A 144,179-nucleotide genomic window follows, 5' to 3' on the forward strand; every position below is an offset into this window, starting at 1 on the left:
TTTTATTGTTCCTGTCAAAATATCTCCAACAAGCAAACGTCTAGCCACCGTCGCTTGACATTCAACGGCATTACCATCACTGAATCCCCCACCATCAACATCCTGGGGGTCAGCATTGATCAGAAACTTAACTGGGCCACATAAATACTATGGCAACAATAACAGGTCAGAGGCTGGGTGTTCTGCAGTGAGTGTCTCACCTCCTGACTCACCAAAGCCTTTCCACCATTTCAAATGCACAAGTTAGGAGTGTGATGGAATACTCTCCACTTGCCTGGATGAGAGCAGCTCCAACAACACTCAAGAAGCTCGACACCATCCAGGACAAAGCAGCCCGCTTGATTGGTGTTATATTAATGCTTGGGGGTCACCGGACACCAGAGGGCACTGCGGTCGGAGGTCATCAGGCTGTACGCATGTGGCATGTGTGCTTGGTCACCTGTATATAGGCTGGGTGTCTTTGTCACGCTGGCACTCTCGGGCTGGACCTGAGTGAGTTTACAGTAACCAGACTCTTGAGTCATTACAATTGGCGACGAGATAATTTAAGAACCTTTGCATGCACAATGGGCACTGTTGGAATGCTGGAGAGATTTGTGGAGGACAAGGCTTGGGCGGGTTTTGTCGACCGCCTGGATCAGTATTTTGTGGCTAACGACATGGAGGCAGAGGCCTACGCAGTTAAGCGCAGGGCAGTTCTCCTCACCGTTTGTGGTCTGAAAATTTACGGCCTCATGAAGAATCTTCTCTCGCCTGTACATCCGGCAGAAAAAGGGTACGAGGAATCGTGTACGTTGGTGGTTGGTCTGAAGCCACAAGAGGGGATCATCATATCACGCTACCGTTTCTACACGCATGTTCGTGCTGAGGGCCAGGTCGTGTTGGGATTTGTCGCCGACCTGTGACGTCTTGCTGAGCCGTGTAAGTTCGGGAACATGCTGGAAGACATGCTGTGTGATGTCTTCGTGATAGGCATCAGCCATGATGCGATCCTCAGGAAGCTGTTGGCTGCAGAGACGCTGGATTTGAAAAAGGCCACCGCGACTGCCCAGGCATGCATGATGACGGATGATAATTTGAGGCAGATATCGTCGACAAGTCGGAGTTCCACGGCAAGTATTGTAAACAAGATGGCGTCTGTTTTGGGCAGAGCTGCTTACGCGAAACCTGCCACTGCTCAGAGCCCGCCAACTGGTTCGAACCAGATTTCACCCTGTTGCCGTTGTGGGGGCAATCATCAGCCTCATCAGTGTCGGTTTAGACAATACTCATGCAATGGATGTTCGAAAGTGGGGCATCTTCACAGGATGTGTCCACAACGGAGCAAACATGGTGCAGCTCACCATGTGGTTGATGAGGACCAGTTCAATGATGGCCCGGATACGCAACCAGAGGAGGAAGTGAATGGACTGTATTCGTTCCTGAGCAAGAGCCAGCCGATAGATGTTAATGTGAAGCTGAATGGCGTGCCTGTATCAATGGAGGCGGACAAGAGTGCGAGCCAGTCGATAATGAGCCAAAGGACATTCGACAAGCTGTGGGACACTAAGGCTGCGAAACCGAAGCTGAGTCCAGTCAATGCCAGGTTGCGTACTTACACTAAGGAACTCATACTGGTGCTCGGCAGTGCAGCAATCGAGGTGTCATATGACGGTGTGGTTCACGATCTACCATTATGGATCATCCCAGTTAATGGTCCAATGCTGTTCGGCAGGAATTGGCTCGAGAAAATCAAGCTGATCTGGAATGATGTCAAGATGTTGTCCTCGATGGATCATACTTCGTGTGCTCAAGTGTTGAAAAAGTTTCCTTCTTTGTTTGAACCGGGCATTGGTAATTTTACGGGAGCCAAGGTGCAGATTCACCTGGACTCCAATGCAAGGCCTGTCTATCACAAAGCTCAATTTGCTCCGTACATGATGAGGGAGAAGGTTGAAATTGAGCTTGACAGACTCCAGCGTGAAGGGATCATATCACCGGTTGAGTTTAACGACTGGGCTAGTCCCATTGTTCCTGTGTTGAAGAGTGATGGCACTGTCAGGATTTGTGGAGACTACAAGGTTACAATTAACCGATTTTCAAAACAGGATCAGTATCCGTTACTGAGGGTTGATGACCTGTTCGCCATGCTAGCTGGTGGAAAGTCGTTCACGAAACTGGATCTGACGTCGGCCTAATGACCCAGGAGCTTGTCAACACTTTGAAGAATCTCACCTGCATCAACACCCATAAAGGACTGTTCGTCTACAACAGGTGTCCTTTTGGGATTCGTTCGACTGTAGCCATATTTCAGAGGAATATGGAGAGTTTACTGAAGTTCATTCCTAGAACTGTCATGTTTCAAGATGACATTCTGGTCACAGGTCACGACACTGCTGAGCATCTGAACAATCTTGAAGAAGTCCTACAGCGTCTGGACAAAGTGGGACTCAGGCTGACACGCTTGAAGTGTGTGAAGTGGCACTTGAAGTTGAATTCCTGTGGAGGAAGATTGCTGCTGATGGCATCAGACCTACTGATTTGAAAACTGAGGCCATCAAAAATGCACCCAGGCCTCAGAATGTGATGGAGCTGCGTTCATTCCTTGGGCTACTCAACTACTTTGCGAATTTCTTACCCAGGTTGAGCACTTTACTAGAGCCACTGCATGTGTTACTAAGAAAAGATGAAAACTGGGTCTTGAGTGCGTCTCAAGATAGAGCCTTTGAGAAAGCCAAGAATCTACTATGTTCAAACAAGTTGCTTGTTCATTATGATCCGTGTAAGCATCTTGTATTGGCCTGTGATGCTTCATCATATGGGGTTGGCTGCGTACTCCAACAAGCCAATGAATCGGGCAAGCTACAACCTGTTGCGTATGCTTCGAGAAGTCTGTCTAAAGCGGAAAGAGCTTACAGTATGGTAGAGAAAGAAGCTTTGGTCTGTGTGTGTGGGGTAAAAAAAATGCACCAGTACCTGTTTGGTTTTCATTTTGAACTAGAAACGGATCACAAGCCACTCATTTCATTGTTTGCGGAAAACAAAGGTATTAATACCAATGCATCGTCCCGCATTCGAAGGTGGGCGCTGACATTGTCTGCCTGTGATTATGTTATCTGTCATTGACCTGGTACTGAGAATTGTACTGATGCACTGAGTCGTCTGCCCTTACCGACAACTGAGATGGAGACGCCTCAACCTGCAGATGTACTGTTAGTAATGAATGCTTTTGAGAGTGAAGGAACTCCTGTCACTGCTCAACAAATGAGGATCTGGACCAGCCATGACCCTATTTTATCGGTTGTGAAACGGTGTGTACTCAGTGGTGATTGGTCTGCCATACCTATGGAGATGTGTGAGGAGACCAAACCTTACAACCGTCACAAGGATGAGCTGTCCATTCAGTCAGACTGTTTACTGTGGGGTACTCATGTAATCATGCCGAAGAATGGTCGAGAAAAATTTGTACGTGAACTTCATAGCATTCATCCTGGTATTGCCATGATGAAGTCCATTGCTGGGTCTCATGTTTGGTGGCCTGGAATTGACTCTGATCTGGTATCATGTGTGCATCAGTGCAATACTTGCATGCAGCTAAGTAAAGTACCAGCGGAATCTCCGCTGAGTCTTTGGTCGTAGCCATCCACACCATGGTCAAGGATACACTTCGATTTTGCGGGCCCTTTCCTGGGAAAGATGTTTTTTGTTGTAGTAGATGCATATTCTAAGTGATAGAGTGTATTATTATATCATGCAGAACATCTACAGCTACTGTTGAGAACCTTCGTATCATGTTTGCTACTCATGGTTTGCCTGACATTGTTGTGAGCGACAACGGATCTTGCTTCACAAGTCTTGAGTTCCAGGAGTTCATGAAACTCAATGGCACCAGACACGTGAGATCAGCTCCATTCAAGCCTGCTTCTAATGGTCAAGTAGATCGTGCCGTTCAAACGATCAAGCAAAGTATGAAACGTGTAACTCAGGGCTCACTGCAGAAACGGTTGTCATGTATATTGCTCAGTTACAGGTCATACACTTACCAGGCTTTCTCTTGTTCATCCTGACTTGAATGATCATGTTGAAAACAGACGTCAAAGTCAGCAATGGTGTCATGATCGTGTTGCCGTGTCACGTGACATCTCGGTCAACGATCCGGTTTATGTACTGAACTATGGTCAAGGTCCAAAGTGGATTGCCAGCACTGTTACAGCCAAGGCGGGTAACAGAGTGTTTACTGTCATGCTCAAGAATGGGGAAACATGCAGGAAACACCTTGACCAAGTTAAACTGCGGCACATGGATGAACTGGAACCAAGTGAGGAAGATGCAGTCAGTCACCAACCATTGTTCACCCATCAGAGGACTCTGCTGACATTACTGACCCTGAACCTTCAGTCTCTGATGTGGTCATGACCACTCCCGTCAGATCGGCTACTCAGCCCTCAGTCTCAACGGACTCAGAACGCTCGCCCAGAGCCAAAGTTGAACTGAGACGATCAACTCGTGAGAGGAAAGCCCCAGACCGTCTTAATTTGTAAAAAGACCGTTGTTAAGATTTTAAAAGGAGGATGTTGTTATGTATTAATGCTTGGGGGGGGTCACCAGACACCAGAGGGCGCCGTGGTCGGAGGTCATCAGGCTGTATGCATGTGGCATGTGTGCTTGGTCACCTGTATATAAGCTGGGTGTCTTTGTCACGCTGGCACTCTTGGGCTGGAATCAAGATGGATCAGGTTGCACCTGAGTGAGTTTACAGTAACCAGACTCTTGAGTCATTACAATTGGCATCCCATCCACCACCTTAAACACTCACTCCATCCACCACTGACGCACCGTGGCTGCAGTGTGTACCATTTACAAGATGCACTGTAGCAACTCACCAAGGCTTCTTCGGCAGCACCTCCAAAACCTGCGACCTCTACCACCTAGAAGTTAAGTGCAGCAGGTGCATGGGAACACCATTACCTGCAAGCTTCCCTCCAGGTTACACACCATCCTGACTTGGAAGTATATCGTTGTTCCTTCATCGTCGCTGGGTCAAAGTCCTGGAACTCTCCCCCTAACAGCACTGTGGGAGCACCTTCACCACACGGACTGCAGCGGTTCAAGAAGGCAGCTCACCACCACCTTCTCACGGGCAATTTGGAATGGTCCCTAAGAACGTAAGAACATAAGAATTAGGAGCAAGAGGAGACCATTTGGCCCCTTGAGCCTGTTCTACCATTTAATCAGATCATGGCTGATCTGATCATGGACTCAGCTCCACTTCCCTGCATGCTCCCCATAACCCTTTATTCCCTTATTACTCAAAAATCTGTCTATCTCCGCCTTAAATATATTCAATGACCCAACCTCCACAGCTCTCTGGGGCAGAATATTCCACAGATTTAAAAACCTTTGAGAGAAGAAGTTCCTCCTCATCTCAATTTTAAATGGGCGGCCCTTTATTCTGAGACTATGTACCCTAGTTTTAGTTTCCTCCTATGAGTGGAAATATCTTCTCTGCATCCACCTTGTCGAGCCCCCTCATTATCTTACATGTTTTGATAAAATCACCTCTCATTCTTCTGAACTCCAATGAGTAGAGGCCCAACCTACTCAACCTTTTTTCATAAGTCAACCCCCCTCATCTCTGGAATCAACCTAGTGAACCTCCTCTGAACAGCCTCCAATGCAAGTATATCCTTCGTTAAATACGGAGACCAAAACTGTACACAGTACTCCAGGTGTGACCTCACGATTACCCTGTACAGTTGTAGCAGGACTTCTCTGCTTTTATACTCTATCCCTCTTGCAATAAAGGCCAACATTCCATTTGCCTTCCTGATTACTTGCTGTACCTGCATACTAACTTTTTGCATTTCATGCACAAGGACCCCCAGGTCCCTCTGTACTGCAGCACTTTGCAATTTTTCTTTAAATTATTGGATGCTTTTCTATTTTTGTATCATCAACAAACTTAGCTACATTACACTCGGTCCCTTCATCCAAGTCATTAATATCGATTGTAAATAGTTGAGGCCCCAGCACTGATCCCTGCGGCACCTCACTAGTTGTTTGCCAGCAGGAAAATGACCAATTATCCCGAATCTCTGTTTTCTGTTAGTTAGCCAATCCTCTATCCATGCTGATATATTACCCCCAAACCCATGAGCTTTTATCTTGTGCAGTAACCTTTTATGTGGCACCTTATTGAATGCCTTCTGGAAATCCAAATACACCACATCCTCTTGTTCCCCATTATCCACGCTGCTCGTTATATCCTCAAAGAACTCGAGCAAAATTTGTCAAACATGATTTCCCTTTCAAAAACTATGCTGACTCTGCTTGATTGAATTATGTTTTTCCAAATGTCCCGCAACTGCTTCCTTAATAATGGACTCCAGCATTTTCCCAACGACAGATGTTAGCTAACTGGTCGATAGTTTCCTGCTATTTGTCTGCCTCCTTTTTTAAATAGGGGCGTTACATTTGCAGTTTTCTAATCCACAAGGACTTCATCAGAATCCAGGGAGTTTTGGTAGATTACAACCAATGCATCCACAATCTCTTCTTTTAAGACCCGAGGATGCAAGCCATCAGGTCCAGGGAACTTGTCTGCCTTAGGTCCCATTATTTTACCAAGTCATCATCATCATAGACAGTCCCTCGAAACAAGGATGATTTGCTTCCACGCCAAAAAAGGATGTGTTCACAGGTATTCCAATGAAGGACCTAATATTCCGGATCCTGAACTACATCCTGAAGGGTGGAGGATGCTTGTGCTTGGATCTTTTTAACGTGTGGTGACTGTTGCACACCAGCCACCACACGGGTTTGACAGAACTAGGTCTTGGTCCAATAGCAAGGATTACCCAAGCTGACTGGAGACCAGCTCTACTGCACGGGCCTAGTGCGCACACATATCGCAGTGTGGGCTGGGCCCGTGCTGTCCCTGGGCCCCTGGCCCCGAACTCACGCCTCTCCTGGGCTCCGATCACATCCCCCCCACAGTCTCTCGCCGCTCCTGCTGTATCTGCCCACGCTCCAATCACCGACCTGGACCTTGATGACGTCACTCTTTGCTGCCGTCGCAGCTCATACTGCTCCCTGAAATGGCGTGCCTCCACGCCGCTCCCGGGGCCCTTTCACGCTGCTCCCAGGCCGCTGCTCCCAGGCCGCTGCTCCCAGGCCGCTGCTTTTATGGCCCCGACCTGCCACTGGTATTCTCATGCAGGTCGGGGCCTCCAAGCTGTACTTTACCGAGTGCTTTACTGTGTACTACTTCTTTAGTGATAGTGATTGTTTTAAGTTCCTCCCTCCTTATAGCCCCTCGATTATCCACTATTTTTAATGTCTTCTACCCTGAAGGCTGGTACAAAATATCTGTTCAAAGTTTCTGCCATTTCCCTGTTCCCCATTATTAACTCCCCAGTCTCATCCTCCAAGGGACCAATATCTACTTTAGCTACTGTTTTCCTTTTTTTGCACCTGTAGAAACCCTTTCCATCTGTTTTTATATTTTGTGCTAGTTTACTTTCATAATCTATCTTCCCTCCCTTTGTTATTTTTTTTTAGTTGTCCTTTGCTGGCTTTTAAAAGTTTCCCAACTCCATTGGTCTTGGCCATGTTGTATGCCCTTGTTTTCAATTTGGTGCCATCCCTTATTTCCTTATTTAGCCACGGATGGTTATCCCTTCTCTTACAGTCTTTCCTTCTCATTGGGATATATTTTTGTTCAAAGTTATGAAATATCTCCTTAAATGTCTGCCAGTACTCTTCAACCATCCCACACTTTAATCTAATTACCCAGTCCACTTTAGCCAACTCTGCCGTCATACCTTTGTAGTTGCCTTTATTTATGCTAAGGACACTGGTTTGAGATCCAACTTTCTCACCATCCAACCGAATTTGAAATTCAACCATGTTATGGTCACTCATTCCTAGAGGATCCTTTACTAGGAGATAATTTATTAATCCTGTCTCATTACACAAGACCAGATCTAAGATAGCCTGCTCCCTGCTTGGTTCCGCAATGTACTGTTCAAGGAAACCATCCCAACTTCACTCTATGAACTCTTCCTCAAGGCTACCCTGACCAATTTGCTTTGTCCAATCAATACGAAGTTTAAAATTATTATTGCCTTCCTTTTTTACAACCCTCCATTATTTCTTAATTTATACTCAGTCCAATAGTGTTGCTACTGTTAGGGGGTCTATAAATTATACCCACCAATGACTTTTTTCCCTTATTATTCCTTATCTCCAACCAAACTGATTCAACATCTTGATCCTCTGAGCCAATATCATTTCTCACTAATGCACTGATCTCATCCTTTATTAACAGTGCTACCCCACCTCCTTTTCCTTTCTGTCTGTCCTTCCGAATTGTCAAATACCCCTGAATATTCAGTTCCCAGCCTTGGTCACCTTGCAACCACGTCTCTGTAATGGCTATCAGATCATATCTATTTATATCTATTTGTACCGTCAACTCATCTATTTTGTTACGAATGCTACGTGTATTCAGATAAAGAGTTTTAAAATTTGTTAATTTACTATTTTTTCCTGCTTTGACCCCACTTTCTGATACATCTTTATGTTTATACATTCTGTCCCTTCCTGGCACGTTCTGGTTATCATTTCCCCCAGTGCTACCCTGCTCTATTGCCTTCTCCTTATTCTTTGACTTTTTAAATTTCCACTCACCTGAACCCCCTTCCCCTGCCCCACTATTTAGTTTAAAGCCCCCTCTACAGCCCTAGTTATTTGATTTGCCAGGACCCTAGTCCCAGCACGGTCTAAGTGGAGCCCGTCCCAGCGGAACAGCTCCCTCTTACCCCAGTACTGGTGCCAGTGTCCCATGAACCAAAACCCATTTCTCCCACGCCAGTCTTTGAGCCACGTGTTTAACTCTCTGATCTTATTGACCCTGTGTAAATTTACTCGTGGCTCAGGTAGTAATCCAGAGATTATTACCTTTGTGGTTCTGCTTGTTAATTTAGCCCCTAGCTGCTCATACTCCCTGAGCAGAACCTCTTTCTTTGTCCTATCTATGTCATTGGACCACGACAACTGGATCTTTCCCCTCCCACTCCAAGTTCCTCGCCAGCCCAGAGGAGATGTCCTTAACCCTGACACCGGGCCGGCAATACAGCCTTCGGGACTCATGCTCTCGGCTGCAGAGAACTGCATCTATCTCCCCAACTATATTGTCCCCTACCACTACCATTTTTCTATTTACTCCCCCCACTTGAATGGCCCCCTGTACCACGGTGCTGTGGTCAGTTTGCTCATCCTCTCTGCAGTGCCTGCTCTCGTCCACACAGGGAGTAAGAGCCTCCAACCTGTTGGACAAGAGCAAGGGCTGAGACTCCTCCACCACTATCTCCTGGATCCCAATACCTGCCTCGCTTGTAGTCACACCCACCTGTCCCTGTCCACGGATCAAATTTGAACTGATTAATCTAATTGTTGTGACTAGCTCCTGGATCACGACATCCAGGTAACTCTCCCCCTCCCTGATGTGTCGCCGTGTCTGCAGCTCGGACTCCAGCTCATCACCGCGGGGCCGAGGTTCCTCGAACTGCAGACACTTGCTGCAGTTGTGGTCGCCGTGGACCTCAAGGTGTCCACTAGCTCCCACATGTTGCAGCAGTGACACATCACCTGCCCTGCCATCCATAATGTGTTTAATTAATTAGATTTAGTTTTTTAATCCCGGCCCCTAATTTAAGGCCCTTAATTTAAAGCATGAAAAGCGAGATAAAAACTCACCAACCAATCACTTCCCTGCTTTCCTGTGACGTGGAATGTAGTCGCCCTGTTCTCCTTTGTCGTCCTCCCTTACCTGCTCCCCGGTGGTGGCTGGCTGCTCGCTGGTCTTCTGCCTGCTCCCCGGTGGTGGCTGGCTGCTCGCTGGTCTTCTGCCTGCTCCCCGGTGGTGGCTGGCTGCTCGCTGGTCTTCTGCCTGCTCCCCGCTGGTGGCTGGCTGCTCGCTGGTCTTCTGCCTGCTCCCCGGTGGTGGCTGGCTGCTCGCTGGTCTTCTGCCTGCTCCCCGGTGGTGGCTGGCTGCTCGCTGGTCTTCTGCCTGTTCCCCGGTGGTGGCTGGCTGCTCGCTGGTCTTCTGCCTGCTCCCCGGTGGTGGCTGGCTGCTCGCTGGTCTTCTGCCTGCTCCCCGGTGGTGGCTGGCTGCTCGCTGGTCTTCTGCCTGCTCCCCGGTGGTGGCTGGCTGCTCGCTGGTCTTCTGCCTGCTCCCCGGTGGTGGTGCTCCCTCACAGGTCGGGGGTCAGGGGTTGGCGCTTTATACTGGGTCCGGCCCGCTCACTGCCGCCAGCGATGCCCACGTCCCATGAACGAATTTTTAAAAAAATCTGCACTGCATTCCTTCCAAGGCCAACGTATCCTTTCTAAGGTGCAGGGCCCAGAACAGTACACAGCACTCCAGATGTGGTCTAACCAGGGCTTTGTACAGCTGTAGCAAAACTTCCTGTCCTTAATATTCTGGCCCTCTAGTTATAAAGGCTAACATTCCATCAGCCTTTTTGATTACTTTTTGTACCTAACTACTGCAGTTTAGTGATCTGTGTACATGGACCCCTAAATCTCTTTGGACCTCCGCTGTTCTGAGTACTCAGATTTATCATTTTTTAGTCCGAAATGGATGACCTCACACTTAACTGCATTGAAATCCATCTGGCACAGTTTCGCCATTCACTTCATATATCAATGTCTCTTTGTAATTTTACGGGCCCTTCTGCAATACTTACTATCCCAACCAAACTTTGTGTCGTTGGCAAACTTGGATATTTGGTTCCCTATTGTGTTATATTAATAAATATAGTGAGTAGTTGAGGCCCCAGCACAGATCCTTACGGGGCACGAGCCACTTCTTTCCAATTCGAGTACATAACCTCAGAGCTGGATTCTGGGCTTCCTCAGGACGACAGCATTCTGGCTCCCACCACTGATTCGCCAACCATGCACCATGCATGGTTGACACCCCAGCCACCGGTGACTGCTCCCGTCGATAATGGGACGCATCAGTCGTTAGCCGGGCCTTCCAGGCCAAGAGCTGGTCCAAGAGAGGGTGTCCTCAGACGCCGCCTGCATTGTCTGACCGCCCCCTCCCCACCCCGCAAAACGGCAGCCCTCCATCGATCTGCTGTATGTACTGAGGCCTCTTTCGAGAAGGAGCGGCAGGTGTGGGAGGGGGTTGATGAGAAGCGGTGGGCGGAAAGAGCCATTAAGGCCTGGCACAAGTTTGAGCTCGCGTGGAATTGTTCACGTTGTAAATATTTGTATTTTAAGAAATGGGTGGTTTGCATTGACTTGCTGCAGGAAGCAGTTTAGTGGTTATTTGATTTTGGTTTTTATCATTGTTTCGTTTTGGGTTGTGGGGGGTGCGGGGGGCATTGTTTGTTAATGATGTGAATAAAAACGTTTCTTGCACCTTTGCCATTGGTGCCTTTTGTCTCATTGCAGAATTCAGTGTAGATGAGCTGTCATGGTGGTACAGAGTCACGAAGAGGAGACCCGGTCGCCATTGAAGGGGAGGTCACCAGTGGGGAAGAGAGGTCCAGCCGTCGTCGAGGAGGCCCAGACGCTGTCGTGGAGGAGAGGCCCATCTGCCGCCGCTAGGGGGGGGGGGGAGGGGAGGGCCCGATCGCCGCTGGAGGGCTGGAGGCCCGATCTCCTGGTCGGAGGCTCACCTGGCTCACCGGGTGTTATCGGGGATCAAGGGTAGGGTGAGGTAGGTGAGTCGACGCCGAGGATGTCATGTCTGTAACCTTCACACAACTGTAACCTTTATGTAACAACACTGTACACCGTATACACCTGAGTAATGCACACCTTGACCACAGGGGGTGAACTTGTGGGAGACACTCCTCACCTGGTCATCCAGGTATATAAAGGGAGGTCCCATGGAGGGTCATCACTTCTTGGTCCTGGGAATAAATGTTCAGGTCACGCAGTACATGCCTCGTGTGACTCTATAGCAGGGTGTAAGGACACCACATTTGGCGACGAGAAACGGGAATCAACGACCCACGAGAATGGCCACCGGTAGCACAGAGGAACGGTACTGTGTCGGTGAGGACTGGGATGATTTCGTTGAGAGGCTCCAGCAGAGCTTTGTCACGAAGGACTGGCTGGGAGAGGAAGCGGCTGGCAAGCAGAGGGCGCATCTACTGACCAGCTGTGGATCCAAGATGTATGCGCTGATGAAAGACCTGCTCGCACCCGAGAAGCCGGCGGACAAGTCCTTTGAAGAGCTCAGCAAACTGATCGGCGAGCACCTCAAACCGGCGAACAGTGTACACATGGCCCGGCACCGGTTCTATACACACCAGCGTCAGGAGGGACAAAGCATATCGGACTTCGTTGCGGACCTTCGGCGTTTGGCCAGCCTCTGTAAGTTCACAGACGCCTGCAGGGGGGAGATGTTAAGGGATTTCTTCATTGAGGGCATTGGTCATGCTGGGATTTTCACGAAGCTTATTGAGATCAAGGACTTGACTTTGGAAAGGGCAACGTTGATAGCCCAGACCGTCATGGTAGGGGGAGAGGACACCAAGATAATTTATGTGTGCAGTCCTGGTTCCAACGTGGCGATGGACCAGGGAGTTAACATTGTTAATGAGATTCAGAACCCCGCAGGCAGGCAAGGGCAATTCGACACCGCCCAGGCAGCAACGGGCTCTAGGGTGGGCCAGCAATAGAGACAATGGCAGGGGGATCGGCAATTCATGCATCACAAGGGAAAATGCGTCCCAGGATGGGACCATTGACACTCACCAACAGATTGCTCAGGAGTAATCAAAGAGACAATCAGAGAGGAATGCCTGTTAACAGTTCCTTTGTTCACAACAATCTCAGCTCATGCTGGAGGTGCAGTGGCAGACATACTGCGAGAACCTGTAGGTTTCAACAATTTATCTATAGAAACGGTAACTTCAGTGGACATCTGGCCAGATTGTGCAGAAAGCCCGTAGCGAGGCTAGTTTATGAGGCAGAGGAACCAGACAAGGGGTCTGCAAGGCAGGGTGATGCTTGGGGCAAAGCTTTGGACGCTGAAGTCCAGAGGGTGCACGTGGCAGATGGCCACAGCTCGTATACAAAAACGCTACCTATGATGATGAAAAATCTATTAAATGGCATCCCGGTACGCACGGAACTGGACACAGGAGCCAGTCAGTCACTTATGAGTGCCCAACAATTTGAAAAACTATTGCCACACAAAGCTAACAGGCCCAAATTGGAACGCATTGACACGTAGTTACGGACGTACACCAGAGAGATCATCCCAGTGCTAGGCAGTGCAAACTTGGTGGTCACACACAATGGATCGGAGAACCGGCTGTCGCTCTGGATTGTCCCGGGGAATGGTCCCGGGCTCTTGGGGAGGAGCTGGTTAGCCGAGATGAACTGGAAATGGGGGGGATGTGCACGCCATTTCATCTGTGGAGCGATGTTCATGCTCACAGGTCCTACAGAAATTCGAGCCACTTTTTCAACCTGGTGTCGGGACTTTCAAGGGCACCAAAGTAGTGATACGCATCACCCCGGACGCCAGACCAGTGCATCACAAAGCCAGAGCCATGCCGTATGTGACGCGTGAGAGAATTGAGAGCGAGTTGGACCGGCTGCTCAGAGAGGGCATAATTTCACCTGTTGAATTCAGCGACTGGGCAAGCCCCATTGTCCCTGTCCTTAAAGCAGATGGCTCGGTCAGGATCTGTGGCGACTACAAGGCCACCATCAACCGAGTGTCACTACAGAACCAATACCCGCTTCCTAGAGCGGAGGATCTTTTTGCCACACTGGCAGGTGGCAAGCTGTTCACCAAGTTGGACCTCACTTCAGCCCACATGACCCAGGAACTGGTTGATGAATCGAAGCTACTGACCACCATCACTATGCACAAGGGGCTATTTGTTTACAACAGGTGTCCGTTTGGCATTCGTTCAGCGGCCGCCATCTTCCAGAAGAACATGGAAAGCCTGCTTAAATCCATCCCTGGAACAATCGTATTCCAAGATGACATCCTAATCATGGGTCGAGACACCGAGGAACACCTCCACAACCTGGAGGAGGTGCTACGCCGACTGGACCGGGTAGGCTTGCGACTAAAGAAGTCCAAGTGTGTGTTTTTGGCCCCAGAGGTCGAGCTTTTGGGCAGGAAGGTTGCTGCAGATGGGATGCGGCCCACCGAATCGAAAACGGAGGCGATCCGTCGCGCGCCCAGGCCCGGCAACACATCGGAGTGGCGGTCATTTCTGGGACTATTGAACTGTTTCGGGAACTTTCTGCCGAACTTAAGCATATTGCTGGAGCCGCTACACATGCTCCTGCATAAAAGTTGAGATTGGTTTTGGGGGGACTGTCAGGAACGGGCTTTCAATCGGGCGCGGAACCTGCTCTGTTCTAATAAGTTATTGACCCTGTACGAACCCTGTAAGAAATTGGTTTTGACATGCGATGCATCATCCTATGGGGTTGGGTGCGTGTTGCAACAGAGCAATGGTGAGGGCCAACTCCAACCTGTGGCTTATGCCTCCAGGTCGCTCTCCCAAGCAGAAAGGGGATATGGGATGGTTGAAAAGGAAGCACTTGCATGTGTGTACGGGGTGAGAAAGATGCACCAGTATCGTTTTGGCAGAAGGTTCGAGTTAGAAATGGACCACAAGTCGTTAACATCCCTTTTGTCCGACAGCAAGGCTGTCAATGCCAATGTGTCAGCTCGCATACAGCGATGGGCTCTCACGCTGGCTGCGTATGACTACATCATACGGCACTGGCCAGGCACCGAAAATTGCGCTGACGTGCTCAGCAGGCTCCTACTGGCGACCACCGAGGGGGTGTCGGAGCAAAGTGCGGAGATGGTCATGGCCATTGAGGCTTTCGACGCTGCAGGCTCCCCTATCACAGCCCACCAGATCAAAAACTGGACCAATAGAGACCCTCTCCTATCCCTGATAAAGAAATGTGTCCTGACTGGGGATTGGGTGCACCGAGGAGCATGGCCCGAGGAGATCAGGCCGTTCCACAGACGGATGGACGAGCTCGCCATCCAAGCTGACTGCCTGCGATGGGGCAGCCGGGTAGTCATGCCCCAGAAAGGAAGAGAAGCATTCATCAGGGAACTCCACAGCGAGCACCCAGGCATCGTGCTAATGAAGGCCATTGCCCGGTCACATGTATGGTGGCCGGGAATTGACTCAGACCTGGACCACGACGTGTGCTCAGCTGGGAAATGCCCCCGGGAGGCCCCACTCAGCCTGTGACCCTGGCCCACCAGGCCATGGTCACGTATTCACGTAGACTACGCGGGCCCGTTCATGGGAAAATTGTCCCTGATTGTTGTCGGTGCATACTCAAAATGGATCGAGTGCATCATATTGAAGTCGTGCACGACATCCACCACCGTGGAGAGTCTGCGTACTGTCTTTGCAACCCATGGCTTGCCCGACATCCTGGTCAGCAATAACGGCCCGTATTTCACTAGCTATGAATTCCAGGAGTTTATGTCGGGTAATGGTATCAAACATGTCAGGACAGCACTGTTCAAGCCGGCTTCCAATGGCCAGATGGAATGTGTGGTTCAAATCATAAAACAGGGCATGTTCCGGATTCAAGGACCCTCCCTTCAGCACCGCCTATCGTGCCTCCTGCTGGCCTATAGGTCCCACCCGCACTCACTCACGGGAGTCCCGCCCGCGGAACTACTCATGAAATGCATGCTTAAAACGCGGCTGTCCCTCATTCATCCAGCCCTGTCAGACATTGTTGAGGGCAGGCGCCAGTCCCAAACCGAGGGCCATGATCACAACGCAGTGGGGAGATGCATAGAATTTGATGACCGTGTATTTGTTCTCAATCATGCTTTGGAACTCAAGTGGCTTGAGGGTACTGTAATTGGCAAAGAGGGGAATCGGGTCATAGTGGTCAGACTTAACAATGGGCAGATATGCCGCAAACATCTGGACCAAGTAAAGAAAAGGTTCAGCATGGACACTGAGGAACCTGAGGAAGATCACGAGATGCTGCCCACACCACTGCCAGAGAACGAGCAACAAGAACATTCACCAGCATGTACAGTCCCTGCGGCCAGGCCGGACAGGCCGGAATCACCACAGGTGACAGAGATGCATGCCAAGGCTCAATAACCAGAGCCCCAACTGCGGCGCTCCACGAGAGAGCGTCGACCGCCTGAAAGACTCAATCTTTGTACCCAAAGACGTTGGAGGGGAGGTGATCTCATGTATGTAATCTTCACATAACTGTAACCTTCATGTAGCAACACTGTACACTGTATACACCTGAGTAATGCACACCTTGACCACAGGGGGTGAAATTGTGGGAGACACTCCTCACCTGGTCATCCAGGTATATAAAGGGAGGTCCCACGCAGGGTCATCACTTCTTGGTCCTGGGAATAAAGGTTCAGGTCACACAGTGACCTTGTCTGCAGTACATGCCTCATGTGACTCTATAGCAGGGTGTAAGGACACCACAGAGGAGGAAGCCACCGAAGGGGGGTAGGGAAGAGGTCCAGGTCGTCGCCGCAGGAGGCCTGGTCATCGCTGGCAGTCCAGTCGTTGTCACCGATGGATGGTGTGTTGGGAAGCCTGAGGTAGGCCCGAACTTGTGGGATTCTCAGGGTAGGGTTTAAAGTAAAGGTTTACGTGTTTAAGACCCCCTATTAGGGTCTATTAGGGCTAGGGGAAGTTTAGACAGTGGGAGGGGGGTGGGGGAGGTTGAGGGTGACAAGTTGCTGGATGGTAGAAGATGGATATTGTTTAGCAGGGGAGCTCCCTCGGGAGCTGCCACTCCAGCGGCCATCTCACTCACAACGTATAGCCGATGTATTTACTGAGGCGTATGGGCCTTACGCTAAACATCCGTAAGACAAAGGTCCTCCATCAGCCTGTCCTCGCCGCACAGCACTGCCCCCCCCAGTCATCAAGATCCACGGCGCGGCCCTGGACAACGTGGGCCATTTCCCATACATCGGGAGCCTCTTCAACAAGGGCAGACATTGACGACGAGATCCAACACAGCCTCCAGTGCGCCAGTGCAGCCTTCGGCCACCTGAGAAAAAGAGTGTTTGAAGTCCAGGCCCTCAAAACTGTCACCAAGCTCATGGTCTACAGGGCTGTAGCAATAGCTGCCCTCCTGTATGGCTCAGAGACATGGACCATGTACAGTAGACACCTCAAGTCGCTGGAGAAATACCACCAATGATGTCCCCGCAAGATCCTACAAATCCCCTGGGAGGACAGACGCACCAACATTAGTGTCCTCGACCAGGCCAACATCCCCAGCATTGAAGCACTGACCACACTCGATCAGCTCCGCTGGGCAGGCCACATTGTTTGCATGCCAGACACGAGGCTCCCAAAGCAAGCGCTCTACTCGGAACGGCCAGCGAGCCAAAGGTGGGCAGAGGAAACGTTACAATGACACCCTCAAAGCCTCCCTGATAAAGTGCAACATCTCCACTGACACCTGGGAATCCCTGGCCAAAAACCGCCCTAAGTGGAGGAAGTGCATCCGGGAGGACGCTGAGCACCTCGAGTCTCAACACCGAGAGCATGCAGAAATCAAGGGCAGGCAGCGGAAAGAGCGTGTGGCAAACCAGTCCCACCCACCCTTTCCCTCAATGACTATCTGTCCCACCTGTGACAGGGACTTGGTTCTCGTATTGGACTGTTCAGCCACCTAAGAACTCATTTTAAGAGTGAAAGCAAGTCTTCCTCGATTCCGAGGCACTGCCTATGATGATGCTGACAGAGTCACGAGTCAAAGCTGCAACCCCATTCAAACAAACCGGTCAGTGATGAGCTGGCGAAGTACGGCTCTTGCTGCGGCCACATTTCCACGCTGCCTCCCCTGTGGTTATGGTGGATCCGCAATGGATTCCTCGCCAGGCTCATCTTCCTTGTCCTCCTCCTCCTGAGGTGGTCCTGCTATCCCCCACTGGCTATGCCTGGCCCCTCATGATGGCTAAGTTGTGCAGCATGCAGCACACGACAATGAATTTGGTGACCTATTGAGGGGAGTATTGAAATCTGCCTCCAAAGCGGTCCAGGCATCGGAAGTGCTGCTTGAGCACGCCAATTGCCTGTTCGATGATGTTGCGGGTGACCACATGGCTGTCACTGTAGCGCTGCCCGGCTTTTGTGGTGGGGTTCTGGGGGGTCATGAGCCAGGTGGCCAAACCGTAACCGTTGTCCCCGATCAACCAGCTCTGGCCTTGTCTTTGTCGCTGAAACATTCGTGACACACTGCTCTCACACAAGATGAAAGCATCATTTGTGCTCCGTAGATAGTGGGCATTCACTGTGAGGATGCGCTGTGTGTGGTCGCAGACCAGCTGTACGTTTAGGGAGTAGTATCCCTTTTGGTTTCTGAAGAACCCTGCATTGTGTAATGGTGCTTGCAAGGCTATGTGTGTGCAGTCAATGGCTCCTTGAACCTTGGAAAAGCCTACAATTCTTCCAAACCCGAGACCCCTCTCAGTGTGGCTGTCCCTGCTGATAGGGAATGTTATGAAGTCCATTCTGCATGCGTACAGTGCCCATGTAACCTGGCAAATGCAGCAATGTGTTGAGCGATGCTGCTGGCTTGAAGGAGATGGAGGCATAGAAAGCCATCACCACAGTCACCTTCACGTTGACGGGCAGCGCAGTCCTGTTGGTGCTGTTAGGCTGTAGGTCTGCCTGTAGGAGCTGGCATATCTCTGTCAGCACTTCTTTTCGGAAGCGCAGCCTTCTAACGCGTTGCACCTCAGAGGTGTGGAGGTATGAGTGATGTTCCCCGTAAAACCGCGGGGGAGGGGGGGGTTAAGGCCTCCTCCCCATACATCTGCGACCTCTTCGAATCGGTGGCCTAACATGAAACAAGAACCATTCTTCCAGCTTGAAGCCGCCTGCCAATAGCAACCAGCATGATACGCTGGCGAACTAGTATCGCTCCCATTGAACTCTCTCACTGACCTTGTAAGCAAAGTGTCATGGCACATAAACGTGCCGTTTGCAACTAGGAGTCTCATGCAGCGTTCTGTGCGCAACCATAGCAGTCACTGACAACTGCGATTAAATATGCTGCCAATCGAGCCTGCTGCACCCTGGGACCGCCTGTTTTTTTCATGCATTTCCTGGGGCGGGCATTGAATGAGGCGTTAAGACCGAAAGTTCCATCCAGGGTGCTAGCTTTGCATGTGATTGATGTCATAATCATGCTGAAAATGGAGGGTGAGGTAGTAAGTTTTTGCACTGGCGCAAACCAATAGCCGGCTCTTCTGGCCGGATGCTAAATCCTGGATGCCCGGCATGACGCCCAAAAACAGCATTTACCGAGGTGCAAATTAGCCAAAAATCCAGCTGTACTCTCTGTCTTCTATTACTGGCATGCAAACTATGTGGCCTGCCCAGCGAAGCTGATCGAGTGTGGTCAGTGCTTCAATACTGGGGATGTTAGCCTGATCGAGGACACCGATGTTGGTGCACCTGTCCTCCCAGGAGACTTGCAGGAACTTGCGGAGACATCGTTGGTGATATATCTCCAGTGACTTGAATAAGCAAATGCTTTATGCGGAGCTCCTTCATGGTAAACGAGCCAAAGGAGGACAGTGTAAACGTTATAAGGACACCCTCAAAGCCTCCCTGGTAAAGTGCGACATCACCACTGACACCTGGGAGATCCTGGCCGCAGACCGCCCGAGGTGGAGAAAGTCCATCCGGGAGGGCGTTGAGTTCTTCGAGTCTCAACGCAAAGAGCGTGAAGAGGCCAAGCGCAGGCAGCGGAAGGAGCGCGCGGCAAACAAGCCCTTCCCCCGATGAATGTCTGTTCCACCTGTAAGAGGGTCTGTGGCTCTCGTATCGGATTGTTCAGCCATCAAAGAACTCACTTTGGGAGTGGAAGCAAGTCCTCCTCGATTCTGAGGCGCTGCCTATGATGATGATGATGATGATCTTCTACTACCTAACCAACCGCCTCAGCATGTCAATAATTTATCTTCAATTCTATGAGCTGTAATTTTAGCTAACAGTCTCTTAGGTGGAACCTTATCGACTGTCTTCTGGAAGTCCATATAAACTATATTGAAATTGCCCTTTCTACTTCTTTAGTTACTTTCTCAAAAAATTCAATTATGTTCGTTAGACATGACCTACCCTTTACAAATCCATGTTGGCTCTCTCCAATTAGCTCAAATTTCTCAAAGTGCTCAGTCACTCTGTCCTTAATTATAGATTCCATTAACTTTCCCAGAACAGATGTTAGACAAACAGGTCTATAATTTTCTGGAACCGCTCTCTCATCTTTTTTAAAAAATGGAGTTATATTTGCAATTTTTCAATCTGGTGGGACAATTACTCAATCGGAAGATTATAGCTACATCCTGTAAAACCCTGGAGTGGTAACCATCAGGTCCTAGGGATTTCTCCTGTTAAGAGAAGCAAAAGAGGAAATAGCAGAAGCTCTGACCATCATTTTCCAATCCTCTCTGGCTACAGGTGTGGTGCCGGAGGACTGGAGGACTGTTGACGTTGTACCTTTGTTTAAAAGGGGAGAAAGGGATAGACTGCGTAATTACAGGCCAGTCAGCCTAATCTCGGTGGTGGGAAAATTATTGGAAGAAATTCTGAGGGACAGGATAAATCTTCATTTATAAAGACACGGATTAATCAGGGACTGTCAGCACGGATTTGTTGAGGGAAGGTCGTGTCTGACTAACTTGATTGAATTTTTTGAGGAAGTAACCAGGAGGGTCGATGAGGGTAGTGCGTCTGATGTAGTGTATATGGATTTTAGCAAGGCTTTTGATAAGATCTCACATGGCAGACTGGTCACGAAAGTAAAAGCCCATGGGATCCAGGGTAAAGTGGCAAGTTGGATCCAAAATTGGCTCAGAGGCAGGAAGCAAAAGGTAATGAATGGTTGATGGGTGTTTTTGTGACTGGAAGGCTGTTTCCAGTGGGGTTCCACAGGGCTCAGTACAAGGTCCCTTGCTTTTTGTGGTATATATCAATGATTTAGACTTGAATGTAGGGGGTATGATTAAGAAGTTTGCAGATGATACTAAAATTGGCTGTGTGATTGATAATAAATAAGAAAGCTGTAGACTGCAGAAGATATCAATGAACTGGTCAGTTGGGCAGAACAGTGGCAAATGGAATTCAATCCAGAGAAGTGTGAGGTAATGCATTTGGGAAGGGTTAACAAGGAAAGGGAATATACATTAAATGGTAGACACTGAGAAGTGTAGAGGAACAGAGAGATATTAGAGTACATGTCCACAGATCCCTGAAGGTAGCAGGCCAGGTCGATAAGGTGGTTAAGAAGGCATACGGAATACTTGCCTTTATTAGCTGAGGCATAGAATACAAGAGCAGGGAAGTTGTGCTTGAACTGTATAAAACACTAGTTAGGCCACAGCTAGAGTACTACATGCAGTTCTGGTCACCACGTTATAGGAAAGATGTGATTGCACTAGAGAGGGTACAGAGGAGATTTATGAGGATGTTGCCTGGACTGGAGAATTTTAGCAATGAGGAAAGATTGGATAGGCTGGGGTTGTTTTCTTTGGAACAGAGGAGGCTGAGGGGAGACCTTATTGAGGTGTATAAAATTATGAGGGGCCTAGATAGAGTGGATGTGAAGGACCTATTTCCCTTAGCAGAGGGGTCAACAACCAGCGGGCATGGATTTATAGTAATTGGTAGGAGGTTTAGAGGGGATTTAAGGGGAAATTTCTTCACCCAGAGGGTGGTGGGGATCACATTTTAAAAGGATTTGGATGTGCACTTAAAGTGCTGTAACCAACAGGGCTATGGACCAAGAGCTGGAAAGTGGGATTAGACTGGATGGCTCTTTGTTGGCCGGCACGGACACAATGGACTGAAATGGCCTCCTTCTGTGCTGTAAATTTCTATGATTCTATAATTTGTCAGTCACTAATGCCTATAAGAGAAATGCAGGGAACAGCACCAACCCTTGTACATGGCCTTCTTTGACCTCACAAAGGCCTTTGACACTGTCAACCGTGAGGGACTATGGAGTGTCCTCCTCTGTTTCAGCTGCCCCCAAAAATTTGCCACCATCCTCCAACTGCTCCATGATGACATGCAGGCCGTGACCCTGACCAACGGATCCACCATAGACACAACCCACGTCCGGACCAGGGTCAAGCAGATCTGTGTCATCGCCCCAACCCTCTTCTCGATCTTCCTCGCTGCAATGCTTCATTTCACTTTCAACAAGCTCCCCGCTGGAGTGGAACTAAACTATAGAACCAATGGGAACCTGTTCAACCTTCATCGCCTCCAGGTTAGATCCAAGATCATCTCCTCCTCTGACATCGAACTACAATACGCGGATGCCACTTGCACATGTGCACATTCAGAGGCCGAACTCCAAGCCATCGTCAACATCTTCACCGAGATGTACAGAAACATGGGCCTTACACTAAACATGCATAAGACAAAGGTCCTCCACCAACCTGACCCCTCCTCACAGAACTAACCCCCGGTCATCAAAAGACATGGCGCCACCTTGGACAACGTCGACCATTTTCCATACCTCGGGAGCCTACTATCATCAAGGACAGACATCAACGATGAGGTCCAGCACCACCTCCAGTGTGCCAGAGCAGCCTTCGGTCGCCTGAGCAAGAGTGTTTGAAGACCAGGACCTGAAATCTGGCACCAAGCTTATGGTCTACAGGGCAGTAGTGATACCCGCCCTCCTATATGGCTCAGAGACGTGGACCATATACAGTAGACACCTTAAAGAATTGCAGACGCACCAGCAGCGCTGCCTCCGCAAGATCCTGCAAATCCACTGGGAGGACAGACGCACCAACGTCAGTGTTCTCGATCAGGCCAACATCCCCAACATCAAAGCACTGACCACACTCGACCAGCTCCATTGGGTGGACCACATCGTCTGCATGCCCGACACGAAACTCCCAAAGCAAGCGCTCTACTCAGAACTCCTGCACGGCAAGCGAGCCCCAGGTGGGCAGAGGAAACATTTCAAGGACCCTCAAAGCCTCCTTGATAAAGCGCAACTGTCTGCATTTGGTTTCTGCATGCTCTCGGTGACTGGCACCTCGGAATCCCTGGCCCAAGATTGCCCTAAGTGGAGGAAGAGCATCCGGGAGGGCGCTGAGCACCTCGAGGCTCGTTGCCGAGAGCGTGCAGAAACCAAACTCAGACAGCGGAAGGAGCGCGCGACAAACCAGACTCCCCACCCACCCTTTCCGTCAACGACTGTCTATCCCACCTGTGACAGAGACGGTAATTCCTGTATTGGACTGTACAGCCACCTGAGAACTCACTTTTAGAGTGGCAGCAAGTCTTCCTCGATTTCGAGGGACTGCTTATGATGATGATGACAGATATTTTTTCTAATACTGTTTTCTTGCGTATGTTAACTTTAGTGAGTTGCAGTCCTTGATTCATTATTAATTTCCCTGGAATGTCAGGTATATTATCCTCTTCATCTACTTTGAAAATGAAGTCATTATTCAACAAGTTAGCTATTTCCTTATTTTCATTTGCAATATTCACCCCATCGGTTTTTGAATGAGCCACATTACCCTTAACTATCCTTTTTTCTTCTGATATAATAATAAAAACTTTTCGTGTTAATCTTGAAATCTTTGGCAAGGTGAACGGGGTGGACTCTTGCGTCTCCCTGTATATGCCCAATATTGCAATACTACTACTGTGCTTGTAGGGCAATGCAGCACATAACTGCTAGGTACAAACCTAAGCAAGAGGAGTACCTAGTAACTTTAAAGCCTTAAGCAGGCCATGTTGGACTTTCTGGAGATGGAGAACAATGAGGGCGGAGGCTAAGATGTAAGTCAAAGTTTACTCAAAGCTTGGAGTTAGTGCCTTCCTTTTCCAGTTATTCCTTCTCTACTCTGTCACTCGCACACTTCCCTCTCATACCCATGTATCCACCACACCATCCCGAGCTACGTTCTAGCTATGCAAATACTGTTCAAAGAGGTGTCTGACAGCCAGCATTATATCGTAAGTTCCTCTGTTTCCATGTGTAAACCCCAAGAACCAGCCCCAGATGGTCAGTAACCTGCACAGCACAGGGAGCTCCTGCTGGGGATCTTTCAGTCTGAGAATAGTGCACTGGGTGAATCATAAAGCAGGAGCCTGTGATGGTCGGGGGAGGAATAGGTAGCTGCTGGTTGGAGCAACAGTTCATGGCCTTCCAGGATGGATCTTTTCTGGGGCGCTAGTCAGAGGCAACAGATTTAAGGTAATTGGCAAAAGAACCTGAGGGCCGATTAAAATAAAATAAATTTAGGCAGCGAGTTGTGATCTGGAATGCACTGCTTGAAAGGGGGCTAGGGCGGGAATGTCGAGTTGAGATCGAAAATCAGCCATGATCTTATTGAATGGCGGAGCAGGCTTGAAGGGCAAAATGGCCTACTCCTGCTCCTATTTCTTGTGTTCTTATGTGATGGGAACAGATTCAACAGTAACTTTCAAAAGGGAATTGGATATGTACTCGCAGGGCTATGGGAAAAGAGAAGGGGTGTGGAACTAATCGATAGCTCTTTCAAAGAATGGCACAGGCACAGTGAGCTGAATGGCCTCCCTTCTGTCCTGTAAGATTCTTTGATTCCTCAACAGCAGGGTGCAGGGTGTAAGAATGACAGTGTGTGTTACTGATAGAATTGATATGGGATGTATGTAATAAAGGTGAAGTTAGTGTGTATATATAAATGAAGGAAGTGCAGATTACGCAATAGGGCTGCGGTTTGAACTCAACAGCACAAAACGGATACATCAAGTTCAAGACTTCTCTGGGTTGGCGGAGCTTAAGTAACAAAAGGAGCATGACTTTTGGGGTAAACAAACCCATCGAAACTAAAAGGTGTTAACAAGAAAACAATTAACCTAATCGAGAAACGGCACCAGATACTGTGTGAGGAAAGCCAATAAAGAACTGCCATGAAACTAAGACCAATCCTGGGGCTTTACCAACTTATACTAAGAGACAACGGGCTTGAGAGATATAAAAAAGGGACCCCAGAGCCTGTTCTCTCTCTTTTGATGACCTCGCGACAAAACAGGAAGCCTCCCTTTACAGAACCACACCAAGAAGCAGGGAAGAAGACTGCGAGATTTGCGTAAATCAGAAGGAAGTATATTTCTGTTTAAATCTGTAACTCATTACCTTACCAATTGTAATTAAGTAGAGTCCTGTAGAGATACAAGTCGACTGCTGTTTTGTCCGATAGACTCCGTGCATGCTCGTGTTTAATAAACTTATTCCAAATTGTTTTAAAAAAATTGGTCTTGCTGTCAATTTAATGCCGGAGAGATTTAGAGATCTTACCAGGGGTTTGAATCTCATGGAGTATGCTATTAAAATAAGGGTGCTATGTGAATACCATCGTGTGATAAGCTCCCTGTAAGGCAGCAGCGACTGTGAAGGACCCCACTGCAGTCGGCTACACATTTGTGCAACAGCTGAGTCTTTATTTGGAGCATGTATGAAAGTCCACATTTGGTGTGCGATCGCTGAATTTTGCAGTGTGTGTGTTTTTTGTCAGTTTGTTTATTTTTTTGAGAGGTTTTCATCCCAGATGTTTGGCAGCAACGTTTTCTACAGCTGCGATGAAAATCTGGCTGTGGGAATTCATCTCCTTTTGTGTTATTTGGGGGAAGGATGAAAAGCATGAAGGGAAAGATGTGAGACAAGTCTTCTTGCACCAAAGAGGAACTGCCCATTCACCTGAGTGTTTCCCAGCCCACCTTGTCCAATCAGCCTGAGGGGCCAGCCTTGCCATCCTGCCCGAAATGTTTCCTGTCCTATCAGTTCCAATGTGCCGAATAACACTCAGGCCAGATGAACAGGTCAGGAGGTACTTGGTGTGGCTGGGCCCAGAAGCACTCGGATTGGGTGAGTGAGCAGACTGACTAGTGGACACTAGGGGCTCAATTTTCCCCAACCCCTTTTTTCGGCGCACTTACACTAAATGCGCCGACTTAGTGCGCTGGAAACGGTATGGAAAAAATGTGCCCCCATCCTGGCCGCTCTGCCGAATGTCCCGGGTCCTGGCGTGGCCTATATAGTGCAGTGGGGGGGGGGGGGGGGGGCGGAGCTACAGCCCTGCGCCGACAACAGTGCCAGCAGCTGTCCGCAGGCTCAGTAGCGCCAAAACTTGGCTCTGGGCCATTTTTAAAGGTAATCACAGCTGGCTTTGTTTTCGTGCCAGAAGGAGAGCTCAGAACCGAATTAACTGCTGAATACAAGCAGCAGTGTCCTCAAATTAAGTGTTGCATGCCTGGAAAAGTAACAGAAGGTGCTGTTTGTATGCAAAATAAGGACTGTGTTTGGGATCATTGCAGAAGTGCTGTTATTGTCTCAGACATTGCAAAAGTGCTGTTATTGTCTCAGACATTGCAAAAGTGCTGTTATTGTCTCAGACATTGCAAAAGTGCTGTTATTGTCTCAGAGCATTGCAAAAGTGCTGTTATTGTCTCAGAGGACTGTGTGTTTTGAAAAATCACTGTGTATCTAAGTGCAGCGGAAAAAATGTCTCAGAGCATTGCAAAAGTGCTGTTAGTGTCTCCGAGCAGCTGCAGCAATAATGCAGCAACGTACACCAAGAACAAAGAATTTCTCGCATGACGAAGTCAAGTCTTCGAGTCACTAGTTTCTGAGATTGAGAACAGATGGCAGGGGCTGGATACCAGCAGAGGTCACATAAAGTTACCACCCAAAGAGATGAAGAAACGCTGGAACAAAGTTGCAGAAGAGTACTGTGCAGTGGTGAACACCAAGAGATCTGGAAGCCAGTGTAAAAAGAAGTGGCAGGACCTTGGTCAAGTAGTTAGTGTAAGTAATATTTCCATTTATTCAATGCAATTGTAAATGTGACCAGCTGTGTATGTCCCACCCAGCAGAAAGACACCCTCTCTAAAAAGTTGCATTTTCATCTTTGCAGAAGAAGCTGTCCCACAACAAAAGGGAAAGAACTCGACCAGGAGGAGACCCGGCAAATCTGCACCCACTGACACCCTTGGAAGAGAGGGTCGCTGCTTTGATGGGTCCTGCCTGGAGAAAAACCATCAGTAGCACTGCACAAGCTGGGCCCACACTCGAGGGAGTGGGTAAGTCCAGCAAATTCACCGTGGCCCTTCAAATCAGCCTGCTGCCTGGCCTGCAATGTGTGAGCCTACTCATGCCACCCACCCTGCCCCCTCCTCTGCTGCTGACCATTTCACTGTTTTGTTATATTTTGCAGAACTTGAGGACAATCCTGATGGTCCAAATCAAGATTCAGATGTAGACGAGCCTGAAGAGGAAATCAACCCTCCAGACCAACATGGGCGTGAGGGGCAGTTTGAGTGGATGTGGGAGGGGGTTCGATGATAGGAGTGTTCTACTGAATCTCGAGGCGGTCAACATATCTGACTTGCCAGGCTCTTCCGTCATTCTATGGTTCGACATTCTATGGTTTCCCAGCGTCCGAGGGTGTGGGTTCCAGTGGTGGCGGTGGTGGGAATCAGCAGCGAACACCCAGGGTCCCAACGTCCCAGCCTGCGCCTCCCACTGGGATGCCGCGAGCCAGATCCAGGGGGGGGGGGGGGGAAAGGAGAAATAGACCACGCTCTCCTGGGATGCAGGATGCAACAGATGTGGTTCAGATCATGGCATTGGGTGGGGAGAGCATTTGACCTTACCCGATCACACCTGGACACCATAACTGGGGTGAGTGAGGTGGGTAGCGGGACTGTCGGGAGAAGTAACAGTAATGGCACGGGAAATGGGAAACCATGTCCGCTAACTTCAGTGAGGGAATTGTGTCCATCAGTGAGGGAATGGTGGCCATGAGGGATGGAATGTCAGAGGTAGTGGAAAGGACGACAGTTGCAATGACTAAGGCCATGAGGGAGGGGATGTTTCAGGCCGCTGAGACACTGTCAGGGCGCATGAGGGAGGGCATGTTGGAGTTAGCTGCTACAATACGGGAACACGCCCAGGCCCCGCGCCCATTGACAGAATCAACTGCCACGCCCACTGCAATCCCCGCACCAAGCTCTGAACAGCCCGAAGCCGGGCCCTCCAACTTGCCGCCTGGGCCCTCCAACTTGCCACGTGACGCTGATGCACCCTCCCCCACCCTCAAGAGGTGCCCAGTGGCCGAGATGTTAGAAAGAAGAATCTTGGTGTGCACCCCGGAAACACTGTGCCACCCGCCTGCGGGCAGGGGTGCTGGAGAGCTCAAGTGCAGCGGGCGGTCTTAGACTAAGGGGGATGAGAGATGGGTGCAGCTTTTCTTTGCTGCTGTTGTTGTTTTTGTTGTTTACGTCACTTCACTCACTGTTCTAACTGCTCTCACATTGGATGTTTTTTGTAAGTTATGTAAATTTACAAGTTTATAAAAGAACTTAAAGTTTAAGTGATCTTCGAATGTAAATGTTCTCACGTTGGATTTTTGTTGTAAGTTATGTAACTTTACAACTTTATAAGTGATCTTAAAGTTTAAGTGATCTTAAAGAGTAAAGTTTGATACAAGAATAATTTTATTACACTAAAGTACATTGCAAAGTTTTGAATAAAATATATTTTACATTAAAACTGAATAATGTTCCATTAACATAACACAAGATGAGGAACAGCCTCCAAAAAATAACAGGCCTTTGCGGAATAGTTGTCGCTGAGCCCTCAGGCACCAGCAAAGCTGGCACAAGGCTCGAGCAATCGTTAAGTGGGCATGATGGCCCGCTCTCCTCCGACGTCCTGCTCTGACCTCAGGCACTTGCATGGTTTCCTCATCCTTGTCATCCTCATCTTCATCATCATCATCATCCACCTGCTCACCATCTGCATCTTCCACATCATCATCACTGAGCCACTCTCACCGCAGGTGGGTCTTCTTCCACTACCAGCTGCTGCCTCATGATGGCTAAGTTATGCAGCATGCAGCACACAACAGTGAACTGACCGACAATCTCAGGGGAGTATTGCAAGTAGCCTCCGGAATGGTCCAGGCATCAGAAACACTGTTTCAAGATGCCAGTGATCCTCTCTATGATGCTGCGCGTTGCAATGTACGACATGTTGTATTGATGGTCAGCTTCCTTCCGGGTTACGCGTAGCGGCGTCATGAGCCAGGTGACGAGGCTGTATCCTTTGTCTCCCAGTAGCCAGCTCTGCCCTTCTGGCTGCTGCTGAAACATGTCAGATATAACGCTGTCACGTAGCATGAACGCATCATGGGTGCTGCCAGGGTATCTTGCATCGACTGACATGATGCGATGCATGTCATCACACACGAGCTGCACATTAATGGAGTGGAAGCCTTTTCTATTCCTGTACATCTCAGCATCCTCCAAAGGTGCTCGCAAGGCGATGTGGGTACAATCAATGCAGCTCTGTACCTTTGGGAAGCCAGCAATCCTGGAGAAGCCCACAGCCCACTCATACATTGCTTGGCCGGTCATTGGGGAACTTGATAAAGTCATTCCTCCGTACATACAGTGCAGCCGTGACCTGGTGAATGGAGACATGTATTGCATGTTGAAAGATGGCACACACATCTCCAGTTGTAGATTGAAACGATCCGGAGGCATAGAAGGAAAGTGCAGCTGTAACCTTCACTTCAACTGACAAGGCAGTCCACCTGCTGCTTCTCGGCTGTATATCTGGTCTCACCAACTCACAGATCTCACAGACAACTTCTGTGCGGAAACGCAGCCTTCTGACACACTCTGCATCACTCAGGTCCAGGTAAGAACGCCTGACTCAAAATTGCTGATGTGGGTAAGGCCTCCTACCCAGCAGCCTACGGGCTCTGATGTTCCTGATGTGATGAGCTCTAATCAATTGTCTCCTACGTAGAAACATGATGCAGAACGTTCGCAAAAGGTATGGCATTGTCAGTATTGGCCCCATACTTAAACTGTCAAAGAAAGTCAAAGCAGGCAGGTTTGCAGTTCTCTCTCTCTCTCTCTCACTCCAGATGGACCACACCCAAAGGTCCTTTGTCCTCTTCTCTCCCCCTCCCCCCTTGGGTCTTGTGATCTCCCTCCCCCCGCCCCCGGGTCTTGGTAACCTGCCTCCCTCCTCTCCCCCCCCCACCCCCCACACAGCCTCCCCGTTGATTTAAAGGGCAGCATCTCTCTCTGCCCCCCCCCCCCAATGCCACGTTGGTCGCTCTGCGTCGCCGCCCCCCACACTGATATCGAGGCCAGCATCTCTCGCTCTCCCTCCCCACCCCCACCAATGCCGCGTTCGGTCGCTCTGTTTCCGCATCCCCCGCCCGTTCATTTGCAGCCGCCCCGAGCCCTGGCCAACTGGACTCCCAGTGTGCATCTTGCCGCCCCTATCCCAGGCCGAATGGCCTCACACACAGGCCGGCCCGCTGTCTTCCCGGGCTGACTTTAAAGATTAAGGTAGGATTTACTTGATTTCTACTAGTATTTTAATTGTTTGAGCTTTTCCTTGCAATGTTTGGTGCTTGGTTGTTTAGTTTCACGTCCTCTCCAGTTCCCTTCCCGCCCTATCCCTGGCCGAATGTCCGCCGATGTACTAATGTGCGCCGCTTTCTTAACTGCTTGCCACATACGCTGACCTAAGTGGATTTGGAGTAAGTTTTAGCTGGCCAAAGTGGCATAAATGGCCAAAACTGGCGTAAATGTCTTGGAACGCCCCCTTTTGAAAAAAAAAATCAACTAAAAAAAAATCGTACCCAACTGACTTACTCTGGAACAAGTTTATAGGGAAAAGTGTCGTTTTTTTTAACTTACGCCAGAAAAACCAACTTACTGCAAAAAAATTGGAGCAAGTCATGGCCAAAATTGAGCCCTCGAGGTGGACAGGCCAGGTCGTACTTGGGCTTGTTTGCCTGCCTGAACACTTCCTTGCCAACTGAAATGTGAAAGAATAGAACGAGAGAGAAGGAAAGTTGGAGAGGGAGAGCACAAGAGAGCAGGAAATAAAGGTGAGTGAAAGAGTGTGTGAAGTGAAGAAGGAGAGGAAAGGAGAGAAAGAGATGGAGAAGGGTGAAAACGGAGAGGTAGAACGTGCAAAATGATGCAAAAAGTGAAGCAGAAGAGAGACGGAAGTGAAGGGAAAGAGAAAGAGAGAGATGTTAATAATTATTGGAGAGAGACTTATTTGTGAACATACCAATACTAATAATCTTTTCTAGAGGAGCACAAGCACTTAGAGTTTTTTGCTGGAGGTTGAGAAATACAGAATCAAATCATCTTTAGTAATAAGTGTATTATTAAGGGTGGAGATGTTTGACTAAGCTTTGAGCCAAGGGTGTCTTAAAAGCATAAAAACAGAACTTCAAGATTTTGCTTCAACAAAATGAGATGCGCCCACTCCCCGGACCTCTCAAAGGTTCCAGTGGCCACATTTCTTTATAAAAACAATTGACGTTCAGCTTTATTTACAGGTTAAATTGTAGGATTCTGCTTCTTCAACTGAGAAGCTTAAGGGTTGACCTGTAGGAAAGACACAACAACAGGTAGTCTTACTTCAACTATTTTACTTGATTAGTCCGCAGTAAGCAAACGATACATACACCTCCTTGGTGCAAGTCCAAACGATTGATTAGTTTGGTTGCGCTCTTGTAGATCTTTGTGTGGGGAATCAGCCTACCCGGCTGCAATATGCTGCTTAGTCTCATAAACCTTTATATCCCCCGGGTCAGTCATATGACCGGGCTGATATCTATCTGTCCTTTACGTGATGTTTGCCTCTTCGCCCACACTTGGTGCATAACGGCCTTCCTTGCAATTAGGGATTTGAGCAAGTCTTAACATGATGTTCCGCTCTTGTCTCAAGGTTTCAAATACAATCATTTCTTCTTTCAATATATGCCCACAGGATTCAGTGTTAGCAAACTCAATCAATAACAGTGATTAAATGTAAAAGACATAATCAAGGACACTTTGGAGTTCCATAGCTTTCTTATCGAAGAGTCAACGGGCTAGATGTTTCACTTTTGTGCAGATCGCCCAAAAATGGGCATTATTTCCGGCATGGGCGGTAAATATGGGTTTTCAGATCGCCGGCTTGTCGCCCATTTTCAAACGCCCTAGTATCCATTTTAAAAAATGGGCGTTACCGCGAACGATCTGAAATGGGCGGTAGCGTTAAATCTCTCTGACCTTCTGCCATAAGGTGTTGCCATCCTTAGCAACGGCATGGCAACGCTCATTTCCCGTGATTCAGGAGGTCAGGGGTCATCATTACATGCGTAGAAGAAGAGACAGAGAGAGAGAGAGTAGAGAGGGACTGAAAGCGTGTGTGCGTGTGGTGTGGGCTTGTTTGGCTGTTGTGGGAGGCACGAGGGAGATTCACCAGCAGCAAAAAGTCTACTAAGCACCAAGAACGTAGTTGGGATCGAGCTTTTGTCCAACAAATAATATATAACATGGAAGGGATGGAGGAGACTCTGGAGCTGGAACACTGGTGGCAGAGGGCTCCCAGTGGTTCTGGAGCACGGCACTGTACCCCAAGGTGCCACACCCCCATTGCCAACGACACATGAGAGCCAGGAGGAAGATCTTGCTTCTGGCTCATAGCACATTCCCACCTCGGGACCATCCTCCCCCGTATCGGTCCAAGCAGCGATTCTGCTGTCATCCCCCCCAATGAAGCATCGCCTGAGGAGCTCCTTGGACAGGCGTCTTGGAGTCAGGAGGGGAAGGGAAAGGGGTAGAGGTGGGGGAGGAGAAGCAGGGGTGGGGGCGAGGAAAGTGAGGTGCATGGCCACAGGTCTTGTTTGGGGCATATTTTTAGGTTGTTGTTGCTATTTTTGTGCGAGGGTCGGGGCAAGGGGCGAGGGGGCTACCTTGTTGGTTTGCATTTATGTTCTGTTTTGCGGGAAATGGGTGTTATGTATTCAACTGTCATTGTAATCCATGTATAAAGTGACCCAAGTTGTACACTGTGAGAACACTGACCACGAGGTGGTGAACTTGTGGGAGACACCCCTAACCTAGACTTTCAGGTATAAAAGGGGAAGCTTCACCCATCTTCATCACTTCAGTGCTGGCTAATAAAGGACTGGTCACAGAGTGACCTTCTCTCAAGTATGGGCCTCATGTGCATTTATACTGTATAGTAAGGACATATCATTGGCGACGAGAAACTGGGATTTAAACCACGCGAGCATGGCCACTAGCAGCACAGAAGAGAGGTACTGTGTTGGTGATTGGGACGATTTTATTGAGAGATGACAGAAAAGTTTTGTCACTAAGGAATGGCTGGGACAGGATGCGGTCGACAAACGCAGGGCTCATCTCCTGACGGTTTGTGGATCCAGGACGTACTCCCTGATGAAGGACCTTCTAGCGCCAGAGAAGCCGGCGGACAAGACTTTTGAAGAGCTCAGTAAGTTGATCGGGGAACACTTTAAACCAGCGAGCAGCATGCACATGGCGAGACACCGGTTTTACACGCACTGGCGGCAAGAAGGGCAAAACGTTCCAGACTTCATGGCAGACCTTCGGCGACTGGCGAGCCGATGTAAGTTCCCAGATACATGCAGAGCAGAGATGCTGCGAGACTTTTTTATTGAGGGCATCGGGCACGCTGGGGTTTTCAGGAAACTGATTGAGACCAAAGACTTGACCCTGAAAACGGCGGCTTTGATAGCCCAGGCGTTTATCTCAGGGGAGGAAGAGACCAGAATGACGTTTGACATAAATCTTGGTTTAAATGCAGCAAATGGACAGGGAGTCAACATTGTTAACGCAGCACACAGTTCTCCAGGCAGACAGGGGCAATCGGACATGCCTGAGCATGTAGTCGAACCCAAAGAGGAAATTCAACAGAGACAATGGCTAGCTGAACGGCGATTCATGCCATTGCAAGGGACAATGCGGCCAGTAATGGGGTCATCAACTCCTGTCAATGGTGCGCTTAAGAACAGTTACAGAGACAGTCAGAGACGATCGACTGGTAACGGACCTTTTGTTTCCAACAACGGCTCATGTTGGAGGTGTGGAGGCAAACACACAGCCAGAGCTTGCAGGTATCAGCAATATACCTGCAGAAACTGCAACGTCAGCAGTCACTTGGCGCGTATGTACAGGAAGCCTGCAGCCAGGTTGATGTATGAGGAGGACGGGCCCGATGTAAGCCCTACGAGGCCAAATAGATACTGGGGGAAATCGCTGGAAGCTGAAGTTCAGTGAGTTCATGTGGAGCACATATACAGTTCATACACCAGGACGCCACCGATAAAGATGAAAGTGCTCCTCAATGGCATCCCAATATCAATGGAGCTAGACATGGGGGCCAGCCAGTCCCTGATGGGTATCAAACAGTTTGAAAGGTTGTGGGTGTCCAAGGCCAGGAGGCCAAAATTATTGCCAATTGACGCACAGCTACAGACATGTACAAAGGAGATCATTCCAGTGCTAGGCAGTGTCACGGTAGTCGTGACCCACAAAGATTCGGAGAACAGGTTGCCACTCTGGATTGTCCCGCACTGCTGGGGAGGAGTTGGCTGGCTGTCATGAACTGGAAATGTGGCGATGTCAATGCAATTTCTTCTGTAGAGTGAATATCATGCTCACAAGTCCTGGACAAATTTGACTCACTATTTCAACCCGGCATTGGCACTTTCATGGGGACCAAGGTCATGATTCACATAAACCCGGACGCCAGGCCAGTATACCACAAGGCCAGAGCGGTGTCCTACGTGATGCGGGAAAAGATAGAAGGCGAATTGGACCGCCTGCTGAGGGAAGGTATCATCTCGCCAGTCGAATTCAGAGACTGGGCGAGCCCGATTGTGCCGGTGCTCAAGGCGGATGGGTCGGTCAGGATATGTGGTGATTACAAGGCCACCATCAATTGGGTGTCACTCCAAGACCAGTACCCACTACCGAGAACGGAGGACCTCTTTGCGACGCTATCCGGTGGCAAACTTTTTTCAAAATTGGACCTGACCTCAGCTTACATGACCCAGGAGCTGGCGAGTGAGTCGAAGAAGCTGACCACCATCACGACACACAAGGAGTTGTTTGAGTACAACAGATGTCCGTTTGGGATTCGCTTGGCCGCCGCGATTTTTCAACGAAATATGGAAAGCCTCCTCAAATCGATTCCAAGGACAGTGGTTTTTCAAGACGACATCCTCATCACGGATTGTGATACTGAAGAACACCTTCACAACCTGCCGGAGGTGCTACGCAGACTGGACCGGGTAGGTCTGCGACTGAAAAAGGCGAAGTGCGTCTTCCTAGCTCCAGCGGTAGAATTCCTGAGGAGGAGGGTAGCAGCAGACAGGATCAGACTTACTGCGTCCAAAACGGAAGCGATCCAGAGAGCACCCAGACCCCGTAACACGATGGAGCTGTGTTCGTTCCTGGGGCTCCTGAACTATTTTGGTAACTTTCATCCCAAATTGAGCACACAGTTAGAGCTGCTACACGTGCTCCTACACAAAGGTCGCGAATGGGTCTGTGGGGGACAGCCAAGAAAGGGCTTTTGATAGAGCATGAAATTTGTTATGTTCCAACAATCTGTTAACGCTATATGACCCATGTAAGACACTCGTTTTAACGTGCGATGCGTCGTCCTATGGGGTCGGGTGTGTGTTGCAGCATGTGAATGCCAATGGTCAGTTACAGCCGGTAGCTTATGCCTCCAGAAGTCTGTCCCAGGCAGAACGGGGCTACGGGATGGTAGAAAATGAAGCGCTTGCATGTCTATATGCTGTAAAAAAAATGCACCAGTACCTGTTTGGCAGGAAATTTGAGCTGGAGACAGATCACAAACCCCTAATGTCACTTTTGGCTGCCAACAAGGCCATAAATGCAAACGCATCGGCCCGCATACAGAGGTGGGCACTCACGTTAGCTGCCTATGACTATACAATTCGGCACAGACCGGACTCTGAAAACTGCGCCGATGCACTCAGCAGGCTCCCACTAGCCACCACTGAGGGGGCAACAGAGCATGGTGCTGAGATGGTCAAGGCTGTTGAAGCTTTCGAAAGTGAAGGCTCACCCGTGACAGCCCATCACATTAAAGTCTGGACAAATAGAGACCCGCTACTGTCTTTCGTCAAGAAATGTGTCCTGAATGGGGACTAGGCAGCCACGTACGGGGCATGCCCTGAGGAATTCAAACCATTTCACAGGCGCAAGGATGAACTCTCGATTCAGGCCAATTTCCTACTATGGGGAAACTGAGTAGTCATGCCCCAATTGGGCAGAGAGATGTTCATCAGAGAACTCCACAATGAGCACCCGGGCATTGTCATGATGAAGACAATTGCCAGGTCACACGTTTGGTGGCCAGGGATAGATGCAGACCTGGACCTTTGTGTTCGCAGGTGCAACATGTGTGCCCAGCTGGGCAATGTGCCTTGGGAAGCCCAGCTTAGCTCCTTGTCCTGGCCCGCCAAGCCATGGTCACGCATCCATGTGGACTACGCAGGTACTTTCATGGGAATAATGTTTTTGGTTGTAGTAGACGCTTACTCCAACTGGATCGAGTGTGACATTATCAGTTCAAGCACATCCTCTGCCACGTTAGAAAGTCTACGGGCAATATTCGCCGCCCATAGTCTACCGGACATCTTGGTCAGCGACAATGGCCCGTGCTTCACAAGCATTGAGTTCCAGGACTTCATGGCAGGAAATGGTATCAACCATGTCAGAACGGCACCGTTCAAGCCGGCCTCAAACGGCCAGGCGGAACGAGCAGTGCAGATAATCAAACAGGGGATACTCAGAATCCAAGGGGGTTCCCTACAAACCCGCTTATCATGCTTCCTGTTGGCCAATAGATCCCAACCACACTCACTCACAGGGGTTCCACCCGCAGAGCTACTAATGAAAAGAACGCTCAAAACCAGGTTATCCCTTATACACCCCACCATGAAAGAAATTGTTGAGAGCAGGCGCCAGTCACAATATGACAACCATGACGGGAATGCGAGGGCGCGATATATTGATGTCAATGACCCTGTCTTTGTCCTCAACTACGCTGCAGGGTCTAAATGGCTCGCAGGCACTGTGGTTGCCAAAGAGGGCAATAGGATTCTGGTAGTTAAACTTACCAATGGACAAATCTGCCGCAAACACGTGGATCAAACAAAAAGGAGGTTCAGCAACCCCATAGAAGAAGCAGAGGAAGAACACGATGTAGAGTTCACTCCTCCACTCCTCCACAGGTGACCGAACACTCGAACCAAGTGGGGGGAGAGCCCAGTCACTGTGGGCAGTCCGGACAGGCCTGAGGCACCGGAAACAGCAGACACGCAGACCAACGCCCAACAACCGGAGCCCCAACTCAGGTGCTCTACAAGGGAGCATAAACCACCAGAGAGACTCAACCTGTGATCCCAATAAGACTTTGGGGGGGATGTGATGTCATGTATTTAACTGTCATTGTAACCCATGTATAAACTGACCTAAGTTGTACACCGTGAGAACATTGACCACTAGGTGGTGAACTTGTGGGAGACACACCTAACCTGGACTTTCAGGCATAAAAGGGGAAGCTCCACCCACCTTCATCACTTGAGGTCTTGCTAATAAAGGTAACTGGTCACAGAGTGACCTTCTCTCAAGTATAAGCCTTGTGTGCATTTATACTGTATTGTAAGGACATATCAATGGGGACCATTGTAATGATGTAAATATGATAAATTTGTTGTGGGTGGGCGGTAGTGAGGTGGGGTGGGGTGTTTTTTTACTGATATACTTAAGATTTCAGACAAAAGGTCAGATTAAATGTTTTTTATTTAATATAACCTTTTTGCGCATTATCTCAGATAGCTGCACCATTACACACTGGTGATTCCTTAACACCACAGGGTATAATTACACTAAACTTGAATCAACTTAAACTTTAACTGTCACCAAGGTGAAGCACACCATTGATGTATGAGCTGCAGACACAGCAGTGTTGCAGCTTTGTAAATACCACCATCGTTCTTTCAAGCAAAGCGCTCATTTATAAGCTGCTGATGGAGGAGACTTGCAGTGATGTAGCTACCACGGGCCTTTTCCTGCGGTCTACAGGGGGGCGGGGGCATGGTTTCAGCGTCAGCCTGATTGTCTGGCCCGAGCTCAGCGTCCACCTCCTCGTCCTCCTCTTCCTCTCTCTCCTGAGGTGGACCGTCAGTCCCTTCTGGCAATTCTTGTCCCCGCCTGATAGCCAAGCTGTGCAGCATTGAACACACCACCACGAATTGAGCTACCTGCTCAGGGTGAACATAAGAACATAAGAACATAAGAATTAGGAACAGGAGTAGGCCATCTAGCCCCTCGAGCCTGCTCCGCCATTTATCAAGATCATGGCTGATCTGGCCGTGGACTCAGCTCCACTTACCCGCCCGCTCCCCATAACCCTTAATTCCCTTATTGGTTAAAAATCTATCTATCTGTGACTTGAATACATTCAATGAGCTAGCCTCAACTGCTTCCTTGGGCAGAGAATTCCATAGATTCACAACCCTCTGGGAGAAGAAATTCCTTCTCAACTCGGTTTTAAATTGGCTCCCCCCGTATTTTGAGGCTGTGCCCCCTAGTTCTAGTCTCCCCTACCAGTGGAAACAACCTCTCTGCCTCTACCTTGTCTATCCCTTTCATGATTTTAAATGTTTCTATAAGATCACCCCTCATCCTTCTGAACTCCAACGAGTAAAGACCCAGTCTACTCAATCTATCATCATAAGGTAACCCCCTCATCTCCGGAATCAGCCTAGTGAATCGTCTCTGTACCCCCTCCAAAGCCAGTATGTCCTTCCTTAAGTAAGGCGACCAAAACTGCATGCAGTACTCCAGGTGCGGCCTCACCAGTACCCTATACAGTTGCAGCAGGACCTCCCTGCTTTTGTACTCCATCCCTCTCGCAATGAAGGCCAACATTCCATTCGCCTTCCTGATTACCTGCTGCACCTGCAAATTAACTTTTTGGGATTCATGTACAAGGTCCCTCTGCATCTCAGCATGTTGTAATTTCTCCCCATTCAAATAATATTCCCTTTTGCTGCTTTTTTTCCCCAAGGTGGATGACCTCACACTTTCCGACATTGTATTCCATCTGCCAAACCTTAGCCCATTCGCTTAACCTATCTAAATCTCTTTGAAGCCTCTTTGTGTCCTCTACACAACCCGCTTTCCCACTAATCTCAGTGTCATCTGTAAATTTTGTTACACTGCTCTCTGTCCCCTCTTCCAGGTCATCTATGTATATTGTAAACAGTTGTGGTCCCAGCACTGATCCCTGTGGCACACCACTAACCACCGATTTCCAACCCGAAAAGGACCCATTTATCCCGACTCTCTGCTTTCTGTTCGCCAGCCAATTCTCTATCCATGCTAATACATTTCCTCTGACTCCGCATACCTTTATCTTCTGCAGTAACCTTTTGTGTGGCACCTTATCGAATGCCTTTTGGAAATCTAAATACACCACATCCATCGGTACACCTCTATCCACCATGCTCGTTATATCCTCAAAGAATTCCAGTAAATTAGTTAAACATGATTTCCCCTTCATGAATCCATGCTGCGTCTGCTTGATTGCACTATTCCTATCTAGATGTCCCGCTATTTCTTCCTTAATGATAGTTTCAAGCATTTTCCCCACTACAGATGTTAAACTAACCGGCCTATAATTACCTGCCTTTTGTCTGCCCCCTTTTTTAAACAGAGGCGTTACATTAGCTGCTTTCCAATCTGCTGGTACCTCCCCAGAGTCTAGAGAATTTGGTAGATTATAACGAATGAATCTGCTATAACTTCCGCCATCTCTTTTAATACCATGGGATGCATTTCATCAGGACCAGGGGACTTGTCTACCTTGAGTCCCATTAGCCTGTCCAGCACTACCCCCCCTAGTGATAGTGATTGTCTCAAGGTCCTCCCTTCCCACATTCCTGTGACCAGCAATTTTTGGCATGCTTTTTGTGTCTTCCATTGTGAAGACCGAAGCAAAATAATTGTTTAAGGTCTCAGCCATTTCCACATTTCCCATTATTAAATCCCCCTTCTCATCTTCTAAGGGACCAACATTTACTTTAGTCACTTTTTTCCTTTTTATATATCTGTAAAAGCTTTTACTATCTGTTTTTATGTTTTGCGCAAGCTTACCTTCGTAATCTATCTTTCCTTTCTTTATTGCTGTTTAATCATTCTTTGCTGCTGTTTAAATTTTTCCAAATCTTCTAGTTTCCAACTAACCTTGGCCACCTTATACGCATTGGTCTTTGATTTGATACTCTCCTTTATTTTCTTGGTTATCCACGGCTGGTTATCCCTTCTCTTACCGCCCTTCTTTTTCACTGGAATATATTTTTGTTGCGCACTATGAAAGACCTCCTTAAAAGTCCTCCACTGTTCCTCAATTGTGCCACCGTTTTGTCTGTGTTTCCAGTCTACTTTAGCCAACTCTGCCCTCATCCCACTGTAGTTCCCTTTGTTTAAGCATAGTACGCTCGTTTCTGACACAACTTCCTCACCCTCAATCTGTATTACAAATTCAACCATACTGTATCACTCATTCCGAGAGATCTTTTACTAGGAGATCGTTTATTTTTCCTGTCTCATTACACAGGACCAGATCTAAGCTAGCTTGCTCCCTTGTAGGTTCTGTTACATACTGTTCTAAGAAACAATCCCGTATGCATTCTATGAATTCCTCCTCCAGGCTACCCCGTGAGATTTGATTTGACCAATCGAAATGTAGTTTAAAATCCCCCATGATTACTGCCGTTCCTTTTTCACATGCCTCCATTATTCCCTTGATTATTGCCCGCCTCACCGTGAAGTTATTATTTGGGGGCCTATAAACTACGCCCACCAGTGACTTTTTCCCCTTACTATCTCTAATCTCCACCCACAATGATTCAACATTTTGTTCATTAGAGCCAATATCGTCTCTCACAACTGCCCTGATATCATCCTTTATTAACAGAGTTACCCCACCTCCTTTCCCTTCTTGCCTATCTTTCTGAATCGTCAGATACCCCTGTATGTTTAATTCCCAGTCTTGGCCACCCTGCAACCATGTTTCTGTAATGGCCACCAAATCATACCCATTTATAATGATTTGTGTCATCAACTCATTTACTTTATTTAGAATGCTGCATGCATTTAGGTAGAGTGTTTTAATCCTCGTTTTTAAACCATGATTTTTAGTTTTGACCCCTCCTGCAGCCCCTTTATATTCAGTGGCCCTTTTTGTTTTTTGCCTTGAGTTTCTCTGCCCTCCACTTTTACTCATCTCCTTCTGTCTTTTGTTTTTGTCTCCTTTTTGTTTCCCTCTGTCTCCCTGCATTGGTTCCCATCCCCTTGCCATATTAGTTTAACTCCTCCCCAACAGCACTAGCAAACACTCCCCCTAGGACATTGGTTCCGGTCCTGCCCAGGTGCAGACCGTCCGGTTTGTACTGGTTCCACCTCCCCCAGAACCTGTTCCAATGCCCCAGGAATTTGAATCCCTCCCTGCTGCACCACAGCTCAAGCCACGTATTCATCTGTGCTATCCTGCGATTCCTACTCTGAGTAGCACGTGGCACTGGTAGCAATCCTGAGATTACTATTTTTGAGGTCCTACCTTTTAATTTAGCTCCTAGCTCCTTAAATTCGTCTCGTCGGACCTCATCCATTTTTTTACCTGTGTCTTTGGTACCAATGTGCACCACGACAACTGGCTGTTCTCCCTCCCTTTTTAAAATGTCCTGCACCCGCTCCGAGACATCCTTGATCCTTGCACCAGGGAGGCAACATACCATCCTGGAGTCCCGGTTGCGGCCGCAGAAATGCCTATCTATTCCCCTTACAATTGAATCCCCTATCACTATCACTCTCCCACTCTTTTTCCTGCCCTCCTGTGTAACAGAGCCAGCCATGGTGCCATGAACTTGGCTGCTGTTGCCCTCCCCTGATGAGTCATCCCCCTCAACAGTACTCAAAGCAGTGTATCTGTTTTGCAGGGGGATGACATGCACTACCTTCCTTGCACTGCTCTTCCTGCTGGTCTTCCATTCCCTAGCTGGCTGTGGACCCTTCACCTGTGGTAAGACCAACTTGCTACACGTGCTACTCACGTCATTCTCAGCATCGTGGATGCTCCAGAGTGAATCCACCTTCAGCTCCAAATCTGTAACGCGGTCCGTCAGGAGCTGGAGGTGGATACAATTCCCGCAGATGTAGTCGTCTGGGACACCGGAAGTGTCCCTGAGTTCCCACATGGTACAGGAGGAGCATATCACGTGACCGAGCTCTCCTTAGATACCCTTAAATTGGCAACAACAATGTTAATTGGTTACTTACTGATATAAAAAATAAAAAGAAAAGCTACTCACCAATCACCAGCCAATCACTTACCCCCTTGCTGGTATTGTAGCTCACCTCCTGAGTGGTCCAGGCATCTAAAGCATTGCTTAAGCACTCCAATGGTTTTCTCCATAATATTGCGAGTAGATCTGTGGCTCTCACTCTATCGCTTCATGGCTTCGGTCTGGGTGTCACGCAGGGGGGTCATCAGCCAGGTGGCGAGGCCATATCCTTTGTCACCAAGCATCCAACATTGACCTTGTGGCTGATTGTTAAACCAGTCAGATACAGTGCTCACACGCAGGATGTGAACATCATGGACGCTGCCCGGAAATTTAGCATTCACTGCCATAATAATTTGCTATTGGTCGACAACGAGTTGCACATTCAGGGAGTGGAATCCCTTGCGGTTCCTAAAAACCTCTGCATCCTGAAAAGGTGCCCACATTGCGATGTACGTACAGTTTATTGCTCCCTGCACCTTGGGGAAGTTAGCAATTCAGTAGAATCCTCAAGCCCTCTCAGTCTGTGTAATATATTTATGCTTGGGGTCACCTGACACCAGAGGGCGCCACTGTCGGATGGCATGCAGGCAATACAGGAAGTCGGATCTTGTTCTTATCCAAAGTGGGAATAAAAGAGATCGGTTACTCACCCGAGGCAGTTTATAATAACAGGACTCTTGTGTTATTACAGTCTGAGCTTCCCTGGTCAAAGGGAAGTTGATAAAGTCCATCCTGCGTACGTACAGGGCTTCAGTGACCCGTCTAATGCAGCGATGTGTGGTATGCTGAGATATAGTGCAAATGTCGCCAGCTGAGGCCTGAAAAGAACCCGATGCGTAGAATGACAGTGCCGCGGTGACTTTGACCTCGACGGGCAGTGCAGTCCTGATGGTGCTGTCAGGCTGCAGATCACCCTTAATGAGCTGGCATATCTTACTGATAACCTCTTTGTGGAAGTGCAGTCTCCGAAGGCAGGTGGTGCCACACAAGTTGAGGTAAGACCGCTTCTCTCTGTACTTGCAGGGGGTGTAACATCTGGCTCGTCTTACATTGGGCACATGATGCTGTCGAATGTACCTTCTGCCATCTCGAGTCTGCGGCATGTGCGTGGTCATCAAGAGAGGCTGAGAAATGACAGGTCCCATTCCAATAACTATCAGAATTACACCGATTGTTCACAAACAATGAATGTCCTCACTAAGACACCTAAAGTAAATTCCAGTCATCCACAGTATGATCAGATGTTTGTTCAGGTGTTCACATCACCTCAAAACACCTCCAGAGTACATCCAAGCTCCCCCAAAGTTGAAGCAGAGCAGCCTTTAAATCATGCAACTGGAGAAAATGGCTTCTATAGCGCTGTGAGTAGTTCTGGTCAGTTCAACTTTTTCACAGCGGTTTATTCGGCGAGCGACATTGTCGGCGAAATGTGTGCGAGGAGCCAAAAGTAAGGCTGGGTGATTTTCTGGGCGTTAGTTTTGGCAAATGTGATCTTTACGAGAAAATACAGTGGCCGGACGGTATTATTAAATCTTGGTGTTAATTGCATGCCGAAAGTAACGCTTGGCAAGATTATGGGCGTTGGTGTCGTCCATTGTGATCTTTCCGCCCAAAAAATGTGGGCGGGCGGTATTATTTTTTATCGCCGTTATGTACATGCTGAAAGTAACGTTCGCCAATAAGTGACCGAGAAATGGGCGTTACTTTCCATTTTGGGTCTAAATGAGCGATATATGGGAGTCACACCTCATTTCAGCATTAAAATGAACGTGTAAAAGTGGACGGTATGCATGAAAAAATAATGGGTAATCTAGCCCAAAAAATTGAATAGGTCTTTGTGGTTCCAGCAGCAGTTGGTGAGAGGGGAGCGACCTATCAAAGGCCCAGCGGGAGATCGAGAGCCAGCGTACCGGTGCAGCTACAGTGGGAGAGAAAGCAAAATAGAAGTAGAAAGTAATCAAAAAGTGACGTCACAGCCAATGGGGTAAGTGATTGGCTGGTGATTGGTGAGTAGCTTTTCTTTTCTTTTTTATATCAGTAAGTGAACTGCAACATTGTTATTACCAATTTAAGGGTATCTAAGGTTAAGACATGGCAGGAGAGCTCGGCCATGTGATATGCTCCTCCTGTACCATGTGGGAACTCGGGGACACTTCCGGTGTCCCTGGGCGCTACGTGTGTGGGAAGTGTATCCGCCTCGAGCTCTTGACGGTCCGCGTTGCAGAATTGGAGCTGAGGGTGGATTCACTCTGGAGCATCCACGATGTTGAGAATGACGTGAGTATCACATGTAGTGAGTTGGTCTTACCGCAGGAGAAGGGTCCACAGCCAGATAGGGAATGGAAGACCAGCAGGAAGAGCAGTGCAAAAAAGATAGTGCAGGGGTCCCCGGTGGTCATCCCCCTGCAAAACAGATACACTGCTTTGAGTACTGTTGGGGAGGATGACTCATCAGGGGAGGGCAGCAGCAGTCAAGTTCATATCACCGTAGGTGGCTCTGCTGCAAAGGAGGGCAGGAAAAAGAGTGGGAGCGCGATAGTGATAGGGGATTCGATGATGAGGGGAATAGATAGGCGTTTCTGCGGACGCAACCGAGACTCCAGGATGGTATGTTGCCTCCCTGGTGCAAGGGTCAAGGATGTCTCGGAGCGGGTGCAGGACATCTGAAATGGGAGGGAGAACAGCCAGTTGTCGTGGTGCACATTGGTACCAACGACATAGGTAAAAAAAGGGATGAGGTCCTACGAAAAGAATTTAAGGAGCTAGGAGCTAAATTAAAAAGTAGGACCTCAAAAGTAGTAATCTCGGGATTGCTACCAGTGCCACGTGCTAGTCAGAGTAGGAATCGCAGGATAGCGCAGATGAATACATGGCTTGAGCAGTGGTGCAGCAGGGAGGGATTCAAATTCTTGGGGCATTGGAACCGGTTCTGGGGGAGGTGGGACCAGTACAAACCGGACGGTCTGCACCTAGGCAGGTCCGGAACCAATGTCCTAGGGGGAGTGTTTGCTAGTGCTGTTGGGGAGGAGTTAAACTAATATTGCAGGGGGATGGGAACCTTTACAGGGAGACAGAGGGAGACAAAAATGAGGCAAAAGCAAAAGACAGAAAGGAGATGAGGAAAAGTGGAGGGCAGAGAAACCCAAGGCAAAGAACAAAAAGGTCCACTGTACAGCAAAATTCTAGAAGGACAAAGGGTGTTAAAAAAGCAAGCCTGAAGGCTTTGTGTCTTTATGTAAGGAGTATCCGCAATAAGGTGGATGAATTAACTGTGCAAATAGATGTTAACAAATATGATGTGATTGGGATTATGGAGACGTGGCTCCAGGATGATCAGGGCTGGGAACTCAACATCCAGGGGTATTCAACATTCAGGAAGGATAGAATAAAAGGAAAAGGAGGTGGGGTAGCATTGCTGGTTAAAGAGGAGATTAATGCAATAGTTAGGAAAGACATTAGCTTGGATGATGTAGAATCTATATGGGTAGAGCTGCAGAACACTAAAGGGCAAAAATTGTTAGTGGGAGTTGTGTACAGACCTCCAAACAGTAGTAGTGATGTTGGGGAGGGCATCAAACAGGAAATTAGGAGTGCATGCAATAAAGGTGCAGCAGTTATAATGGGTGACTTTAATATGCACATAGATTGGGCTTGCCAAACTGGAAGCAATACGGTGGAGGAGGATTTCCTGGAATGCATAAGGGATGGTTTTCTAGACCAATATGTCGAGGAACCAACTAGGGGGGAGGCCATCTTAGACTGGGTGTTGTGTAATGAGAGAGGATTAATTAGCAATCTCATTGTGCGAGGCCCCTTGGGGAAGAGTGACCATAATATGGTGGAATTCTGCATTAGGATGGAGAATGAAACAGTTAATTCAGAGACCATGGTCCAGAACTTAAAGAAGGGTAACTTTGAAGGTATGAGGCATGAATTGGCTAAGATAGATTGGCTAATGATACTTAAAGGGTTGACTGTGGATGGGCAATGGCAGACATTTAGAGACCGCATGGATGAATTACAACAATTGTACATTCCTGTCTGGCGTAAAAATAAAAAAGGGAAGGTGGCTCAACCGTGGCTATCTAGGGAAATCAGGGATAGTATTAAAGCCAAGGAAATGGCATACAAATTGGCCAGAAATAGCAGCGAACCTGGGGACTGGGAGAAATTTAGAACTCAGCAGAGGAGGACAAAGGGTTTGATTAGGGCAGGGAAAATGGAGTACGAGAAGAAGCTTGCAGGGAACATTAAGGCGGATTGCAAAAGTTTCTATAGGTATGTAAAGAGAAAAAGGTTAGTAAAGACAAACGTAGGTCCCCTGCAGTCAGAATCAGGGGAAGTCATAACGGGGAACAAAGAAATGGCAGGCCAATTGAACAAGTACTTTGGTTTAGTATTCACTAAGGAGGACACAAACAACCTTCCGGATATAAAAGTGGTCAGAGGGTCTATTAAGGAGGAGGAACTGAGGGAAATCTTTATTAGTCGGGAAATTGTGTTGGGGAAATTGATGGGATTGAAGGCCGATAAATCCCCAGGGCCTGATGGACTGCATCCCAGAGTACTTAAGGAGGTGGCCTTGGAAATAGCGGATGCATTGACAGTCATATTCCAACATTCCATTGACTCTGGATCAGTTCCTATCGAGTGGAGGGTAGCCAATGTAACCCCACTTTTTAAAAAAGGAGGGAGAGAGAAAGCAGGGATTTATAGACCGGTCAGCCTGACCTCAGTAGTGGGTAAAATGATGGAATCAATTATTAAGGATGTCATAGCAGCGCATTTGGAAAATGGTGACATGATAGGTCCAAGTCAGCATGGATTTGTGAAAGGGAGATCATGCTTGACAAATCTTCTGGAATTTTTTGAGAATGTTTCCAATAAAGTGGACAAAGGAGTACCAGTTGATGTGGTATATTTGGACTTTCAGAAGGCTTTCGACAAGGTCCCACACAGGAGATTAATGTGCAAAGTTAAAGCACATGGGATTGGGGGTAGTGTGCTGACGTGGATTGAGAACTGGTTGTCAGACAGGAAGCAAAGAGTAGGAGTAAATGGGTACTTTTCAGAATGGCAGGCAGTGACTAGTGGGGTACCGCAGGGTTCTGTGCTGGGGCCCCAGCTGTTTACATTGTACATTAATGATTTAGACGAGGGGATTAAATGTAGTATCTCCAAATTTGCGGATGACACTAAGTTGGGTGGCAGTGTGAGCTGCAAGGAGGATGCTATGATGCTACAGAGTGACTTGGATAGGTTAGGTGAGTGGGCAAATGCGTGGCAGATGAAGTATAATGTGGATAAATGTGAGGTTATCCACTTTGGTGGTAAAAACAGAGAGACAGACTATTATCTGAATGGTGACAGATTAGGAAAAGGGAAGGTGCAACGAGACCTGGGTGTCATGGTACATCAGTCATTGAAGGTTGGCATGCAGGTACAGCAGGCGGTTAAGAAAGCAAATGGCATGTTGGCCTTCATAGCGAGGGGATTTGAGTACAGGGGCAGGGAGGTGTTGCTACAGTTGTACAGGGCCTTGGTGAGGCCACACCTGGAGTATTGTGTACAGTTTTGGTCTCCTAACTTGAGGAAGGACATTCTTGCTATTGAGGGAGTGCAGCAAAGATTCACCAGACTGATTCCCGGGATGGTGGGACTGACCTATCAAGAAAGACTGGATCAACTGGGCTTGTATTCACTGGAGTTCAGAAGAGTGAGAGGGGACCTCATAGAAACGTTTAAAATTCTGACGGGTTTGGACAGGTTGGATGCAGGAAGAATATTCCCAATGTTGGGGAAGTCCAGAACCAGGGGTCACAGTCTAAGGATAAGGGGTAAGCCATTTAGGACCGAGATAAAGAGAAACTTCTTCACCCAGAGAGTGGTGAACCTGTGGAATTCTCTACCACAGGAAGTAGTTGAGGCCAATTCACTAAATATTTTCAAAAGGGAGTTAGATGAAGTCCTTACTACTTGGGGGATCAAGGGGTATGGCGTGAAAGCAGGAAGTGGGTACTGAAGTTTCATGTTCAGCCATGAACTCATTGAATGGCGGTGCAGGCTAGAAGGGCTGAATGGCCTGCTCCTGCACCTATTTTCTATGTTTCTATGTTTCTATGTTCCGAGGCACTTATCACCTATGGGAACCTGTGCAGGGTGACAGAGGGAAGTAGAATGGGGGCAGAAGCAAAAGATAGAAAGAAGAAAAGTAAAAGCGGAGTGCAGAGAAACCCAAGGCAAAAATCAAAAAGGGTCACATTACAGCAAAATTCTAAAGGGGCAAAGTGTGTTAAAAAGACAAGCCTGAAGGCTCTGTGCCTCAATGCGAGGAGTATTTGTAATAAGGTGGGCGAATTAACTGTGCAGGCAGCTATTAACGAATATGATATAATTGGGATTATGGAGACATGGCTCCAGGGTGACCAAGGCTGGGAACTCAACATCCAGGGTTATTCAACACTCAGGAAGGATAGACAGAAAGGAAAAGGAGGTGGGGTAGCGTTGCTGGTTAAAGAGGAAATTAATGCAATAGTAAGGAAGGACATTAGCGTGGATGATGTGGAATCAATATGGGTAGAGCTGCGGAATACCAAAGGGCAAAAAATGCTCGTGGGACTTGTGTACAGACCACCAAACAGTAGTAGTGAGGTTGGGGACAGCATCAAACAAGAAATTAGGGATGCGTGCAATAAAGCTACAGCAGTTATCATGGGCGACTTTAATCTCCATATAGATTGGGCTAACCAAACTGGTAGCAATACGGTGGAGGAGGATTTCCTGGAGTGTATGAGGGATGGTTTTCTGGACCAATATGTCGAGGAACCAACTAGAGGGCTGGTCATCCTAGACTGGGTGATGAGTAATGAGAAAGGATTAATTAGCAATCTTGTTGTGCGAGGCTTCTTGGGGAAGAGTGACCATAATACGGTAGAATTCTTTATTAAGATGGAGAGTAATTCAGAGACTCGGGCCCTGAACTTAAGGAAAGGTAACTTCGATGGTATGAGACATGAATTGGCTAGAATAGACTGGCGAATTATACTTAAAGGGTTGACGGTGGATAGGCAATGGCAAAAATTTAAAGATCACATGGATGAACTTCAACAATTGTATATCCCTGACTGGAGTAAAAATAAAATGGGGAAGGTGGCTCAACTGTGGCTAATAAGGGAAATTAGGGATAGTGTTAAATCCAAGGAGAAGGCATATAAATTGGCTAGAAAAAGCAGCAAACCTGAGGACTGGGAGAAATTTAGAATTCAGCAGAGGAGAACAAAGGGTTTAATTAGGAGAGGGAAACTAGAGTATGAGAGGAAGCTTGCTGGGAACATAAAAACTGACTGCAAAAGCTTCTATAGATATGTGAAGAGAAAAAGATTAGTGAAGACAAACGTAGGTCCCTTGCAGTCAGAATCAGGTAAATTTATAATGGGGAACAATGAAATGGCGGGCCAGTTAAACAAATACTTTGGTTCTGTCTTCACGAAGGAAGACACAAATAACCTTCTGGAAATACTAAGGGACCGAGGAGCTAGCGAGAAAGAGAAACTGAAGGAAATCCTTATTATTTAGGAAATTGTGTTGGGGAAATTGATGGGATTGAAGGATAATAAATCCCCAGGGCCTGATAGTCTGCATCCCAGAGTACTTAAGGAAGTTACCCCAGAAATAGTGGATGCATTGGTGATCATTTTCCAACAGTGTATCGACTCTGGATCAGTTCCTATGGACTGGAGGGTAGCTAATGTAACACCACTTTTTAAAAAAGGAGGGAGAGAGAAAACGAATAATTATAGACCGGTTAGCCTGACATCAGTAGTGGGGAAAATGTTGGAATCAATTATAAAAGATGAAATAGCAGTGCATTTGAAAAGCAGTGACAGGATTGGTCCAAGTCAGCATGGATTTATGAAAGGGAAATCATGCTTGACAAAACTTCTAGAATTTTTTGAGGATGTAACTCGTAGAGTGAACTAGGGAGAGCCAGTGGATGCGGTGTATTTTGACTTTCAAAAGGCTTTTGACAAGGTCCCACACAAGAGATTAGTGTGCAAAATTAAAGCACATGCTATTGGGGGTAATGTATTGATGTGGATAGAGAACTGGTTGGCAGACAGGAAGCAGAGAGTCGGGATTAACGGGTCCTTTTCAGAATGGCAGGCAGTGACTAGTGGGGTGCCGCAAGGCTCAGTGCTGGGACCCCAGCTATTTAGAATATACATCAATGATTTAGATGAAGGAATTGAGTATAATATCTCCAAGTTTGCAGATGACACTTAGCTGGGTGGCGGTGTGAGCTGTGAGGAGGATGCTAAGAGGCTGCAGGGTGCCTTGGACAGGTTAGGTGAGTGGGCAAATGCATGGCAGATGCAGTATAATGTAGATAAATGTGAGGTTATCCACTTTGGTGGCAAAAACATGAAGGCAGAATATTATCTGAATGGTGACAGATTAGGAAAAGGGGAGGTGCAACGAGACCTGGGTGTCATGATACATTAGTAATTGAAAGTTGGCATGCAGGTACAGCAGGCGGTGAAGAAGGCAAATGGCATGTTGGCCTTCATAACGAGGGGATTTGAGTATAGGAGCAGGGAGGTCTTACTGCAGTTATACAGGGCCTTGGTGAGGCCTCACCTGGAATATTGGGTTCAGTTTTGGTCTCCTAATCTGAGGAAGGATGCTCTTGCTATTGAGGGAGTGCAGCGAAGGTTCACCAGTCTGATTCCCAGGATGGCAGGACTGACATATGAGGAGAGACTGGATCAACTGGGCCTGTATTCATTGGAGTTTAGAAGGATGAGAGGGGATCTCATAGAAACATATAAAATTCTGACGGGACTGGACAGGTTAGATGCAGGAAGAATGTTCCCGATGTTGGGGAAGTCCAGAACCAGGGATCACAGTCTAAGGATAAGGGGTAAGTCATTTAGAACTGAGATGAGGAGAAACTTCTTCACTCAGAGAGTTGTTAACCTGTGGAATTCTCTACCGCAGAGAGTTGTTAATGCCAGTTCATTGGATATATTCAAGAGGGAGTTAGATATGGCCCTTACGGCTAAAGGGTTCAAGGGGTATTGAGAGAAAGCAGGAAAGGGGTACTGAAGTGAATGATCAGCCATGATCATATTGAATGGTGGTGCAGGCTCGAAGGGCTGAATGGCCTACTCCTGCACCTATTTTCTATGATTCTATGTTTCTATCCCAAAGAGGTGCATAAGATTTAATCAACAGCTAAATCCTCCAAGGGCAAATTGCAATAGTTTCCACAAGGATTACTGAGTACTTTATTAGGTCAAGCAAACCATACATTTAAATGGAGTCCACATCTTTATTACAAATACATAATTGTGCATGGTTTCTTCACGCCCTGCACCTCCAGAAAATGGTACAAGTTATAAATACATTCCTTCAGAATAAAATACATTGAAGTATCAAGATATTGAAATTTGCAATAATTTAGAATTTTCTTTTTATACAATTTTACTTACATGGTTTGGTAAATATCAAATGTGTTATAATTGGATGGGTGAAGAGTGTTTGACCTTGCTTATAGTTGGAAGAAGACGTATTATTATTGCTATTGTCCTGGGCTCCATCCAAACTTCCTCAGACTGGAACCTTATCCAGAAGACTAGTACTGGCACAAGTACAACTGATCTTTTACCCTTTTTATTGCTCCATCTGATATCTAGGACTCTGGCCATGTCCCTGGCCATCTATTAATTTATGTGTTGCTAATCACATTTGAAAATTAGAAGCATCACAACAATTATCGCTGTGGTATCTGGTGGCTTATGAGGAAGGTTATCTCATTTTGCTCAAGTGTTAATTGATAGTGATTAAGGTAGTTTCCTAATCCAAATCTTAATTGTGAGAGTGTTTGTCTTGATGTTGCAATTATTGGGAACTTACCATTCTTTGGGCTAGAAATTTTTATAGCCAAGAAATGGGCAGTGTTTAGACTAAAAATGGTTAAATAACGCCAATTGAAAATCATCTAGACTGCACTCAAAATTTGTCCTCATTCTTCATTAAAATGATTGCAGTTATGATTCTCATCTGCAAACCCAAGCTCATTAGCATTACACTGAAGAGATGGACCAATCATAGGCAGTCCCTCGGAATCGAGGAAGACTTGCTTCCACTCCCTAAGTGAGTTCTTTGATGACTGAACAGTCCAATACGAGAGCCACAGACCCTGTTACAGGTGGGACAGACATTCGTCGAGGGAAGGGGTCGGTGGGGCTGGTTTGCCACGCGCTCCTTCCGCTGCCTGCGCTTGGCCTCTTCACGCTCTTTGCGTTGAGTCTCGAAGAGCTCAACGCCCTCCCGGATGCACTTTCTCCACCTCGGGCGGTCTTCAGCCAGGGTCTCCCAGGTGTCAGTGGTGATGTCGCACTTTACCAGGGAGGCTTTGAGGGTGTCCTTATAACATTTCCGCTTCCCACATTTGGCTCGTTTACCACGAAGGAGTTCCGCATAAAGCATTTGTTTCTGGAGTCACGTATCTGGCATGCAAACTATATGGCCTGCCCAGCGAAGCTGATCGAGTGTGGTCAGTGTTTCACTACTGGGGATGTTGGCCTGGTCGAGGACACTGATGTTGGTGAGCCTGTCCTCCCAGGGGATTTGCAGGATCGGTGCAGTCTAAACAGAAGTAATGATTGCCACAGGCTTTTTTTCACTACTTAAAAGGGAGGTTCATTGATGCTACATTCTCAGTATTGTTGGGCGTGCAATTGCCTCAACAACCATAAAAAGGAGGACAAGGGCGAAGAAGCACTTATTTACAAATGCTGATGGCAGATCAATGTCCCAGCGAGAGAGCCCTGAGGTTTTATGGTGGAGCTTTGGAGGCATTGGTTTTCGCGGTCAAGAGAAGGCAGGCGTTCCTGTGCCCGTCAACTGGCAGGAGGCCCTCGCCACAAGCCTGCCAGACTATGTGGAGGGATGTGGCACACCACGTCACGGGCAGCACTGTGGTCCCCAGGTCCCACACCCGGCACAGGAAGAAGTTTAACAAGCTCACACGGGTGGTCAGGGTGAGTGAAGCCTTCAATAAATGCTACATACCAGCATCTTGTACCATAAGCTTCACACACTGCTCAATGCACCAAAGCCCCAGCACTCACCTACCAACAAGCTCCAGCTAGCAACACACACACCCAAATCTCACACATTGCACATAATGACAGTTATTCAACTGTGGCAGGCACAAGGGTCATTAGTTATCAGAATTGATGTGATATGTGTGATATGTTTACAGGTACATTTATTAATTGTGTTTGGAATATTTTGTGGTCTCTCTCATTTCACCTTTATGCCCAGGAGGATGCTGTGGTACGCCATGAGTCAGGGATTGTATGATGGGGATTTGATGAGCTATGGGAACCTGGGGTTTTATTTGTGCGAATCGGAGTTTGATGACCAGTCACAGACAGCCCGTCCAGAAGGCCAATTGTCTCACTGCCTCCGCTCCCTCCGCTGTAGATCGAAGGCAAGTTCCACTACCAGTACAGCCCCCATGACTTTCAGCAAGCCTTGTAGGTCGAAGCTCTCCAGAAATAATTATTGAGCTTTGTACTTTCCACATCACTCCCTGTTACCAAAGAACCTTGAAATGTATAAAGAAAACTGTTTCAGTGGCAGGAAGTAGCGCACAGCCACTCAAACTTCAATTTGGTCAGGTCCGAGTGATTGGTGATGATCCCTTTAAATAGCATTGCTGGAGCTGCACGCTACCTGAAGCTGTCGTTGCTTTCTCCAGCCAGTAAGTTCATTGGCTGTAACAAAGTTGGGAGATCGGGGCGTCAAGTGAGCATTGCACACTCACTGACGTCACGATCTTATGTGATTCCTGGCGATTGCATTCAGCAGCAGCATTACTGGCAACATCACTATGGTGTGTGGCGCTAGAAACAGCATCAGGTACCATTAAAGCTCTCAGTGGCGTTTTACTGCCTTCTCGTGGCGCTAATATGTGGTGCAAACTACTCGAATTTCTCCCCTTATATATCTGTGCGACTCCAACCGCAGCAGATCTTAGTTTTAGAGGGAGAAATTCCCCAGCGCCCCAATTGGTGGTAACCGACTCAGGGCAGAACTTCCTGTGCCCGGTGTTTGAAATGCGTCCACTTCCTGTTGGGGCGGGTTCCGGGGCACTGCTCGGGCGCAGTCGTCAGCATAGCGCTGGCGCATTTGAATGCCCCTCCACTTTGGTTTAAGGGGAGGGCCGCTGATGGCCACTGGGCCACCAGGGCGGCGTGGTGCCAAGGAAGTAGCCCTGCACCCAAGCGGGGTGCCGGGCTGCACGATGGCAGGCCCGGACCACGACAAAGAGACAAAAAAGGGGCTGACCGGTGAGTCGGACGGAATTAAAAAAAAAACGGTGGCGCGGTGCTCCCGACCTCTCCTTTAACTTCCGCCCCGTGGACGGATGCCGGCCCGCTTTGCGACCCGCGAGGCTGGCACTAACACCGCTCGCGGCAGCCGCGCTGGCTAATTTCCGGGAGTCGGCGTGTTGTGCTAAGGGGGTCACCGTGCAGACTGATGGAGTCATCGGCGGTTGTGCAGCGGCCCGGGGGGGTGGGGGGGGGGGTTGCTACCGGTGGGGCGCGGTGCTATCATGGCAGTGCCTCCACTAACTCCCGCGCAATTTCACCGCCACCCGGAGCGAAAACCGTTCTGCCCCCCTTAGTGCCCCCTAGAGGCGCTAACAGGAGTCGCAAAACAGGGCAATTTCATCCCCTTCGAATCAATTTTCAGGGTCATTGGTATTGATCGCAGGGGCTGGATTTGCGACCAGTTTAGCGCCTGGGCGGGATGCAAAAACATATTTTTTTTTGCACAAAACACGACGCACTACATTTTGTGCCCGGGCAGAACTTTCCCTGGTGGTTTTGCGGCGGTGCTACAACTAAACGCCCGCCCGATGTTTGGATTGTTTGGATGATGTCAATCGGTGTGCAATGCTGCGCGAGTGCCCCGGGAGCAACTTTCGAGTATAACGTCCGATTTTGCAGTCGCACCCAGGTCAGACCCACGCGCACCCAGCGCGAATGCCGCCATCTTGAAAATGGAGCAGAAGTTGAGTGAATAAAAGGTTTGGGAGAAGAAGGCTGTGTTTTTCATACTGAAGTTTTATGCGAGTTTATAGTTCGTTTTAAAGTACATTTAAGGACATTTTAAAAGACGGGGGCCATGCTATGTCAGCCATTATTCCTGGCTGCTACACTTATACGGCGTCGAGCTGCAAGAAGCCTTATTGATGATCATTTTGAATGTAATTGAAGAGGTCTCTGATGTCTGGGGAGGAGGCACAGTGCGTTCGAAGGCTGCGCTTCCGAAACAAGTGGTGACAGAGATATGCCAGCTCATAAAGGCAGACCTACAGCCTACCAGCACCAACAGGACTGCACTGCCCGTCGAGGTGAAGGTGACTGCAGCACTTACCTTCTGCCTCTGGCTCCTTTCAGGCATCAGTGGGGGACATGCTCCATCTCGCAGCACGCTACACATTGCTGCATTCGCCAGCTGACTACTGCACTGTACATAATGTCATAAACTTCCCAATGACCAAAGAGGTCCAGAATGAGAGGGCTGTAGGTTTTGGATGGTTTGCTGGTTTCCCCAAGGTTCAGAGTGCCATTGACTGCACACATAGCGGCCTGTGAGCACATTTACTCAACCCTGAGGTTTACCGAAACCGAAAGGGATTCCACTCCCTGAGCGTACAGATCGTCTGCGACCATACTCAACGCATCATGGCAGTCAATGCCCAATATCCGGGGAGCATCCGTGATGCTTTCGTCTTGTGTGAGAGCAGTGTCTCACGCATGTTCCAGCTTCATCCACAGCTCCAAGGCCAGAGCTGGATGCTGGGGGACAAAGATTACGGCCTCGCCACCTGGCTCACGAACCCCCTCCAGAACACCTCAGACAGAAGCCAAGCATCGCTATAATGACAGCCATAGAGCCACATGCAACATCGTCGAACAGACAATTGGAGTGCTCAAGCAGCACTTCCGATGCCTGGACCACTCTGGAGGCTACCTACAATACTCCCCTCAGCAGGTCTCTGAGCGCATTGTGGTGTGCTGCATGCTGCACAACTTAGCCTCGTGAGCGGACAGGATTTGCCAATGGGGAGTGCAGGACCACCTCAGGAGAGAGGGTGGGGGGTGGGGGGGGGGAGGGGAAGGAAGGATGAAGACGAGGAAGAGGAGCCTGGAGAGGAACCCATGCCACCACCACCGCCACAACCACAGCGGAGGCCTCGTGGAACTTTTGCCGCTGCCAAAGCCTTATTTCAGTAGCTCATAATTCAACGCTTTGCTTGAAGAGTGAACGGCAGGTTTGACCATTGCCTGGCCTCTCTATCCCACCATGTTGACTATTCTCCCTCTTATTTTGCAAATGACACACGACACAGGAATGGTTAAGGTGAACAAAAGAATGTATTCAACCTGGTAAACGTAATTGAGAAACTGGAAGAAAACATATTAAACATTATTGTGAACTTTTATAACTTAACAGAATTGTGAAACTTTGAAAACTTAGAAAATAACAGACAACATTAACAATAACCTCTGCCACAACTTACAACTGGCTCTTCCCCCTCCCCCCCCCACCCTTACCCTTATCCCCCTCCCTCGCCTGCTGCCCCTACCCAACATGGCACCAAGAGTTTGTGCAGCAAGGCGGCCAGAGTCCTGCTGAATTGGGGGGAGAGACATTGGAGATGCCGTCTGGGCATGCACTGGATTTGCTCGAGGTGTGGAAGGCCCGGCTTCTGACTGGCGTGCCTCTTGATCGGTGTCACCAGTCACCGGTGGTGTGGGGGTGTGTCTGGGTGTCACACTGGGGACTGATGGAGGCCACCAGCCTCGTGTGGGCATTGATGACCTCACAGGTTTCGCAGCTCGCACCGACAATCTGTGACCCTACCTCCGTTAGGGTCGCAGTGAGTTTGTCGATGCGAACGGGAATCCTCCCCAGGACATCAAGGAGCTGACGGGTGAGCTGGATGCTCTCCCGAGACAGTCCCACCCTGTCCAGTTCCGCGTCTGCCTGTCTGTCAGCAGACTGACTTTGCCGTCTCGCCCTCCGGACCGATGGCAGACGGGATTCGACCCCAGAACTGCGATGCTGCACGCCACTAGTCCCAGGAGCCTCAGAGATCTCAAAGCCCAGGAATGTGTGATCATTCTCGGACGAGGCGTTTGCCAATCGCAAAAGAGGTGACGAATGTATCTGCCCACACCCCGGAATAGGCTGCGCCATCAGCTCCTCCTCCTCAAATTCATCCTCCTCCTCCTCCCTCACATGACGGCCTGAAGTGGAGGTTTGCTCTGATGGATTCGGCGCTTGCGACTCCTCATCTGGAAGTAGAAAACAACAGACGAGTGGTTAGCAGCAGGGAAGGGGGCAGGGTGACAAGAGGAAGGTCACATAGCACAGGCTCATTTGAAGGACTGCCGCATTATATGTAGTCCACAGACACTGCATCACATTGCCCCAACCCTAGGCCACAGACACTGCATCACATTGCCTCAACCCTAGTCCACAGACACTGCATCACATTGCCCCAACCCTAGTCCACAGACACAGCATCACATTGCCCCAACCCGAGTCCACACACACTGCATCACATTGCCCCAACCCTAGTCCACAGACACAGCATCACATTGCCCTAACCCTAGTCCACAGACACTGCATCACATTGCCCCAACCTTAGTCCACAGACACAGCATCACATTGCCCCAACCCTAGTCCACAGACACAGCATCACATTGCCCCAACCCTAGTCCACAGACACAGCATCACATTGCCCCAACCCCAGTCCACAGACACTGCATCACATTGTCCCAACCCTAGTCCACAGACACTGCATCACATTGCCCCAACCCTAGTCCACAGACACAGCATCACATTGCCCCAACCCTAGGCCACAGACACTGCATCACATTGTCCCAACCCTAGTCCACAGACACTGCATCACATTGCCCCAACCCTAGTCCACAGACACAGCATCACATTGCCCCAACCCTAGGCCACAGACACTGCATCACATTGCCCCAACCCTAGTCCACAGACACTGCATCACATTGTCCCAACCCTAGTCCACAGACACTGCATCACATTGCCCCAACCCTAGTCCACAGACACTGCATCACATTGTCCCAAACCTAGTCCACAGACACTACATCACATTGCCCCAACCCTAGTCCACAGACACTGCATCACATTGCCCCAACACAACCCGGGGAGTGTGCAGGACTTACCCTCGGTATCCAAGAAGGGGGTCAGCACCCCCACAGGCAGTTGCCCAACCTGAGACGCTGATGAAATCTGCCACAACTGCCTCTCCGTCGCTGCTCCCGGCGGTTATGGGACTTCTTTGCCTGCAAAGATGAAAATGGGAATGGTTAGCAGAGGGTCCATCTGCTCTTGTGGCACACACAGATAGCCATCACAGCACTTATACCATACATTAGCGTCCTCGACCAGGCCAACATCCCCAGCACTGAAGCACTGTCCACACTTGACCAGCTGTGCCGGGCAGGCCACATCGCCCGCATGTCAGACACGAGATTCCCAAAGCGAGCGCTCTACTCAGAACTCCTTCACGGCAAACGAGCCAATGGTGGGCAGAGGAAACGTTACAAGGACACCCTCAAAGCCTCCCTGATAAAGTGCAACATCCCCACTGACACCTGGGAGTCCCTGGCCCAAAAACCGCCCTGTGGAGGAAGTGCATCCGGGAGGGCGCTGAGCACCTCGAGTCTCATCGCCGAAAGCATGCAGAAATCAAGGGCAGGCAGCAGAAAGAGCGTGCGGCAAATCTGTCCCACCCTCCCCTTCCCTCAATGACTATCTGTCCCACCTGTGACAGAGACTATGGTTCGCATATTGGACTGTTCAGCCACCTAAGAACTCGTGTTAAGAGTGGAAGCAAGTTTTCCGCGATTCGGAGGGACTGCCTATGATGATGATGATATACCATACTGTGTGAATGTAATACAGTCCTCTGTTTAATGGCATTGAAAGTTTCCTGTGGTTCATCAGGAGGACATCGAAGTGCAGAAATATCCCTTGAGATCTCAGAAAGCAATCTTAATAATGTGTGCAGAACATTCGTGGCAAGTAGGGTGCCACACCTATGTGTCATGCATTTTAGGAGGCAATCCACACACTGCTCACAGACTGCAACAGCATGAGAACAAAGTGTGTCAGGTTTATATTTTAAGTAATGAAGGACTGCATCAATAAAAATTTTACTCACTCGAATGACCCTTGAATGATCGTTAAATTTTTTCCGGCACCGTGATGCAGTCGTTTGCACAGTGTCAGAGGCAGAGATCTTCACTGCAATTTGCCTCCATATCTTCTTAAATACTGGTGGGAGGGATCTACTTCCGCCCCTCCTGTACAACTCAGGCCATCTCCACTCCACTAGAGCCTCTTTTGCCTCTGAACTGCCTGTTGTCCTCCTCTTCCATCATAAAAGTCAAAAAGTAAAATGGTTGATTCAGCCCCGGGTGTACTGCACATTCACGTGGCCACGCCCTGCCTTAGCGTTGGCGATCGGACAGCAGACCAGAAATGCGGGGAAAAAAATTGCGCATGCGCAGAACGGCTGATTTTTTTTTTTTCGGTCACAGCTTTCGCCTCGGGCGCACAAATTCTGTCGAGCAACGCCGGAGTTAGCCCTAACGCCTGCAGTGAACTTTTAGTTGTTGAAAGTTGCGTGCTCTGGCGCTAATGCTAACCCGGCGCTAAAAAAAAAAATTTTGCCGTGACTTGCGCTCAGAAATGGGCGAAATCGCGAAAACACGAAAATTCAGCCCCAGAGCTCCAAGCATTGTTTTGGTCTGTTGTAATCACTGCGCTCAGAAATCTTGAGGTCTCCCTGGATTCAGATAATCTCTTGAGTTCTTCTGAATCAGACAGAGAAGAAAGAAGAATTGCAGTGGTTATCCTCAATATCTCTGAGACAAACCTGTTTTGACGAGTTCAGGTCATAAGTACCATTCCTTTAGGTAGGCATGCAATCGGACATGATTAGATCTTGGACCTATTGCAATTGCCCATGTCCTCAATCACTTCCCATTTCCAGCAATCTTTTCTCCAACGCATTTGTAACCTGACACAAATTTGAATTAGGAAAAGTATGAACGAATTTTCAGCATGTGGCGGGCACAGCTTTGCAGAATTCTCATCATCAATGAGGGAGCGTTATTTGCTGCTTCTACTGCAAATTCCTCAGTGATAGCCAAATTTAGATATAATATGGGAGGTCCACCCGGTATGGAAAAAGCATAGTGCTCCTGAAAAGATGTTATTGATGTATGAGACAGCAAGGTTGATTTCCAGCACATTCAATAGACAAAGGTGGCTCCATACTTCGTGCACTGGGTAAACTTCATCCATCAGCAGATGATACACAGACATTCTGGCCGGAATTTTACCAGTGCTGAGAGGGTGGGTTTGGAGGCGAATCAGCTGTCAAAATAGAAAAGATTGGCAGCGGGTCGGGAGCTTACTGTCAACCTGCCTCCACGCGAGTCTCCCAGGGGTCGGAAATGTCAGTGCTTAACAGACCCGACACCAAGCGACCGGGGAAACAATTTTCATCATTAAGTGCCAGTTAATAGTCAAATAAAGACAATTTTACCCTCTATTTATTATTTTCCAGCTTTTTAACAAGATTCACGGCATTCGGGGATCACGTCCGTTAAGTAGGTCGGGTTTACAATGAGTATACATTCTTCTGAATAGTTGACAGCTGCTAATGTGGTTATCTCTACAACACATGCCATCTATTCCATCAGCATCAGTGCCCTTGAAAAATTCTCACCTTGGTCCTCACAATCGCACCACGATCAGCCCCAACACCAGCATCACCAGGCACACCAGCAGCACCAACAACAAAACCAACTTTCTCCACAATTGCCTGATGCTGCACAGTACACGGGGCATCAGCACCCGACCACATTGCTGCCCGGGAAGCCAGGGATGGTCTCACCATGGCCACATTTACTTCACTTGATGCTGTACACCCATATGGCTGCCGCATGATACGCCAGGTTGTCACCAGCTCAATAAAGCATCTCTGCAATGCCCAGGCCATTCCATTCACACTCATCACCATTGCGGGGGCTACCCCTATGACTCACCATTCACTGCAACTCACTGAACCACTTCTAAAGGTGCACACAAATCTGTCCAAGAAGGCAAAGTGTTGAAAATAAAGATTTCAATGTTTGACAACACATTAACAGAAACTTTACATGAACATTGTATAAAACACCCAAGTGCCCACCCTTGTGTGTTGTTAGTTGGTATGATTGCACTAGGATGAGGGTGAGGGTGAGGGGTGACTAAGTGAGATGGGGAAGTGATAATGTAGATAGAGAGAGAGAGAGAGAGGGATGGGTGGAGGTGCAAGGTAACTTGGTGCGAGTAAGGATGTGCAGGAGTAGGGTAGGGAAGGCAGAGTGATGGGGATGTGATGAATGGCACAGCAGGATGAGGTTGAGTGTGGCTTTGCAGTAACATTTTGTGATCTACTGAGATCATTGAAAGGTTTGCGCCACTGCAGCCAAGACCTCCTGACGACATCCCTGCTTGTGCCCTCCTGTGCAATGTGCAATCAGGCTGCGTTGGTGTCCTATGCAGGTCTATTCCGCCCACTGGAAGGGAAGAAAACCTCCCTGCATGCTGTGACTCCCTCCATAAGCATGTGGAGGGAGCCATGAGAGAGCTGGGTGCAGTCCTGCACCTTTGTGCAGTTCTTGTCAATGTTTGCAGCACCTCAATGCTGTAGAACACTGACAGCACAAATCTCAAAATGAATGTGGACATGGTCCCTTTAAGAAAACCGGCTGATGACAGATCGTAAATGACGTCACCAGACTCGCTTCCTTTTAATTGGCTGGGACCCTCGCTGGTCGGGCTAACAAGCCCCATTATCATAAAATTACTTGGGGAGAGCAGGCTACAGCCAACAGTGGGCCGGAACCTCGCAAAGGATCCAGGCCGCAGCGGACTCACCACAGTTGGCGAAATCACAGACTTTGTTTCCACAATGGTCCAGTCCCTTGTGAGGGACAACTTGCTTTGAATAATAATTGGACAATATTGTGCAGCAAATGAAATTGTTGTCAACTGTGCTGGAGATACTATTCCTTATGATGTTTGGGATTAAGCAGCAATCACAGTCAGATCCTGAAAGGGTCTCTGTTGAATTTTCCATGATTGCTTAAATATAGCCCAGTGGCAAATTTGATTTTTCCGGAGTTGAATTTTCTAACCTATATTTCTGTAATGCTAGATTCAGTAAATAAGGAGCTACCTCCAAAATCTGCACACAGCACTTTTTCTCAACAATGTGCCAATAATCTGGCTATAATAGTGATTTGAAGTGTTAGTTATAGAGAAGGAGGGTTGTTATCTATGATCTGAAACTTGTGAGAAGATGGGGTTGATTTTCATCTTCACTGTGGGTAACCTGGCAGAGCAGATTGCCCGGTCTTTAAGAAACCTGCCATATTTTTCTTCCATTGCAATCAATTAAATCAAAATTGGACAGGTTCTATAAACCACCACCCAGGCAGTGAAGATACAAATCTACCGCGATGAGTCCATGTGACATGTGAGTCCAAGGTGTCATTCTATTCCATTTGCACAGTGGACGTTTATAGAATTGTAGAATCATAGAAGTTTACAGCATGGAAAGAGGCCATTTCGGCCCATCATGTCCGCGCTGGCCAACAAGAGGCTCTCCAGCCTAATCCCACTTTCCAGCTCTAGATCTGTAACCCTGCAGGTTACGGCACTTCCAAGTCCAAATGCAAGTACTTTTTAAATGTGGTGAGGGTTTCTGCCTCTACCACCCTTTCAGGCAGTGAGTTCCAGACCCCCACAACCCTCTGTGTGAAGAAATTTCCCCTCAAATCCCCTCTAAACCTTCTACCAATTACATTAAATTTATGCCCCCTGGTTGTTGACCCCTCTGCGAGGGGAAATAGGCCCTTTCTATCCATTATATCTAGGCCTCTCATAATTTTATACACCTCAGTGAGGTCTCCCCTCAGCCTCCTCTGTTCCAAGGAAAACAAACCCAGCTGATCCAATCTTTCCTCATAGCTAAGATTCTCCACTCCCGGCAACATCCTCATAAATCTCCTCTGTACCCTCTCCAGTGCATTCACATCCTTCCTGTAATGCGGTGACCAGAATTGCACGCAGTACTCCAGCTGTGGCCTAACCAGTGTTTTATACAGTTCAAGCATAACCCCCCTGCTCTTATATTCTACGCCTCGGCCAATAAAGGCAATCATTCCGTGTGCCTTCTTAACCACCTTATCCACCTGGTCTGCTACTTTCAGGGATGTGTGGACCTGCACTCCCAGGTCCCTTTGTTCCTCTACACATCTCAGTGTCCTACCATTTAATGTGTATTCCCTTTCCTTGTTAGCCCTCCCCAAATGCATTACCTCACACTTTTCCGGATTAATTTCCATTTGCCGCTGTTCTGCAACTGACCAGTTGATTGCTTCCTGCAGTCCGCAGCTTTCTTCTTCATTATGAACCACACAAACTATTTTTGTATAATTTGCAAACTTCTTAATCATACCCCCCTATTTTTAAGTCTAGATCATTGATATATGCCACAAAAAGCAAGGGGCCCAGTATTGAGCCTTGCAGAACTCCACTGAAAACACCCTTCCAGTCACAAAAACACCCAGCAACCATTACCCTTTGCTTCCTGCTCTGAGCCAATTTTAGATCCAACTTGCCACTTTGCCCTGGATCCCATGGGCTTTTACTTTCGTGACCAGTCTGCCATGTGGGACCTTATCAAAAGCCTTGCTAAAATCCACATACACTACATCATACGCACTTCCCTCATCGACCCTCCTGGTTACCTCCTCGAAAAATTCAATCAAGTTGGTCAGACACTCAAGTTTAGTCTGGTAGAGGCTAGGAAGCCTTCCACTTCCACACCAAAGGATAGGCTCTCAGCTCATGGCAGTGTCTTTTCTTGATAGTACAGTGGGTTGAGCTCTCTTGCTACGGATTTAAAGGAGGCGCTTTGCAGAAGGAATCTCTCTCTCTGTCACTGAGTTTAGCAGCCAACTGCAAAATGCTGTTTATATTTTAAAGTCTGAACCAACTTAGCTTCGAGGGGTTAAGCTAGAGAAGGTGAATCCACCTTTTGGGGAAAGCAAGTTGCATATTTATGGTTTCCCATTAGCCAACAAGTGTAGGAATTACAAGCTGGATTTTCATAGAAACATAGAAACATAGAAAATAGGTGCAGGAGTAGGCCATTCAGCCCTTCTAGCCTGCACCGTCATTCAATGAGTTCATGGCTCAACATGCAACTTCAGTACCCCATTCCTGGTTTCTCGCCATACCCCTTGATCCCCCTAGTAGTAAGGACTTCATCTAACTCCTTTTTGAATATATTTAGTGAATTGGCCTCAACAACTTTCTGTGGTAGAGAATTCCACAGGTTCACCACTCTCTGGGTGAAGAAGTTTCTCCTCATCTCAGTCCTAAATGGCTTACCCCTTATCCTTAGACTGTGTCCCCTGGTTCTGGACTTCCCCAACATTGGGAACATTCTTTCAACATCTAACCTGTCTAACCCCGTCAGAATTTTAAACGTTTCTATGAGGTCCCCTCTCATTCTTCTGAACTCCAGTGAATACAAGCCCAGTTGATCCAGTCTTTCTTGATAGGTCAGTCCCACCATCCCGGGAATCAGTCTGGTGAACCTTCGCTGCACTCCCTCAATAGCAAGAATGTCCTTCCTCAAGTTAGGAGACCAAAACTGTACACAATACTCCAGGTGTGGCCTCACCAAGGCCCTGTACAACTGTAGTAACACCTCCCTGCCCCTGTACTCAAATCCCCTCGCTATGAAGGCTAACATGCCATTTGCTTTCTTAACCGTCTGCTGTACCTGCATGCCAACTTTCAATGACTGATGTACCATGACACCCAGGTCTCGTTGCACCTCCCCTTTTCCTAATCTGTCACCATTCAGATAATAGCCTGTCTCTCTGTTTTTACCACCAAAGTGGATAACCTCACATTTATCCACATTATACTTCATCTGCCATGCACTTGCCCACTCACCTAACCTATCCAAGTCACTCTGCAGCCTCATAGCATCCTCCTCACAGCTCACACTGCCACCCAACTTAGTGTCATCCGCAAATTTGGAGATACTACATTTAATCCCCTCGTCTAAATCATTAATGTACAGTGTAAACAGCTGGGGCCCCAGCACAGAACCTTGCGGTACCTCACTAGTCACTGCCTGCCATTCTGAAAATTCCCCATTTACTCCTACTCTTTGCTTCCTGTCTGACAACCAGTTCTCAATCCATGTCAGCACACTACCCCCAATCCCATGTGCTTTAACTTTGAACATTAATCTCTTGTGTGGGACCTTGTCGAAAGTCTTCTGAAAGTCCAAATATACCACGTCAACTGGTTCTCCCTTGTCCACTCTGCTGAAAACATCCTCAAAAAATTCCGGAGATTCGTCAAGCATGATTTCCCTTTCACAAATCCATGCTGACTTGAACCTTTCATGTCACCTCTTTCCAAATGCGCTGTTATGACATCCTTAATAATTGATTCCATCATTTTACCCACAACCGATGTCAGCTGGCCGGTCTATAATTCCCTGTTTTCTCTCTCCCTCATTTTTTAAAAAGTGGGGTTACATTGGCTACCCTCCACTCGATAGGAACTGATCCAGAGTCAATGGAATGTTGGAAAATGACTGTCAATGCATCCGCTATTTCCAAGACCACCTCCCTAAGTACTCTGGGATGCAGTCCATCAGTCCCTGGGGATTTATCGGCCTTCAATCCCATCAATTTCCCCAACACAATTTCCCAACTAATAAGGATTTCCCTCAGTTCCTCCTCCTTACTAGACCCTCTGACCCCTTTTATATCCGGAAGGTTGTTTGTGTCCTCCTTAGTGAATACCGAACCAAAGTATTTGTTCAATTGGTCCGCCATTTCTTTGTTCCCCGTTATGACTTCCCCTGATTCTGACTGCAGGGGACCTACGTTTGTCTTTACTAACCTTTTTCTCTTTACATATCTATAGAAACTTTTGCAATCCGTCTCAATGTTCCCTGCAAGCTTCTTCTTGTACTCCATTTTTCCTGCCCTAATCAAACCCTTTGTCCTCCTCTGCTGAGTTCTAAATTTCTCCCAGTCCCCGGGTTCGCTGCTATTTCTGGCCAATTTGTATGCCAGTTCCTTGGCTTTAATACTATCCCTGATTTCCCTTGATAGCCATGGTTGAGCCACCTTCCCTTTTTTATTTTTACGCCAGACAGGAATGTACAATTGTTGTAGTTCATCCATGCGGTCTCTAAATGTCTGCCATTGCCCATCCAGTCAATCCCTTAAGTATCATTCGCCAATCTATCCTAGCCAATTCACGCCTCATACCTTCAAAGTTACCCTTCTTTAAGTTCTGGACCATGGTCTCTGAATTAACTGTTTCATTCTCCATCCTAATGCAGAATTCCACCATATTATGGTCACTCTTACCCAAGGGGCCTCGCACAACGAGATTGCTAATTAATCCTCTCTCATTACATAACACCCAGTCTAAGATGGCCTCCCCCCTAGTTGGTTCCTCGACATATTGGTCTAGAAAACCATCCCTTATGCATTCCAGGAAATCCTCCTCCTGTGGAAATGTATTTTTATCTAAGCTGATACCAAACGGTATTTGTGTGCCTTTTGATTAAAATGGAGTCCTGGCCCTTCCAGAACTTTCTGCATTTTAGCAGCCAGCTTATTTTAAACAGCTAAACCTGCTGTTAGATGGCTGATGGTTATCAGACAGCTAGGAGACAAGTCATGCTGAGACAAGTAACCCCCCATGGTGCTCTCCTATTGTCTACACTACAGGAGTTCCATGTCACCCCACCCTTATCTTCTAGCCATTATCTCTTTCCTTTACCTCATCCATTTGAAGCAAACAGGTAAACTGACCAGGAAATTGGATAATCTGTATTCACAATACAAGACAGGTGATAGCCCATTACCTATGACTCATGGAGTAATGGCCGTTTGGCTTTCTGATAACCCTGACAAAAGGAAATATCTTGACACCATTTCAGGACCAGGATATAGTAATTAACTCTTTATCTGTATTCACTGACTGTGAGACAGAGCAATACACAGGGAGAGGCCAGAACTTGGGTTTTACTGTATAAATATCTTGTGAAGCTGTACCATTGCGGAGGTTTCATTTAGCCCTTGACTGGGTGAAACCTACCCCTTGCGAGCAAGTAAATTAAAAGGGAAACTTCCATCGGAGCTGTAAGTGTCGGAGTCATTCTTTTCTGAGGTCGAGATTTCGACAGTTATTGGAGGTTCCACCGAGATGCATACTCTCTGTTCTGTGAGTAAAACGGATACAGGCATAGTGCCTCTCCAGTGAAAGGCTTCGGTGGCCAAACAAGGTGAGCCTTTGCTCACAAGAGGTTTCTTCACTGTTGAATCGCAGATGTAATCTGTTGTCCACAGCTGAGGTACTGCATCTACAAGACTCGGCATTTAAAAGTTAAAGGTATTTTTTTTATAACCATTTCTTTCTCAGCTCGCCAGCAGAAGAGAACAGGTTCTGGAAAAAATCTCGAGACAGCCCGGGGAAGGTTTCAGTAGGTAAGAAAGCGCTAGTCGATCGAAAAGGGTTCCAGGTTCTTATATGATAAGATTTTTATTGTTTTTAATTCGGAAGGGGTTCTTATGTGATAAGACTATTAAAAGAAAAGAAAAAAAGAAAGCGCTAATAATCGATCGAAGGTTCTTATGTGATAAGATTTTTATTGTTTTTAATTCGGAAGGGGTTCTTATGTGATAAGACTATTAAAAAAAAAGAGCGCAATCGATCAAAGAGTTTGGGTACGGAACCTTAAGTTTTATCAGCTGTTATTAGGATAAGTTAAGGACTCGGTCTGTAGTGGCGTACAACGCAGACTGAGAATTTGTTTAGAGGTTATGATTTGTGTACTCACGGGATTATTGTTTGTTGTCCTTGTACTACTGTTGGTTGCAATACCTTTGTGAGTCATTGCCATTAGAGAAACGGGAAGAGTCACTAGGGAAAGTTGTGATTCGAAAAAAAAACAAAAAAAAAACACAAGGATTGATTAGGAAAAGAAACAGTAACTGATTGATCAACTACGATTGGTTCGTGCCAACATATCTCACACACCCAGACTGAGCCCGAATTAAGAGCCTTTTCAGGCCACGTAACGGCCAGGAGAAGTGGGCGTAGAGAACTCGGTTGGCCGAAAGGATTGTGAGATCAGAAACTGTGGGAAAATCTTAATCATCCAGAATGGGTGCCGGAGCAAGTTAAAACACCAAAAGGCACACCAGCCTATGTCATGCTCCAGAATTGTGGTCAGTCTTCAATTGACCAAAGAAACAAAAAACCAGTAAAGTGGACTAAGGGTGAAAACAGGCCATTTCCACCCGATGGTTCATTTAATTTAGAGAGAACAACGTGTCTAGAGGAATGTCTTATAAACAGAGATCCAGGTAAAAAAAAAGGAAAGTAATAGAAAAGGCCTGGGTTCCGATTCTTCAAGCCCATGTAAAATTAACAGAGGAAGTAAATCAAATGAAAAAAAAAAGAGAACCTGATAGTGACTTATGAAAAAAAAAATGAAGCTAGTAAAAGAAAAAGCTTTATTGAATGGAGAGAGACTTGTGAATGTCTTGTCTTTGAATGAGAGTGCGTGAATGTCTTGTCTTTGAATGAGAGTGCTTCTGTCTTTTTTCCTTGTGTCTGGAAACCTGTTTGGAAAAGTTGTGGAGCTGCCTGTTTGTTTTAGCTCCACCCACTTTTTCAAACAAAGTGAAGTTTTTTAACCCTTCATAGTGTTGTCCTGTATGTGGGAAGTTTAAGACATTTTAAGTTAGAAGCGCAGGTGTGGATTTATTCGGATGAGAGGTTACGGAGCTAGGAAATGCACAAAGGATAGGTTTGTTGAGACATGGTCCCGGTGGTTAAAAGTTGTAATGTCTTTTTTTAAAAAGCCTTTGTGGGTCTCTCGAGGTGCAGGCTGGGACACTCTCATTGTCCTTGGTGTAAAATCTTGGTACAAAAGCTTCTAACTCAGTAGGAGGATTTTTTTGGATAAAGAGTGGCAGTACAATAATTGAATTGGGATTTTGAGATATTTCAGGTGATCTCCTTGATCAACATTTTGGGTGTATTGGAAAAATCTTGGGTTTGGAAGCCTTTTAATAAAATTAGAAAACAAGTACTTTACATTCTGTGATCTGTGAATCACCATAAGCATAAATGAGAAGTCCGTGTAACACACAGATTCGTCCAGTTCAGAAGCCCACACAAATATTCTCTCAATGCTTAAAGGATGTGGAATGAAGTATCCCGGAATGCTTTCCATAACCTTAAGCAGTCCCTCACTTCAGCACCAGCCTTGGGATTACCAGATTACACTAAGCTATTCAACTTATTTGTGCATCACAAGTCGGGTTTTGCACAATCTGTTTTGACTCAGTTACATGGGGACAGGCAGCGACCGGTAGCGTATTTCAGTACCCAACTAGACCCAGTGGCACGCGGACTACCAGGATGTCTTCCTTTGTTGGCAGCAGCTTATTATGCTATGCAACAGGCTCAGCCAATAACTCTAAATCATCAGACCATTTTGTATATCCCACACTCTGTCGAGATTTTACTTACTAAATGTGCCACCCAACACCTAACCTCCGCAAGAACCACTAAATATGAGGTCGAACTGTTATCAAATCCGAACCTTGTCATCAAAAGATGTACTACCTTAAATCCAGCCACTCTACTCCCCACGGAAGACGACGGCGAACCCCATTCATGTGAAATGGTAACCGAATTAGTGACTAAACCACGTATCAATCTAACAGATGTACCAATGTGTAACCCTGAGCTAGCGTACTATGTTGACGGATCAGCCTTACGAAATGATAGGGGCCAACCTAGAGCGGCTTATGCAATTGTAACTCAGTTTAATGTTGTCGAAACAGCCTCTCTTTCAGACTCCTTTTCAGCCCAACAAGCCGAATTGTTTGCGTTAACTCGAGCCTGTATTCTGGCTGAAGGACACACAGTTAATATCTACACTGACTCCAGGTATGCTTTTGGGGTATCACATGACTATGGACAAATTTGGAAGATTCGCGGGTACCTGACTTCTTCAGGAACCCCTATCAAAAATGCAGAACAAGTGGAAAATCTCCTGCGAGCCATTCAATGCCCCTTAAAACTTGCCATTATCAAATGCCAAGCACATACAGGCCAGTCGAATGAGGTGGCACTTGGGAATGCCAGAGCTGATAATGCAGCTAAGTCAGCAGCTCTGTCGAAAGGGGGGATGCAGGTGTCATTGTTCCCACTAAGGAAAAATAATTGCTCAGACCCGCCACCCACTATTAATGACGTGCTGGCCTTTCAGACACAGGCCAGTACGGAGGAGGAGACAGACCCACCACCCACTATTAATGACGTGTTGGCCTTTCAGACACAGGCCTGTATGGAGGAGGAGACAGACACACCACCCACTATTAATGATGTGCTGACCTTTCAGACACAGGCCAGTACGGAGGAGGTGGTGACCTGGACGAAGGATCAATGTTATAAAAATCCAGAAGGAATATGGGTTCACCATGACGGCCGCGTGGTGGCCCCTAGATCCTTACTTCCATGGATTGCCCGATGTGTTCATACATTCACACATGCAGGCAAAGGGGGATTGGCAGATTATATTTTGGCAACTTGGTATGCACCAGGTATTTCGGCAATTGCAAAACAAATCTGTGAAAATTGTGTTACCTGTCAGACAATGAATCCGGGTAAGACGGAAAAAGTAGAATCTGCCTCCCACCCAAATCCAGTCGGGCCTTTTGTACATTTACAAATGGATTTTATTGAATTACCTATGTGTATGGGATTCAAGTATGTATTAGTTATTGTAGATGTGTTCTCTAGATGGATTGAAGCCTTTCCATGTAAAAAGGCCGATGCCACTACTGTTGCTAAATGTTTGTTAAAAGAAATTGTACCGCGCTTCGGAATCCCTGCTAAGCTTTCCAGTGATAACGGGTCACATTTCACGGGAACTGTCATAAGAGAAATGTGTAAAGCTTTACAGATTAATCAACGTTTTCATTGCAGTTATCATCCACAATCAGCTGGACTTGTTGAAAGATATAATGGAATGCTTAAAAATAAGCTGGCAAAACTATGCTTGACACTGGACTGAAATGGACAGAACTGCTGCCCTTAGCTTTGATGGTAATGCGATCTGCAACCAACAGAACAACAGGCTTGTCACCACATGAGATAGTTATGGGACGTCCCCAACGACTACCTTTTACAGCACCATTTACTGCAAAACAGATGGACATCCACAAAATGGAGGAAAATATGTTGAATTATTGTATTGCACTAACCAAATGTATTTCCAGCTTTCATTCACAGGTAAAGGAAGCCCAAGTCAAGCCAGCGGAAGGGAAGTGTCATAACCTGGAGCCAGGGGAATTCGTTTACATCAAGATTTTTAAAAGGAAAAGCAGTCTACAGCCAAGATTCGAAGGACCATACCAGGTCTTGCTGGCGACCAATACTGCAATCAAGGTAAAGGAAAGACCAACATGGATCCACGCATCCCATTGCAAACGGGCACCCGACCAGGAGGAAGGGACGAAGGAATCAGAGGAACAGAAAAAGGAAGACTGAATAAAGAACTGTATGAACTATGGGGACTGATGGTGCTGGGCTTGACAGGGTTTTACTTCGCATTATTGATTACACCAGGGGTACAGACCCACCACCGAAGGGAATTGCACGTAAACGTATTTATGGCACTGAGTCATAGGTATGCTCAAGAAAGAAACTTGTCGAGTTGCTGGATATGTTCCCATGTACCTGTCCACTCCAGGGGGGTATTCCCCTGAGATCTGTCCCCTTTAACGAATCAGAAATGGTAGAATGGTTGACAGTGCAAAACAGGACAAAACTAACTAAGGGGCCAGAAACAAAGGAGCAAACAGAATGGAGGTCGGCAGGGTATAAACTTACAGCCTTCCAGGGATGGTACCAGCCCAATTATGATAATAACCATCAGCCTCCCTTCCTAAGCATTACTCCCAGAATAGGAAATCCTGAGGGTATAATATGCCTAGTGAGTAATGAAACTAAAAGGAATGGAAATGGAGAGACTGTACAAGATCAGAATGGATTGAGTTGTCCTTGTGAAGGACAAAATGGGGGAATGTGGAAATGTATTTTTATCTAAGCTGATACCAAACGGTATTTGTGTGCCTTTTGATTAAAATGGAGTCCTGGCCCTTCCAGAACTTTCTGCATTTTAGCAGCCAGCTTATTTTAAACAGCTAAACCTGCTGTTAGATGGCTGATGGTTATCAGACAGCTAGGAGACAAGTCATGCTGAGACAAGTAACCCCCCATGGTGCTCTCCTATTGTCTACACTACAGGAGTTCCATGTCACCCCACCCTTATCTTCTAGCCATTATCTCTTTCCTTTTGCCTCATCCATTTGAAGCAAACAGGTAAACTGACCAGGAAATTGGATAATCTGTATTCACAATACAAGACAGGTGATAGCCCATTACCTATGACTCATGGAGTAATGGCCGTTTGGCTTTCTGATAACCCTGACAAAAGGAAATATCTTGACACCATTTCAGGACCAGGATATAGTAATTAACTCTTTATCTGTATTCACTGACTGTGAGACAGAGCAATACACAGGGAGAGGCCATAACTTGGGTTTTACTGTATAAATATCTTGTGAAGCTGTACCATTGCGGAGGTTTCATTTAGCCCTTGACTGGGTGAAACCTACCCCTTGCGAGCAAGTAAATTAAAAGGGAAACTTCCATCGGAGCTGTAAGTGTCGGAGTCATTCTTTACTGAGGTCGAGATTTCGACACTCCACCGTATTGCTTCCAGTTTGGTTAGCCCAATCTATGTGCATATTAAAGTCACCCATTATAACTGCTACACCTTTATTGCACGCACCCCTAATTTCCTGTTTGATGCCCTCCCCAACATCACTCCTACTGTTTGGTGGTCTGTACACAACTCCCACTAACGTTTTGGGATCTTCTGCGCTCCGTTTCTCGCCTCGGAGTGGCGGCAATGGCAGCGGTGTGGTCTTTTGGGCGGGTGATCAGCCTCCAGCGCCCTGCGACCATTCTTGTGTCCGGTTCCCGCCGGCTGCGTCCGGAAGAGCTGCACTGGTGTGCAATGCTCTTGGTTGCAGAACTGGCTCGAGTTTGAGCACCTGCCCCCCACCACACCCCCCACTGCCCGACCGGAAGCGCGCTTTGAACTGACCGCCTGGGAAATCAGGGCGGTCCAACCATCCCGCCGGCGAAGAGGTGAATAATGTAAGTCCTCAGGTAAGTGTGGCTGTTTTAGCGATTTGTCTTGTGGTGACGTGGCAATGTTTTGGGAATGTTTTTGTGGGTTTCGTTAAAGTCTGTTTCCCCCCCCCCGCCCCTCCCCAAGCGTCTCTCGGAGCATTCCCGGGCCGGCTCGTTAGCTCAGGAGTTTCACATCCTAGCCTCCCTTAGCGCTGCATCCCCTGACGCAGGGCCCAGATACCCAAATATAGGTACTGAGGCACAAACTATTCCCAGCCGCTAACTTTCCCGCCCCGCTGCCATTATCGCCCCAAAAACATCAAAGTATAATATCCAGCCCGTCCATGTTCTTACTGTGGGAACTGTATATTGTCCATTCATGGATTTTTTTTACATGAATGAGCTATTGTTCTGAAGCTTTGCCTTGTCTCTGTAAAGTGCTATTTCAGCCCACTGTTATGTATGCTTGCTTGTATTATATGATGTTTGTAAAACTTACACTATACACACCTTACTGTACACCAGAGGGTGCTGCTGCTGGAGACCTAAGGGTTACCTACACACTGCGGGTAACCCAGTCTAAAAGGGAGCTCACAGCTTGGTGTCCTCAATCGAGGAGCTGCAAATAAAGGACTGCAGTGTACACAGTTTAATTACCATACCCTGCCTCGTTGAGTCATTACCAAAGGTGCCTGCATACACTGCAATTGGCGACGAGGTCACGAACCACACACTCAGCATTTCGAATCTCAGCAACTTTCAGCAATTTACCGATGGGGAAGATTGGGATACTTTTGTAGAAAGATTGGAACATTTCTTCATAGCCAACGACCAGGATGGGGACACACCGGCTACACGACTGAAAGCGCAGGGCCATCCTGCTTAGCAGTTGTGGGCCCACCATCCATTGTCTCGTCAGGGACTTGCTAGCCCCTGTGAAGACAACCACCAACAGCTATGAGGAGCTTGTAACACTAATACAGGAGCAAGTAAAACCAAAAGAAAGCATCCTCACAGCCAGGCACCGGTTCTTCACTTACCGGCGACCCGAAGGCCAGGAAATTACTAAGTATGCTGCACATTTAAGAAGACTAGCTGCACCGTGTGATTTTGGAGACCACCTGAATGAAGCACAAAGGGACATATTTGTCATCGGAATTGGCCACGAGGGCCTCCTACACAAATTGCTCTCTGCTGACATCGCAGTCACCCTGCAGAAAGCAATTCAAGTGAGCCGGGCCTACATGGCTTCGGCCGGCGACTCCAGGTGAATACTGACCCAGGACTCTAAACCGCCGAGCGCAGTGCACCGCATGGACACTTCTAAAGACAGAAATGCTGCCCCGAGTTCCGCAACCCTGGTCCGCCACATGGGGCAAACTGGATGGCCCCGTGCTGGCGCTGTGGAGGAAACCACAGGGCCCACCAGTGCCGCTACAAAGACTATACATGCAAAAGCTGCAAAGAGAAAGGGCACCTTCAAAGGATGTGTAGAAAAAGCTTTACTCACCGTGTCACTGAAGAGGAGGCTGATCACCGGGGCTCCGACACAGATGAAGATGAAGCTGCTCAACCCCTGGAAGAAGAGTATGGAGATAATACCTGCTCCACTGAAAGTTCTCTGTGGACGATGGAAATCTACATCGGTGGGGTCCCAGTTTCCGTGGAGATCGACACAGGGCCGAGCCAGTCTGTGATGAGCCAAACGACCTTTGAAAAAATTTGGATGAATCCCACCACTCGACCAAAACTGTCTCCTGTCCAGGCGCAGCTGCTCACCTACACCAAAGGTAAAATCCAAATCGTTGGCAGCGTGAATGTCCAGGTCTCTCAGGGCGACGTGTTGAACAAACTCTCCCTGTGGATCGTTGCTGGAGATGGTCCCACACTGCTGGGAAGGAATTGGATGAACCCGGTCCAAATCAGGGGAAGTGGCGACGGCCTCCAGGCTCCAGCAATCGACATCCCACGCAGCCCCGAACATGGATCCATCGCTGCATCGAGAGATCCCAGCGACCAGTCGACTGCGGGGTGACGACTCCACAACACCGTGACAAGATCTCAGGAACCGAAAATCCAACCTTCATCTTCCAGGCCAGGGCAGGACTCCAAGAGGTGAACATCATCGAAAGAAGTGGATTCCCGACGTCCATGGCCAAACCTGAGGAAGAAAAGATCACCACAGCCGACCTGGAGGAGAGCCAGAAGATGGCTGCCTCACCACGAGGAAAAAAACCTAAAATCAAAATGGCCGCGACCAGACCACGAGGGGCAGCATTGGAGGAGCGACACGTGACACTGAGCGGCCAATCAGATTTGAAGGCTCCCTTAAAGGAGATCGGTAACCAAAAAAATTTAAAGGGGCAGTTTCAACTTAAAGATGACAGGGACTTTAAAGCTAAAAATGCAGTAAAAGGGTGGACGTATGATAATGTAACCATGAATTGTGATGCTGGTGCAACTAATGTGAAAAATGAAATGAATACTTGTGTAAGTAAGGTTAAGAACAAGCTTGTTATGTGTGATGATTATGGCAGGGAGTTTGAAATGCCTAATGTAACCATGTCTGGTGAGACCATGATACCAAAAAGTGATGCAAATGCTGTTATTAACAATGTAAAGGCAGTCAATAATATAGACTCAACTATGTATGATCAGAGCTAGGGTGTCATGTATACAGGTAGGACACTGTTAAAGCACACAGTGTTCTACAGGGACCATGCAAATGCTAGAGGAATCCCCCCCATGGGAGACCCCCAGGTCCAGCTGGCTACCAGACCATGTAGCCTGGATCTTTGGAACGCGTGTGATGCCCCAGGAAGGACACGCACACACCCAGCACACCCAGTGGAAGCAGACCCACTACAGGGACAGTGGTCAATGGGCAGCACAGCCACCACCACTGGCAACCTGCCCCAGACCAGCCCTACACCCCCTGGCCATGGAGGCCAACACCAGGAGCGAGATGCCAATACCCTCCAGCTTTCCTGGCAAACCCTGGGATGACCAGACTCTCATCCCAATTGGAGGACAAGGAGCCCACACAGTCCTGTGGCCCTGCCCACCACCACACAACTACCCACACCATAGAGCATGCACCCTACCCACTGCTGCAATCTACCCCACTGAGGGATCCCACAACAGTGACACCCACATGGTCTGTGTGAGGGGTGGGGGGGGGAAATATATGAGGCCAGCCTTAAGAACAGGGATCACACCTGGCACCCACACAACCCTCACTACACCTGGCACCCACACAACCCTCACTACACCTAGCACCCACACAACCCTCACCACAACCTCCCATAGCCCACTACCGATCACTTCCCCAGGTCATTACAATAAGGACTTGAAAAATGCTTCGGGGGGAGTGTTGTTATGTATGCTTGCTTGTATTGTTATATGATGTTTGTATCAGTGAATGTACCTTACACTGTACACACCTTACTGTACACCAGAGGGTGCTGCTGCTGGAGACCTAAGGGTTACCTACACACTGCGGGTAACCCAGTCTAAAAGGGAGCTCACAGCTTGGTGTCCTCAATCGAGGAGCTGCAAATAAAGGACTGCAGTGTACACAGTTCAAGTACCATACCCTGCCTCATGGAGTCATTACCAAAGGTGCCTGCATTCACTACACCCACCTTCCATAAAGAATGATGAATTCACGTGCTATATTTCAGTGGTCACTAAGGATTCTCTGTTACAATCCCTCTTTCATGATATCATCCAATTGGTTATTGAGCAGAAAAATAGTGCACTCCAGATGATAAAGAATGAGAGGAGCTCACAGACCTCTTTGTCACTAAGACTGAGACTGTTCATTCAGCTGCTTCATGTGAGAGCGCCTGGAGAAGCAGGAATCACCTGTGTTATTCTGTGCTGGTGTTTCCATGCCAGCCCAACATTGATGGAATTGAAGTTTATACAGCTTTGTGCATAGTGTCCAAAATAGCGACATGGTTTCAACTATTGATGCCCTGTACTCTGGGAAATCAGCCGACCATTAGAATTGTATTGCCTCATTTGTTGCTGCTGCTGGTCAATAAGGAACGCAATGTAATTGTTGGCCTTGCCGAATGATGCACCTGTGACCACCTTGATACACTCGTGTACAGCAAACTGGCTGACTTTGCAGGTGTCCCCAGTGCTTACCTGGATAGAGCAGGATGTATAAAAATGGAGGGCTGTTCTGACTGATTATCATCGGCGGTGGTGTATGGATTGTGTCTGGAGATCCTCTCGAAGGAAATGGCACAAGTTCCTATCACAACCTCCCTGCTAAACCACAGCCTCTTTAGGTACATCTCTTCCATCGTTCCCCGTCAGCGATGGGACACTGGGTTGCATATTCGCGGAACCTGACACAAAGCCTTGCATGCCACCTGGCACCACAAACAGTGCTTTCCTGCTCTTGCTGATCCTCCTCTGCCTATTACAGTGCTAATGGAGCAATGAATCTAGTTTCTCAGGTTAGCAACCCTAAAATAAATCTTCAGTGACATTAGCGTACAGAAGCCACTTTTTCTGTACATTCATTTGGCAGTATGTGAGAAATGAGCTGGAACTGCGCGATACGTTGCACTCCCAATACTGCTCAGTCAACCTTCAATAGGTATTCCAGCTAACACTAATAGTATCTTCCAGCCTTATACTGAGGTTAATCATGTGAAGCAACCCTCACAGCTTTAGTGTGCATTATTGTTTAAATGCATTCTCGAAAGAAGTTAATCTATTTGGTTCATTAGTCACTAATACAGGCATTAATATCAAATCATAAATAGTGTGGTAAAACTTATTGAGCCCTTTAAGAAGACTGGAAAAGCCAATTATTACCAGGTGTTAGACACGTTGGATAAGCATGCATTAAAAACAGACCTTAAAGAGGAGTTTGTCATGGACAAATGCAAGAGGGCATGTTATGAATAATCTCCGAATTTAGCATATAATTGTCGAACATCGCCAGGGTCTTCCTCATTTTTTTGAAAGTGGTTTATCTTTCACATAGTTCTCACTCTCTCACTTTATTACTTTTCTGTGATTATTATTTGGACATTATTTGGTTTAGTATTGACATACCCTGCAGATTGCCTCTGTCAAAAAGAACTGCTCTGTGACAATTGTACTGAGCTGAAGGTGGAAGAACCACATGGGGATTGTGCTGTGAAGCTACAGGGAGCAAAAGGCTCTAGAGGTAACGTGACTATGATTTATTTCTGTCGGATGATGGGCGTAGTTCTAACTTACATAAAGAAAGAATAGATTGCGTTTTTTCTTATGTACGATGTAACTTCCAAGTTAGATTGTATTCCTTGTCAAATTATATTCAAAGAAAAGGGTGGGACTTTGTACAGTTATGTAACCTAACTTCTTCTTTCATACGGTAATAGCAAAGCAAATCAAATGTCAACATCTAAGTTGGATATCTAGGCCACAGCTTCCGCTGCAACAGCGTGGATATCTTGTAGGCTGCCTGCAAATTTCCTCTGAGGACAGTGCTCAATGATGTACACCAGTGTCTGATTAGGAGAGCCGCAGTCACATGATGGGAATGCTTTAATCTTCCATGTATGGAAGATTTCCTTCAACCACTGTCTGTCCCACCTGAGAACTCACTTTGAGAATGGAAGAAAGTCGATTTTGAGGGATTGCCTATGATGATGATGAGGTGACAGCGTCCACCATGACTGGTTCCGAGGCAGCGAATGGTTGTCCGCTGTTTGCGAGAAGTTAATCTACTGTTTCAGGCAGGAACCTTCAGTTCATCTAGCCCATCAATCTGCTTCTCGGCCTTTTGGCTAAGATCATGCGTAACTGACCTGACAGGGGAGTAGCCACCATAACCCCAAGGTGGTTCTCCCTGGATCAGGAAGGTATATGCTTGCTTTTTTGGAAATAGGAGGTGGGTGGGGTGGCTTGACCCATCCACCTCCACGGAGGTGTGTGGGGGACCTGACCCATCCACCTCCATGGCACGAACCTGGTATTGCAGTACTTCCAGGAACGGTGCAGTGGCTCTAGGCCTTTTGGCTAAGAGCATTGGCGCAGAGTGATCCTTGGCGTGTGCAAGGTGACCTCTGGCGTTTGTGATTTGACAAAGAATTGGAACGATTGGCTACGAATTTCAAAAAAAAAAAAAAAAAATCAATCTGCTGTATTCTAACAACCTTGAATCCTATTTGTTGACAAGAATCTGTCAAGCTTCTTATTGAAGCTCATTAAGGGTTTCTTGTTCAACCGCCCATTACAGTCAGCTGGCTCACATACATACCACCCTTTTAGTAAAAAAAAAAATCCTCCTGCAATTCCTATTTTCTTTTGTTGTCCTTAATTTGCAAATATGTCAATAAGTAATTATTCCTGAAAGTTTGTTAAAGTGCAATGAATATGCAAAAAGTTATCAAAACTTACTCTGTTAAAGAAGCTGTATTGTATGGGGTTAATTACATAGAGTTAATTATGATATTTAGTCATTCATAGGGTGTCTCTGCTCCCATGCCCCGTAGAATGTTGTTGCTATTTCAAGAGAGAGAGAGGGAAGCGACCTTGAGACGCACACCAGCTTGTTATGAGATGGTCCACGGCTTGAGCTCTCATGCTTTGTGGACAAGCACCTGGGGCCTCACAGATTAGGAGTTGGCCATAAGCCACATGCACCCATGTTTTGTTCAATAGTATGTTTATTTGATAGTCTAAGGTATAGCACTGTCCCGTAGCTCTTCGAACTTCGCCTTGGACCGTGATTCGCGAGCGGTGTCGGGACCCCCGATGCTCCAGACCAGCCGTTGCTGTGGAGTTCCCGACAGGCGGAAGGCCGTGAGCGGTGTTGCATCTTACCATACTCCTCTTTTCTTCGTAAACTGTATTATTAATGTTTCTTTTCTCTCAGTAAACGGTGTTTAATTCTTTACTTCATTTGTCTTGTCTCTTATTTAACATTCATCCAGATCCAGAACCTGGGTCTATTATTATTGATCCAAAACAGAAGCACAGAAGGAGATGTTTGCAATGAAGTATATTTTAAGCCGCGATATTTGTTTATTATGAGCCTCTTTTCTTGTGCTCCTACATTTTCAATAAACGTGTGTTCATTTAAAAAAGCCTTTTACAGAAAGACTCTGGGCAATGTAGTTTTGTTAAAGGGTATAACTCTTTCTGCGGTGCATCATTTTAAAAATTCCTTATTAAAATCAGTGTCCTGTAAAACTTAACCAAAATGCATATTTGGCTTTAATTAATGGTGGCATTGATCCTTTCCCAGTTGTCTGAAATTACTGTCTCTATTACGCCTAATCCCACCAGCCATTGCTTCAGAGAGATTATGGGAGATTCAGTGAAAGGTATGAGCACCCTAAACTGAGTAAGCATTGGGTTTAATTACTTTGTGAACTAGTCAAACATTTGGGCTCATTTACTAGGAAAAAGGCTAGTGTCTTTTTTGAAAATTCTGGATTTAAATAATATGGGCATCCGATTGTGGTCAATTATTAATTTAATAGCACTTTAGGTGTAACACATTGGACTCAATTTTCCCCAAGCCCGTTTTCTGGCGTATTGCCAGAGTTATGCCCATTTTTTCTAGGCCTGAAATGAGCCAGAAATATTTTGCCAAAGTTTCCCCGATGTATCATTTGAATTTGGCGCCGTGTAGCATGTCCGGTCACCTTGGGGGGTGGAGCCTGCTGTCTGCACCGAAAAACAAAGCTGCACCTTCTGTGCATGCAAGGGGAAAAAAAAGTTACATTTTTGACGTCGTTCGAATGGAAGCGCATGCTCGGTACAGCTCGGATTTGGCAATCGGCCATTTTTAAGGAGCCAGTTGTGTGTGTGTGTGTGAGAAGTAGTGCTGTGAGAGCATTGGAAAAATCACAGCTGCAGCAGTACAAGATGCAACGCAGTGCAAGGTGTCGAAATCTCGACTCCCGATAAACGACTCAGACACCTTCAGCTCCGGCAGAAGTTTCTTTAATTTACTTGCTAGCAAGGGAAAGGTCACACTCAGTCAATGACTAAGTGAACACCTCCGAAATGGTACAGTTTCACAAGATATTTATACAGTAAAACCCAAGTTATGGCCTCTCCCTGTGTATTGGCTCTGTCTCGCAGTCAGTGAATACAGATAAAGAGTTAATTACTACATCCTTGTCCTGACATGGTTTCCAGATATTTCCTTTTGTCAGGGTTATTAGTTGGCCAGCCGGCCATTACTCGATGAGAGTGTGGTAATGAGCTATTACCTGTCTTGCATTGTGTCAGGATTGTCCAGTTTCCTAGTCAGTTATCTTTTTGCATCAAACGGATGAGGTCTCTACAAGAGATAATGGCTGGTGGTTTGAGTACTTCGAAAAGGGTGGGGTGGCGTGGAACTGGTGTCGTATGGACAATAGGAGAGCACCATGGGGGGGGTACTTGTCTCAGCAGGACTTGCCTCCTAGCTGTCTGGTGACTATCAGCCATTTCAAGCCAGGTTTAGCTGTTTATGCAAGCCGACTGCTTTATGCAGACATTTCTGGAAGGACCAGGACTCCATTTTGTTATATATTGCAAAGGGCACAAAAATACCGTGTGGTATCAGCTTAGTTAAAAATACATTTCCACAAAGGACCAATAATTTCTTACAGGAAGAAGTGGAGGCACTAGTTACTGTGATTGAGAACAGATGGCACGAACTGGACACCAGCAGAGGTCACATAAAAGTTCCACCCAAAGAAGTGAAGAAACGCTGGAACCAAGTTGCAGAAGGTTACTTCGCAATGGTGACCACCCCGAGATCTGGAGGCCAGTGTAAAAGGAGGTGGCATTGCAATTGTAATTGTAAATGTGACCAGCTGAAAATGTCCCACCCAGCAGAAAGACACCCGCTTTAAAAAGTTGCATTTTAATCTTTGCAGAAGAAAGTGGCACATCATAAAAGGGAAGGAACTCGAACAGGAGGAGGGCCAGCAAATCTGCACCCACTGACACCCTTGGAAGAGGTGGCCGCTACTTCGATGGGTCCTGCCTGGAGAAAAACAATCGGTACTGCACAAGCTGGGCCCACACACGAGGGAGAGGGTAAGTCCTGAAAATTCATCGTGGCCCTTCAAATCAGCCTGCTGCCTGACCTGTGATGTGTGAGCCTACTTCTGTTATATTTTGCAGAACTTGAGGCCGACCCTGACGATGCAGAAGAAGATTCAGACGCGGACGTGCCTGAAGAGGAGAACATGTTCCAATCCATCCATAGGGGTGAGGGGTAGGGGATGGAGCTGGATGAAGCTCCCACTGTTGTACTGACATTGGAGGAGGTGCCGCTTATTGCAGTGACAGCCCCTTCCATGACTAGTGGTTTGAGTTGGTGGGACTTTCTATGGTTTCACACCTTCTGAGGTTGCAGGTCCCAGTGTTGGGGTGCAGCGAGGCACACCCAGGGCCCCACCTTCCCAGGCTGCGGGTCCCAGTGTTGGGGTGCAGCGAGGCACACCCAGGGCCCCACCTTCCCAGGCTGCAGGTCCCAGTGTTGAGGTGCAGCGAGGCACACCCAGGGCCCCACCTTCCCAGGCTGCGGGTCCCAGTGGGGTGCAGCGAGGCACACCCAGGGCCCCACCTTCCCAGGCTGCGGGTCCCAGTGTTGGGGTGCAGCGAGGCACACCCAGGGCCCCACCTTCCCAGGCTGCGGGTCCCAGTGTTGGGGTGCAAGCCACACCCGTGGGGAGGAGGGGAAGGAGAGCTCGACCGCGCTGTCCTGAGGTGCAGGATGCAACAGATGTCGTTCAGATTGAGTGCGGACAGCATTGACCTTTACCCCATCACTCCTGGACGCCATCAGTGGGTGATGAGGCAGCGGGCCTGTCGGGAGAAGTAACAGCAATGACACGAGAAATGGGAACGATATCCGGGACCATCAGTGAGGGAATAGTGACCATGAGGGAGGGAATGTCAGAGGTAGTGCAAACCCCGTCACTGACCATGAGGGAGGGGATGTTGCAGGCCGCTGAGACACTGTCAGGGCGCATGAGGGACGGCATGTTGGAGTTAGCTGCTGCGATACGGGAACACGCCCAGACCCCGCGCCCATTGACAGAATCAACTGCCACTCCCACTGCAATCCCCACACCAGCCTCTGAAGGACCCAAAGCCGGGCCTTTCAACTTGCCGCCTGACGCTGACGCCCCCCACCCTCAAGAGGTGTTCAGTACCCAACTGTTAGAAAGAATAAGCTTGGCATCGAGCTCAGAAACACTGCGCCCCGACCTGCGGGCAGGGGTGGTGTAGAATCCATGGCCAAGTGCAGCGGGTGGTCTTAGAACAAGGGGGAGGAGAGATGTGCACAGCCTTTCTTTGCTGCTGTTGTTGTTGTTATTATTGTTACTGTTGTAACTATTCTCAAGTTAAAAGTTTTTGGTAAGTTATGTAAATTTACAAGTTAATAAGTAATCTTAAAGGGTGATATTAATGTAGAGTTTGATACAAGAATAATTTTATTAAAGTTAAGTCAACTACATTGTAAACTTTTGAATAAAATATATTTTACATTAAAACTGAATCATGTTCCATTAACACAACACAACAAAATAAACATGTCCATGTGGAATAGTTGTCGCTGAGCCCTCAGGCAGCAATAAAGCGTTTACGGGTGAGCTGCTGGCGCAAGGCTCGAGCAATCGTGAAAGGGGCCTCCTCCTCCTCCTCGTCCTCCTCCTCCTCCTCCTCCTCCTCCTCCTCCTGCTCGTCACCTGCATCTTCCACATCATTATCATCAGCCACTCTCACCGCAGGTGGGTCTTCCACTACCAGCTGCTGCTGCCTCATGATGGCTAAGTTATGCAGTGAACTGACCGACAATCTCAGGGGAGTATTGCAAGTAGCCTCTGGAATGGTCCAGGCATCGGAAACGCTGTTTCAAGATGCCAGTGGTCCTCTCTATGGTGCTGCACGTTGCAATGTGCGCCATGTTGTATTGATGGTCAGCTTCCGTCCGGGTTACGCGTAGGGGCGTCATGAGCCAGGTGGTGAGGCCGTACCCTTTGTCTCCCAGTAGTCAGCTCGGCCCTACTGGCTGCTGCTCAAACATGGCAGATATAATGCTGTCGCATAGGATGAACGCATCATGAGTGCTACCAGGGTATCTTGCATCGACTGACATGATGTGATGCATGTCGTCACACATGAGCTGTACATTAATGGAGTGGAAGCCTTTTCTGTTCTCGTACATCTTGGAATCCTCCAAATGTACTCGCAAGGCGATGTGGGTACAATCAATGCAGCCCTGTACCTTTGGGAAGCCAGCAATCCTGGAGAAGACCACAGCCCTGTCATGGATTGCTTGGGCGGTCATGGGGAACTTTATGAAGTCATTCCTCTGCGCATACAGTGCAGCTGTCACCTTGCGAATGGAGACATGTGTTGCATGTTGAGAGGTGGTGCACACATCCCCAGTTGTAGCTTGAAACGATCCGGAGGCATAGAATGAAAGTGCAGCTGTAATCTTCACTTCAACTGGCAAAGCAGTCCTCCTGATGTTTCTTGGTTGCAGGTCTGCTTTCACCAACTCACAAATCTCACGGACAGCTTCTTTGTGGAAACGCAGCCTTCTGACACAGTCTGCACCACTCAGGTGGAGGTATGAACACCTGTCTCAATATACCCGAGGTGGGTAAGGCCTCCTGCCCAGAAGCCTATGGGCTCTGATGTTCCTGATGCGATGAAGTCGAATCAATTGTCTCCTTCGCAGCACCATTATGCAGAACACTCGCACAAGATATGGCATTGTCAGTATTGCCCCCATACTTAAAGTTAACCTTTTGAAAGAAGCTCAAAACGGCAGGAAAGCAGGCAGCACAGATTCACAGTTGTATCTTTCCAGGTCTGTATGGATGGACCACACCCAAAGGTCATGTGCCTTCTCCCCGCCACCCCTCCCCCCCTTGAGTCTTGTGACTTCTTTCTCTCCGTCCCTCTCCCCAGGCTCCAAGCCTTCCAATCGGCACCTCTCTCTCTCTCTCTCTCTCTCTCTCTCCTCTCTCCACAACCCCGCCCACCCCACCCTTTACTAATTGTAGTCTTGTGACTTCTCCTCCCCCCTCCCTCCTGTCATGTATCTCACACTACTGTACATAACTGTATCTTACCATGCTATACATGACTGTAACTAGATATGACCTGTAACCACAAGCATACTTTACCACCAGGGGTGCACTTGCAGGAGACACTGCATACCTGTTCCACACAGGTATATAAAGGCAGGTCTCAGGCAAGTGCTGTGAAATAAAGATGCAGGTCCTGAGTGACCTTGACTTCAGCATGTGCCTCGTGTAAATCTGTACTGCAGGGTCAGGACTTTACAGTGGCGACAAGTTACGGGATCATAGAATCCACAGAATGGCTACCAACGGCTCAGATGAGAAATATAATGCCAGAGACAATTGGGAGAACTTTATAGAAAGACTCCAGCAAAGCTTTGTAACCAAAGACTGGTTGGGTGACGATAAGGCAGACAAGAGAAGAGCCCATCTCTTGACCAGCTGTGACTTGAAAACATACTCCTTAATGAAGGACCTGCTGGCACCCGAGAAACCAGCAAGCAAGTCGTTTGAAGAGTTGAGCACACTGGTGAGAGACCACCTGAAGCCAGCGAGCAGCCTACACATGGCCAGACACAGGTTCTACAACTACAGACGCTGTGTGGGCCAGAGCATACCCGACTTTGTGGCGGAACTTTGGAGGTTGGCTAGTTTATGTGAGTTCTCCGATGAACTAAGGAGAGAAGTACTGAGAGACTTTTTTATTGAAGGAATAGGCCATGCAGGCATATTCTGAAAGCTTATAGAGACCAAAAACTTGACCCTAGAGGCAGTAGCACTGATCGCACAGACATTCTTGGCAGGAGAAGAAGAAACGAGGTTGATCTATACAGCGGGTACGACAAATAACGAAACATCGGAACAAGGGGTTCAAAGTGTGAAACAAGCCGCTACCCCCACACACAGACAAAGGCAGGAGAGCAGGCCCTCAACAGCAGGCAGTGGCACCAGAAGCCATCAAGGGCCACATGAACGGCCGTTCACATCTCATCAACCCACAATGCAAGCAATCAACTACAAACTGAGAGAAGCTCAAGAGAGATCAGCCAGACGCAGCTCATCCTTTGGAAACAATGGAAGCGGTCTGTGCTGGAGATGTGGGGGAAGGCAGTCAACAAGGGGGTGTCAATTTCAGCATGCTGTTTGCAGAAACTGCAACTATACAGGGCATCTGACCCACATGTGCAGAAAAACAGCAGCTCGGCTGGTATACGAATCAGAGGGGTCGGAAAGCGGACCAGAAGACGGTGGGGACAGTGCCCGGGACACCGAGGTACAGCGGGTCAACACGATCAATGTCCACTGTTCTTACAACAAGCCTCCTCCAATAATGATGAGGGTCCTACTCAACGGGATACCCGTCAACATGGAACTGGACACGGGAGCTAGTCAATCTCTCATGAGCGTCCAACAATTTGAACAGCTGTGGCCACACAAAAGCAACAGACCAAAACTCACAAGGGTTGACACCAAACTAAGGACCTATACCAAAGAAATCGTCCCAGTCCTTGGCAGCGCCATGTTCTCAGTCACACACAAAGGGACGGTGAACCGACTTCCCCTGTGGATTGTGCCCGGAGATCTCCCAGCACTGTTGGGGAGAAGCTGGCTGGCAAAACTAAATGGGAAATTGGATGATGTTCACGCCATGTCGTCAGAGGAACGGACCTCCTGCTCAACAGTTCTAAGTCGATTTTGAACATCTCTTTCAGCCAGGTGTGGGCACCTTCAAAGGGGCTAAAGTTAAAAATCTACATCACACAGGATGCTAGACCAGTCCATCACAAGGCGAGAGCTGTGCCCTATGAGATGAGGGAAAAGATTGAACATAAACTGGACCGGCTTCTGCGGGATGGCATTATCTCACCCGTGGAATTTAGCGACTGGGCAAGTCCCATCGTCCCCGTCATGAAGCCTGATGGATCCGTACAAATCTGTGGGGACTACAAATCTACCATAAACAGAGTCTCCCTACAGGACCAATACCCGCTGCCCAGAGCGGAGGACCTATTTGCCACATTGGCTGGAGGAAAACTTTTCTCGCAACTAGATCTGACATCTGCATATATGACGCAAGACCTGACCGAAGCTACTCACCACCATCAACACACATCGAGGACTTTTCATGTACAATTGATGCCCATTCAGCATCAGGTCGGCAGCTGCTATATTCCAGCGCAACATGGAGAGTCTGCTCAAGTCCATCCCGGGGACGGTTGTGTTTCAGGACGACATACTTATCACGGGCAGGGACACCGACTCCCATCTCCGCAATTTAGAGGAAGTACTAAGTCGATTGGATCGGGTAGGCCTAAGAGTTAAGAAATCCAAGTGTCTGCTTCTCGTGCCCGAGGTTGAGTTTTTGGGCAGAAGGATTGCCGCTGATGGAATCTGCCCAACAGAATCCAAAACCGAAGCAATTCATCTGGCACCCAGGCCCTGGAATGTCTTGGAACTGCGCGCCTTTCTCGGGCTACTCAATTACTTTGGGAACTTTATGCAGAACTTGAACACGCTGCTGGAGCCTCTCCACGTGCTATTCAGAAAGGGGTGCGATTGGTTTTGGGGGGACGCCCAAGAACACGCCTTCAATAAGGCACGCAACCTTCTATGTTCCAAGAGTGTTTTGACTTTTTTTGACCCAGGTAAAAAGCTAGTCCTTACATGTGATGCGTCAGCGTATGGGGTCGGGTGCGTTTTACAACATGTCAATGATGCGGGTAAATTACAACCCATTGCTTATGCCTCCAGGTCACTTTCGCGGGCGGAGCGCGGGTATGGTATGGTTGAGAAGGAGGCGCTCGTGTGCGTGTACGGTGTCAAAAAGATGCACCAATATCTTTTCGGGGCCAAGTTCACATTAGAAACCGACCACAAGCCCTTCACATCCCTGCTATCCGAGTGCAAGGCAATAAACGCCAACGCCTCGGCGTTTAACGGTGGGCACTCAGGCTGGTGTCTTACGACTACACAATAAGGCACAGACCAGGCACAGACAACTGTGCCGACGCGTTTAGCAGGCTATCCCGGCGACCACAGAAGGGTCCGATGAACAGGACTGTGAGATGGTCATGGCAATCAATGCCTTTGAGTCCACAGGTTCGCCCATGACGGCTTGCCAAATCAGAGCCTGGACGACCAACGATCCCACGTTATCCTTCGTCAAAAGATGTGTTTTAACTGGTGACTGGGCAGAGGCTCATGATGCCTGCCCCGAGGAGATCAAACCTTTCCATAGGCACATGCATGAACTGATGCCGAGTAGTCATGCCTCTGCGAGGCAGAGAGGCATTTGTCCGGGAGCTCCACCGCGAGCACCCGGGGATCGTTCTCATGAAGGCCATAGCCAGATCCCACGTCTAGTGGCCTGGCATTGACGCGGACTTGGAGCTCTGTGTCCGACGGTGCACCATTTGTGCCCAACTCAGTAATGCCCCCAGGGAGGCCCCCCTGAGTCCCTGGCCCTGGCCCACCAAACCGTGGTCACGGGTGCACGTAGACTATGCGGGCCCATTCGTAGTCATCGATGCATTTTCAAAGTGGACCGAATGCACCATTTTAAACTCGAGCACCACCTCCACCGCTGTGGTGAGCCTTAGAACCATGTTTGCAACGCACGGAATTCCTGACATATTGGTCAGTGATAACGGTCCGTGCTTCACCAGCACAGAATTCCAAGATTTTATAGTTGACCACGGCATAAATCACGTTAAGGCGGCACCGTTCAATCCGGCCTCCAATGGCCAGGTGGAGCGAGCAGTGCAAATCATTAAACAAGGCATGCTTAAAATCCAAAGTCCCATGCTGCAGAGCCGCCTGTCGCAACTGCTGCTGGCATACAGATCTCATCCGCATTCGTTGACTGGGGTTCCCCCCGCGCAAATATTGTTGAAATGGACCTTAAAGACTTGGCTCTTATTAATCCTTCCAGACATGCATGAAATTGTTGAGGCAAAGCGCCAGAAGCTAACTGAGTACCATGACCGAAATTCGATGGGGAGGTGGAATGAGATAGGGGACAAAGTGTTTGTGCTAAACTATGGCAGGGGTCCCAAATGGCTTGCAGGGACAGTAACAGGCAAGGAAGGAAACAGGCTACTGGTTGTACAAATGGACAATGGCCAAACCTGCTGGAGGCATGTTGACCAAGTCAAAAGTAGATTCACCAACAACACTGCAGAAGCAGAGGCAGACTACAATGTGGAACTCACACCACACCTGGGGGACAGACCGAGGGAACAACCTGAGGAAAGGGCAGTCTCAACAGACAGCCCAGGCGAGATACCAGCAATCATACTGAATGAAACAGACAGCCCAGACGAGATACCAGCAAACACACCGAAAGAAAAACAGGCACCAAGACAAACAACTGAACCACAACTAAGACGCTCCATGCGAGAGCGTAGACCACCTGAGAGACTGAATCTATAAAGACAATAAGACCTTGGGGGAGGGTGATGTCATGTATCTCACACTACTGTACATAACTGTATCTTACCATGCTATACATGACTGTAACTGGATATGATCTGTAACCACAAGCATACTTTACCACCAGGGGTGCACTTGCAAGAGACACTGCATACCTGTTCCACACAGGTATATAAAGGCAGGTCTCAGGCAAGTGTGGCACTGGAGAGCTGTGTAATAAAGGTGCAGGTCCAGAGTGACCTTGACTCCAGCATGTGCCTCGTGTAAGTCTGTACTGCAGGGTCAGGACTTTACACCTCCCTGGGCTCCAAGCCTTCTGATTGGTACCTCGCTCTCTCCTCTCCCCACCCCCCACGGCTTGTTTTGTAGCCGAGCCACTGTGTCCAGGTGTGGGGCCGATTCTGCCGGCCAAACCTACGACCCTCCAGCCCTGCTGGTGGCGTGTGAGTGAGTAGAAAACTGAGAAAACTTCTGAAATCCAACAAATTTACACTTCGAGGTGATAGGTAAAAAAAAAAAGTTGAACTTTATTATTGATTTTGACAGTGTTCGTGACTCCCTCCAAAATCTTCGATTTAAAAGCAATGGCGTCTGTCTTTCAGCGCCGATTTGTGAATGTGCGCTGGTTTCCTTAACTCACCGGAAGGTTTTTTTGGGAGTGGCCAGATACGCTGACCTGAGAGAAAAAAATGTTGGCCAAACTGCGGACAATTGAAAAAGCCAGCGCAGACATGAGGGAACGCCCCGATGACGTAAAAAAAAAAACTGGCAGAGAAAAACTGTAACTTAGTCAGTTACACCGGCGCAGATCGCAGGGGGAAACTTGGAAACAAATAAATATGTCAAAAAAAAACGGCGCGCCCAAAAAGCTAGTGCAAATGACCGAGGAAAATTGAGCCCCTGATACTGAAATAAAAAAAGAAGGTAATTTTATCTATAAATCCAAGAATCAAATGTTTTCTTCATCTATTGCATCTGTTTCTCTGTTCTCTAGATTGTAGTGGATTTGGCAGAATTAGCTAGAAATAGATAAGACATGTCATGAGTAGATACGACGTGCAGTGAGTAATGTTATATTTTGCTGTAAGACAGAATGCAGTCTAGTTTGGAAACCTGAGACACTCAAGGTTGCAAACCACACTTTCAATATGTATTCCAGTGGTCAAGATCCAAACCTTTAGTGTCATAACAAGAAATTTGTGCAATAATGTGGGATGGTCTGAACATCTCACAATGTTGTAGTCACAGGTTAACCTAATATTTGTGTATTCAGTTTCAATGCAGTTAGTGTTCATGCAGACCATTGCACCTCGAAATAAATGGATGTGACTTGTGATTGGCTTGGCTTCTGTCAAGACTCGCAAAATGGAATGGATACTGGCACCAGCATTCGAAGAGGTGTTCCAAGCTAAGGATTACTTGATTCACAAGAAGGATTTGTGGAGATAGGTAAATGGGATGACAAAGGAACCATTGTAAATGAACCTGGAAATATTTCTGAACAATTGAGTGATGGGCAGAGTATCACAATATTGCAGAAGGAGGTCATTCGAGCCATCGTGGCTGCACCAGCTCTTTGGTAGAGCTATCCAATTAGTCCCAATCCCCCGCTCTTTCCCCGTAACCCTGTAAATGTTTCCCCTTCAAGTATTAATCCAATTCCCTTATGAAAGTTACTATTGTATCTGCTTCCACCACTCTTTCAGGCATTTCACCACATAGTTCACATGCCAGATACGTGACTCCAGAAGCAGATGCTTTATGCGGAGCTCCTTCATGGTAAACGAGCCAAAGGTAGGCAGCGGAAACGTTATAAGGACACCTTCAAAGCCTCGCTGGTAAAGTGCGACATCACCACTGACACCTGGGAGACCCTGGCCGCAGACCGCCCGAGGTGGAGAAAGTCGATCCAGGAGGGCGTTGAGCTCTTCGAGTCTCAACGCAAAGAGCGTGAAGAGGCCAAGCGCAGGCAGCGGAAGGGGCGCGCGGCAAACCAGCCCCACCCACCCCTTCCCTCGACGAATGTCTGTCCCACCTGGATTTTTTTCGAGTACCGCGCCACCACCGAAGATCGCCAAACGGGGCTCGAGGGTTTGAGCGTCAGTCGGCAGAATCGCTCTCTCGCCGAACTAAAGGGATGCGAGCCCTTGCACAATACAGCAGCAGCATCAAATGAAGCCTGGGGGTGGAGCTCCCGTTCTAAGCAAGCCTATTGCGCATGCCCAGACCTGGGTGTGGTCCATAGTAGGGCTTCGACCTTGGGGAGAGAGACAACAAAGTTACCTGCAACTGAGTGATGCAGACAGTGTGAGAAGGCTGCATTTCCACAAAGAGCTGGTAACCGAGAGCTGTGAGTTAGTAAAAGCAGACCTGCAACCTAGAAGCATCAGGAGGATTGCTTTGTCAGTTGAAGTAAAGGTTACAGCTGCACTTTCATTCTATGCATCTGGATCATTCCAGGCCACAACTGGGGATGTGTGCACCATTTCTCAACATGCAACACGCATCTGCATTTGGCTGGTGACTGCTGCACTATATGCCCGGAGGAATGACAACATAAAGTTCACCACGACCGTCCCAGGCAATGCATGAAACATCTGTGGGCTTCTCCAGGATTGCTGGCTACCCAAAGGTACAGGGCTGCATTGATTGTACCCACATCGCCTTGCGAGCACCTTTGGAGGATGCCGAGATATACAGGAACAGAAAAGGCTTCCACTCCATTAATGTGCAGCTCAAGTGTGACGACATGCATCACATCATGTCAGTTGATGCAAGCTACCCTGGCAGCCCATGATGCGTTCATCCTACGCGAGAGCGCTGTATCTACCATGTTTCAGCAGCAGCCAGAAGGGCCGAGCTGGCTATTGGGAGACAAATAGTATGGCCTCACCACCTGGCTCATGACGCCCCTATACGTAACCCGGACGGAAGCTGACCGTCAATACAACATGTCGCACATTGCGATGCGCAGCATAATGGAGAGAACCACTGTCATCTTGAAACAGTGTTTCCGATGCCTGGACCATTCCGGAGGCTACTTGCAGTACTCCCCTGAGATTGTCGGTCAGTTCACTGTTGTGTGCTGCATGCTGCATAACTTAGCCATCATGAGGCAGCAGCAGCTGGTAGTGGAAAACCCACCTGAGGTGAGAGTGGCTCATGATGAGGAGGAAGGTGCAGATGACGAGGAGGAGGAGGATGAGGAAGCCATGCAACTACCTGAACCCGGAGCATGACGGCAGAGGAGGGTAGGACATTGTGCACCTTTAACGATTGTTCGAGCCTTGCGCCAGCAGCTCATCCGTGAACGCTTTGCTACCTGAAGGCTCAGCGGCAACTATTTCAAATGGACCATGTTTACTGTTTGGACTTGTTCCGTAATGTTGTGTTGTGTTAATGGAATAAATAATGTAAATGATTCTTCTTGAGTTCAAAAAGTTTTGTTAATAATGGAACAAATAATGTAAAGATTCAGTTATAAAAGTTTAACACACACTTGTTTGTACTTAACTTAACTTTAATAAAAATATTCTTGTATCAAACTTTAAAGTATTCAGTTAAGATCACTTAAAAACTTTAAGATCACTTACAAACTTTTAAACTTGTAAATTTACATAACTTTTAATTTGAGAACAGTTACAACAGCAACATAAACAATAATAATAATAACAACAGCAGCAAAGAAAGGCTGCACCCATCTCTCTTCCATCTTATTCTAAGACTGCCCGCTGCGCTTGGTCTTGGTGACTCCACTACCCCTGCCCGCAGGCGGTGGTACAGCGTTTCTCAGGTTGGTACCAAGCTTATTACTTGGAGCATCTCGGGTAATGCGCACTTCTTGATTGGGGGGTGGCGGGGGGAGGTGGTAATGTGGAGGTCCCGGCTTGGGCCTATTCAGAGGCTGGTCTGGGGATTGGAGTGGGAGTGGCAGTTGATTGTGTCAGTGGGTGCAGAGTCTGCGCATGTTCCCTTATTGCAGCAGCTAACTCCGACATTCCCTCCCTTGTGCCCTGACAGTGTCTCAAATACCTGTGACATTTGCTCCCTCACATTCACTGACAGTGAATCAGCTATTGTGACATTCCCTCCCTCATGGGCACCGACATTGTATTAGCTGCCTGAGAGATTCCCTCCCTCATCTTCCCATTTCTCGTGAGAATGTTGTTACTTCTCTCGACAGTCCCGATACCTCACCACCCCCACCCCACTGATGGTGTCCAGGAATGATCGGGTAAGGTCAATGCTCTCCCCACTCATTGTCATCACCTGAACCACATCTGTTAGATCCTACACCTCAGGAGAGCGCTGTCGAGCTCTCCTCCCCCTCCTCACCCTGGGTGTGGCTCGCTGCAACCCACTGGGACCCGCAGCCTGGGACGGTGGGGCCCTGGGCACAGCACTAGAAACCCCAGCCTCGGACTGTGGGAAACCATGGAATGTCCCACCAACACTCGTACCACTCAGGAAAGGGGCTGGCACCTCAATGGGCAGCACCTGCACCTCCTCCACAGTGAGTGCAACAGTGAGGGATTCATCCATCACCTCCCTCTGCTCCTCCACCTCTCTCTCCCCCTACCCCTCCCCCTCCCCCTCACCCTCACCCCCATGCTCTTGGTCTGGAAGGCGGGATTGGAAGATGTTCTCCTCTTCAGGCTCGTCTGCGTCTGAATCTTCTTCTGCATCGTCAGGGTTGGCCTCAAGTTCTACAAAATATAACAGAACAGACAAATAGTTAGCAGCAGAGGAGGGTGCAGGGTGGGTGTCATGAATAGGCTCACACAGCGCAGGCAGCAGGCTGATTTGAAGGTCCACGATGAATGATAGCACATTGCATCAATCGAAGCGTAAGTGACGTAGACATCCCCGTGAACTGAAGCATGGCTGGCATTGAGGAAAGCCAGACTGTGGAATTTGCAGGATTTACCCTTTCCCTCGAGTGTGGGCCCAGCTTGTGCTGCACTGATTGCTTTTCACCCATCAAAGCAGCGACCCTGTCTTTAAAGGGCGTCAGTGGGTGCAGATTTGCCGGGACTCCTCCTGTTCGAGTTCTTTCCCTTTTGTTGTGGGCCGTCGTCCGCTGCAAATATGAAAATATAACTTTTTAGAAGAGGGTGTCTGGGTGGGACAGGTACAGAGGGTCACATTTACAATTACAATTCCTTTGAATAAATGAAAATATTACTTACATTAACTACTCGACCAAGATCCTGCCATTTCTTTTTGCACTGCCCTCCAGGCCTCGGGGTAGTCACCACTGCACAGTAATGTTCAGCCAGTTGGTTCCAGCATTTCTTCATTTCTTTGGGTGGAACTTTGATGTGACCTCGGCCGGTGTCCAGCTCGTGCCATCTGACCTCAATCACAGTAACCAGTGCCTCCACTTCATCCGGTAAGAAATACTTGGTCCTTGTGCCACGTTGCATCTTGTATGGCAGCTCTGATTTTTCCAATGAGAATGAAAGTTCTCACACACAACTGGCTGTTTAAAAATGTCCAAATGCAGACCGGGAGCTGTACTGCGCATGCGCGCCCATAGCAGTCACATCAAAAACGTCCTTTTTTTTTTGCGCATGCGCAGAAGTGGGGAGGTGGGGGGCTTCGTTTTTTTGGCGCGGACATTAGGCTTCACCCCTCGAAGCTAAAGGACAGGCTGCGCTGTGCTAATTTCAAAAAATAGAACGGGGAAACTTGCTCATTATTTTTGGGGAGTAGTCGGGGCCCAAAAAATCGGGTGTGACTCTTGCAGTGCGCCAAAAAGTGGCATTGGGGAGAATTGAGCCCATATGTATAGTTATCATCCACTCTGCACAAGACCAAATGTGACATGGTTTTAAAAATGTACTGTCTGGAAATAACGTAACATTCAAGCCTGAAGATTCTTGTGAGCACTGGCTGTTCATATCAAATTCCTCTTAGTGAAGACAGTAACAGATTGCAAATAAATAGGTTAATGCCTCTATTAAAATAACACACTGGAATTTGATGAGCTCATTAAGCATGAGTGTAATAACATCTCACAATCATTCCCAGGCGATATATTTTTGTCTTTTTTACCACCAATCAGTGACTCTGGTAGATTGCTGGCTGCCCTAGTTTAAAACCAGAAGCCATGTCACTGCTATTATTACACTTCTTTCTTGGCAACAGCATATTTGTACAATATAAATACAATGCAAAAACTGAAATCATACAGAATCATAGAAATTCACAGCACGGAAGGAGTCCATTTCGGCCCATTGTGTCCGCGCCGGTCAACAATAGTCTATCCTGCTTAATCCCACTTTCCAGCTCTAGGTCCGTAACCCTGCAGGTTACGGCACTTTAAGTGTACATCCAAGTACTTTTTAAATGTGGTGATGGTTTCTGCCTCTTCTACCCTTTCAGGCAGTGAGTTCCAGACCCCCACCGCCCTCTGGGTGAAGAAATTTCCCCTCATATCTCCTATAAACCTCCCCCCAATTACTTTAAATCTATGTTCCCTGGTTGTTGACCCCTCTGCTAAGGGAAATAGGTCCTTCACATCCACTCTATCTCGGCCCCTCAGAATTTTATATACCTCAATAAGGTCTCCCCTCAGTCTCCTCTGTTCCAAAGAAAACAACCCCAGCCTATCCAATCTTTCCTCATAGCTAAAACTCTCCAGTTCAGGCAACATCCTCGTAAATCTCCTCTGTACCGTCTCTAGTGCAATCACATCTTTCCTGTAATGTGGTGACCAGAATTACACGCAGTACTCCAGCTGTGGCCTAACTAGTGTTTTACACAGTTCAAGCATAACCTCCCTGCTCTTGTATTCTATGTCTCGGCTAATAAGGAAAGTATTCTGTATTCCTTTTAAACCACATTATCCACCTGGCCTGCTACCTTCAGGAATCTGTGGACATCTACTCCAAGGTCTCTTTCTTCCTCTACATTTCTCAGTGTCCTACCATTTAATATGTATTCCCTTGCCTTGTTAGCCCTCCCCAAATGCATTACCTCACACTTCTCAGGATTGAATTCCATTTGCCACTGTTCAGCCCACCTGACTAGTTCATTGATATCTTCCTGCAGTCTACAGCTTTCTTCTTCATTATCAATCACACAGCCGATTTTAGTCTCATCTGCAAACTTCTTAATCATACCCCCTACATGAACTCATTGAATGGCGGTGCAGGCTAGAAGGGCTGAATGGCCTGCTCCTGCACCTATTTTCTATGTTTCTATGTTTCTATGTTTCTATGTTTCTGTTCACATTCAAGTCTAAATCATTGATATATACCACAAAAAGCAAGGGACCTAATACTGAGCCCTGCGGAACCCCACTGAAAACAGCCAGTCACAAAAATACTTATCAACCATTACTCTTTGCTTCCTGCCTCTGAGACAATTTTGGATCCAACTTGCCATTTTGTCCTGGATTCCATGGGCTTTTATTTCCGTGACAATCTGCCATGTGGGACCTTATCAAAAGCTTTGCTAAAATCCATATACACTACATCATATGCACTGCCCTCATCGACCCTCCTTGTTACCTCCTCAAAAAATGTAATTAAGTTTGTCAGACACGACCTTCCCTTAAAAAATTCATGTTGACTATCCTTGATTAATCTGTGTCTTAGGCTGACTGGCCTGTAATTACTCGGTCTATCCCTTTCTCCCTTTTTAAACAAAGGTACCGCGTTAGCAGTCCTCTAATCCTCTGGCACCACACCTGTAGTCAGAGACGGTTGGAAAATGATAGTCAGAGCCTCTGCTATTTCCTCTTTTGCTTCTCTTAACAGCCTGGGATAGATTTCATCCAGGCCTGGGGATTTATCCACTTTCAAAGCTGCTAAGCTCCTTAATACTTCCTCACTCACTATATTTATTTAATCTAATATTTCACACTGCTCCTTCCTGATTACAATGTCTGCATCATCCCTCTCTTTTGTGAAAACAGACGCAAAATATTAATTAAGAACCTTACCCATGTCTTCTGCCTCCACATACAGATTACCTTTATGGTCTCTAACAGGCCCCACTCCTTCTCTAGTTACCCTCTTGCTCCCAACAAGGGAGAGGGCGGTTCTGGGCTTAGTTTTAGGGAATGAAGCTGGGCAGGTGGAAGGGGTATCAGTGGGAGAGCATTTTGGCGCTAATGATCATAATTCAGTTATAATGTATTTATAAAACATCTTTGGGTTTTTCTTGATTTTACATGCCAACATTTCTTCATGCTCTCGCTAATTTCCTTTTTAATTGCACCTCTGCACTTTATATACTCGAGAAGAGTTTCTGCAGCATTGAGTCCTTGGTCTGTGTCATGAGTCTCCCTTTTTTTCTTTATTCTACCCTGTATGTCCCTTGACATGCAGAGGACTCTAGATTTGTTAATCTGACCCTTTTTCTTTAAGGGAACATACTTGCTCTGAACACTCCGGATCTCCTCCTTGAATGCTTCCCACTGCTCTGACACTGATTTACCTTCAAGTAGCAGTTTCCAGTCCACCTTGGCTAAATCACATCTCAGTTTAGCAAATTGGCTTTTCTCCAATTGAGAACTTTTATTCCTGGTCTATCTTTGTCCTACACTAAATCTAACTGAATTGTGATCACTAGCACCAAAATGCTCTCTCACTGATACCCCTTCCACCTGCCCAGCTTCATTCCCTAAAACTAAGTCCAAGACCGCCCCCTCCCTTCTTGGGCTTGTTACATACTGGCTAAAAATGTTCTCCTGAATGCATTTTAGGAATTCCGCACCCTCTATACCATTCACACTAATTCTATCCCAGTTAATATTAGGGTAGTTGAAATTCCCTATTATTACTGTCCTACTATTTTGTACTTCTCAGAAATGTGCCAACATATTTGCTCTTCTATCTCCCTCTGACTGTTGGGGGTCTATAGTGCACTCCCAGCAGAGTGATCGCCCCTTTTTTGTTCTTCAATTCAACCCATATGGCCTCGTTTGATGATCCTTTTAACATATCATCCCTTCCCTAATTATTTTGTTAATCAATATTGCAACCCCCCCCCTCCTATTTTACCCACCTTTTCATCCCATCTGAAAACCTTGTAACCTGGAATGTTGAGCTGCCAGTCCTGCCCTTCTTTCAGCCATGTCTCAGTATTAGCTATAATATCATATTCCTTGTCTATTTGTGCTCTCAGATCATCTGCCTTATTACCTATACTCCTTGCATTGAAGTATATACCATTAGGCACTGCCAAACTCCCATGTTATCTATATTCCAGTCTTTGTTTCCTCTGTCTTCCAAATTCACTTTCTATTTTTCTGCTGCCCAATTGCAGCTTTACTTCTCTCCCCATTGAATCTATTCTCAGCTTCCCATCTCTCTGCCAAGCTAGTTTAAACCCTCCCCAACAGAACTAGCAATACCCCGCTCCTCAACCCCCGCCTCCAGCGAGGATATTGGTCTTGACTCTGTTGAGGTGCAACCCGTCTGGCTTGTACAGGACCCACCTCCCCCAGAAAAGGTCCCAATGCCTCAGGAATCGAAAGCCCTCCCACCTGTACCATCTCTCCAGCCACACATTCATCTGCTCTATCCTCTTATTTCTGTACTCTGAGAAGAACAATAGTGGTAGGGCATTCAATAGTTAAGGGAGCAGACAGGCGTTTCTGCGGCCGCAGACACACCTCCAGGATGCTATGTTGCCTCCCTGGTGCCAGGGTCAAGGATGTCACTGACCTAGTTAGAAAGAGGGATTGGGTTCTGCAGGCAGAGTTTGAGTAGCACATGGCAGCGGGAGTAATCCGGAGATTACTACCTTTGAGGTCCTGCTTTTTAATCTCTCTCCTAACTCCCTAAACTCTGCCTGCAGAACCTAATCCCTCTTTCTACCTATGTCATTTGTACCAATATGGACCATGACTTCTGGCTGTTCACTCTCTTCCCCAGAATGCCTTGCAGCCGTTCAGTGACATCCTTGACCCTGGCTCCAGGGAGACAACATAGCAGCCTGGAGTCACATCTGTGGCCACATAAACACCTGTCTGCTCCCTTAACTAGCGAATCCCCTACCACTACTGCTCTTCCATGTTTCTTCCTCCCTCCCCGTGCAGCTGAGCCACCCGTGGGGCTGTGGACTTGGCTCTGGCTGCACTCCCCAGAGAAACCATCGCCCCCCCACCGGTACTCAGGACGGAATACTGGTTGGAGAGCGAGATGCCCTCAGTGGACTCCTGCACTACCCGCCTGGTCCTTGTCTTCTGTCTGGTGGTCACCCACCTCCTCTCTGCCTGCACACCCGTAAGCTGTGGGGTGGCCACCTCTGGAAGCAATCTATCCACCAAGTTCTCAGCCTCACAGATGCACCGCAGTCACTCCAGCCGCCGCTCAATCTCTGAAACCCGGAGCTCAAGTTGCTGTAGCTGGTAACACTTCCTGCACACATGGTCATCCAGGCTATGCAAAGCGTTCAGGACTTCCCACATGGCACAGGATGTGCACTCCATGGGACTGAGCTGTCTTGCCATGCCTCTATTTAATAGACCAAGAATTAATCCAGCAGAGATCAACTTCATACATCATCCATTATTCGCCTGTTTCCAGCTTTATTTTAAACAAGGAAACTAGCTGAGCCACTCGGCCTATTGACTGTTGTGATACGAGTCGGCAATCTTGACTTTTTTCACTTTTCTACCTGTTGTTCCCTCTCCTGCACACTTCCTTGTTTTGTTCATCACTATTAAGATACTCCATAACCAGTTCTGATGAAGGATCTGCATTGATCAAACATTGTCCTGTAGATTTCTATCTTTTTCCGATACTGATGAGCCTGCTGTATATTTATCAGATTTTTCAGTTTTTAATTAATTTTTCTTAACGTGAAAATTTATGCTGGCACCATTATAATGTATTTGTGGAATGGTGCAATCACATCACTAGCTACATTGATATGTAAATGATCACAGGACTCACAGGATATAAAAGAACTGCACCTGACAGATCTTTTCTTCCTCAATTATTCTGTAAATTCCTCCTCGCAGCCTCCCTACCTGTGAGCTGGCTATATCTGGGCACCCCATCTGCAAAATTGGTGCAAACTGAATGGGCCGGATTTTGCTGTGCACTAACAGTGCCAGCCATTTATTACACTTGCCCTTGCCCATAGACTTTCTATGGGCTTCTGCACGGCGAATTAGCCAATAATCCATTTCAGTGCAGTACCTTCTGCAGAGCATTTGGGATCTGTGAACAGAGCAAGCAACTGTGTACCTCCTTATCCAATCAGATTGAAGAATCATTACTGAGCAGCGCAGAGTCTGAACAAGGAAGTGTAAGTTAAAATAGTGAATTTAATATAAAATCTGATACAGAACGAGAAATAAAGAGAGGGAAAGAAAGATTGGATTAAGAGAGACAGATAAAAGAGACAGAAAGAAAAAGCAAAAAAGAATGCTTAAGAAAAATCCTCAACAATAATTAAAAGCTGAAAGCGTTATGTATTGTCCAGGTACATTAAATGTATAAGTACAATGGTGCGCCACAGAGGGCGCTGTGATGGGTGACCTGAAAGTACCTGCGAGACAGAGTATAAAAGGCTGCCCACCACACCTGAGAGGCACTCTGGAGTTACGCAATAAAGGACTAAGGTCACAGCAGTTATATCAACACCAGACCGTGTGGAGTCAGTGGTTTGTGTGGCTCCATACACCACAGCAAGAATCAGACTCATACTTGTAAATGTTAATTTTTAGTGCTGTAGAAGTTGTTTTGCAGTTATTAAGATTTACCGCATCATGGGCTCAATTTTCCTGGGTCATTTGCACCGTTTTTTTGGGCGCGCTACTTTTTCTGGCGTATTTTTTTTTTTCAAAGTTTCCCCCCGCGATCTGCGCCGGCGTAACTGAGTTACTTACGATTTTTCGAGGTGAGTTTTTTTTTGATGTAATAGAGGACATTCCCTCATGTCTGCGCAGGTTTTCATAATTTTTCTCAGTTTGGCCCAAAACTTTTTCTCCGAGATCGGCATATCTAGCCACTCCCAAAAAACCTTCTGGTGAGTTAGCCGAAAGCAGCAGACATTGACAAATCGGACCTGAAAGATGCCATTGTTTTTAATCGACTATTTTGGAGGGAGTCAAGAATACTCTAAAAAAATCAATAATAATGTAACATTTTTTTTTACTTGTCAACATAATAAATGGAAGTTTTTTTGGATTTCAGAAGTTTTCATTTTTTTTTTCTTACTCACATGCCACACACGTCTTACTCACACACGTCTTACTCACACACGTCTTACTCACACACGTCTTGAAACAGGGCTGGAGGGTTGTAGCTTTGACCGGCAGAATCAGCCTCACGATTGGACACAGGGGCTCGGGGCTCGGCTGAAAAACTAAACAAGTCCGGAGCAGGGAGAGAGGGAGCTGCCGATCAGAAGGTTTATGCACGGAGCCCGGGGCGCTGATTGGAAAACTTCTGAAGACTGCAGTGAGTTTGGGGGCAAGCGGGGGCAGAGAGAAGGGGAGAAGCCACAAGACTGCAATTAGTTGGGGGCGGGGGGAGAGAAGAGAAGTTTATATAATCGAACAAATAATGGAAATGATTCAGTTTTAATGTAAAATATATTTTATTCAAAAGCTTAACACAGTTTGGACTTAACTTTAATAAAATTATTCATGTATCAAACTTTAACGTTTTCAGTTATGATCACTTACAAACTTTAAGATCACTTACACACTTTAAAATCACTTAAAAACTTTAAGATCACTTACTAATAAACGTGTAAATTTACATAACTTATAAAAAAACTTTTAATTTGGGAACAACAGTTACAACAATAGCAATAATAATAACAGCAGCAAAGAAAGGCTGCACCCATCTCTCCTCCACCTTATTCTATGACCACCCACCACGCTTGATCTTGGTGACTCCATCACCGCTGCCAAGCTTATTCTTTCTAAGATCTCGGGTAGTGTGCACCTGTTGAGGGGCAGAGGGTGGGGGGGCGGGGTGACAGGTGGTAATGTGAAGGGCCCGGCTTGGGCCTCTTCAGAGGCTGGTGTGGGGATTGGAGTTGATTGGCAGTTGATTCTGTCAATGGGCGCGGGGTCTGGGCTTGTTCCCTTATTGCAGCAGCTAACTCCAACAAGCCCTCCCTCGTGCGCCCTGACACTGTCTCAACGACCTGCGACATTCCTTCCCTCATGGTCAGTGATAGTGTTTGCACTACCTCTGACATTCCCTCCCTGATGTTCACTGACAGCTAATTGCAGATTGTCAGGCTAACTGACCTATAGATCCATGTTTTCTCTCGCCCTCCTTTCTTGAATAGCGCCGTTACATTTGCTACCTTCCAATCCGCTGGGACTATTCTAGAATCTAGGGAACTTTGAAAGATGACAACCAATGCATCCACTATCTCTGCAGCCACCTCTTTTAGAATCCTAAGATGTAGGCCATCAGTTACTCTGGTATTTTTTCTCTACTTATATTAATTATGTTAAGGTTCTCATCCTCATTAGACCTTTGGTTCCCCACCATTTTTGGTATGCTTTTTCTGTCTTCTACTGTGAAGACAAATACAAAATATTTGTTTCACATTTCTGCCATTTCATTATTCCCAATTATAATTTCTCCTATTTATTTGTAGAAGCTCGTACAATCTGGTTTTATATTTCTTGCTAGTTTTCTCTCATATTCTATTATTTCCCTTTGAATCATATTTTGGTCATCCTTTGCTGGTTTATGAAACTCTCCCAATCCTCAGGCTTACTACTAATCTTCGCAGCATTATAAGCTTCTTCTTTCAATCTAATGCTATCCTTAACTTATTTAGTTCGCCATGGATGGATCATTTTTCCCATGGAGTTGTTGTTTTTCATTGGAGTGTATTTTTGTTGAGAATTATAATTTATTTCTTTAAATGCTAGTGATTGCTTATCTATCGTACCTTTTAATCTATTTTCCAAGCTACATTAGCCAACTCACCCCTCGTACCTATGTAATCGTCATTAGTTAAGTTTAAGAGGCCGAAATTGCTCCTCTCCTTAAGGCCTGTGAACACCACAAACGGGCGGCCACACTACGGAGTGGAGTGGCCGCTGACTTTTCATGGATTATCCACTGATAGCCCATTGTCCTCCCAAGTTTTGCTGGTGGTACCACGATCACTCCCCCCACCCCCCCCCTACTACTCCGCTGCTGCCGATCCATGTCATCATGGTGCGTGTCGCTGATTTACCTACCCCAATGGCGACATTCCTCTCGGAAAATCTTTGGCCTGCCCAGCGGTGCCAAAACCTGTTTTTTTTCCCGGTGGCCCAGTGAGGCTGTGGCCTTCTGCAGCGGCGGTGTGGCTTCCCTTAAAGGGGAGGGCCCACTGCCGCTGCCGCCATGTTTTATTTTGTCGGCCAACTGCCATGTCGGCCTGGCAATTATGCCCCCCCCCCCCCCCCCCTCTGGGTTCAGCCAGGCCACCAACAGGCTGGCCCGACCGAAACCCTGGTGGCAAAGTGGGCTGAATTTTTAAAATCCCGGAGGCGCTCCCCTTTAAGTGAAGGGGAGAGCCCTGGTGACACGCCGCCGTGATGATGTCATTGCGGTGGTCACTCTGCACCGCCCCCAACAGCTGCCCCTCAGGTATTGCCATCACCCCGTCTCCACCCCTCAAGTGTTGTCACCGCCCCCTTTCAGAGCGACTTCTGGATCCAAGGAAGAAAAAAACAACAAAGAGCGGACTGTCGCTCAAGAGGCAACCAGAACCGCAGCTGTGATAAAAAACATTCAAACGGGGTGCGTGCTCCCTGTTTCGGGCAGGGGGCAATTTCTACCCCCGAGACTCTAGTTTTGGACTTATGCAAGTCACTCTCAAACTTAACATGAAATTCTATCATATTATGATCACTCTGCCCTAGAGGATTCTTTGCTATGAAATTACTAATTAACCCTGTCTCATTACACAATACATTATCGAAAATAGCCTGTTCCCTGGTTGCTTCCATGACGTATTGTTCTCGGAAACTGTCCCGAATGCATTCCATGCATTCCAGTCTACCTTTGCCAATTTGATTTCTCCAGTCTATATGAAGATTAAAGTCCCCCATTATTATTGCATTAACTTTGTTACATATTCCTACTATTTCTTGATTAATATTCTGTCCAACGGTACAGCAACTGTTAGGGGGCCAATATATTTCTCCCACCAGTGTTTTTTGACCCTTGTTATTCCTTATCCCCACCCATACTGATTCAACTTCCTGATCTTCCGAGCCAAGATCCTTTCTCTCTACTGTCGAAAGTCACCCTTTATTATCAGGGGTACACCCCCCTCCTTTTCCATATCTATTGGTACAATAGCGTAACAACACAGCAGCATCCCCTTCTGAGCTGAACTGGATATTTGTGTCTTTCTCATGTGTGTTGCTTGAATCTTTTTGAAGGCAGAGCAGGAAAACACTTGCTCTGATTAAGTCATAAATGAGTTGTTGAACTGTTTTGTTCCACAGCAAGTGTACATACAGTGTAACATATAAGAACATAAGAACATAAGAATTAGGAACAGGAGTAGGCCATCTAGCCCCTTGAGCCTGCTCCGCTATTCAACAAGATCATGGCTGATCTGGCCGTGGACTCACCTCCACTTACCCGCCCGCTCCCCATAACCCTTAATTCCCTTATTGGTTAAAAATCTATCTATCTGTGATTTGAATACATTCAATGAGCTAGCCTCAGCTGCTTCCTTGGACAGAGAATTCCATAGATTCACAACCCTCTGGGAGAATAAATTCCTTCTCAACTCGGTTTTAAATTGAGGCTGTGCCCCCTAGTTCTAGTCTCCCCGACCAGTGGAAACAACCTCTCTGCCTCTATCTTGTCTACCCCTTTCATTATTTTAAATGTTTCTATAAGATCACCCCTCATCCTTCTGAACTCCAACGAGTAAAGACCCAGTCTACTCAATCTATCATCATAAGGTAACCCCCTCATCTCCGGAATCAGCCTAGTGAATCGTCTCTGTACTCCCTCCAAAGCTAGTATACCCTTCCTTAAGTAAGGTGACCAAAACTGCACGCAGTACTCCAGGTGCGGCCTCACCAATACCCTGTACAATTGCAGCAGGACCTCCCTGCTTTTGTACTCCATCCTTCTCGCAATAAGAACATAAGAACATAAGAATTAGGAACAGAAATAGGCCATCTAGCCCCTCGAGCCTGCTCCGCCATTCAACAAGATCATGGCTGATCTGGCCGTGGACTCAGCTCCACTTACCCGCCCACTCCCCATAACCCTTAATTCCCTTATTGGTTAAAAATCTATCTATCTGTGACTTGAATACATTCAATGAGCTAGCCTCAACTGCTTCCTTGGACAGAGAATTCCACAGATTCATAACCCTCTGGGAGAAGAAATTCCTTTTCAACTAGGTTTTAAATTGGCTCCCCCGTATTTTGAGGTTGTGCCCCCTAGTTCTAGTCTCCCCGACCAGTGGAAACAACCTCTCTGCCTCTATCTTGACTATCCCTTTCATTATTTTCAATGCTTCTATAAGATCCCCCCTCATCCTTCTGAACTCCAACGAGTAAAGACCCAGTCTACGCAATTCCATTCCAACATTCCATTCGCCTTCCTGATTACCTGCTGCACCTGCAAACTAACCTTTTGGGATTCATGCACAAGGACCCCCAGGTCCCTCTGCACCTCAGCATGTTGTAATTACTCCCCATTCAAATAATATTCCCTTTTACTGTTTTTTTTCCAAGGTGGATGACCTCACATTTTCCGTCTGTATTCCATCTGCCAAACCTTAGCCCATTCGCTTAACCTATCTAAATCTCTTTGCAGCCTCTCTACACAACCCGCTTTCCCACTAATCTTTGTGTCATCTGCAAATTTTGTTACACTACACTCTGTCCCCTCTTCCAGGTCATCTATGTATATTGTAAATAGTTGTGGTCCCAGCACCGATCCCTGTGGCACACCACTAACCACTGATTTCCAACCCGAAAAGGACCCATTTATCCCGACTCTCTGCTTTCTGTTCGCCAGCCAATTCTCTATCCATGCTAATACATTTCCTCTGACCCCACGTACCTTTATCTTCTGCAGTAACCTTTTGTGTGGCACCTTATCGAATGCCTTTTGGAAATCTAAATACACCATGTCCATCGGTACAACTCTATCCACCATGCTCATTATATCCTCAAAGAATTCCAGTAAATTAGTTAAACATGATTTCCCCTTCATGAATCCATGTTGCGTCTGCTTGATTGCACTATTCCTATCTAGATGTCCCACATTTCTTCCTTAATGATAGCTTCAAGCATTTTTCCCACAACAGATGTTAAACTAACCGGCCTATAGTTACCTGCCTTTTGCCTGCCCCCTTTTTTAAACAGAGGTGTTACATTAGCTGCTTTCCAATCCGCTGGTACCTGCCCAGTGTCCAGAGAATTTTGGTAGATTATAACCAATGCATCTGCTATAACTTCCGCCATCTCTTTTAATACCCCGGGATGCATTTCATCAGGACCAGGGGACTTGTCTACCTTGAGTCCCATTAGCCTGTCCAACACTACCCCACTAGTGATAGTGATTGTCTCAATGTCCTCCCTTCCCACATTCCCGTGACCAGCAATTTCTGGCATGGTTTTTGTGTCTTCCACCGTGAAGACCGAAGCAAAATAATTGTTTAAGGTCTCAGCCATTTCCACATTTCCCATTATTAAATCCCCCTTCTCATCTTCTAAGACACCAACATTTACTTTAGTCACTCTTTTCCGTTTTATATATCGGTAAAAGCTTTTACTATCTGTTTTTATGTTTTGAGCAAGTTTACTTTCATAATCTATCTTTCCTTTCTTTATTGCTTTCTTAGTCATTCTTTGCTGTCGTTTAAAATTTTCCCAATCTTCTAGTTTCCCACTAACCTTGGCCACCTTATACGCATTGGTTTTTAATTTGATACTCTCCTTTATTTTCTTGATTATCCACAGCTGGTTATCCCTTCTCTTATCGCCCTTCTTTTTCACTGGAATATATTTTTGGTGAGTGCTATGAAAGAGCTCCTTAAAAGTCCTCCACTGTTCCTCAATTGTGCCATCGTTTAGTCTGTGTTCCCAGTCTACTTTAGCCAACTCTGCCCTCATCCCACTGTAGTCTCCTTTGTTTAAGCATAGTACGATTGTTTGAGACACTACTTCCTCACCCTCAATCTGTATTACAAATTCAACCATACTGTGATCACTCATTCCGAGAGGATCTTTTACGAGGAGATCGTTTATTATTCCTGTCTCATTACACAGGACCAGATCTAAGATAGCTTGCTCCCTTGTAGGTTCTGTAACATACTGTTCTTAGAAACAATCCCGTATGCATTCTATGAATTCCTCCTCCAGGCTACCCCGTGCGATTTGATTTGACCAATCGATATGTAGGTTAAAATCCCCCATGATTACTGCCGTTTCTTTTTCACATGCCTCCATTATTCCCTTGATTATTGTCCGCCCCACCATGAAGTTATTATTTGGGGGCCTATAAACTACGCACATCAGTGACTTTTTCCCCTTACTATCTCTAATCTCCACCCACAATGATTCAACATTTTGTTCATTAGAGCCGATATCATCTCTCACAACTGCCCTGACATCATCCTTTATTAACAGAACTACCCCACCTCCTTTCCCTTCTTGTCTATCTTCCTGAATTGTCAGATACCCCTGTATGTTTAATTCCCAGTCTTGGCCACCCTGCAACCACGTTTCTGTAATGGCCACCAAATCATACCCATTTGTAATGATTTGTGCAGTCAACTCATTTACTTTATTTCGAATGCTGTGTGCGTTTAGGTAGAGTGTTTTAATACTAGTTTTTAAACCATGATTTTTAGTTTTGACCCCTCCTGCAGCCGCTTTATATTCATACATACATACAGTTATGATTTGACTCACTTAGTGCAACTTGTCTTTGCAGAATAAAAAAAATGAACAAGCGACACAACCCCACATCAATGTTTTATCTTACTTGACTTAAATGGAATAACTTCTAATTAACTTGCTGCATTCTCCTGAATCCAGAAAAGCTTCAGACCTAACTCCTTTCCTGTGACCTGTTGTTTTTAATAATTCTGTTTATAGCTAGAAGGAACCTGATACTTCTTGACATAATTGGCACGAGATATGTATTACTTGTTGTGACAAGCTAACAAATTGCTTATTATATACAGTCTATGGGTAAACAATAAAACTTAGCATCATTAGAATTTTAACGAATCATCTCCGTGCCTATTTGCTTTATAGACCCACATTTCTTCCAAATCGTATCTGTGTGTGTGTGTGGGGGGGAGAGGGGGGAAGAGGGGAAGAGGGAAGGGGGAAAAATGTTCAAAAAATTCAGAAATGTGACAACCCGATCTTAAAGAGGTTAAAATTGAACTGAACTGGAGGGGTGCTGGCACTGTGGATTTGTATCCCTTGCCCCTTCAGCACCTTCAGGAGAATAGGAGAAAATTGTGGTGGGGGGAGGGCGGGGGGGTGGGGATTAAATTAATCACTCTGGGGTAAATTTTGACCTGCAACACCTGGGCGGTATTCTGGCGATTCGATCAACTGCATGTTTTAGAACCAGCCCGATTTACATTCCATTGATTTTAAACAAAATAAAAAAATTGGGTGGTTTCTACAAGGACCAGGCAATCTGCTCCAACAAATGACCGGCCAAAATTGACCTCATTTCCGCATTCTTTTTGCTAGCCTTGTTATTCTAGTTCAAATATTTGACAAAATACTGTTGCAACACCAGACAAAAAGAGTCTACGATGTGAATGTGGAGAAGATGCAGATCTGCACTGCCTGCTGAAGAGAGTGAAGCCAATTGAAAAGTCAAATTTTGTTGAATGTGATGACCGAATTGGTGAGCTGGGGAGGAACTCGTCGCCACAAGCTGTTGAAAATCAGACCAAACAATCTGTGCTTCGTTGCAGCAGCTGAGGTTTAAGAATCCGCCCTATCTTTGGTTCTCAGACATGTTTCACAGCTTTGGTATGTTGGCTTCAAGTCGCTTTTTTGAAAGTGACTCACTTGTGGGACTGATTTTTAAAACAGGCAAAAGAAATTCTTACTGGATCGCTTCTCCAATAACAAAACAGTGGGGGTGGGGGTTGGTTACGGTTTTGATACCAAAAACAATTTATTTTTCAATTAATTGGAGTAAGTAGCTGAAAGTTAACTGACTAATAATTTTGCCACCGAGCACAGTTGCACTCCAAGCTCCACTTTTATTTTCTGATAGCATTGCCTTGAAAACACAATCTATTCCCGATCCTAAAGCTTTTGTCCTCCAATTTCTGCAATTCCTTCTTGAGATCTGAATGTGTTAAAATCATTAATAACTGCACTTATACAAAATATATCACTGCATTTCCAGCTCTTTATACTGAGCAGGCTCAATAAGCAGTTTCAGGGACTGCTCGTATATCGCACACGTTTGGTTTGGCCTTACGTTCGAATTCTTTTGCAGATGTGCGGGGTCAGCGATGGGAACTTGCTCCAACATCTCACAATCTTAATGTGCACCCCCCCCCGCCCCTTCCCCATTTCCCACTGCACAGGCCTGGCACATAAAATACACCCACCCGCGTGTGGGTGGGCGCAGTTAAAACCGGAAGCAAATGAGAGAAATATGTCCTCTTGACGTATTTCTCACCGTTTTCATCTTTGCAACGCTGGATTCCGGGGGTGTTGATTGGTCCCCCTGGTGCTCAGTGTTGCTATGGTGATGGACGCCACCCACAAATGAATTATTGCCGGCAGGGCCTGTGTGACTGCTTACAGAGCAACAGATTTCACAGGCAGAAGAGGAAACGTAATTTTATTTTTCATCAAGAAATGTTATTCCTTTTCTCAGCTGCGCAGAAGCTGCTTGTACCCCTAGCAAATCTCCATTTCCAATCTGCGGGAATTCCCCAGCAGTAGCCAAGAAGCCTGCCTCCACTTCGATGATCACCCTTCCCCCCACCAGCCAAAGCTCTTTGATTAGCAGAAGTCCCATGAACGTCATGGTTCTCTCTGTAGTCTGCTCATTCCATACCAATATGGTGGGCCACATCTCCCCCTGCCACAACCTGCCTTTACTACCATCCGTACATGTTTGCTCCCAGCATTGACATTGACAAGGCCCTTTCATCCAAAGCAATGATCCTCAAACATTCAAACAAGCAGGGGAGCGGGAGCGGTGTGGTATAAATAGAGCGGGGACAGGAGGCCCGAGACCAGGAGCGGGAGCAGAGCGGCATAAATAGAGCGGGAACAGGAGGCCCGAGACCAGGAGCGGGAGCAGAGCGGCATAAATAGAGCGGGGACAGCAGGCCTGAGGCAAGGAGTGGGAGCAGAGCGACATAAATAGAGTTGGGACAGCAGGCCTGAGGCAAGGAGTGGGAGCAGAGCGACATAAATAGAGCGGTGACAGGAGGCCTGAGACCAGGAGCGGGAGCAGAGCGTCATAAATAGAGCGGTGACAGGAGGCCTGAGACCAGGAGCGGGAGCAGAGCGACATAAATAGAGCGGTGACAGGAGGCTTGAGACCAGGAGCAGGAGTAGAGCGACATAAATAGAGCGGGGCGAGCAGGCCTGAGACTAGGAGAGTAGGGGGTGGTGGGTTTGTCAGCCTTTTCTGACCTTGATGGTTCGAACCGTCCCACTCCTTGGTTCTAGGGCTTGGAATTATTTAGGGGTTGTGATAGATGTAGACAGACAACTGTTTGGTGCAAGAACAATTATTTTATTTAGAAAATAGCACACCACACTAATTACCTTAATAGCATATAACAAAATGTACAGAAACAGGGGGGAAACGTATACGCAACGGGTACAGAGGTCATGCAGTGAATAAAACCCACCTCCCACCAGTACACTAACTAAGTTAGGCTCTGAAATTGCAGGGATTATGCTCACCAAAGGATTTCTCCACAGTTTAGACCAGTTACACACTGCTTTCTCTCTCCTCAATCTTGTGGATTCTTTGGCTGGTTGCGGTGTCTTCGGTATTAGCACTGGTCGACGTTTTGATGGTAAATAAGTTTTTTCCTTGAGTCAGCGCTGGATGGTTGTTGGTTTTTCAGTGACTCCGAGGCTTCGTGTTCGGTTCTTCTTGTTGCGTTGCTGTAACCTCGTGTGGCAAGTTAGATGTTTCAAAGCCAGAGTCAAAGAGCCCAGAGTCCAAATGCTTTTCCAGAGTATCCTCGGGTCCGTTTCTTCAAAAGTGTTTCTTCAGCCCAAAGGTTACCCCTCAAGCTACCAGCAAGGCCCCCAGTTATACCTGAGAGGCTGCTTAAACCTTCGCGCCAAAACTCGGGTGCACAATTGATTTTTGATGACTGCTTTTGTGCGATTTTGGCAGCTGATCAACTCCTAATGTGATCCCTTTGTGAGAATTTTGGTGGGCTGATTGAGCATTAGCAAGATACAAGATTCCCAAAGGTGTTGATGGGGTTTTCGAATGGTGCTGTTAGAATGTAATCAGGTCTTGATACTGTCCATTGTGTGTTTTGCTGATGCCAGGGTTTTTCTGTATAGCCGTTTTAAGAACTATTAAAGTATGTATGTATCTGGGTCCCTGGTAAGTGGGCTTTTGTTAGACTGCTAATGTCTCCTTGGGGCCTGCCTCCCAGGTGGGTTAGTAGCCCTATAAGGATCCCATTTCCCTATGCAGACCCAGCATACAATTTAAAATGTCGAAACTCAATCTTAAAGGCCCTAGTTTAGTCCAAAGGTGCCTAATAGTGAGATATTTCTGTCCACTTTTCTCCTCCAAAAGTCTAACACATAAGAACATAAGAACATAAGAATTAGGAACAGGAGTAGGCCATCTAGCCCCTTGAGCCTGCTCCGCCATTCAACGAGATCATGGCTGATCTGGCCGTGGACTCACCTCCACTTACCCGCCCGCTCCCCATAACCCTTAATTCCCTTATTGGTTAAAAATCTATCTATCTATGGTTTGAATACATTCAATGAGCTAGCCTCAACTGCTTCCTTGGGCAGAGAATTCCACAGATTCACAACCCTCTGGGAAAATAAATTCCTTCTCAACTCGGTTTTAAATTGGCTCCCCCGTATTTTGAGGCTGTGCCCCCTAGTTCTAGTCTCCCCGACCAGTGGAAACAACCTCTCTGCCTCTATCTTGTCTATCCCTTTCATTATTTTAAATGTTTCTATAAGATCATCCCTCATCCTTCTGAACTCCAACGAGTAAACATAGAAATTATGTGCAGAAGTAGGCCATTCGGCCCTTCGAGCCTGCACCGCCATTCAACAAGATCATGGCTGATCATTCCCTCAGTACCCCTTTCCTGCTTTCTCTCCATAAGGGTCATATCTAACGCCCTTTTGAATATATCAAACGAACTGGCCTCAACAACTTTCTGCGGTAGAGAATTCCACAGGTTAATAACTCTCTGAGTGAAGAAGTTTCTCGTCATCTCGGTCCTAAATGGCTTACCCCTTATTCTTAGACTGTGACCCCTGGTTCTGGAACTCCCCAGCAACGGGAACATTCTTCCTGCCTCTAACCTGTCCAATCCCGTCAGAATTTTATATGTTTCTATGAAATCCCCTTTCATTCTTAGACATAGAAGGACTGGAGAACATGTAAAAAAGATTGTACCGGAACTGAGAGATTACAGCTGTGCGGAAAGATTGAAAGGCTGGGGCTTTTTTCTTTAGAAAAGAGAAGATCTCTACTACCCAGTCTACTCAATCTATCATCATAAGGTAACCCCCTCATCTCCGGAATCAGCCTAGTGAATCGTCTCTGTACCCCCTCCAAAGCTAGTATATCCTTCCTTAAAGAAGGTGACCAAAACTGCACGCAGTACTCCAGGTGCGGCCTCACCAATACCCTGTACAGTTGCAGCAGGACCTCCCTGCTTTTGTACTCCATCCCTCTCGCAATGAAGGCCAACATTCCATTCCCCTTCCTGATTACCTGCTGCACCTGCAAACTAACTTTTTGGGATTCATGCACAAGGACCCCCAGGTCCCTCTGCACCTCAGCATGTTGTAATTTCTCCCCATTCAAATAATATTCCCTTTTACTGTTTTTTTTACCAAGGTGGATGACCTCACACTTTCCCTTTTAAATTCCAGGTACATGTCCATCGAGTAAGGAGTCCCAGAATTTTGTGAATCCGACAATTCCCTTATAGTGTCACTGTTGGTGAACAAAATTCCTAACATCCCAGAGCCAAACCTTCCCTCAATTACCTAGCTGAAAAAAAACTTTGAAACCTTACATTTCCCTCACTAATACAATACATCACGTATGCCTTTTGTGTTACAAGTTCCATTGGCAGAGGGGATCCAACCCCCCCCCCCACTCTTACATGTCATACATTCAATACATTTCAAAATTCTTCAAGGTACATTATAAACTTTCAGAGTAGACTCAAACATTACAACATTTTAAAATACACTCCCCTAGGCGTATCTTACAGCCGGAAGGTCAGTTACACATTAACTAAACATTCAGGTTACACACCACTTCTATACAAAATAAAATAAGCACTTTATACAGAAAAACCAAAATAATAAAATTAAATGCCCAATATTTCTCTTTTAACCCAAACCCCTGCGCTTGTACAGCAGGTGGTCTGGCACTTTAAATTTAAATAGAAATCCCTGCGATTGTACTGCCGTACCTCTTATCTCTGTTCCATGTTTTACTCCCTCCCTCCACACACATGTCTCACAGCCTATTCAGGGCTCATTGAATCCCCTCTGGTGCTGGGATCGATGGCCCTTTTTCCCTCTTGCTGCAACTAGTCCACAGTAAATACACTACAATGACAAGCTGACACAAAACAAGAGTATGGGAGGCAATCCAAATCTATGGAGGGACTTCTGTGTTCTCCATCAAATCTCACCAGGGTGGAACTTTTATCTCTGTGATTTCCCTCCCAACTTGCACTGTTTTCTGTTCCAGCGTGTAGAAATGTTCCTGGGACACTTCCACTGCCTTGAGCAGAGCGGTGAGCTGTTCAGGCAGAGGGGGGATTGCATACCCGAAATGTGCAACGTAATTTTGCAGGTTTGTTTCATTGCTCCTGACAGTGAGGTGAATGGTAGAGGGTTCAGGAATGGGTGATATTCGTTCCTGGGTCACTTGAACTTCTGCCTCGGGTTTAAAACAGAAAGTGCTTTCTCTCACCAGGCACCAGATGTAGGGTCTGTGTTGATAGTGGCGTGCACTGGTGGTGACACAACATGTCCCACCCCCTATGTATGCAACTTGTGGAGGAATGTGGTGTTGAGCCACCACCTCCATAGTGCAGTTGATAGGCCGTGCGCCAGCAGTTTTAAACCTGCATTGTGATCTTGCAGAGGTGTTCAAGTGCTGGGGGCACAGTATTACATGTGCACCCCAGCTCTGGCACCTGGAGAGGTCAGTACCTGTCATAGCGTGCTCCCACTTTACGACATAAGGTGGGACCGCTGTGAAACGAATATGTGCTCCTCCCTCAATGACCCCTCTACTCTCCTCCCTGTAAACGGGTGCTGGTCGGGATGTCTCACTCATGACGGGCATCCTGACCACTGCCCCCATAAGTGTACGGTTGGAACATCCGCAGTTTACTGGGGCAGGGTAGGCTTCAGAGACTAGACGGAGCTGACACGGACTAAGTGAATGACTATACGGGTGGAGTGCTGCGAGGTGCTTGTTACTGATCCAGGAGGGGACTTGACCTTGGCTCACGTCCTCCAGGTTGTTGCGGCCCTGGCCCAGCAACCATGCCCCGTACAGCACGCACACCTCATTCTGTGCCGCCGGATCCGAAGCATTCTGATCCTCCCGTATCAGTGCATTCACAGTCTTTGCGTGTCTTTCCAGCTCTTCAATAATATCTTTTAAATGGACCACCATAGCTTGGTCCTCGTGTAGCTCTGAGCCTACCACTGTATTCTCATCCCCCAGTATTTTGCATAACTGATCCTTAAGTCCATTAATTTGAATCTGGAGTTCCACATCATCCATGCTGTTGACGACTGACGACCCAGTGTTATAAGCCATAAAAATATTGTTCCACGTCCCCCTCCTCTGTCTCCCTGTACCACTAGTTTGCTCTGCGGAGAAACTTTCTTCATCCACCTCCCCAAAGTCCAGCTCGTAGAAACATCGAAACATATCCCGAAGTAGAGCTTGATACAATCGCTCTGTCTCCTTGAGGCACCATGCCGGTAAGTGGACTTCTGTCAGATTTATTATTACTGATGCCACGGCATAGTGTACCCTCTGGTATAGGATTTTTCGTGTAGGTATTAAAACTAGCCCGTTCTCTGGTCCCTTGGTAGTTGTGGGACACCTCTCTAGTATGGTCTTAGCTGGCGGGGTGGTCGGTGGGGGCCCTCTATGGTGTGCGACTAATTCCGTGGCATTTATTGGGGTCGGGGGACGTGGGATCACACAGGCGTATAGGCTTTGGTCCCACACCATCCCCTTCCCTGCATCCTGTCATTTGTCTAACGAACACTATAGAGATGCCTGCTGGACAGACCTTCTCCGATCCCCACATGCACACATACATTCCTTGCTCTGACTCCCACCATTTACCCCAACATACTCTCACTCAGTCTGGGGCACTCGTAATGGTCCGGTAGGTATCATTGTTAAGTCGTTCCCATCCAGGAAGCTTTCTGAGCCAACACCACCTACCCAGGGGAATCTTTCCTCGACAACTCAAACGCACTCTCTTTCCTTCCGTCACCCTAACCCGGGAAGCAACAATCTGTACCCTTGGGCATGGGAGGGACGCCTCCCCGTAAGTAAATACGGCATTGCTGGGGTATTTGGTCGAATTGAATCCCAGCCATCCTGGCCACCGTCCCTTGTGGTGATAGATGGCGACCTCACTCGTGCCTCGAGTACCATCCCCGGTAGTAACGATGGGCGCTCTTCCACCCGAGCACCCAAAGATCCGGGACTCCTCGACATCACCTCTCTTGCCGGTGCTTGCCCCCAGTAAGGTGAGTAGGAACAGGATTCCTTCCATCATTTCTGGCTTTCCTGGAGGGCTCATACAACAGACAGCCTTGCCTTTGAGAAAACGTTCTCTGGCTTGGCTACAAGGTAATCTTATTCAAATTTAAACTTGAAAGCTCTAAAATCCAAAACCAAACCACCAACTTAAAACTCAAAACCCCCTTAACTTCGATACGAACTTAAACCAAAGCTATATACAGCGCCACCCGTCTCCGGGTGGCCAGGTTACATCCTGGATCTTGTGTGCCTTCTGCGGTATCTGGGCAGCATTTGTACCGGGGACCATGGCGTCCTAGGCCGTGAGACCCGGTTACTCCTTCTCACAGGGTCGGTACTCGGGGGTTTTTCCGAGTCCCATACAATAGGTGGGATGGCCCTTCCCTCTATGCAGTGAACAGTGCCTAACCCTAAAGCTAGTGGGACTACTGTCTCTCCCCTGTTGGTTCCCCATAGTCGGAACCTATATCCGGTGGGGCTGTTACTTCCCCCCCCAGGCTTCCCATCATCGGGTTCAGTGCCTGGTGGGGCTGTTACCTCTGTTGTGGGCTCGTTCCCTTCAGGGGCTACAACTGTTGGGGCTGCTGCCTCCCCTGCCGGTTCCCTACAGTCGGGCGCTGCAGGCCTGGGACCTGTTGCCCGTAAGCGGTCTCCCGCCTTCCGCAGTCTTTGCTTCCTGGAGTCCCTCTCGGGATGGAGCAGTCTGTATCGTAGCGTCGGGGACCATGGGACCCTGGGCTGCGGGTTGCAGAAGGTAATTCTAAGGCCTTCGAGTACCTGGGGCTTGTACGAGTCCCAAACTACAGGTGGGACAGCCCCTCCAGCAATGCAGCTCAACGGCCCCTACTTGTACGGCCTGTGAGTCTGCCCCCACTACCCCTGCGGTTCTCCCACAGTCAGAGGCTGCCGGCTGGGGGGGGGGCCCTTGTCCTGAGGACGGCTCACCCCTCCCGGCTGCCCTTTGTGCTTAGCTGACCCTGGGTTGTACAGCTTGCACTGGTTGATATGGAACCATTTCGTGCGGCGGGGCAATTTGACAACGTACACCATGGGGCTTGCTTTATCAACAATATTGTATGGCCTCATGTACAGTGCTTCAAAAACCCCACCCGCGCAAAGTTCCTTACCATCACCTGATCCCCTACCGCCCATTCGTGGTGTCTATGGGGTTCCAACAGCAATCGGTTACTCCTGTGCTGCCTCCCCATGTTACCAGCAGCCTGCCAGTGAATCTGTTTGAGGTGCTCAAACAGATTGTTAGTGAAGCTGTCCCAGCTCACTTCCCTGAGTTGGCCCTCAGTAAGCACCGGGGCTACCGCATGGATGGGAGTGCGCCTGATCCGGCCAGTCATAAGCTCGTGCGGGGAATAACCCGTGCTTTTCGACGGGCTGGCCCGGACCCCTTTTAGGACCAACTGCAAGACCTCCAGCCATACCTTGGGTGAGTCTCCCATCTCCTTTCGCAGCCCCTCCTTTATAGTCCGATTCAGTCGCTCCACAGGGCCCAACGACTGCGGGTTGTGGGCGACATGCCATTTCCCCTCGATGCCGAGCACCTTAAGGGTGGCCTGGTATCAGCTTCCCGGTAAAATGACTTCCCTGGTCAGAATCCACATACTGTGGAAGTCCCCACCGGGAGAACACTTCCCTCACTAAAATTCTAGCTGTCCCTAGTGCGGTCGCTGTGTGGCATAGGAAGGCTTCCCCTATTTGGAGAAAACATCTACCAAAACCAGGCAGTATTTGTATCCTCCCTGGGCGGTGGGTAGGGGCCCGATGTCGTCGATCTGAATCGACTACCATGGTCCCTCTACCCTTCTGATATGCCCCATGGACACCTTCCTTTTCTGGGGGTCAGGGTTGTTGGCTGCACACAGCAAATACTCCGAGCAAAAACTGCCGGACGTCCTCCCTGAGTCCCGGCCACCAGCCTGCCTGTTCCACCCATTGCCAGGTGGTCTCAGGTCCGGGGTGTCCAGCTCCTGGACCCTCATGGGCCAGTTGGAGGAATTTCCTTTGGTGCTGCTGTGGAACAAATCCACTGATCCCCATGGAACAACATGCCTTCCTTAGCTGCGCCGTACAGACCCTCTACTTTCTCCCCTTTGGCTAGCAAACTCAAGACAGATCTCAGGGCGGAGTCCTGCACCTGAACCGTTTTAAGGTCTGGGGCCAATGCTACCCCTGCACTCCCTTGTGTCCTGTCTCTGCCCCTAATTGCTGCCACGGGTCCCAAATTATACGGGTCCCAGAAACTGCCTGTACGAGCACCCTCTTTTTAGCTCGGGTGTTTGCCCGCTGGTTACCCTCCCCACGAGGTTCGTCCTTTGAGTGGGCCTTTACCTTATGTATACACACCTGCCCTTCACTGCCTATAGCCCGCATGATTCTCTCCAGCACCGGTTTGGTTGCTAGGGGTTTCCCGTCCACAGATGTATACCCGCGACGGGACCAGATGGCCAGGTATTCTGTACACGAATTGCAGGTAAACATGTTATCTGAACAAATCGTGTATGGGGTAGGGAGCTCCTCAGGGTGGGTCACAACGTACACCACAGCCAACAGTTCGGCATACTGGGCACTCATGGTGCTCGGGGGCTTGATCGCCAGGGCAATGCCTGTCCGTGGGTCAGAGATCTCGCAGCCCATGAGTCGCTCGCCTGCCGACACTGTGGGATGTGTCCCGGCCCGAAATCCTACATCGACGTCCCATACCCCTTCTATGGAACATCTATGGGCCACCCCTGAGTAGATCACTCTTAGGCTCGCAAAGACCATTCACCTTTAAGTCCATTTGGGAGAGAAGTAGGGTCCAGCGAGCACTGCGGGCACTGCTCACTGTCCCGTCTTTAGTTCTCCCATCTAGGAGCATTTGGGTGGGCGTGTGATGGGTGAGGAGCGTAATTGGAGACCCCCCTGTAAAGATAAGGGTTTTTTTTACTGCCCAATGGGTGGCGAGGAGGTGTCGCTCACAGTTGGAGTATGCCTTCTCCACATCTGTGAGGCCCCCGGAGGAGTAGACCACCGGTAGACCACCGGTCTGAGCTGACCATGTTGCTCCTGAAGCAGCACTGCACTCAGGCTATCACCACTGGCTGCAGGTTGGTTTTTTTAATTGAGTGAACGCCTCCTCGCAGCTTTTATCCCAGTCCCACTCCACTCCTTTGTGAAGGAGTCACAGTAGGGGGGCTGCTGTGACTGCGTAGTCCGCAATGAAATCCCTGCAGTAACCGGTAAGCCCGAGGAAAGATCTTACCCCAGTAACAGAACGAGGGGCTGGCAGTTCCTGCACTGCTTCTCTCCTGGCCTTATCTGGAGCCCTCTCGCCTGCGCGCACAGTCAGCCCCAGGAATTTTACTTCTGGTTGGCTGTTCTGTGCATCCTTTAAAACCCTCTTCCTTTCGCAGTCCCAGCAGTTCAGCCAGCAGTGGGCCGTGCTCCTCAGCCTTGTCGGTGAATAGGAGCGAACTGCTGGGGCTTGCTGAAGTGTTTTAGACAATTGGCCATGCGTTGGTGGAATATACTGGGGCTGTTATGAAACCCCTGGGGAAGGCAGTTCCACGTGAATTGCTGGCCCTTGAAGGTAAAAGCAAATTTGTACTGGTCCCCTCTAACGGGATCTTTAACGGGATGGACCAAAACCGGTTTGAGATAACCAGCACCCGTTTAGGTGCACGCGGATGCCGGTACGCTTCCAATTAGGTCGGCGACTGCAGCGACCGTGGTGGCGCGCCGGCTGGGATATTGCGGTTGAGGACCCGGCAGTCCACAGTGGCCTTCCACGAATTGTCCGGTTCCCTAACCAGACAGAGTGGTGAGTTCACGTGGGTGGCTATCGGCCTCAACACTCCCTGTTTGACTAGGGAACCCAGCGCAATCTCCAGGTCTGCCTCCGTCTCCCTAGGCAAATTATACTGTTTTTGGGACCTGGTCATGGGATCCCCAACTACGCTAACCTCGACCCCTGCTACCCTTTCACAATCATGCTTGTGGGTGGCGAATGCACTGAGATTTGATTGCACAAACACCTGATACTCTCTCGGGGTACTGCTCACCAGTAACTCGAGGTCATAGCCTTCTTTTGGCTTTACCGTGCTTAGAGTCCCTTTGCCTTGTGTCCCCGGGATCACTACAAATTCTTTCTCTTACCCCGTGCACACCGCTCCCCATAGACAATGATTTCTAAGATCCACTAGGACCTTGTGGCCAATAATGAAATCTGTGCCTAGGATCCCTGTTCCCTCTTTCTCCCACTTCATTAGGACACATGTCCACTTGGTGTGGAGTGCTCCTAAGTCAATTGATAGTGGAATGAAGAACGAGCCAGCCTGCTCGTTACCTGTGAACCCTACCCATCATCATAGGCAGTCCCTCGGAATCGAGGAGGGCTTGCTTCCACTCCCAAGGTGAGTTCTTTGATGGCTGAACAGTCCGATACAAGAGCCACAGACTCTGGTACAGGTGGGACAGACATTCACAGGTGAACCCTACCAAGGAATACGGGACTCCATTCGACAGAGGTGAGGTGGTTGGGTTATCCGCAAAGACGATAATGCTGGAAGCACCAGTGTCTAGCAGATGGGTCCCTTTAACCCTCTCCACCTCCATCTTCATGCAAGGCCGTTTCCACTCATCATATTGTAAAGGGTACAGGTATATAGGCTGCGCTGGCTCTAGTCATGGATCAGGATTAGGTGGGGCAGATGGCGTTGTGCCGGTGGCTACAGCTACCTTCCCTAAGCCCATTATCATAGTTCGGAGTGTGTAAGGGAAAACGTGAAGGCTTCTCCTCCCACGAGCGGGCCCCCTGATATAGAGGGTCGACGCTCGCCCCAACCCGCGTAACAGTTCTCGAAGTTAGCAGACGGAGACGAATGGCAAGATATAACGATCTTTTATTACGAACGTCCGGGAAGACCTCTCATCACAGCCGCCTGTGAGTGGAGATGTTCCCGGAACAGCGCAATCATACAACTTTTATACATTTCAAAAACCCCTCCGTTCCCTGGTACGACCTCCCTAGATCTCTAATTGGACTACCTCATCAGTGCTACTTTTCTAATTGGACTACCTTATTAGTGCTACTTTGGATTGACAGGCCAAGACCCTCGTGGCCACCTTAGGCCATGACTAGAATGACTTCATTAGGTCAGAATTTGTTGATTCTCCTTGGTGCCCGTGAGTCTGCCTCGAGCCTCTTCGCAAGGTCTTATCAATGTCTGTTTAAGTTCTCACATCGTATCCTGTCGGAATATTATCTAATGTCCTGGTACATATCGAATGAATAACTGCTGGAGCCTTGGTACTAGAATGTACAAGACTATGAGATAAAACTAGTAAGAAATAAAAAAACAGATTGTAAGAGCTTCTACAAGTATGTAAAAAGGGAGAGAGTAGCAAAAGTAAACATTGGTCCCTTAGAGGCTGAGACAGGAGTAATTATTATGGGGGAATAAGGAAATGGCAGAAACGTTAAACAAATATTTTGTATCTGTCTTCACAGTAGAAGACACAAAAATCATACCTAAAATGGTGGGGAACCAAGAGTCTAATGAGGGTGAGGAACTTAATGTCATTAATATTAGAGAAAAAATACTAGAGAAACTAATTGGACTAAAAGCCGACAAATCCCCTCGACCTGATGGCCTTGGGTTCTAAAAGTGGTGGCTGTAGAGATAGTGGATGCATTGGTTTTGATCTTTCAAAGTTCCCTTGATTCTAGAAAGGTCCCAGCAGATTGGAAGATAGCAAATGTAAGACCGTTATTGAAGAAAGGAGGGAGAGAGAAAAAAGGGAACTACAGGCCAATTAGCCTGACATCAGTCGTCGGGAAAATGCTGGAATATATTGTTAAGGAATTGGTATCGGGGCACTTAGAAAATCATAACATGATTAGGCAGAGTCAACATGGTTTTATGAAAGGGAAATGGTGTTTGACAAATTTATTAGCATTTTTTGCGCATGTATCTGACAGGGTAGATAAAGATGAACCAGTGGATGTAGTATATTTGGATTTCCAGATAAGGTGCCACATAAAGATTATTACACCAGTTAAGGGATCATGGGATTGGAGTTAATGTATTAGCATGGACAGAGAATTGGTTAATGAACAGAAAACAGACAGCAGAGATAACCGCGTCTTTTTCAGCTTGGCAGGTTGTAACTAGTGGGATACCGCAAGGATCAGTGCTGGGGCCTCAGCTATTTATAATCTATATTAATGACCTAGATGAAGGGACCAAGTGTAATGTATCCAAGTTTACTGACGATACAAAGTTAGGTAGGACAGTAAACTGTGAGGAGAACACAAAGCATCTGCAAAGGGATATAGACAATTAGGCAGTAAGGTGGCAGATGGAGTATAATGTAGGGAAATGTGACGATATTGACTTTGATAGGAAGAATAGAAAAACAGAATATTTTATCTCCCTCCAAGCCTAGACGAGACCTCAGAGTACAAATACACAAATCACAGGTTAGCAAGGCCATAAAAAAGGCAAACAAGCACGAGGGTTTATTTCTATAGAATTAAAAAGAAGTTATGCTAAACCTGTATCGAACCTTGGTTAGACCACACTTGAAGTACTGCGTACAGTTCTGGCGGCCATCTGATAAAAAGGATATAGAGGCACTGGAGAAGGTGCAGAGAAGATTTACAAAGGTGATACCAGAAATGCGAGAGTATACATATCAGGAAAGGATGGGTCTCTTTTCTCTTGAAAAACGAAGGCTGAGGGTTGACCTAATGAAGGTCTTTAAAATTGTGAAACTTTTTGATAGAGTGGATACAGAGATAATGTTTCCACTTGCGGGGAAGAGCATTAACTAGAGGCCATCAATTCACTGCCTGAAAGAGTGGTAGAGGCAGAAACCCTCACCACATTTAAAAAGTACTTGAATTTTCACTTGAAGTGCCGTAAACTACAAGGCTATGGACCAAGAACTGGAAAGTGGGATTAGTCTGGATAGCTCTTTGTTGGCCGGCATAGAAACATAGAAACATAGAAACATAGAAAATAGGTGCAGGAGTAGGCCATTCAGCCCTTCGAGCCTGCACTGCCATTCAATGAGTTCATGGCTGAACATGCAACTTCAGTACCCCATTCCTGCTTTCTCGCCATACACCTTGATCCCCCTAGTAGTAAGGACTACATCTAACTCCTTTTTGAATATATTGAGTGAATTGGTCTCAACAACTTTCTGTGGTAGAGAATTCCACAGGTTCACCACTCTCTGGGCGAAGAAGTTTCTCCTCATCTCGGTCCTAAATGGCTTACCCCTTATCCTTAGACTGTGTCCCCTGGTTCTGGACTTCCCCAACATTGGGAACATTTTTCCTGCATCTAACCTGTCTAAACCCATCAGAATTTTAAACATTTCTATGAGGTCCACTCTCATTCTTCTGAACTCCAGTGAATACAAGCCCAGTTGATCCAGTCTTTCTTGATAGGTCAGTCCCACCATCCCGGGAATCAGTCTGGTGAACCTTCGCTGCACTCCCTCAATAGCAAGAATGTCCTTCCTCAGGTTAGGAGACCAAAACTGTACACAATACTCCAGGTGTGGCCTCACCAAGGCCCTGTACAACTGTAGCAACACCTCCCTGCCCCTGTACTCAAATCCCCTCGCTATGAAGGCCAACATGCCATTTGCTTTCTTAAACCGCCTGCTGTACCTGCATGCCAACCTTCAATGACTGATGTACCATGACACCCAGGTCTCGTTGCACCTCCCCTTTTCCTAATCTGTCACTATTCAGATAATAGTCTGTCTCTCTGTTTTTACCACCAAAGTGGATAACCTCACATTTATCCACATTATACTTCATCTGCCATGCATTTGCCCACTCACCTAACCTATCCAAGTCGCTCTGCAGACTCATAGCAGCCTCCTCACAGCTCACACTGCCACCCAACTTAGTGTCATCTGCAAATTTGGAGATACTACATTTAATCCCCTCGTCTAAATCATTAATGTACAGTGTAAACAGCTGGGGCCCCAGCACAGAACCTTGCGGTACCTCACTAGTCACTGCCTGCCATTCTGAAAAGTCCCCATTTACTCCTACTCTTTGCTTCCTGTCTGACAACCAGTTCTCAATCCATGTCAGCACACTACCCCCAATCCCATGTGCTTTAACTTTGCACATAAATCTCTTGTGTGGGACCTTGTCGAAAGCCTTCTGAAAATCCAAATATACCACATCAACTGGTTCTCCCTTGTCCACTCTACTGGAAACATCCTCAAAAAATTCCAGAAGGCTTGTCAAGCATGATTTCCCTATCACAAATCCATGCTGACTTGGACCTATCATGTCACCTCTTTCCAAATGCACTGCTATGACATCCTTAATAATTGATTCCATCATTTTACCCACAACCGATGTCAGGCTGACCGGTCTATAATTCCCTGTTTTCTCTCTCCCTCCTTTTTTAAAAGTGGGGTTACATTGGCTACCCTCCACTCGATAGGAACTGATCCAGAGTCAACGGAATGTTGGAAAATGACTGTCAATGCATCCGCTATTTCCAAGGCCACCTCCTTAAGTACTCTGGGATGCAGTCCATCAGGCCCTGGGGATTTATCGGCCTTCAATCCCATCAATTTCCCCAACACAATTTCCCGACTAATAAGGATTTCCCTCAGCTCCTCCTCCTTACTAGACCCTCTGACCTCTTTTATATCCGGAAGGTTGTTTGTGTCCTCCTTAGTGAATACCGAACCAAAGTACTTGTTCAATTGGTCCACCATTTCTTTGTTCCCCGTTATGACTTCCTCTGATTCTGACTGCAGGGGACCTACGTTTGTCTTTACTAACCTTTTTCTCTTTACATATCTATAGAAACTTTTGCAGTCCGTCTTAATGTTCCCTGCAAGCTTCCTCTCGTACTCTATTTTCTCTGCCCTAATCAAACCCTTTGTCCTCCTCTGCTGAGTTCTAAATTTCTCCCAGTCTCCGGGTTCGCTGCTATTTCTGGCCAATTTGTATGCCACTTCCTTGGCTTTAATACTATCCCTGATTTCCCTTGATAGCCACGGTTGAGCCACCTTCCCTTTTTTAATTTTACGCCAGACAGGGATGTACAATTGTTGTAGTTCATCCATGCGGTCTCTAAATGTCTGCCATTGCCCATCCACAGTCAACCCCTTAAGTATCATTCGCCAATCTATCCTAGCCAATTCACGCCTCATACCTTCAAAGTTACCCTTCTTTAAGTTCTGGACCATGGTCTCTGAATTAACTGTTTCATTCTCCATCCTAATGCAGAATTCCGCCATATTATGGTCACTCTTCCCCAAGGGGCCTCGCACAACGAGATTGCTAATTAATCCCCTCTCATTACACAACACCCAGTCTAAGATGGCCTCCCCCCTAGTTGGTTCCTCGACACATTGGTCTAGAAAACCATCCCTTATGCACTCCAGGAAATCCTCCTCCACCGTATTGCTTCCAGTTTGGTTAACCCAATCTATGTGCATATTAAAGTCACCCATTTTAACTGCTGCACCCTTATTGCATGCACCCCTAATTTCCTGTTTGATGCCCTCCCCAACATCACTGTGGACACATCAGCATGGACACAATGGGCCAAAATGGCCTCTTTCGGTGTTGTAAATGTCTATGATTCTATGATTCTATCAATATAAGACAGTCACCAAGAAATCCAATGGGGAATTCAGAAGAAACTTCTTTACCCAGAGAGTGTTGAGAATGTGGAACTCGCTACCACAGGGAGTGGTTGAAGTGAATAGTATCGATGCATTTAAGGGGAGGCTAAACAAGGGTATGAGGGAGAAGAGAATAGAGGGTCACGTTGATAGATTTAGATGAGGAAAGTCTGGTGGAGGCTTGAATGGAACATAAACGCCGGCCAGGACTGTTTGGGCTGAATGGCCTGTTTCTGTGTCGTATACCCTATGTAATCCTATGTAAAGCACCGCATTCCCATTAAGAGCTCCAGTCCTTGATTTCCTTACTCGCTAGGTGATTCACTGCTCCCTGATATATACAATGGGCTAGACTTTCCACTTCACATCGCCCATATATCGCCCAAAACAGATGTCTATCGCCCATTTTTAGCAAAAAATGGAAACTCAAGCCTCAACATCACCGGAAAATTGAGCCCCCAAGTTTTGGCTCACTTCGCCGAGTTAATCGCCGAGCTGATCTGCCACACATCACTGATTTGAAGTTCCAGCACATCGCCGTCACATCGCCGGGCTGATCGCTCACCGAGAACAACGCTGGATAATAGTTGCTTTTCCCGGGCTTTCCTGTCAGAACTGGGCGCTACGCACGCCATTTTGAATTTTGGAGGAAGGGAGGAGACAGCTAAACAAATCGAGCTAGGTATTTGTGAGTTATTTAAGGGTCTTTTATAGATAGATCTACTCAGATTTATAGTTATATTTAACTGTACTAATAGTAGCTTAGTAGCTTAGGTATTTTTTACTGAAAAGTGCATTTATAGCAAGTGAAAAGAATTATTGACAGTGATGGGGCCTATGCTTTCTGTGTCATTACTTGGAACTGCTCACACGCTGGTTTCTGAAAGCATCAATCGAAGAGGTGGCAGAGTAATGCAGAGACAGAGACAGAAGAGACAGAGGAGGCGAGCGTACAGCCAACGAAGGTACAAAGAAACGCAATCTTACATCAACTTGTCTAAAAACGTGTGTCTTAGGAGGCTATGCTTCCGGAAGTAGGTCATCGATGAGACTTGCCATCTCATCAAGGGGGATCTGCAGCCTTCCAGCACCATCAGAACCGCACTGTCCATTGAAGTGAAGGTTACTGCGGCACTATCCTTCTACGCATCGGGATCCTTTCAGGCTTCAGTTGGCGACATCTGTGGTATCTCACAGCACGCCGCACACTGCTGCACTCAGCAGGTGACTGAAGCCTTTTACACTTGCAGGATGGGCTTTATAAGCTTCCCTATGACCAGGGAGGCACAGACCGGGAGGGCTTTGGGTTTCTCGAGAATAGCAAACTTCCCCAAGGTGCAGGGAGCAATAGACTGTATGCACATCGCCCTGAGAGCACCTTTACAGCGGAGGTGTTTCGTAAAAGAAAGGGATGCCACTCCCTGAATGTGCAGCTTGTTGTCGACCACGACCAAATAATCATGACAGTAAACGCTACATTTCCTGGCAGCATCCACAATGCGCACATCCTATGTGAGAGTACTATCCCTGACCTGTTTGTCAATGAGCCAGAAGGTCATGCTTGGATGCTGGGGCATTAAGGGATATGGCCTTGCCAGCTGGCTGATGACCCTACTGCGTAATCCCGTCGCTGAAGCAGAGAAACGTTACAACGAAAGCCACATAGCGACACGCAACATCGTCGAAAAGACAATTGGAGTCCTAAAGCAGCACTTCAGATGCCTGGACCACTCTGGTGGCAGCCTACAGTGCCACCCTGAGCAGGTCGCTGAGTTTATTGTGGTGTGTTGCATGCTGCATAACCTAACGATAAGGAGAGGACAGCAAATGCGTGATGGGGCTGCGGGTCCACCTCCAGAAGGAGGGGAGACAGAAGAGACAGCAGGCGAGGAGGAGGAGGAGGAGGAGGAGGAGGAGGAGGTGGAGGTGGGAAAGGAGGCTGGTGCAGACCTCGAGGAGGACCAGCCTGGCGATGTCGCCATGGTCCGTCCACCAAACTCCCCACCCCCCCCACAGGAGAACAGTACCCCATGGGAGTTATGCGGCTGCAAAGCTGTTGCATCAGCAGCTCATAAATGGACGCTTTACATGAACTTCCATTGGGGACAGTCAGAGTTACAGTTAAACAAAAGTTGCATTTGCGTTGAGTTTCATTGAGTTACGTTTTAGCCTTGCCTGCACTGGCCTGGCCGTTGTAGTTCAACATTTGCATTAATGCTTAACTTAAGTAATGTTATTACAAGAGAATGAAGAAGACATGTTAAATTGGAAAAAATGCCTAAAATACCTCATCAGGGAATGCACAACGATTGTTAAAATCAATAAAAAAATTTATTGCTAACAAATTTTCTAGGTAAATATTTTTCAACACCCTCCTGCCTCCCCGCCAACAGTAACAGTAACATCAAACATTTATAATACAATAATGATAACATCAAACTTTCAAAAACAAACCCCCCCCTCCCTACCTGCGGCCACGTTTCCCTCCAGGTCGTTTTATCCCCCACCCGGTGTATGTGCGCCACCGGCCCGTTTTGGTCCCCACACTCCGAGATGAAGCTGGCGTACAGCGGGCAACGGAAAGGCTTCCTGCCGCGGTGGAGGTGTTGGAATGGGAGGTGAAGCTGGCTGTTCGCCTTCCGAGTCAAGAGGAAGTGCATCCTCCGCACTCGCCTGAGTGCTCGGGGTTCGACTCGTGACCAGCACGACACCTCGGGGTGCAGCGCCGTGTTCCGCCCGCAGCGCATGCCTCAGGGCAATTGTTGTGGCGGTCTGCTCTCGCACCCCTTCCAGAGACGGTCGTTGGACATTCCAGTCGCTCGACTTGCGCAGCAGACACCTTGGAGAAGTCTTGCGCGAACCGAGTGAACCCCTGGATCAGCTGGCGACCGATCGTGACCGTCTCCGAGCACGGGGACATCAGGCCCACCAACTGGTCAGCCTGGGGAGGCGTTTGCTGGCCTGGCTGACCCGGCCTCCGTGGGGTCGGCGTGCGCAATATACCACGCCTTGGCATTGCCGGCTGCACACCGCTTGGTCCCAGTGCCTCTTCAGTCTCAACAGAGATGGCCGCAGGTTGATCCCCACCCCCCCCCCGCCCCACCCCTCCACAATTGACAGCTCCTGCTCGAGCTCATCCTCCTCCTCTTCCTCCTCAGAGGGTGACGGTGCAGGTGCTGGTTGCACTTCTACGAGCACCTCAGGTTGACCTTAAAAACACACATGACCTTTTTGCAGAGCTTATTAGAACATAACAGTGAACATTACCAAGAGACGTTATACCTCAATACTTTTCACTACCCCAGAAAGCTGTAGCAGCTGCATCCCCTGCATCTTATGCACAAGGGCTGCATTCATGCATGGCATGACATCAGTAGTATATTGTAAGTATATTGCATGTTGCATTATAATTGCAGGACATGACATTAGTTAGTTAAGTTTTTAATACTGTTTTTAAAACTGTTTGACACATTACACATTACTCACGAGACGCATGGCTAGACTCCGCCAGACCGCCGATGGTGGCCGAACGGCTCTCATGGCCAACCAGCGTGGCTGCACGCTCCTCGAGGTCCGTCAATGTCTGCAGGTGAGCAGAGCCGCCCCCCCCTTTGCTCGGCCCGGGTGATAGATATCTTCTGTAAATGGGAAAAGAGCATGGCATGGCATAAGCTAATTGACTAGGTAGTAATCATGAAGTCACACCAGTTTAAAACGTTACACGCTGCTGGTTCAAAGCACTGTCTGGATCTTAACATGGTTTATCTAATACATTTATGAATGACAGACTTGAATTCAATACAGGAGATTCATTGTTCTAATAAAAATTTGCATCGGTAAAATATAAAATGCAACTTACTCTTGCTGCTGCGAGCAAGTTATTACAGCATTTTTGGCACTGGTCCGCCCCCCTCGCCTCATGGGATGCCGAGGAGACAACATCAGCGATCTCAGCCCATATTTTTCTATATACACGGGATGGGGGTTTCCCGTACACAACCTGAGTTAATTGTCCCCACCAGGAATCGACCTCGTTCACCAGGGCCTCATTGGACTCATCGCTAAAGGACTTCATTCTCTTTCTCTCCCCCTCAACTTCCTGATGGCTTTCAGACATGTTATAATTTGTAAAAGTTTGTCAAAATATACAACAATTGTCATGTATTCAACTGTCATTGTAACCCATGTATAAGCTGACTTAAGTTGGACACTTTGAGAACACTGACCACAGGGGGCGAACTTATGGGAGACACTCCAAACCTGGACTTTCCGGTATAAAAGGGGAAGCTCCACCCATCTTCATCACTTGAGGTCTTGGTAATAAAGGTAAATGGTCACAGAGTGACCTTCTCTCAAGTATGGGCCTCGTGTGCATTTATACTGTATAGTAAGAACATATCATTGGTGATGAGAAACTGGGATTTAAACCACGCGAGCATGGCCACTAGCAGAACAGAAGAGAGGTACTGTGTTGGTGATGATTGGGATGCTTTTATTGAGAGACTACAGCAAAGTTTTGTCACTAAGGAATGGTTGGGACAGGATTCGGCCGACAAACGCAGGGCTCATCTCCTGACGGTTTGTGGATCCAGAACGTACTCCCTGATGAAGGACCTTCTAGCGCCAGAGAAGCCAGCGGACAAGACGTTCGAAGAGCTCAGTAAGTTGATTGGGGAACACCTTAAACTGCCGACCAGCATGCACATGGCGAGACACTGGTTTTACATGCACCGGCGGCGAGAAGGGCAAAGCGTTCCAGACTTCATGGCAGATCTCCGGCGACTGGCGAGTCTATGTAAGTTCCAAGATGCATGCAGAGCGGAGATGCTGCGAGACTTTTTTATTGAGGGCATCGGGCACGCTGGGGTTTTCAGGAAACTGATTGAGACCAAAGACTTGACCTTGGAAGCGGCGGCTCTGATAGCCCAGACAATTATCTCAGGGAAGGAAGAGACCAGAATGATTCATGGCAAAAATCTTGGCTCAAATGCGGCAAACGACCAGGGAGTCAACATTGTTAACGCGGTACACAGTTCTCTAGGCAGACAAGGGCAATCAGACATGCCCCAGCATGTAGTCGAACCCAAAGGGGGAATTCAACAGAGACAATGACTAGCTGAACGGCGATTCATGCCATCGCAATGGACAATGCGGCCAGTAATGGGGCCATCAACACCTGTTAATGGTGCGCTTAAGGACAGTTACAGAGACAGTCAGAGATGATCGACTGGTAATGGACCTTTTGTTTCCAACAATGGGGCCTTCAGCTCATGCTGGAGGTGTGGAGGCAAACACACAGCCAGAGCTTGCAGGTATCAGCAATATACCTGCAGAAACTGCAACGTCAGCGGTCACTTGATGCGTATGTGCAGGAAACCTGCAGCCAGGTTGATGTATGAGGAGTACGGACCCGATGTAAGCCCTACGAGGCCAAATGAATACTGGGGGAATTCGCTGGAAGCTGAAGTTCAGCGAGTTCATGTGGAGCACATATACAGTTCATACACCAGGACGCCACCGATAATGATGAAAGTGCTCCTCAGTGGCATCCCAGTATTAATGGAGCTCGACACGGGGGCCAGCTAGTCCCTGATGAGTATCAGACAGTTTAAAAGGTTGTGGGTGTCCAAGGCCTGGAGGCCAAAATTATGGCCGATTGACGCACAGCTACGGACGTATACAAAGGAGATCATTCCGGTGCTAGGCAGCGCCACAGTAGTCGTGACCCACAAAGATTCGGAGAACAGGTTGCCACTTTGGATTGTCCCGGGGGACGGTCCCGCACTATTGGGGAGGAGTTGGCTTGCTGTCATGAACTGGAAATGGGGCGATGTCAATGCAATTTCTTCTGTGGAGCTAGTATTATGCTCACAAGTCCTGGACAAATTTGACTCATTATTTCAACTCGGCATCGGCACTTTCATGGGGACCAAGGTAGTGATTCACATAAACCCGGACGCCAGGCCAGTACACCACAAGGCCAGAGCGGTGCCGTACGTGATGCGGGAAAAGATAGAATGCGAATTGGACCGCCTGCTGAGGGAAGGTATCATCTCAAGGCAGATGGATCGGTCAGGATATGTGGTGATTACAAGGCCACCATCAATCGGGTGTCACTCCAAGACCAGTACCCGCTACCGAGAGTGGAGGACCTCTTTGCGACACTATCCGGTGGCAAACTTTTTTCAAAATTGGACCTGACCTCAGCTTACATGACCCAGGAGCTGGCGAGTGAGTCGAAGAAGCTGACCACCATCATGACACACAAGGGGTTGCTTGAGTATAACAGATGTCCGTTCGGGATTCGTTCGGCCACCGCAATCTTTCAGCGATATATGGAAAGCCTCCTCAAGTCGATTCCAAGGACGGTGGTTTTTCAGGACGACATCCTCATCACGGGTTACGATACTGAAGAACACCTCCACAACCTGGAGGAGGTGCTACGCAGACTGGACCGGGTAGGACTGCGACTGAAAAAGGTGAATTGCGTCTTCTTAGCTCCAGAGGGAGAATTCCTGGGGAGGAGGGTAGCAGCAGACGGGATCAGACCTACTGCGTCCAAAACGGAAGCGATCCAGAGAGCACCCAGACCCCGTAACACGACGGAGCTGCATTCGTTCCTGGGGCTCCTGAAATATTTTGGCAACTTTCTTCCCAAATTGAGCACGCTGTTAGAGTCGCTACACATGCTCCTACGCAAAGTTCGTGATTGGGTCTGGGGGAACAACCAGGAAAGGGCTTTTGAAAGAGCACGCAATTTGTTCTGCTCCAACAATCTGTTAACGCTATATGACCCATGTAAGAAACTTGTGTTAACGTGCGATGCGTCGTCCTATGTTGTCGGGTGTGTTGCAGCATGTGAATGCCAAGGGTCAGTTACAGCCGATAGCTTATGCCTCCAGAAGTCTGTCCCAGGCAGAAAGTGGCTAGGGGATGGTAGAAAAGAAAGCGCTGTATGCAGTAAAAAAAATGCACCAGTACCTGTTTGGCAGGAAATTTGAGCTGGAGACAGATCACAAACCCCTAACGTCCCTTTTGGCCGACAACAAGGCCATAAATGCGAATGCATCGGCCTGCATACTGAAAACTGCGCCGATGCACTCAGCAGGCTACCAACAGCCACCACTGAGGGGGCAACTGAGCATGCTGCTGAGATGGTCATGGCTTTTCAAGCTTTCGAAAGCGAAGGCTTACCTGTGACAGCCCATCAGATTAAAGGCTGGACAAATAAAGACCCGCTACTGTCTTTAGTTAAGAAATGTGTCCTGAATGGGGACTGGGCAGCCACGTACGGGGCATGCCCTGAGGAGTTTAAACCGTTTCATAGGCGCAAGGATGAACTCTCGATTCAGGCCGATTGCCTACTATGGGGAAACCGAGTAGTCATGCCCCAGAGGGGCAGAGAGGTGTTTATCAGAGAACTCCACAATGAGCACCCGGGCACTGTCATGATGAAGGCAATTGCCAGGTCACACGTTTGGTGGCCAGGGATAGATGCAGACCTGGAACTTTGTGTTCGCAGGTGCAACACTTGTGCTCAGCTGGGCAACGCACCCAGGGAAGCCCCCCTTAGCCCCTGGTCCTGGCCCGCCAAGCCATGGTCACACATCCATGTGGACTACGCTGGTCCTTTCATGGGAAAAATGTTTTTGGTTGTAGTAGACGCCTACTCCAAATGGATTGAGTGTGCGATTTTAAATTCAAGCACATCCTCTCCCACGGTAGAAATTCTACGGGCAATGTTCGCCGCCCATGATCTACCGGACGTCTTGGTCAGTGACAATGGCCTGTGCTTCACAAGCACTGAATTCCAGGACTTCATGGCAGGCAATGGAATCAACCATGTCAGAACGGCACCGTTCAAGCCGGCCTCAAAAGGACAGCGGAACGAGCAGTGCAGATAATCAAACAGGGGATGCTCAGAATCCAAGGGGGTTTCCCTACAAAGCCAATTATCACGCCTCCTGTTGGCCAATAGATCCCGACCACACTCGCTCACAGGGGTTCCACCCACAGAGCTGCTAATGAAAAGAATGCTCAAAACCAAGTTATCCCTTATACACCCTACTATGAAAGAAATTGTTGAGAGCAGGCGTCAGTCACAATGTGACTACCATGACAGGAATGCGAGGGCGCGATGTATTGATGTCAATGACCCTGTTTTTGTTCTTAATTACGCTGCAGGGCCCAAATGGCTTGCAGGCACTGTGGTTGCCAAAGAGGGGAATAGGGTTTTGGTAGTTAAACTTACCAATGGACAAATCTGCCACAAACACATGGATCAAACAAAAATGAGGTTCAGCAACCCCATAGAAGAAGCAGAGGAAGAACACGACGTAGAGTTTTCTCCAGCACAGGTGACTGAACACCGGAACCAAGTGGAGGAGAGCTCAGTCATTGCGGGCAATCCGGACAGGCCTGAGGCACCGCAAACAGCAGACACTCAGGCCAGCGCCCAACAACCGGAGCCCCAACTCAGGCGCTCTGCAAGGGAGTGTAAACCACCAGAGAGACTCAACCTGTGATCCCAATAAAACTTTGGGAGAGTGGTGATGTCATGTATTCAACTGTCATTGTAACCCATGTATAAACTGACCTAAGTTGTACACCTTGAGAACACTGACCACAGGAGGCGAACTTGTGGGAGACACTCCTAACCTGGACTTTCCAGTATAAAAGGGGAAGCTCCACCCATCGTCTGTCTCTTGAGGTCTGGGTAATGAAGGTAACTGGTCACTGAGTGATCTTCTCTCAAGTATGGGCCTCGTGTGCATTTATACTGTATAGTAAGGACATATCAACAATATATTATAAGAATCTATTATCAAGTCTGCAAATTCTCTCTTGATTATCTCTCTTGTTTTGATCTCTCCTCTCTGTCTCTGCCTTCCTCCTCTCTCTCCTCTCTCTCTCTCTCTCTCTGTCTGCCCCTCCCTGTGCCTTCTGCGCATGTGTGGATGACCCCTGACCTCCCAAAACACGGGAAAGCCAGTTGGCCAAAAAAAAACTCCCACACATGCGCAGAAGCCCGTTGCTAGGGAAGCTTTTGCTTTCCACATCGCTGGACGTTCGGTGGGCGAACGTCACATTGCAGACCTTTTGGATCGCCCATTTCACATCGCTGGCCTATCGCCGAGTGGAAAATCACTAAAAAACAATGGGCGATGTTCCAGCGATCAATAAGGCTGGGACGTGGTACATCACTGGAACATCAACCATTTTTTGGGCGATGGCCAGCAAAGTGGAAAGTCTCGCCCAATGAATTTAATCTAATTGGTAAATGACTTGACCCCCCTCCCTAAGATTCCAGTGAAGTTGGGCTTCCATTAGGTCAGTGTGAGTGTTGCCAGGAGCACAGAGTGTGAGCGCCATTTCTGTAAAGGTGTTTACTCTGATTGGAGAATTGGGTCTAAATTCTGTTTATTATACTGGGTAACCAAACAAGAAAAAGATCTGCAGCCACAACACTTCTTACAAAAACAAATAGCACGTATTTAAAATTAATTTGTTTCTGAAAAATGACAAAAATCCTATGGGCTAGATTTTAAATTATTTTTGCGTGCATAACGCCCACTTAACATCAATTTTAATGCTGAAATGACGTGTAACGCCCAGATACCACCCATTTAGCCACAGAATGGAAACTAATGCCCATTTCTCAGTCACTTATTGCCGAGCGTTACTTTCCGCATGTGCGTAACGCCGAGAATAAATAATACTGCCCGGCCACTGTTTTTTGTCGTAAAGATCAAATTTGCCGAAACTAACGCCCAGGAGATCGCCCATCCTTACTTTCGGCACCTCGCACACATCTCGCCCACAATATCGCTCGCCGAAAAAAAACACCGGGAATAAGTGGAACTAACCGGAACTACTCACAGAGGTATGGATACCATGTTCTATATCACATGTCACATCCTTTAAAAGGCTGCTCTGCTTCAACCTCAGGGGAGTTCGGATGTACTCTGGAGATCTTTGGAGGTGATGTGAACATCTGAACAAACATCTTATCATACTGTGGACGATTGGAATTTAATAGGTGTCCTAGTGGGAACATTCATTCTTTGTGACCAATCGGTGGAAAACAGATAGCTATTGGAATGGGGCCTGTCCTTTCTCACCCTCTCTTGATGACCAATTACATGCTGCAGACTCGAGATGGCAGAAGGCATCGTGTGCCCAATGTAACATGTGACAGACTGATGAGGAGGACCAGACGTTACAACTCCCGCAAGTACAGCGAGAAGCAGTCTTACCTCAACTTGTCCGACACTACCTGCCTTCGGAGACTGCGCTTCCACAAAGAGGTTATCACTGAGATATGCCAGCTCATCAGGGGAGATCTGCAGCCTGCCAGCACCATCAGCACTGCACTGTCCATCAAGGTCAAAGTCACCACGGCACTGTCATTCTACGCATCGGGTTCTTTTCAGGCCTCAGGTGGCGACATTTCGGTCTGTCTCAGCATGCCACACATTGCTGCATTAGACAGGTCACTGAAGCCCTGTACACACGCAAGAAGGACTTGATCAGCTTCCCTTTGACCAGGGAGGCTCAGACTGAGAGGGCTCTAGGATTCTCCAGAATTGCTAACTTCCCCAAGGTGCAGGAAGCAATAGACTGTACGCACATCGCGAAGCGGGCACCTTTTCAGGAAGCAGAGGTTTTCAGGAACCGCAATGGATTCCACTCCCTGAATGTCCAACTCGTTGTTGACCAATAGCAAATTATACTGGCAGTGAATGCTCAATTTCCGGGTAGCATCCGTGATGCTCACATCCTGCGTGAGAGCACTGTATCTGACTTGTTTAACAATCAGCCACAAGGTCAATGCTGGATGCTTGGTGACAAAGGATATGGCCTCGCCACCTGGCTGATGACCCCCCTGCGTGACACCCACACCGAAGCCGAGAGGTGATACAACGAGAGCCACAGAGCCACTCGCAATATTGTGGAGAAAACCATTGGAGTGCTGAAGCAGCGCTTTAGATGCCTGGACCACTCAGGAGGCGAGCTCCAATACCACCCTGAGCAGGTAGCCCAATTCATGGTGGTCTGCTCCATGCTGCACAACTTGGCTATCAGGAGGGTCAAGAATTGCTAGAAGGGTCTGACAGTCCATCTCAGGGGAGAGAGGAAGAGGAGGATGAGGAGGCAGATGCTGACCTTGGGCCAAACAATCAGGCTGTCACTGAAGCCATGCCCCCGCCCCACCTGTAGACCACAGGAAAGGGCCCGTGGTGGCATCATAGCTGCAAGACTCTTTGCCTGAAAGAACATTGGTGGTATTTACAAAGCTGACACACTGCTGGATGTGCAGGTCATACATCAATGGTGTGCATCACCTTGGTGACACTTACAGTTTAAGTTGATGAAGTTAAGTGTAATTATACCCTTTTTGATGTTAAGGAATCACCAGTGTGTAACGGTGCAGCTATCTGAGACAATGCACAACAAGGTTATGTTAAATAAAAAACATTTAAACCAACCATTTGTCTGAAATTATCAGTATTTCTGTAAAAATCAACCCTTCTCCCCCCACCCCCCCGTTTCTCCTTCCCACCTCTATCCCTTCCCCTTCCCCTGCTGACTCCAAGCCGTCTGGCCGAGGAGTTCCTCAGGCGATGTTTTATTGGGGGGATGATGCCCAAAGCGCTGCTTGAATGGATACGGGAGAGGACGGTCCCGAGGTGGGAACTTGCTCAGAGCCAGAAGCAAGATGTTGCTTGTGGCTCTCATGTGTGGTTGGCAATGGGGGTGCGGCACCTTGGGGTGCAGTGCCACGCTCCGGGACCACTGGGAGCCCTCTGCCACCAGTGTTCCTGGCTACCAGCTCCAGGGCCTCCTCCATCCCTTCCATGTTATATATTATTTGTTGGACAAAAACCCAGTGCCAACCACGTTCTTGGTGCTTGGTAGGCTTTTTGCTGCTGGTGACGCTCCCTCGTGCCTCCCACAACAGCCAGACAAGCCCACACCACAGCCACACACGCCTTCAGTCCCTCCCTGCTCTCTCTCTCTCTGTCTCCTCTTCTGCGCATGTAATGATGACCCCTGACCTCCTGAATCGCAGGAAGCAAGCGTTGCCATGCCGTTGCTATGGTCGGCAACACTTTACGGTAGAAAGTCACAGAGAGTTAACTCCAACGCCCATTTCATATCGCTCGCAGTAATGGCCACTTTTTAAAATGGAGACTAGAACAGGGCAATAAGTCGGCGATCTGAAAACCCATTTTTACCACCCACCCCGGAAATACCACCCAATTATACGAAAGTATAAAATCTAGCGCCTATGAGTTTGTTCGCAGGAAGATGAGTTGTCCCCAATACTTGTCCAACACAGAGATGCTGATGCTTTTTACGGTTGTAAAATCTATCCAATTGGACAGGAATTCAGGTGAAGTCGGAGAGGTTTTATAAACCATTTCAAAAAGTTGGCTGCAAACGTACTGTTAAACTGAGAATGGTAAATGAACCGTGGGTGAGGAGGAACCATCCGCCATCAGCACATTTACAACTGGACTGTGCTTAGCATATGCCTGCAGATAACAGCCACTGATTTATTTTCTTTGAATCTACTAAAAACAAAGAAAAATATTATTCCTTGTCTGTAAATATTAACATTTCAAAGCAGTGTCCATGATGCAGAGCAATCACAGCTGTACAAGTGTCAAATTTTGGCTAAGAGCCAATATATAAATTCTGTGAAATGCAGAGGGAGAAATGAGCAGTTAATAATATTTCAAGGGATTAAAAAAAAAGCAAATACACGCTTCCGATAATCCTCCAAGTTACCTCATTGCTTATACGACTGTGCAGTTTTGGTGTTTGAAGATCCATGTAGGAATAAGGAGCATAACAGTTTCTGTGAGCTGCAGATTCTCAACCACAAAATTGCCATTAATAGAGCTTTTTTCTGGAATGAGCCTACTGCTAATGTTTGAAGAACACATTCTTTCAACGCATGGCTATACCAGAAATTATTGCTCGCTGGACAGTCAATCAGATTACAAGATTCTAAAGGACTATCTCCTAATATAGAACTGACTGTGAAATTAAACTTTCACCTAGTTTGGTTTTGACATTTATGTGTTTTAACTTTGCTTCTGTCATGTATGTAAACTCTATGGAACACCACTGCAAAACTGTATATACTTAAGCAATGCACACCTTGACCACAGGGGGTGAACTTGTGGGAGACACTCCTTACCTGGTCATCCTGGTATACAAAGGGAGATCCCACACAGGGTCATCACTTCTTGGTCCTGTGAATAAAGGTTCAGGTCATCGACTGACCTTGTCCATAGAATGTGCCTCGTGTGGGTTTTGTGCCATTGAGTAAGGACATTACATTGGCGCCGAGAAACGGGAATCAACGACCCACGAGAATGGCCATCGGTAGCATAGAGGAACGGTACTGTGTTGGTGAGGACTGGGACAATTTCATTGAGAGGCTCCAACAAAGCTTTGTCGTGAAAGAATGGCTGGGAGACGCAGCGGGCGACAAGCGAAGGGCCCATCTGCCGACCAGCTGCGGACCTAAGACTTACGCGCTCATGAAGGACCTACTAGCACCCGAAAAGCCGGCAGACAAAACCTTTGAAGAGCTCAGCAAACTAATCAGTGAGCACCTCAAACAGGCGAGCAGCATACACATGGCCCGACAGATTCTATACCCACCGACGTCGTGAAGGACAGAGCATACCGGACTTCGTTGCGGACCTCCGGCGGTTGGTCAGCCTCTTTAAGTTCACAGACGCTGCAGGGGGGAGATGTTAAGGGACTTCTTTATTGAGGGCATCGGTCATGCTGGGATTTTCCGAAAGTTAATTGAGACCAAGGACTTGACTTTGGAAGCGGCGGCATTGATGGCTCAGACTTTCATGGTGGGGGAAGAGGAAACCAAAATAATATACGCGCACAATTCTGCCTCCAATGTGGCGGGGGATCAGGGAATCAATATCATAAACGTGACTCAGAGCCCCGCAGGCAGGTAAGGGCAGTTCGACACACCCCAGGCAACAAGAGACCCCAGAGTAGGTTTTCAATAGAGACAATGGCAGGCTGAACAGACATTAACACCATCACAGTGGACAATGCGGTCTGGGATGGGACCATTGACACTCACTAACAGGGTACTCAAGGGCAGTCAAAGGGACAATCAGCGAGGAATGCCGGGTCTTAGCTCCTTTGTTCACAACATTGGGAATCTCAGCTCATGCTGGAGGTGTGGGGGCAAACACTCTGCCAGGACTTGCAGCTTTCAACAATTTGTCTGCAGAAATTGCAACCTCTTAGCTCGAATGTGCAGGAAGCCTGTAACCAGGCTAATTTATGAGGTGGATGGACCAGAAGAGAGGTCTGTGAGGCAGGTTGACTTGGGGCAAATCAATGGACGCTGAAGTTCAGCGGGTTCATGTGGCAAACATTCACAGCTCATATACCAAAACGCCACCAATGATGATGAAGTTTTTGATTAAACGGCATCCCTGTATGCATGGAGCTGGACACGGGGGCCAGCCAGTCACTCATGAGCATTCAACAATTCGAAAAGCTATGGCCACTCAAAGCCAGTAGACCCAAACTAGAATGCATTGAGACACAACTACGGACGTATACCAAAGAAATCATTCCAGTACTAGGCAATGTTGGCGGTCACACACAATGGATCAGTGTCGCTCTGGATTGTCCCGGGCAATGGTCCTGCACTGTTGGGGAGGAGCTGGTTAGCTGAGATGAACTGGAAATGGGGGGATGTGCACGCAATGTCATCTGTGGAGCGAAGTTCGTGCTCACAAGTCCTACAACAATTTGAGTGACTATTCCAACCTGGCGTCGGGACGTTCAAAGGTACCAAAGTAGTGATACGCATCAACCTGGATGCCAGACCAGTGCACCACAAAGCCAGAGCGGTGCCGTATGTGATGCAGGAGAAAATTGAGAGCGAATTGGACCGTTTGCTGAGAGAGGGCATCATCTCGCCCATTGAATTCAGCGACTAAGCGAGCCCCATCATTCCCGTCCTAAAAGCGGATGGTTCTGTCAGGATCTGTGGCGACTACAAAGCCACTATCAACCGGGTGTCCCTACAAGACCAATACCCGCTCCCGAGAGCGGAGGATCTTTTTGCCACGCTGGCAGGCGGCAAGCTGTTCACAAAGTTGGATCCCACTTCAGCCTACATGACCCAAGAACTGGCCGACGAATCTAAACTACTGACTACCATCACCATGCACAAGGGACTGTTCGTTTACAACAGGTGTCCGTTTGGCATTCGATCAGCGGCTGCGATTTTTCAAAGAAACATGGAAAGCCTGCTCAAATCCATTCCTGGAACAATTGTATTTCAGGACGACATCCTCATCACGGGTCGTGACACCGAGGAACACCTCCACAACCTGGAGGAGGTGCTACGCCGACTGGACCGGGTAGGCCTGTGACTCAAGAAGTCTAAATGTGTGTTTTTGGCTCCTGAGGTTGAGTTCCTGGGCAGGAGGGTGGCTGCAGATGGGATTCGGCCCACCGAATCCAAAACAGAGGCGATTCGACGAGCGCCCAGGCCCGGCAACACATCGGAGTTGTGTTCATTTCTGGGACTCTTGAAATATTTCGGGAACTTTCTGCTGAACTTAAGCACATTGGTGGAGCTGCTCCTGTGTAAGGGTTGTGATTGGTTTTGGGGGGACTGTCAAGAATGGACTTTCAATCAGGCGCGGAACTTACTTTGTTCAAATAAGTTATTGACCCTGTACGACCCCTGTAAGAAATTGGTTCTGACATGTGGTGCAACGTCCTATGGGGTTGGGTGCGTGTTGCAGCAGGGTAATGCTGAGGGCCAACTACAACCTGTGGCTTATGCCTCCAGGTCGCTCTCTCAAGCAGAACGGGGATATGGGATGATTGAGAAGGAGGCACTCGCATGTGTCTATGGTGTAAAAAAAATGCATCAGTACCTTTTTGGCAGGAGGTTCGAATTAGAAACGGACCACAAGCCGTTAACATCCCTGTTGTCAGATAGCAAGGCTGTCAATGCCAACACGTCAGCCCGCATACAGCGATGGGCTCTCACGCTGGCTGCTTATGACTACTCCATCTGGCACTGGCCTGGCACCGAAAATTGCGCTGATGCGCTCAGCAGGCTCCCACTGGCCACCACCGAGGGGGCAGCGGAACAAAGCGCTGAGATGGTCATGGGTGTTGATGCCTTAGACAGCGTAGGCTCCCCCATCACAGCCCGCCAGATCAAAATCTGGACAAACAGAGATCCCCTCCTATCCCTGATTAAGAAATGTGTCCTGACTGGGGATTGGGCGCCCGCTCACGGAGCATGCCCTGAGAAGGTCAGACCGTTTCACAGACGGATGGATGAGCTCTCTATCCAAGCCGACTGCCTACTGTGGGGCAGCCGGGTAGTCATGCTCCAGAGGGACAGGGAGGCATTCATCAGGGAATTCCACATCGAGCATCCAGGCATCGTTCTGATGAAGGCCATTGCCCGGTCACACGTTTGGTGGCCTGGAATTGATTCAGACCTGGAACACTGTGTTTGCAGGTGCACGACGTGTGCCCAGCTGGGTAATGCCCCCAGGGAGGCCCCGCTCAGCCCGTGGCCCTGGCCCACCAGGCCATGGTCACGTATTCATGTAGACTACGTGGGCCCGTTCATGGGAAAAATGTTTCTCATTGTGGTAGATGCACACTCGAAATGGATCGAGTGCATCATTTTGAATTCGTGCACGACATCCACCACAGTGGAGAGTCTACGTGTGGTCTTTGCAACCCACGGTTTGCCGGATATCCTTGTTAGCGATAATGGCCCATGTTTCACGAGCTACGAATTCCGGGAGTTCATGTCGGGCAGTGGCATCAACCATGTCAGGACAGCACCGTTGAAGCCGGCCTCCAATGGCCAGGCGGAACGTGCGGTCCAAATCATTAAACAAGGCATGCTCAGGATTCAACGACCCTCCCTTCAATGCCACCTATCGCATCTCCTGCTGGCCTATAGGTCCCGACTGCACTCGCTCACGGGGGTCCCGCCCACTGAGCTACTTATGAAACGAACACTCAAAACTCGGTTGTCCCTCATTCATCCAGTCCTGACCGACATAGTTGAGGGCAAGCGCCAGTCCCAAAACGAGTACCATGACCGAAACTCAAGGGGGAGATGTATAGAAATAAATGACCCCGTATTTGTCCTCAATCATGCCGTGGGGCCCAAATGGCTTGAGAGTACTGTAATAGACAAAGAGGGGAACAGGGTCAGCGTGGTTAAACTTAACAATGGGCAGATATGCCGTAAGCATCTGG

General features: G+C 47.7%; 1 pseudogene; it reads left to right on the plus strand.

Moving 5' to 3' along the window:
• Nucleotides 1-79,519: 79,519 nt before the first annotated feature.
• Nucleotides 79,520-79,758, plus strand: LOC139260568 (U2 spliceosomal RNA; annotated as a pseudogene).
• Nucleotides 79,759-144,179: the final 64,421 nt, after the last annotated feature.

Source organism: Pristiophorus japonicus, chromosome 3 (assembly GCF_044704955.1).
Source record: "Pristiophorus japonicus isolate sPriJap1 chromosome 3, sPriJap1.hap1, whole genome shotgun sequence".
Lineage (NCBI taxonomy): Eukaryota > Metazoa > Chordata > Chondrichthyes > Pristiophoridae > Pristiophorus > Pristiophorus japonicus.